Raw genomic sequence first — 144179 nt, forward strand, 5'->3', positions numbered from 1 at the left:
AAAACCAAAAAAGACCGAAATCTCTCCCACGACAAAATCCGATGACTCCGATCATCGATGAGCGTGCACACCAGCATGGAAAGGAAGGGAGAGAAGAGAGAAAGAGAACCACATACTTACCTCGAGCTCCGACGACCTCTCCGGCGAGGAATTGCTGCGGGCATGGTGACGGTTTCCGCGAGCGATTTCCGACGATATTCACCATTTTGCTCCAAGATTCTTTGGTAGGAAGAAGGAAGAAGGGTCTCCCCCTTAAATAGAACCGGAGGAGAGGAGTTTGACTCCTCTCCGATGAGGTTTCCGACTCTAATTAGGAGCCGGTCGGGAGAAGAAGACTCCCTGCGGGAGTCTTCTTCATTTTTTTTTATGGGCTGGGTGTAAGGCCCAATGGGCCGAATGTTACAAGTATATGCCCTTACTCTTCAATTAACATTCATTCTCACGATCTTGTACATGCAAAATCTCAACATCATTTTCAACATCCTTATTAATTATTTCTTTTTCTTCCTTCTCACTTTTTTTTCTTCATTATTAGTTTTTTCTTCTTTATTACCAGTATCATTGTCACTAGAACCTTCTAACTGTAACTTATCAATTTTTATCTTACGTAGGTCTTTGTTAGGTATGCTTAAATTCCTATTTATAGCTAAACCTTCTACTTGACTTTGACCAGTAGATAAATTGGACTGAACATAGATATCATTCTACTTTCTACCTTCATGACATGCTTATCATCCCTAATAGACATAACATCAATTTAAATTGGCTTATGTGTTGATAAGTAATATAATTGATCCCTCCTTATGTATCCAAAATTTTCTACAATATTCTCTATCTCAAAATATGATATAAATTCCCTTTTAAATCATAATAAAATTCACCCTATCTTTCCCTTAGTTTACCTCCTATGAGGCTTGTCAACAAATTTACTGTAGAACCTGGTGTGGTGCTCCCAAGCCTTAGGAAAATAAGGAGGCCAACAGAAAAAAGAAGCCAGAAAAATAACAGCAGTCAGCAACTTAGTTGACTCAAACTGAGACTGGGTTGACTAAGTTTAAAGTGAGTCGACCTAGGGTCGACTATATCTCAGATGGAGAGCTAGATAGAAATAGAGAGTTTCAGAGTTGCAGACTGGTATGCTTTTGAGTCAACTCAGTTATCAGTGAGTCGACTCAGTGACAGGTGAGTCAACTAAGTCTGGACTAAGTCGGCTATATTACAAGCAAATAGAGAGTGCAGTTTTTGGATGTCTGAGACTAAGCTGACTAAGTTGGATGTTAGTCGACTCAGTCCCAGTTGAGTCGACTAAGTATCGCAGGCAGAGCTTGCACGAGACTTTTGTTTAGGTTTAGGATTGGGATTGATCCTAAGGACTTAAGACCTTGATTTGAGAGGTCTTAAGGGGACTAATCTTATGTTTGGGCTAGGTTTAAGTCCAAAGAGATGTATGCATATGAGACATGGGTGTACATGAGCTCGGAGAGTGCATCACATTAGATTAGCCATTTGGGAGTTTTTTTAAGCATTGGGCTTGACCTATTTTGTATAGTATTTATATAATGTAATTAGGTCAGGGAAGAACACAGTGAATGAATTGCTCTTTCTCCCAAAATTGCTAGCCGCCTTTACTCTCTTCTCTCTTTCTTCTTCTCTTGCATGCCCTAGGGCATCATCGATCTCTATGTTCCTTGATTTGCATATTAATTTTTGGTGTCCCCGCACGATCTGATTTCTGTAACAGTTGGTATCAAAGTGCTGGTTCATGGAAAAGGAAGGAATCGAGCCAGAAGGAAGAAGATCTTGCAAGGTTGAAGCTTCAACGATCCTTTATCAATATATTTTTTAGATCTATCTTGGGTTTGTGTTGTGTTAGTGGTGTAGATCCAACTATGGGGAGCAGCACCAAGGTTGATTTTAAAAAAATTGATGGAAAGAGAAATTTTTTCATATAGAAGGTGCGAGTAGAAGTTCTTCTGATCTAGTATAAATTGGATATAGCATTAGAGGAGAGGCCAGATGGGATGACAAATCTGTTGGAGCACGATCTCGGCTCCTCCCATGAACCTTGGGTGTAGTGAAACCAGCAACGAATAAATTTGGAGACTTCTGGACTCGATCAAAGGCCCTTGACAAAATCAGTCTGGTTGCTGTCTTCTTCGTCAGCCTTTCGTTCCAGATGAAGAATACCTCTAAGATCACCTATAAAAAATTCAAGATCTGGTACCCAACCAGATCAGGCCTAGACCGAGATCTTTCAATTTGTAGATCTCAAATCGGGGTATTCTAGATAGGAAAGAAGGTAGATAGAACCAGACCTTGCAGATCTGTCCTGCTGCAGTCTTTCCTGTAAATCTGTTGATGGAGATCTCACCCGCACCTCAAACGACCTCAGATCAACTCCAGATCTGAGAAGAACTTATACCAACCTCGTAGCAAAAGATTTCAAGTCCTGGACCTGATGTTTGGGTGGCTGAAAGAGAGGGAGAGAGAAAAGTGGTTGGCGGCACAAAGGGGGAGCCTAGCACCTCCCCTTTCTTTTCCTGCCTTTTTGGGACCTAGCGGCAAGAAACCCTAGGGTTTCTTGCTCCTGGGGCATGGAGAATAGCTGGAGAGAGAGGGAGAAGAGAGAGAGAGACTTGAGAGAAAGAGTTTAGTATTTTCTTGGCTTAATCAAACCTATACAGTACATGTATATATAAACACAGGGTCAAGTGACCCAAACCCAAAACTCCCTTGACCAACTCTATGGGAGATTAGGTTAACCCAAGCCCATGTACACCCATGACTTGACCTAATCTCACCTATCCTAGGCCCAGACCTGGCCCATAAAGAGTTGGTCCCTTGAGGCCCACATAACCTAGACCTCAAGAACCCAAAAGGCCCACAGCCTTTCAACCTAGGGCCCAACTAGCCCTAGAGCCTCCATGAAGCCCTCATGAATGATGGACCTTGGCCTTAGCCTTGATCCCCTGGGCTTTGGACACACCACCTGGATCACAACAATCTCCACCTTTGCGTCCCAAGGCCTCAACCAGCTCCACTCTGTCCATCAGCCGAATCAGCTCAACACTCTCTGAAAGCTATCCCGTGGAAGTACCTTCGTAAGTGCATCAGTTGGGTTCTCCTTGGTGTGTACCTTTACCAGCTCCACCTCACCATCCTCCACAAGCTCCCTGATCTGATGATACCGAATGTCGATGTGCTTTGTCCTTGCATGATAGACTGAGTTCTGTGCTAATAGAAGTGCACTCTGGCTATCACAGTGTACTCTAATGGCCTCCTAAGTAAGGCCCATCTCCGTCAACAAACTCTTCAGCCAAATTGCCTCCTTAGCTGCTTTTGTCAGCCCAATGTACTCTGCCTCAGTAGTGGATAGGGCCGTGATAGGCTGCAGACTCGATCTCCAAGAAATAGGACCTCCATACAGGCTAAAGATGAAGCCTGTCGTAGACCTCCGAGTATCCACATCTCCATCGAAATCTGCATCTACATAACCGCCAATCAGCCCCTGAGCCTCCCTGGACATGTCAGAGTATCCCACTGCACCTCGTCGCTGTCCATAGCAGATGCCAACTCTAACTGAACCTGTCAGGTATCTGAATATCCACTTCAAAGCTCTCCAATGCTCCCTGCCAGGCACCGCTATGAACCTGCTAATCTGACTCACTGTATGAGTGATGTCTGGCCTACAATAGAACATCGCATACATCAAGCTTCCAACTCCTGAAGCATAAGGAACCGTCTCCATCTCCTGAGCCTCCACCTCAGTCTGTGGCGTCATGGTCTTCGAGAGTCTGAAGTGACCGGCAAGTGGCAGTGTTGCTCCTAGATTGATTTTGATGATTACAAAGCAGATTGAAGGGATACAAATAATTTTAAAATGAAAAAGTCCTTATGCTCTTCAAGGGCAAAATCATAATTTCACTAAAATCCTGATTTGATAGTACCATTTGGTAGAACAAAATGATTTGAAATCTATTGGTGAAAATTTCATTGTGTTTGGACTTATATTTTTGAAGTTATGAAGGTTTGAAGTGCATGAGTCGACTCATGAGTCAACTCATGGTACTGTGAGCTGATTGGCACGCAAAAATTCTCCTTGGCACGCTAGTTTTCTGGCTTGGCACGACCTTTGAGTCGACCCATGAGTCGACCCACAAGGCATGAGTCGACTCATGAGTCGACCCCTGCTAATTTGAGCCAAGAATTTCCAGAAACACATTCTCTGGTTTTTGCAACAGAGGTCGACTCATGAGTCGACCCCTGAAGCATGAGTCGACTCATGAGTCGACCCCTGCGACGGGAAATATCAGCAACGACTATTTTTTTGCCCGTTTTAATTGCCATTTATGCTTCCTAAAAATTCTCTAACGGCTCTTTATCTACCTAAAATATTTTCTCTTGCTTCTAATGCTACAAAATGCTTTAAATAGTGAAAGAAATTACAGATTAAATAGCGGATCAAACGTGAAATCAAAAAAATGAGAAGAACAGAAGAAAGGATCCGAAATTTGCAAGAAAAAGCCTGAGATCAACGAAAAATCCAAAAAGAAAAAGAGAGAGGATCCACAATATACCAGAGAGATTGTGAAAGAGAAAAGCAAGAGCTTTCAAGGAGAGAATTCTTCACGCCTATTGTTTCAACCTTGATCTAGAGATTGTTTCAAAGCTTTCAAGAGATCTTCAATCAACAATCAACCTCTTCTCAAGTATTCAAGCGTTCATCCACTTTGATAAAATCTGAAAAAGGGGTTCTTCATTTGAGTAAAGCTTTTATTGTTATATTCGCTCATTTAAGGAGCTGTTATTGTATTAATCTGTGCTCTAAATTTTCTAACTCTTTGTGAGTTTTTGTTCTTATTTTTGGAGGATTTCCAAAACAAGGAAAGGTTGATCCAAACCTAAAATCGGAGTGTTTTGGGTTTACTTGTACCCGGAAAACAAGTGATCTAGCTTGGGATAGCTAGTGTCGGAGTTTCCAACGTTTTGTATTCGGGTTGAATACAAAGGATAGTGGATTGAAATTCCCAAGTAGGATCTTGGGGAGTGGATGTAGGTGCAAGGTTAGCACCGAACCACTATAAATCCTTGTGTTTATGGTGTGCTTTATCGCTTCACTTTATTTCTTTATTATATTCTTGCATTCCTGCTTTAGGTAATTAATATTGAATTAAAGTCTTTGTTTTGATCTTCATAAGTAATCTGTTGGGCTTAAAATTTTTAGAAACCCAATTCACCCCCCCCTCTTGGGTTGCATAGCTGGGCAACAAGTGGTATCAGAGCCGGTGCTCTAGCCCTTCTTTGATCTAACAATCAAAGAGTCAAAGATCTATGGCAACCCATGTTGGTACTTCTCTAGCCGAGGGGCAATCAACAAACCGACCTCCACTTTTCAATGGGTCTAATTACACCTATTGGAAAGCTCGGATGAAGATTTTCATACAAGCACTCGACTATGATATGTGGAGTATCATAGTGAATGGTCCTCACACACCCACCAAGATTATAGATGGTGAGGAGTCAACCAAACCCGAGAAAGAATGGGATGAGGTTGACAAGAAATTGGCACAATTAAATGCCAAAGCCATGAATGTTCTTTATTGTGCACTAGATGCTAGTGAATTCAATCGCATTTCTACTTGTGCATCTGCTAAAGAAATATGGGATAGGTTAGAAGTCACCCATGAGGGAACAAATCAAGTAAAAGAGTCTAAAATAAACATGCTTGTACATAAATATGAATTGTTCAAAATAGAGCATGATGAGTCCATAACTGCTATGTTTACTCGTTTTACTGATATAATCAATGGTTTAAAGAGTCTTGGCAAATCTTATACTAACAATGAACTTGTAAGGAAGATTCTCAGGTCACTGCCAAGAACTTGGGAAGCCAAGGTGACTGCCATCCAAGAAGCAAAAGACTTGAACACTCTACCTCTAAAAGAGCTTCTTGGATCCTTGATGACTCATGAACTTAGCATGAAGCAACATCAAGAGGATGAAGTCAAAAAGAAAAGAACCATTGCCCTCAAATCCACAACTTCACCTGATTATGAAACAGATGAATCTGAAGATGAAAAACAGGATGAAGAGATGGCTCTCATCACCCGGAAATTTAAGAAGTTTCTAAGAAAAAGGAAACAGGGGATGAGAAAGAAATTCACAAAAGGGGATCAAAGCAAAGAAAAGGAGAAAGATCAACCCCCTATATGCTACGAGTGCAAGAACCCAGGACATTTCAGATCCGAATGTCCACAATTGAAGAAAGGTCCAAAGAAGTTCAAAAAGAAGGCAATGATGGCGACCTGGAGTGCGAGTGATGACTCAAGCTCCGACGAGGAAACCTCAACAGAACAAGCCAATCTGTGCCTGATGGCACATGAAAATGAGGTAACTTCTGAATCCACTAGTGAATTTACTTTTGAAGAATTGCATGAAGCATTCTATGATTCAATTGATGAATTAAAGAAACTAGGGAAGAAAAACAAAGAGCTGAAATTGGAAAATCAGTCCTTAGTGAAACAAGCTGAAAATCTTTCAATTGAAAAATTCACCTTGATTCAAGAAAATCAAAACTTAAAGGATGAAATGAACAAGCTGAAATCTATAGTAGATAAGTTCACCTTAAGTTCAAACAAACTAAATATGATCCTTCAAAATCAGAAAGCTATATATGATAAGGCTGGACTTGGTTATAAACCCCTGAAGAAACAAAAATTTCTGAAGGATATTTATGTAAATTATTCAAGTAACAAGTCTACAAATATTACTTGTTTTAAATGTGGAAGAATAGGACATAAATCATACACATGTCTTATTAACAAATATGCAAACACAAAGAAAATATGGGTTCCAAAAGGAACCATTCTGACTAACCTGAAAGGACCCAAGAAAGCTTGGGTACCTAAGACAGAAACGTGACCTTTGCTTGCAGGTGTGTCTAGCATCCCAAGAAGGAAACAGGAAATGGTATCTTGACAGCGGATGCTCGAGACACATGACTGGTGATGAATCACAATTCATCACGCTTGATGCTAAGGATGGAGAGATGGTCACCTTTGGAGATAATGGCAAAGGAAAGATCACCGGGATAGGTAACATTGGTATCACTCCCTCCAAATACATTGAGAATATTTTATTAGTTAAAGGTTTAAAGCATAACTTACTTAGCATTAGTCAATTCTGTGATAAAGGGTATAAAGTAAGTTTTGAATCATCTGTTTGCATTGTGACGAGTCCTATTAACGATGGCATTAAATTTATAGGACATAGGCATGGCAATGTTTATATGGTAGACTTGAATGATTTAACAAAATTAGACATGCAATGCCTAGTTTCCTTAAATGCTAAAATAAATGAGACTAGTTGGCTGTGGCATCGTAGACTTGCACACATTAGCATGCATTCTCTCTCAAAATTAATTAAAAAGGATTTAGTTCTCGGTTTGCCAAAACTAAATTTTGAAAAGGATAGAATTTGTGATGCATGCCAATTAGGTAAACAAACTAGAGTATCATTTAAATCCAAAAATACTGTTTCAACTTCTAGACCTTTAGAGCTCTTACATATGGATTTGTTTGGACCAACTAGAACCACTAGTCTAGGAGGAAAATGATATGGATTTGTAATAATAGATGATTACTCTCGTTTTACTTGGGTTTTCTTTTTGGCTCACAAAAATGAAACTTTTCATATTTTCACTAAATTTCATCGAAAAGTCTCTAATGAAAAAGGTTTTTCAGTTCAAAATATTAGAAGTGATCATGGAACTGAATTTGAAAATCAAGATTTTGAAAATTTTTGTGATGAAAATGGAATTGGCCATAACTTCTCTACTCCAAGGACACCCCAATAGAATGGGGTAGTTGAAATAAAAAACAGAACCTTAGAAGAAATGGCCCATACCATGCTTTGTGAAAGCAACCTTCCAAAATATTTTTGGGCGGAAGCAATTAACACAGCATGTTACATTTTAAATCGTGCTTTAATTAGACAATTTTTAAAGAAAACCCCCTATGAACTTTGGAAAGGAAGAAAACCAAATATTGCATATTTTCATGTTTTTGGTTGCCGATGTTTTGTATTAAATAATGGCAAAGAAAAACTTGATAAATTTGATGCAAAATCAGATGAAGCAATCTTTCTAGGTTACTCCTCCACTAGTAAAGCATTTAGAGTTTTCAACAAAAGAACTTTAGTAGTTGAGGAGTCCATACATGTTATTTTTGATGAATCTAACGATCTTCCTTCAAGGAAGAATGAGGGTGTTGATGATGCAGAGCCACTAATAGAAGGTATGAAGGAGATCACTCTGAAAGACTCACCAACTCCAAAAGACAAGGATCAAGAAGACGAACAAAATGAAAGAGGTGAAGAAATTCAAGAACAACCTCAAGGTACAAATGACCTACCCAAAGAATGGAGGTATGTTCACAACCACCCTAAGGAGTTAATTATCGGTGATCCTATGCATGCGGTAAAAATACGTTCTTCACTTAGAGATGTACTTAATCATTGTGCTTTTGTATCTCAACTTGAACCTAAAACTTTTGAAGAGGCTGAAAATGATCATAACTGGATTAATGCTATGCAAGAGGAACTTAATCAATTTGAAAGAAATAATGTTTGGACCTTAGTATCAAGACCTAAAGATTACTCAATAATTGGAACAAAATGGGTCTTTAGAAATAAATTAGATGAGCATGGAAATGTAATTAGAAATAAAGCAAGACTGATTGCTAAGGGATATAATCAAGAAGAAGGAATTGATTTTGATGAAACCTTTGCACCTGTTGCTAGATTAGAAGCTATTAGACTTCTACTTGCATATGCTTGCTTTATGAATTTCAAGTTATTTCAAATAGATGTTAAAAGTGCATTTTTAAATGGATATATTTCTGAAGAAGTATATGTAGAACAACCCCCTGGATTTGAAAATCATGCTTTTCCCAATCATGTCTTTAGATTAAATAAAGCTTTATATGGATTAAAACAAGCACCTAGAGCATGGTATGAAAGGCTAAGCAAATTTCTACTAAATAATGGTTTCTCAAGAGGCAATGTAGATACAACCCTATTTATTAAAAGAAACCAAAATGATATGCTAATTATACAAATTTATGTTGATGACATAATTTTTGGGTCTACTAATGAATCCTTTTGTCAAGACTTTGCTAAGCTTATGCAGGGAGAGTTCGAGATGAGCATGATGGGAGAACTCACTTTCTTCCTCGGACTTCAAATCAAACAATCAAAAGAGGGAATCTCCATCACCCAAAGCAAGTACACCAAGGAACTACTCAAAAGATTTGGAATGGAGAACTGCAAACCAATTGGCACACCAATGAGTCCCTCATGTAAGCTTGACAAGGATGATGAAGGTAAAAGCGTAGACTTAAAATACTATAGAGGTATGATTGGCTCATTATTATATTTAACTGCAAGTAGGCCTGATATCATGTTTAGTGTTTGCTTATGTGCAAGATATCAATCTAATCCTAAGGAATCTCATTTGAATGCTGTTAAAAGAATCCTTAGATACTTAAATGATACACAAACTATAGGGTTATGGTACTCTAAGGACTCACAAATTAATTTGTTAGGATATTCTGATGCTGATTTTGCTGGATGTAAATTAGATAGAAAAAGCACAAGTGGAACTTGCCAATTTCTTGGAGTAAACCTAATCTCATGGTTTAGCAAGAAACAAAATTCGGTGGCACTGTCTACGGCTGAGGCCGAATACATTGCAGCCGGAAGTTGTTGTGCTCAAATCTTATGGATTAAGCAACAACTCAAAGATTTTGGAATCAAACTTAATGAAACACCAATAAAATGTGATAATACAAGTGCCATAAATCTATCTAAAAATCCAATTCAACACTCAAGATCTAAACATATTGAAATAAGACATCATTTTATAAGAGAACATGTTCAAAATAAAAATGTAACTCTTGAATATATTTACACTGAAAATCAATTAGCCGATATCTTTACAAAGGCCCTTAGTGAGGATAGATTCTATGAAATTAGGAGAAATCTAGGAATTCTTGATCCATTTGTCTGAAATTTCTCAATTTCCAAAGAATAGATGTCAAAAACTCTTAGAGCTCAATTTTCAACATCTATCCTGGTCCCAAAAGCTCAGATTTATCATTCTAAAAACTTATCATTGAGCAAAATTCCTTCACTCAAAATTTCAAATTTTTTGGAATTTATTTGCATTTTTCCTGAATTTCTGAACTTCATGAATCGACCCCCATGAGTCGACTCAATGGCAAACTTGTAAATCCCACAAACTTTCAACGGGTTCATTGTTTTTATAACGGGAACCCTGTTTGTGAGACGACTCATCTTCTCATCGTCTTCCTTCCGAAAGTCGTTCTTTCCAACTCTTTCTTGCTCCAAATCCAAGGATCAATTTTGAGGCAATTCTCCCTCCTACTCTCCACCAAAAATCGCCTCCTTGGAAAAGAGATTTCTCGTGCTTTCTCGCTTTGCTTGGCGCGGTTTGAACGTGCCCTAGCACTTCATCGAACTTCCAAAATCCACTTCTTTTCTCCACTAAAATTCCTCTTTACTCTCTTGTGATCTCTCCTCCACTCAATTCAAGTCTTCTTGTCTGCTACTTTATTGGATATGGCTCCAAAGATGAAACTTCCCCAAAGAAGGAAATCAATCCGTGAGCCTGAGGAATTTGTCCGAAAGAAAAGGCATGCTCAGTCTTCCAGTGTTTCCGATCCAGTTTCAGTACCTGCTCAAGGTCTCTCTCAATCCTCCATAAGCCCCAGTGTAAATCCTCTTTCTGATAGAAAAGTAGAAACTGGGAAAAATATAGATTTTCTGTTCTTTGAGAAAGAAGGCTTTACTTTTGCTACCAAGATCAAAAATCAAGGATGGGAACTCTATTGCTCTCTTAAGGAAGTCACCTATGTTGATCTTGTTAGAGAGTTCTACCAGAACCTAAATTATGGAAATGGATCAGTGACTTCAACAGTCAAGGGGATTGACATATGCTTGGATTCTAGGATATTGGGAGAAATACTTCAGTTGCCTAGTGAAGGATACTCATATATGGAACTCCCAATTAAAGAAGAAGGGATCAGAATTATCTTAGGAGAAGCTTTTTCAGGAAATTTAAACAAATTGGAAGCAAAGCTATTGTCCATTGAGATGAGGGTCCTGCATCAGATTGTAACAAAACTCTTCTTTCCTAGGAGTGGTAGACATGACTTACTGTCTGGCAGAGATGTATGTGTCATGTTTCATGTCATCACTCAGACCCCCCTGAACCTCCCTGCACTTATGATAGAGGCCATGAGAGAAACTTTGAACAGATCCAAGGCACACTTGCCTTATGGTATGGCCCTTACCAGAGTATTCAGGAGGTTTGGAGTTAGCTGTGAGGGGGAGGCACCTACCAAGCTCTCACATGTGGACACTTTCAACCAACACAGCCTGCACCGAATGGGAATTACAAAGACTGTTGGTAGTTGGATCAAGGGCTCTGAAGAAAGAGCTGAGGAGAGAGTTGAGGAAAGAGTTGAAGACAGAACTGAAGGCAGAGTAGAAGAAGAAGGTCCATCTTCTCCTGTACATGACTTCAGGGAAGCATCATCGGATACCCAGTTCATTCCTGATACTGAGGCTGGCCCTTCTGAGTTTACTAGGATGCCCACACCAGTGTATCAGCCAGAGAGCAGAGCACCTCATTCAGAGTTCAGACTGGCTGACGATCAGATCGAGCATATTTCACAGCGTGTGGCTTCTTTGCTGTCTAGCCAGTGGAGTAGTACTTCTTTTGCACCTGGAGCTACCTCTTCTGATCAGACCATTACTCCCCACATCTCCACTGTATTTCAGATGATTTCAGATCAGTCCGTCAGGATACAGCAGCTTGAGGACATAGTCTGGAGACTGACTGGCAGAGTTCTTGACTTGCAGGGGCAAGTCCTTGCATTGGCCCATCCCCAGCCACAGGAGTCAACTATTGAGGTCACAGACCTCACTGCAGAGGCTGGCAGGCTCAGAGGAGCACTAGAAGGTGGATATGAAATACTGAGGAAAGAGATCCGAGGATCGAGTGAGCATGCTACCACCCAGTTCACTGCTCTACTTCAATCTGTTTCCAGAGCACTGAACGTACTTGATTCTATCAGACTCATGGTATCAGCCCTAGCATCTCAGCATTCTCAGCCACCCAGTTCATCTCGCTCTCCTACTCGTGGCAGAGGCAGACGGGGTAGAGAACGCACTTCTGATCCATCATCTCCTCACCCTATATCTGATGACTCCGATCATTGACCTATCTTGATCATTACTAGATCCTAGGTGTTAGTATTTTGTTCTAGGATCTATACCTCGGGGCTATGTATTGACAATTAGCTGGTTGAATTTTATTTTTTAAGAACTATGTATTGAAACAATTATGATATTAATGGAATCATCTTTTACCTATATTTCTACCTCTTTGTAATGATCATATTTTGGTTATATATTTTCTTCTTATTGAAATATTGTCTTCTCCTTGTTGTTGTTTGCTCTTGATAATTGCTATATTAAGGGGGAGCAAACATCTGTGAAAAACTCTAAAGAGGAAGAAAATAAAGAATATTTCAGAAAAAGAAAAGGAAGAGTTAACTATGTTTGATGATGTCAAAAAGGGGAAGAAATTAAACAAAAACAAAAATTGAAATTAGACAAAAAGCAAAACCCTAAATTATGAGAAAAAAGGGGAGAAATTAAACAAAAACAAAGATTGGAAGATTAAAATAAATATTAGAGAAATTAAATAAATATTGAAGAAATTAAACAAAAACAAAGATTGGAAGATTAAAACAAATATTGGAGAAATTAAATAAATATTGAAGAAATTAAACAAAAACAAAGATTGGAAGATTAAAATAAATATTGAAGAAATTAAATAAATATTGGAGAAATTAAACAAAAACAAAGATTGGAAGATTAAAACAAATATTGGAGAAATTAAATAAATATTAGAGAAATTAAACAAAAAATTGAAAGATTAAACAAAACTTTGAGAAATTTGGTATCGAAATTTGGTATCAGACAGAACTTAAACAAAAAGTCATCCATCAAAAGCAAAATCATAAGTACAATGCAAATAAGTATTTTTTTTATATGCTCTGATATATTTCAAAATTCAAACTTGCTCTGATACATCTTTTGAAATTTTATTCACCTTGATACAACTTAAGAAATTTGATTTACTCTGATACACCCTAAAATTTCTTTTAACTTGCTCTGATACATGATAAAATTTAATCTGATACAGTTTCTCAGATATATTATAATATTTGCTCTGATACAGTGTGAAATTTTCTCTGATATTTGCTCTAATACAGTGTGAAATTTTCTCTGATATATTATAAAATTTTCTTGCTCTGATACATTATAAAATCTTTTCTAATATCATTGTAAAAATTATTTTTCTTGCTCTGATACATTGCAAAATTTATTTATCTTCTCTTGCTCTGATATATCTTAAACTCAAAATGATCTAATACCCTTTTCAAATCTTTAAGAAAATGGACAAACTATTTTTGCATTTATATTACATGCCAAAAGAATCATACTCTTTTCAAGCATATACACCTATAATGGATTCTTTTGAAATTAATGCATTAACATAAATATTTTTGTTCAAATGTTTTGTCATCATCAAAAAGGGGGAGATTTTGCTCCTAGATTGATTTTGATGATTACAAAGCAGATTGAAGGGATACAAATAATTTTAAAATGAAAAAGTCCTTATGCTCTTCAAGGGCAAAATCGTAATTTCACTAAAATTCTGATTTGATAGTACCATTTGGTAGAACAAATGATTTGAAATCTATTGGTGAAAATTTCATTGTGTTTGGACTTATATTTTTGAAGTTATGAAGGTTTGAAGTGCATGAGTCGACTCATGAGTCAACTCATGGCACTGTGAGCTGATTGGCACGCAAAAATTCTCCTTGGCACGCTAGTTTTCTGGCTTGGCACGACCTGTGAGTCGACCCATGAGTCGACCCACAAGGCATGAGTCGACTCATGAGTCGACCCCTGCTAATTTGAGCCAAGAATTTCCAGAAACGCATTCTCTGGTTTTTGCAACAGAGGTCGACTCATGAGTCGACCCCTGAAGCATGAGTCGACTCATGAGTCGACCCCTGCGACGGGAAATGTCAGCAACGGCTATTTTTTTGTCTATTTTAATTGCCATTTATGCTTCCTAAAAATCTTCTAACGGCTCTTTATCTACCTAAAATGTTTTCTCTTGCTTCTAATGCTACAAAATGCTTTAAATGGTGAAAAAAATTGCAGATTAAATAGCGGATCAAACATGAAATCAAAAAAACGAGAAGAACAAAAGAAAGGATCCGAAATTTGCAAGAAAAAGCCTGAGATCAACGAAAAATCCAAAAAGAAAAAGAGAGAGGATCCACAATATACCAGAGAGATTGTGAAAGAGAAAAGCAAGAGCTTTCAAGGAGAGAATTCTTCACGCCTATTGTTTCAACCTTGATCTAGAGATTGTTTCAAAGCTTTCAAGAGATCTTCAATCAACAATCAACCTCTTCTCAAGTATTCAAGCGTTCATCCACTTTGAGAAAATCCGAAAAAGGGGTTCTTCATTTGAGTAAAGCTTTTATTGTTATATTCGCTCATTTAAGGAGCTGTTATTGTATTAATCTGTGCTCTAAATTTTCTAACTCTTTGTGAGTTTTTGTTCTTGTTTTTGGAGGATTTCCAAAACAAGGAAAGGTTGATCCGAACCTGAAATCGGAGTGTTTTGGGTTTACTTGTACCCGAGAAACAAGTGATCTAGCTTGGGATAGCTAGTGTCAGAGTTTTCGACGTTTTGTATTCGGGTTGAATACAAAGGATAGTGGATTGAAATTCCCAAGTAGGATCTTGGGGAGTGGATGTAGGTGCAAGGTTAGCACCGAACCACTATAAATCCTTGTGTTTGTGGTGTGCTTTATCGCTTCACTTTATTTCTTTATTATATTCTTGCATTCCTGCTTTAGGTAATTAATATTGAATTAAAGTCTTTGTTTTGATCTTCATAAGTAATCTGTTGGGCTTAAAATTTTTAGAAACCCAATTCACCCCCCCCTCTTGGGTTACATAGCTAGGCAATAGGTAGCTTCGTCGGCTTTGCTCCCTTCATCCCGAACCTCTCTAAGACCTTCTGTATGTAGCCCCCCTGAGATAGATGCAGCACCCTCTGGGCTCGGTCTCTGAAAATCTCCATGCCTAGGATCTTTCTTGCAGGGTCCAAATCATTCATCTCAAACTCCCGAGATAAGGATGCCTTCAGATCCTGCACAACTTTCCTACTCTTGCATGCTATAAGCATGTCATCCACATACAAGAGTAGGAACACCCTAGAACCATCCTCAAGAGACTGAACATAAACACAGGAATCAAATTCGCACCTGGAAAGTCCAATGCTGTGCACATAGGAGTCGAACCGCTTGTACCATTGCCTCGGCGACTGCTTCAGCCTGTACAGCGACTTCTGCAACAAACAAACCTTTCTCTCTGATCCTGGATCCTTGAAACCGGATGGCTGCTCCATGTAAATCCTCTCCTCCAAATGCCCATGGAGGAACGCCGTCTTGACATCCATCTGCTCCAGCTCTAAATCCTGAGCTGCTACAATGCACAACAACACTCTGATGGAAGTATGTCTGACGACGGGAGAGAAGACCTCGCTGAAGTCGATGCCTTCCTTCTGGGAGTATCCCTTGGCAACTAACCTCACCTTGAATCTGATACCTCCCTACTCTGAAGGCCCTTCCTTACGACTGTAGACCCATTTGCAGCCAATGGGCCTCTTCCCCTGTGGCAACTGCACCAATCGCCACGTCTGGTTTTGGTGGAGAGACTGCATCTCCTCGGACATCGCCTGGACCCATCGCTCTCTGTTATGACTCTCAATAGCCTCCTGATACGTATATGAGTCTTCATTCGCTGTCACCAGGGCATATGACAGCATCTCCTTGAAGTCATATCGGTCCGGTTGCCTGATGATCCTCTTGGGCTTGTGTAGGGCAACACCGATATCAGTCCTCGATCCAGCTCGCTCCTGCTGGACCTCTTTACCTCGATCATCCGTCTGAGTCCTCTCCACCTGTGGAGACACCTTAGGTAGGTTCTCCACCTGAATATCATGTCCTCCCATAGTACCTACAAGAGGCAAAATCAAAGAGGTAAGCTATCCAGCAGCACCCTGCTGGACCTCTTCCTGCTCCTGCTGCTCCTCCATGCCTGCTCGCCTCTGTAGGACTGACTCCTCATCAAAAGTCACATCCTGACTAATGATGACCTTCTTTTCTAAGGGATCTCATAGCTTGTATCCCTTAACTCTTTGCGGATAGCCTAGAAATACCGTCTTGCATGATCTGGCATCTAGCTTGCTCCGCTCACCAGCTCCAATATGCACATAGGCCGTGTACTCAAATACCCGTAGATGGCACAGCCCAACTGTCCTCCCAGACCACACCTCCTCTGGAAGCCTGCCATCCAACCTGGTGTGAGGTGACCGATTGACCAAGTAACCCACTGCGTCAACTGTGTCAACCTAGAACGTCTTTGGAAGCCCTGCCTGTAGCCTCATGCATCGTGCCTTTTCTAGAAGTATTTTATTCATCCTCTCGGCCATCCCATTCTGCTGTGGAGTCCCCTTAACTGAGAAGTATCTCCTGACCCCACACTCCTCACAGTAATCCTGGAACTCTCTGCTGGTGTACTCTCCGCCATTGTCTGACCTCAGACACTTCACGCTCCTTCCCTGCTCCTTCTCCACCTCAGCTCTCCAGATTTTGAACTTGGTGAAGACCTCTGACTTCTCTCTCATGAAGTAAATCCAGAGTTTTTTTGAAAAATCATCAATCAGGGTCATGAAGTATCTGGCCCCATTCCTAGCTGAAACTGAGGCTGATCCCCACACATCCGTGTGTACTAACTCCAGAGGGGCTGCACTGTGGGTTGTACTGATGTTGAGCTGAACTCTCCTCTGCTTTTTCATCTGGTAAGGCTCACAGATCTCCCCTATAGCACCATCCTCTAGATCAGAGATGAGTCATCTCCTGCTCAACTCCCTCAGTCCCTTGTCACCCATGTGGCCTAGGCGGTAGTGCCACATCCTGTAAGCCCCCTGCTAGTCCTGTGCTGCAGCTGCTGCATCAGACTCTCTGGTCACCATAGATCCCTCCATGTGATAGAGGTTATTGTCCAACCTCCTGCCTCTCATCACCACCATAGCTTCATTGGAGATGTTTAATACTCCGCTTCTAGCCCTACTGCTGAAGCGGTATCCACTGCGCTCCAAGTAGCCTAGTGACACCAGATTCTTTTTTAGCTCTGGGACGTGCCTTACATTTGTCAATGTCCTCACAATCCCATCAAACATCCTCCCCTGACTATCCCTATCCCAGCCACCTTGCAAGGATGATTGTCGCCTAGAGTCACTGATCCCTCATCTGTCTTGGTGTATGTTGCAAACCAAGACCTGTGTGGTGTGTAGTGATGTGAGTACGCAGAGTCTAGTATCCACTCCTCTGTGTAATGCCTATGACCATCTGATACCATAAGTAGATCATCCTCCACCTGCTGCCCAGCAACTGCACTCACTGATTTTGAGCCACTTCTTTCTCCCTTCTTGCTCTTTCATAGTGGACATTCTCGCTTGAAGTGTCCGAACTCGTTGTACTTGAAGCATTTCATCTCTTTCTTTCCCTTCCTGGACTTGGACCACCCCCTGGACTTGCTTCTGCCTCTGCCTCTACCTGTTCTTTCCCCTACTGCCAAACCCTCCTGGGGAGTCCGATCTCTGGTCAACTTTTCTCTTTGCTCATTAGACCTCAGCACCGAGACCATGTCCTCATATTCCAAAGTCTCCTTGCCGTAGAGCAGTGTAGTCACCAAAGAGTCATATGATCCTGGCAGCGAACACAAAAGCAACAGGGACTTATCCTCCTCATCCAGCTTCACCCCGATATTCATCAACTCCGTGCACAACTGGTCGAACCTCTGAATGTGGCCAATCACATCAGATCCCTCCTACATCCAAAGACTGTACAACCTCTTCTTCAGTATTAGCTTGTTGCACATATTCTTCCCCATATATATGGTGTGATACTTCCACCAAAGGTCCTTCGGGGTCTTTTTTTCTAGCACCGAATACAACATCGCATCCGCCAAACATCTTCTGATCACCGAGCATGCTTTCTTCTCCAACGATGCCCACTGTCTATCTATCATTCCCTCAGGCTTCTCATCCAAAGTCTGATCCAGATGTGCTTGCACCAGAAGATCCTCCACCCAGATTTTTCACATGAAAAAATTTTTCTTGCCATCAAACTTCTCAAAATCGACCTTCATATTGCTGCCCATGACTGGATCCAAGCCAAATAAGTAATATAAAATCAAGAAGTATAGAATATACCTTGATGGTACCTTACTAAAAATTTTCAGCAATTGGGATCTTCAACTTTTCGTGCTTGGAACCGCTTCCTCACCACCATGGCTCTGATACCAACTATTGGAGCATGATCCTGACTCCTCCCACGGACCTTGAGTGTAGTAGAACCAGCAATGAATAAATCTGGAGACTTCTGGACTCAATCAAAGGCCCTTGACGAAATCAGTCTGGTTGCTGTCTTCTTCGTCAGCCTTTCATTCTAGATGAAGAATGCCTCTAAGATCACCTCTAAAAAATTCAAGATCTGGTATCCAACTAGATCAGACTGGGACCGAGGTCTTCCAATTTATAGATCTCAAATCAGGATATTCTAGATAGGGAAGAAGGTAGATAGAACCAGACCTTGCATATCTGTCCTGCTGCAGCCTTTCCTGTAGATCTGTTGATGGAGATCTCACCCGTACCTCAAACGACCTCAGATCAACTCCAGATCTGAGAGAAATTTATACCAACCTCGTAGTAAGAGATTCCAAGTCCTGGACCTGATGTTTGGGTGGCTGCAAGAGAGGGAGAGAGAAAAATGGTTGGCGGCACAAAGGGGGAGCCTAGCGCCTCCCCTTTCTTTTCCGGCCTTTTTGGGACCTGGCGGCAAGAAACCCTAGGGTTTCTTGCTCCTGGGGCGTAGAGAATAGCTGGAGAGAGAGGAAGAAGAGAGAGAGACTTGGGAGAAAGAGTTTAGTATTCTCTTGGCTTAATCAAACCTATACAGTACATGTATATATAAACACAGGGTCAAGTGACCCAAACCCAAAACTCCCTTGACCAACTCTATGGGAGATTAGGTTAACCCAAGCCCATGTACACCCATGACTCGATCTAATCTCATCTATCCTGGGCCCAGACCTGATCCATAAAGAGTTGGTCCCTTGAGGCCCACATAACCTAGACCTCAAAAAACCGAAAGGCCCACAGCCTTTCAACCTAGGGCCCAACTAGCCCTAGAGCCTCCATGAAGCCCTCATGAATGATGGACCTTGGCCTTAGCCTTGGTCCGCTGGGCCTTGGGTACACCACCTGGATCACAATAGAATCTGCAATGGATGTCTTTGGAGAAGTGGGTGTGTGCAACCATTAGCGGTTGTTTGGCTGATGCGACCCTGTATTCAGTGCTAGAGGAGAAAATCCCAAAGGGACTAGGTCAAAATTGCACACCTTGTACATGAAAAAAAAATATGTACAATAAACTGATATTGAAGAAGCGGCTCCATAATCTTTGAATGTAGGAAGGTGGGGATGTAGTCATTCACATTCAAAGGTTCGATCAGATCAGCAATGAGTTGCTGAATGTTAGGGTGAAGTTAGAAGAGGAGGACCGATCTTTACTGTTGCTATATTCATTGCCCCAGTCTATTGATCCCTTGGTGATGACACTACTTTATGGGAAGGAGATTTTGTATTATGAGGACATTGTCTCAGTGCTTCGGTTCAACGAGCAGAGGAAGAGGTTGATCAAGGAAGGTATTTCTCAGGAAGGCTTGGCCATAGGGGAGAGATCGGGTAGCGGATGGGACAGAAGCAAGTCTATGGGATGGCCAAAATCTTAGAAGGGCAAGAAGGAAGAAAATGCTTCAAGTGCTAGGAGTTTGGTCATTTCAAGCGGGATTGTCTACTATAGAAACAGAAATAGAAAGAAAAGACAATAGCTGTAGCATCTGATTCACTGAGTATGGTGTCTGATCGTGAGGTGGAGGATGATCTCCTAATTGTGTCGGATGGTCATAGGAGTGGCATAGAGATATGGACATTAGACTCAGTCTGTTCACATCATTACACCCCAAATAGGTCTTGGTTCACCATATACACCAAGACGAATGAGGGGAGCGTGATACTAGGAGATGACCATCTATGCAAGGTTACTGGCATAGGAATAGTTCAGGTCTGAATATTTGATGGGACGGTGTGAAACCTCACTAATGTGAAGTATGTCCCAGAATTGAAGAAAGACTTGATATCACCTAGCTATTTGGAGTGGAATAGCTGCAGCTTTAGCAGTCATGTTAGGAGTGGTATACTGAATATCTCTAATGGGACTATGGTAGTGATGAGAGGGAGAAGGTTGGAGAACAACCTTTACAGGTTGGAGGGTTCAGTGGTGATCGGAGATTCCGATACAGCAGCCGTGGCATAGGATCAGCAAGACTTGCATCTGTTGTGGCACTACCGCCTAGGGCACATGGGAGATCAAGGGTTGCAGGAGCTGAGCAGGCATGGGTTGATTCCAGACATAGAGAGTGGAGTTTCAGAGGTTTGCAAACCATACCAGATGAGCAAACAGAAGAGAGTTCAGTTTGCCATCAGTACAGCTAGAAGTGCTACACCATTGGAGCTTGTTCCCACAGATGTGTGGGGACCAACACCTATCTTGGCCAGAAAAGGGGTCAAATATGTTTTGACACTGATTGATGACTTTTCAAGGAAGGTATATGTTTATTTCTTGAGGAAAAAGTCAGATGTATTCTCTAAATTCAAGGTGTGGAAGGTCGAGGTAGAGAAGGAAAAAGGGTGCAGTGTCAAGTGATTGAGGTCAGATAATAGTGAAGAGTTCACTAGTAGGAAGTTCTAGACGTTCTATGAGGAGTGCGGCATTCAAAAGCACTTCATAGTGAAGGGAACTCCACAGTAGAATGGGATGGCTTAAAGGATGAACAAGGCTCTCCTGAAGAAGATGAGATGCATGAGGCTGCAAGCAGGACTTTCCAAGGCTTTTTGGGTGGATACAGTTGATGCAACATGCTACCTAGTGAATCGATCACCTAATACCAAACTAGATGGAGGTATTCCTAAGGAGAAGTGGTTTGGGAAGAAGGTGGAGTTGGGCCATCTTAGGATATTTGGGTGCACGGCCTATGTGCACATCACTGCTGGTGAGCAGAGCAAATTGGATATCAGATCGAAGAAGATGGTGTTCCTGGCTATCCATAGGGTGTGAAGGGATACAGGCTATGAGATCCTTTGAAGAAGAAGACTGTCATCAGTAGAGATGTGGTCATTGATGAGAGCTCAGTTCTCCAAAGGCAAGGAGACATGGAAGAACAGAGGAGTAGCAGGAGGTCCAGTCAGGTAGTGGTGGACAGCTAACATCCTATACTATTTTGCCTTTTGTAGGTACATCTGAAGGACTTGACATTCAAGTGGAACATTCTTCAAAGGTGTCTCCACAAGTGGAGAGGACTCAGATAGGTCGAGGAGACTATTTCATATGCCTTAGTGATGGTAAATGGGGATCCGTATAGTTATGAGGAGGCAGTGGAGAGCCATGACAGAGATAGGTGAATTTAGGCAATGTCTGAGAAGATGCAATCACTTCACAAGAATTAGACTTGGTAGTTGATCTAGCTACAGGAAATGAAGAGATCCATTGGATGCAAGTGGGTCAGTGGGTCTTCTAGCGCAAGGAGGGGCCTTCGGAGCAAGGAGGTATCAGGTACAAAGCGAGACTAACGGCTAAAAGATACTTCCAGAAGGAAGATATTGACTTCAGCAAGGTCTTCTCTCTGATTGTCAGATATACATCCATTCAGATACTATTGAGTATAGGAGCAGCTCAGGATCTAGAGCTAGAGCAAATGGACATCAAGATGACATTCCTGCATGAAAATTTGGAGGAGAGCATATATATGGAGTAGCCACAGGGATTCATAGAGTCAAGGTCAGAAGGAAAGGTATGTTTGTTGCAGAAGTAATTGTATAGATTGAAGCAGTTGCTGAGACAGTGGTACAAGTGCTTCAATTCATATGTAAGGAGTATTGGACTTTCCAGGTGTGAGTATGACCCATGTGTCTATATGAAGACTTTGGAGGATGAGTCTAGGCTATACTTACTCCTATATATGGATGATATGTTGATAGCATGTAGGAGTAGGAGGGTTGTGCAGGAACTGAAAGCAGTCTTATCTTGAGAGTTCAAGATGAAGAATTTAGGACCTGCAAGGAAGATTCTAGGTATAAAAATCCTTCGGAACAGAGCAAAGGGAACTGCTACATCTATCTCAGGGTGGCTATATATAGAAGGTTCTTGAAATGTTTGGGATGAAGGAGGCTAAGTCGGCAGCATTGCCACTTGTCGGGCACTTCAGACTTTCGAGGGACATGTCGCAACAGACTGAGGTGGAGGCTCAAGAGATGGAGAGAGTGCCATATGCCTTAAGGGTAGGAAGCTTAATGTATGCTATGGTGTGTTGTAGGCCAGATCTTGCCCATGCAGTGAGTCAGGTCAACAGGTTCGTGGCATAGCCTGGCAAGGAACATTGAAGAGCACTGAAAAAGATTATAAGATATTTGGTGGGTACAGTTGGGGTCGGTATTTACTTTGGACAGTGAGGAGGTGCTGAGGAAAGTTTCAACTTAACTAAAGGAGCTTTGGAGCAGATTGAAGGGTATGTGGATGCTGATTTTGGGGGAGACGTGGACATCAGACATTCTACGACTGGCTTTGTTTTTAGTATGAATGGAGGTCCAGTCTTATGGAGATCATGCTTACAGCTCATTACAGCCTTATCCACCATCGAAGCTGAATACATCGAAGTTACAGAGGCGACAAAGGAGGCACTGTGGCTGAAAGGATTGTTGTTGGAGGCTGTTAAGGTGCATTGTGACAGTCAAAGTGCATTGATGCTGGCACAGAACTCTATCTATCATACTAGGATAAAGCATATAGATATCAGATACCACTAGATCAGAGAGTTTATGGAAGAGGGTGAAGTGGAGCAAGTGAAGGTGCATACCTCAGGGAATCCAGCTGATGCACTCACGAAGGTTCTTCCCAGTGATGGCTTCTATAAATGCATGCATTGATAGGACTGATGGATAGAGTGAAGCTTGCTGAGGCTATGGGGTATCAAGATGGAGATTATAGAATCTAGTGTAGTGCTCCCAAACCTCAGGGAAACAAGGAGGCCAGCAGGAGAAAGAAGCCAAAAAAATAACAGCAGTAAGCAACTTAGTCGACTCAAATTGAGATCGAGTCGACTAAGTTCAAGGTGAGTCGACCCAGTCCAGAGTGTTGTGCCATATTTTCAGATGTGTGTAGTACCTCCCACCAGGAGATCAATGAAGAAAACTCTCTAGAAGGGCATGAAATATGTTAAAGAAGAACAGCCTTTATGGTTGTAGCAGCCTTGTAAATCCTGTCGGTAAGATTTCTTTCTTTGATTTGAACCCCTTCTCCATCAGATCTGAAATCCACCTTTTGGGACCTGAAAGCACACTTGATGAAGCCTCCAAAATCAAAAAAGTTAGGACCTGAAACTCCTCTTGGGTGGCCAAGAGGGGGTGCTCAAAATAGGGGTGTGCAAAAGAGGCAGCGTTGGTTCCTTTCTTTCCTTTTTGGGTTGGCGGTCAAGAAACCCTAGGTTTCTTGGTTCCAGGGTGTGGAGAAGACCAGAGAGAGAGGGAGAAAGGAAGAAAGACAGAGAGTTTTGGGAGAAAATAATTTGATTGATTGAACCCTTCATATAAAACCTAAATACAAAGGTATTTATACAAGGTCAATGTGACCTAACCACAAAACTCCCTTGGCTAACTTGATATGAGATTTGTGCTAACCCAAACCCATGTACACCTATGATTTGAACAAATCTCATCTACTTAGGACTCAAATATAGCTCAAAACAAGTTAGTCCCTTGAGGCTCAAGTCTCTTGAACCTCAAGACCCGAAAGGCTGACAGCCTTTCGTCCTAGAACCCAAACTAGTCCTAAAAACCTCATAAGTACCTCATGGACTTTCGATATTGGCCTTAGTCTTGGTCTTCTGAGCCTTGAGAGCACCATATGAGGCCTAACAATCTCCACCTTGGTGTGCCAAGACCTCAGCCAACTCCATCTTGTCCATCAAGCACATCAGTGTCACACATCTTCGAAAGCTGTCCCATGGAAGAACCTTCGTCAGTGCATCCACTGGATTCTCCTTGGTGTGGACCTTCACCAGCTCCACCTCACCTTCTTCCATAAGCTCTCTGATCTGGTGATATTTAATGTTGATATGCTTCATTCTCGCATGGTAGACAGAGTTCTGTGCAAGTAATGGTGCACTCTGACTGTCATAATACGCCCTGACGGCCTCCTGTGCAAGGCCTATCTCCAACATCAAATCCTTCAGTCATAGGGCCTCCTTTGCTACCTTCGTAACATCAATATACTCCACCTCAGTGGTCCATAAGGCCGTGATAGGCTGCAAGTATGATCTCCATGAAATTGGACCTCCAAACATGCTGAATACAAAACCTGTCGTCGACTGCCGAGTGTCCACATCTCCACCAAAATCAGCATCCACGAACCCTCCTATCAGTCCCCAAGCCTCCTTGGACATGTTGGAGAGTCCCTCAGCACCTCCTCACTGTCCGTAGTAGATGTCAACTCCAACAATACCTGCCAAGTACCTGAAGATCCCCTTCAGTGCTTGTCAGTGCTCCCTGCCAGGCTGCACCATGAACCTACTGACCTGGCTCACTGCGTGGGCAATATCCGGCTTACAACAAACCATGGTGTACATAAAGCTTCCTACACCAGAGGCATACGACACTCTCTCTATCTCCTGAGCCTCCACCTCAGTCTGTGGTGACATCATCTTTGAGAGTCTGAAGTGTCTGGCAAGTGGCAGCTCCATCGGTTTTACTTCCTTCATCCTGAACCTCTCCAAGACCTTCTTGATGTAGCCTCCTTGAGATAAATGCAGTACCTTCTTGGCTCGATCTTTAAAAATTTTTATGCCTAAGATCTTTCTTGCAGGCTTCAAATCCTTTATCTCGAACTCCCGAGACAAGGCTGCTTTCAGTTCCTACACAACCTTTCTACTCTTGCATGCTATAAGCATGTCATCCACATACAAGAGTAAAAATATCCTACACCCATCCTCCAAAGATCAAACATAAATACAAGAGTCATACTCACATCTGAAAAGCCTGATGCTCTTCACATAGAAATCAAATCATTTGTACCATTGCCTCGGTGACTGCTTCAGCCCGTACAGTGATTTTTGCAGCAAACAGACCTTTCCTTCTGCTCCTGGCTCTTGGAATCCCAGTGGATGCTCCATATAGATGCTCTCCTCTAGATGCCCATGGAGGAATGCTGTCTTGACATCCATCTACTCCAGCTTCAAGTCTTGAGCTGCTACGATGCTCAGCAACATCCTGATGAAAGTATGTCTGACGATAGGAGAGAAAACCTCATTGAAGTCAATACCTTCCTTCTGGGAGTATCCTTTGGCCACTAGCCTCATCTTGTACCTGATACCTCCCTGCTCCGAAGGCCCCTCCTTGCATTGGTAAATTCATTTGCAACCAATGGGTTTCTTTCCTTGTGTCAACTGCATCAATCGCCATGTCTCATTCTTATGGAGAGACTGCATCTTCTCAGACATTGCTTGGACCCACCTCTCTCTGTCTTGGCACTCTATGGCCTCCTCATAAGTGTAGGGGTCCCCATTCACTGTCACTAGGGCATATGACAACATCTTCTCGAAGTCATATCATTTTGATTGCCTGACGTTCCTTTTGGGCTTATGCAATGCAACCTCGATGTCCATCCTAGGTCCAGCTTGCTCCTGTTGGACCTCTTGGCTTCTATCACCCATCTGAGCTCTCAGCTTGCTCCTGCTAGATCTCTTGGCTTCTATCACCCATCCGAGCTCTCTCCACCTATGGAAACACATCTGAAGAGTGCTCCACCTGAATACCAAGTCCTCCCGATGCACCTGCAAGAGGCAAAAGAGAATAGGATGTAAGTTGTCCAACGCTGCCCTGCTGGACCTCTTGCTGCTCCTCCATGCCGTCTCGCTTTTGGAGAACTGAATTTTCATCGAAGATGACATCCCTACTAATGATGATCTTCTTCTCCAAGGGATCCCACTGTCGGTATCCCTTAATTCCTAATGGATACCCCAAGAACACCATCTTCTGTGACCTGGTGTCCAACTTGGTCCGCTCACCAGCACCGATGTGCACATATGCCGTGCACCCAATCACCCTTAGATGGCTCAGCCCAATCCTCTTTTCAAATCATTTTTCTTCTGAAATACTACCATCTAATCTTGTGTGAGATGACCGATTCACCCAATAGCAGGCTGCATCTACTGTATCAACCCAGAATGCCTTAGGAAGCCCTGCCTGCAACCTCATGCACCGTGCCTTTTTCAAAAGGGTTCTGTCGATCCTCTCGACCATCCCATTTTGCTGAGGAGTCTCTCTCATCGAGAAGTACCTTTTGATACCGTACTCCTCACAAAAAATATGAAACTTTCTGCTGGTGTACTCTCCACCATTGTCAAACCGCAAACACTTCAAGCTCCGACCTGTCTCCTTCTCCACCTCAGCTTTCTACACCTTGAATTTGGTGAAGACTTTTGATTTTTCCTTCATGAAGTAGACCCATACCTTCTTTGAGAAATCATCTATAAAGGTCAAGAAGTATCTCACCCCATTTCTGACTGAAATCGGAGCCAGTCCCCACACATCAGTGTAGATTAGTTCCAATGGGGTTGCACTGCAGGCTGAACTGCTGGCAAACTGTATTCTCCTCTGCTTTTCCATCTAGCATGGCTCACATACCTCTGAAATACCTCCATTCAGATCTGGAATCAAATCATGCTTGCTCAGCTCCTTCATCCCACGATCACCCATGTGGCCTAGGCGGTAGTGCCACAATCGATGAGCCCCCTGCTGATCCTACGCTGCAGCTGCTGCATCAGATTCTCTGATCACCACAGATCCTTCCAATCTGTAGAGGTTATTCTCTATCTTTCTACCTCTTATCATCACCATGGCTCTATTGAAGATGTTCGAGACTTCACTTCTGGCACGACTGCTAAAGCTGAAGCCGCTCCACTTCAAATAGCCCGTGACACCAGATTCTTCTTCAATTCTGGGATGTGCTTCACATTTGTGAGAGTCTGCACCATCCCATCAAACATCCTCATCCGAATGCTCCTTATACCAGCAACCTTGCATGGGTGATCATCTCTAAGTGTCACGGTTCCCTCATCAATCTTGGTGTATGTCACGAATCAAGATCGATTTGGGGTGTAGTGATGCAAACAGGTTGAATCCAGAGTCCATACATCTGTGTATCGCCTGTGACCATCAGATACCATCAAGAGGTCATCCTCCACCTCCTGATCAGTCATCGTACTCAATACATCAGATCCTCCCTTGTCTCCCTTCTTGCTCTTCCACTGCAGACAATCTTGCTTGAAGTACCCGATCTCATTGTACTTGTAGCATTGAGCCTCTTTCTTGCTTTTGCTTTTCTGGGACTTTGATCATCCCCATGACTTGCCTCTTTCTATTCCTCTTCTTGACCTCTTCCCCATGGCCAAGCCCTCCTAGGGAGCTCCATCCTTGGTCATCTTTTTTCGCTGTTCATTGGAGAGCAACACTGAGACCATGTCTTCATACTTCAGAGTCTCCTTGCCATACAACAGCATCATCACCGATGGATCATAGGAAGAGGGCAGCGAGCATAGCAATAATAGAGATCTATCTTCCTCCTCCATTTTCATCCCAATGTTTAGCAACTTGTTGCACATCTGGTCAAACCTCTGGATGGGACCCAAGATATCTCCGCCTTCCTGTATCCGAAGGCTGTACAATCTCTTCTTTAATATCAGCTTGTTGCACATATTTTTCTCCATATACATGATGTGCAACTTCGACCACAAATCCTTCAGGATCTTCTCCTCTAACACCGAATAGAGAGCCGCATCTGTCAAACATCCTCTAATTATCGAACAACCCTTCTTCTCTAGGGACATCCATTGACAATCCAACATCCCTTCTGGCTTCTCCTCCAACGTCTGATCTAGATCTGTCTGAACTAAGAGATTTTCAACCCTAACTTTTTTGATAGAAAAGTTTTCTTTCCTATCAAACTTCTCAAAATGGACCTTAATGTTGCTTGCCATGGTTGGATCCAAATCAAATCACAACAGAAACTCCAAGAGATTTGAGAAATACCTTAACAGGGATCTTGCTGAAATTTCAGCCTTTAAAGATCTTCACTTTCTGGCATCTCGTTCTCCCTCCACACAACACAGGCTTTGATACCACTTGTTGTGCTATATTTTCAGATGTGTGGAGTACCTCCCACTAGGAGATCAATGAAGAAAACTCCTTGGAAGGGGATGAAACACATTGAAGAAGAATAGCCTTTCTGGTTGCAGTAGCCTTGTAAATCCTGTCAGCAGGATTTTTTTCTTCGATTTGAACCCCTTCTCCACTAGATCTGAAATCTACCTTTTGAGACCTGGAAGCACACTTGATGAAGCCTCCAAAACCAAAAAAGTTAGGATCTGAAACTCTTCTTAGGTGGCCAAGAGAGGGTGCTCAAAATAAGGGCATGCAAAAGAGGCAGCACTAGTTCTTTTCTTTCTTTTTTGGGTTGGTGGCCAAAAAATCCTAGGTTTCTTGGTTCTAAGGTGTGGAGAAGACCAGAGAGAGAGGGGGAAAGAAAAAAAGAGAGAGTGAGAGTTCTGAGAGAAAATGATTTGATTGATTAAATCCTTTATACAAAACCTAAATACAAAGGTATTTATACAAGGTCAATATGATCCAACTATAAAACTCCTTTGGCTAACTTGATATGAGATTTGTGCTAATCCAAATCCATGTACACCCATGATTCGAACAAATCTCATCTATCTAGGACTTAAATCTAGCCCAAAATAAGTTAGCCCCTTAAGGTCAAGTCTTCTGAACCTCAAGACCTGAAAGGCTGACAGTCTTTCGTTCTAGGACCCAAACTAGTCTTAAAAATCTCATGAACACCTCATAGACTTTGGATCTTGACTTTAGCCTTGGTCCCCTAAGCTTTAGGAGCACCACATGAGACCCAACACAGAGGTGGTCGACTATGTCTCAAGTGGAGGGCCAGACAGAAATGGAGAGTTTTAGAGTTTCAGGCTGGCACGCTTTTGAGTCGACTCAGTCATCAGTGAGTCGACTCAGTGACAGATGAGTTGACTAAGTCTGGACTGAGTCGAATATATCATAGGCAAACAGAGAGTGTAGTTTTTAGATGTTTAAGATTGAGTCGACTAAATTGGATGTTAGTCAACTCAGTCCCAGCTGAGTCAACAGGCATAGCTTGCACGAGACTTCTGTTTGAGTTTAGGATCGAATTTGATTCTAGAGACTTAAGACCTTGGTTTGAGAGGTCTTAAGGGGGCTAATCTTGTATTTGGGCTAGATTTAAATCCAAAGGGATGTATGCATGTGAGACATGAGTGTACATGAGCTCAGAGAGTGCATCATATTAGGTTAGCCATTTGGGAGTTTTCTTAAGCATTGGGCTTGACCCATTTAGTATAGTATTTATATAATGTAATTAAGTCAAGAAAGAACACAGTGAATGAATTGCTCTTTCTCCCAAAAATGCTAGCTACCTTTACTCTCTTCTCTCTTTCTTCTTCTCTTGCACACCCTAGGGCATCATCGATCTCCAGGTTCCTTGATTTGCAGATTAATCTTTGGTGTCCCCGCATGATCCGATTTCTGTAACATTTACCTCCACGGTGCACCTGAAAAGAGAATACACTTGGATCTAACATAATTATAAGAAGACAAAAAATGATATAAGAACTGTCACAAAGAATATGGATGCATGAAGCCAAAATAAGTAATACATTCACATGAAGAATCATATAAATAAATGCCATAAAAAGAATCATATAAATAAATGTCACATAAACAATCACATAAGAGTATTCCTGTCTTGTAATTATCTTATTTTTGAGTTTGAGAACCATTCAGAAAAAGAGATTTGATATTGATAAAACAGCCATCTAAAATCCATATGGAGTAAATGCCATCTTAAGAAGCCTTTCACTATGGAAGGTTAAAGCTACCATAATAGTATAACTACCCAAGACCTCACCCAAAGAGGCTAGCTAGAAGATACTATTTAGATTCATTAGTCTTGTATAAGTATCCAAAATCTTTCTAGTGAATAACTGATGTAGGACTAATTACACGCCCACACAGGTCCTTACATATTCTTGTATTTAAGCTCTAATGTCCTTGCGAGACTAAAAATAAATCCATATTCATAAATATTATGATTGGTCCATGATCAATCTCAATAAACTTGTGCTACAGTATCTCCTAGTCCACATGAGTTATAGATTATATCCGTTCTAATATTATTTGTAACAACCCAGGACCTCATTCAAAAAGGCTAACTAGAAGTTATTATTTGGATTCATTGGTTCTGTATAAGTATCTAAGATTTTTTTAGTGAATAATCGATGTGAGATTAAATATATGTCCATATAGATCCTCACATACTCTTTCATTGAAACTTTGGCATCCACTCCAGACTAAGGGTTAAATCTATGTATTCGTTCATAAACATTATGACTGACTCATGGTCAGTCCAACAAACCCATGCTGCAATTTTCTCTAGTCCACATGGGTTATAGACTAGATCTATTTTAGTTCCATTTATAACAACACAGGGCCTCATCAAAAAAAGCTAGCTAGAATATATTATTTGGATTCATTGTCTTTGTATAAATACTCAAGATTTTTCTAATAAATAACCAATGTGGGATTAAATGCATGCTTGTACGGATCCTCACACATAGGCTTACCAAGATAGAAGTTCCTTGCCTTTGGTAGTTTCTCTCTATTGATTTTTCAGGGATACTGGTTAGAACTGTCAATTTGAGTTAGGTCCATCGGGTTGGTGGGTCGGAGCAGGTCGGGGTGGGCTGACCCACCTCTTATATGTAAATATTATATATTTTGAAATTACTACCGACCCCAAACCTAAATTCTCTTTTTTCCTAATCTCTTATCTCCTTTCATGTTTCAACAAGAAAAAGAGAAGAGATCGAGAGAAGCCGCTGCCGATGCTGCATCCGGACGCCATTGCCCAATTTCCATCGCCCATGGTGGCACGATGAGTCTCTTCTCTATTTTTTTTTTTTTGGTACAGTCTTGGTGAGCTCCTCCATGCTCCCCAGCATCCACATTGCGGCCCTCGACCCCCCATGAGCTCCTTTGCGGCCCCCCACCTCCCCCCCACCACCAACGCCCACATCCCAGGCCCCTGTGAGCTCCCCGTGCTCTCCGATGCTCGTATCTCGACTCCCCTCCACACCTACTCTCTGCGAGCTCCTCCTCCCCGATGCTTCACTCCCATCCCCCCATGGTCGCACGCACCCCACCCCGGTGCCTGCACCTCACCCTCCGTGCCCCTCTCCCATGATGCTCCCCACAGCCGTTGTGCTCGCATCCCCCCGCCCCCTCCCCCAGTCCCCGACGGGCTCCTCCGCCCTCGCCCCTCACTCCCTCCCAACCCCTCCACTCGGCGCGCTCGCGAGTCCGCCCCACCTCTCCACCTGGGTTTCTCTATACCCACCAGCACCATCTGTAGAATTCTAACAGTTTTTTTGTTTAGAATTTTGATGGATTGGCCCATTTAACTTGTGGCCCATGACGGGTCGGATCAGGTCGGGTCGGAATTTTTCCAATCCGTTAGTTAAATAGGCCAGCCCGCCTCGACCCATTTAGAGGCAAGTCAGGGTGGGTTGAGACAGATCGGACTGGGCCGGTCCATCTTGACAGCTCTAATATTGGCATGTTCTTAGAGCTAATCTTGATGCCCTTGAAAAAAATCAGCTCTTGATGCTTTTAAATCACTCATGTTAGAGTTTGAGAAATATTTTAATATGGTGGTTTAGACTATTTTCTGGGCCTTCCTACAAATTGAGTGAAAGATGAGTGACTTGGATTGGATCATGCCTTCAAACTGCAGGACAGACATTTTAATAAAAGGAGAGATAGGTGATTGCCTTCACTATAAAAGAGGTTTAGGACAAGAAGACCTGATTAAATTTGTGTTGGTTTTAGCCAGATGATTGAATCCACTGGAAAATAAATCTAGTTGATGTATAGAACTATTTGAAATAGTTTGGACATGAATAGCACTATGGAGAGGCAATCAAACAATCATTGTGAATAATATGCCAAGGAAAGGAATAAACAATTCAATATTCTACAACTCCCCTAATGCAATAATGTACCATTGTCTAAGTATGGACAAAACACTAATTCGGTATTATATGAACTAACAGTATCCTCAACGCCCACAATACTCACTAATTCAATATTCTATAACTCCTCTAATGCAATAAATATGTAACAGAAATTGAAATGCATGCACAAGAGGCACAATTAACACATACATAATGCATGAATCATCCTGAACATAGTAGAAACATGTGGATAAAAAAAAGTCCCCAGTTTTGAAAATCCTAATTTGGAAAAATCTCAAATATAACTCATGAATCATAATACTTTGCTATGCTTCTAGTAAATATATGTAAAAGAAAAGTACAAATCCAAACAATGAAAAAATGTTGGATTATTGTGGCATGTTGGAATAGTGAAATTCGAATGCTTAATTTCTGAAGCAAATTGGTTTGGAGATTGAGCAAAACCTTTGTTCCTATTTCTTTGAAACAAATCTCGTACCAAATCACATTTTGCAAAGATAATTTGATCAAAAGGGACGGTAAAAATGATTTAGTGAAGTTGGGAAGGGTACAAAAAGTCCTTCGATTGAAGGGGATCCACACGTGGAGCTCCCAATCTATCCATACCACCTTTATCTCCTTTTAAGAAAAAAATCATGTCAAACAAATATTCTAGATAATTTGCTACATAAGCACCGGTAGTGAGCTCTGGCCCCAATTGAAAAGTCGATGGGCAACCTTGTAACAATCTGAAAAATAGAGAATGGGTATTATTGTAGTTCGAAATGCAGAGGGTAGCTGCAAATTCTTAATAGAGAAAATGATAAAAGAATCTCCAAGCCAAACACTCACGAAAAATTAGTAATTGGATTATATTCACGGTGAACTAGCAATAATTTTTTAGTTAGAAGGAATAAAAGAAATTAAATATACTGTAGCATATGCTATTATTATATATGAAACGAAGGAAAAAGAGGAAAACGATTATAAATTATTAGTGGCCTGAATCTGGTTCAATTAATAAATTTTTGAGACTTAGGGGCCGTGGACGACTCCTTGGTCCCAAGCACCCTGCCAGTCAGAGCAGCCAGCCAAGAGGAAAAGAAAAAAAAAAAAAACACCCGCTGTCCATCTGGAAGCTAAATTAAGGGCGGCAGAAGAAAAAGGGATGAGAAATAAGAAAGGAAAGGGAAAATTATCGGAGAGATTTCTCTCTCTTTTACTTTCGAATTTGCTCAGGGGAGAGGTTAATTTCCCCTATTCCCTCTCCCCCACTTCTTTTTCTTCAATTTTTCTGTTCGCAGTCTCCTCTTTCAGAACACTTAGCTTTCTGCTGATTCTTGTAAATTTGTATAATTTGCTCTTGTTCTGTTTGAGTCATTCTTCTCTTCTTTCACTTTCCACACTCTGAACTTATTTATTGTTTCAGTATGGTGTTATTTTGTGATTTCTTTATTGTTTGATTATCTGTCAACGATTTCAGTGTATTTTTGGAGGATGACCTAAAGTTCTAGTTTCTTCCAATATTTCACTGCTTGGTGAATGATCTGTATGTCTACCTGGAGAAACCTGAAGGCTGGTACTTGTGCTTTGGGATTGCAGTGATCGATTCACTCGAGAACCTTGAGGTGTGGGAGTCCCTCGAAAAGGTACATGCAATACTTTTTATCGCTTGTTCGTCGAAATGATTTTTTTTTTTTCTATCTCTGTTTAGCGCTCAGTTAACTTGGTGACTTTTGGAAGTATCAATGCTACGTAAGGAACACTATAAAGGAGTTTCCTATTGCTCCAAGAATGCCATTGCTGTATTTCTCTTGCTAAATTATTTTGAAATTTGTCTTCCTCAATCCTGGTGAATTGCTCATTATAGGCATTAAATTGTCTTGTTGTAAATTATTACTAAATAATGTAAAGACGATATACATTATATTGTCTATTTATGATGTATGACCTTGGAATTTCACCGGTATTTGGAAGAAGAGAGAGTAGTGAGGAGGGAGGTGTTGAGTTGCGGTCATGCAGCGGAATATGGATTTCAAAATTTTTTAATATGCATAAAAAAAGTTTTAACACTTAAAATCAGTATACCGGAACTCAAACCCTAGAATCACCTTGTAGACTCCAATCAGACCATTCAAGCATGCAATAGGATAGAAATTATACTTCCTAAAGAAGATGATCAGATGGCAAAATGACGTCCATAAGACTTCAAAGTAGAATCCCTTCAACGGTGATCCACACGGAAGATGATCAAGGTCCTTCCCAATCGAAATAGTGCTGCAGGCTTTCTTCACAAGAATGCTGCCGATATCCTTCTCCAAGAATAAATCGTATCATTACTTATTTGCCTTTGATTCCTCCACTAAGACCACGTCGAGAACCTCTTCTCAAGAGATCTCACTATCTAGAGTTTGGTTTTATACTCCAACACATAAAAAAATCAAATCCTAGTTCAAGCAGCCCTCACTTGTCTTTTTTTCTCTTCTTCTCTCTCTTTCTATTTTTTTCTCTTTTCTTTTACTTATTTTTTTTCGAATTTTGCTGCTTAATCCTCACTTATCCCACACCCAAATGCCAGGATATCTCCTCCAAAATCCATAAAGGGCGTCCCCTATAAATAGGAAATGAAGAGGTGCATTGGTCTCTCAAGGGGTGTCAGCTCTTGGTGCTCCACCTTCTCATATGGGGAAATGAATCCTCATGCAACAATAAATGGTGTGGAGGAGTCTCAAGTGCAGAAAAGCTCCTCTTTCACACCTATAAATATCATATATTAATGGTGTGTGAAAGAAATAAATGGAGTGGGAAACAAAGAGATGTATTAAAGGAAAGATTTTTTTTATCATACCCATAAATTTTGGCATTGAATTCAGGTGAGTGGCATGGAGAACCTCTTTTACACATGAAATACTTTCATATAAAGGCAAGAAGCCAATTAAATATGGACCTAATCCAATTAGGTTCAAGGCAATAGGTTAAGTCTAACTCAAATACTTTGAACTAACCAAATTGGGAACTTAGGTTAACACAATATGCTAGCATATCAAATTAATCCTTAGAACTTACAATAAGTTCAAATAAAATTAGATCAAGATCAAATCCCAATGCGTGTGATCCATTGGGTTTCAAATTTAGACAGCAGTAGGTCCAGGCTTTTGACCTAACCCTAATCCGATGAGATTAGGTCAGCCCAATTGCACCAATTAATCAGAATTTTTTTAATTAATTCTCGAATTAAACTCCTTTAATTTTTGCAAGTCTACATGTCAAGATTAACGTCTAGCAACGTATCATGACTATCCGAAAGAGATAGAATTTGACTAAAATACCAAAATTATCCTTCAGTGGTAAGTTATCGTGCAATTCTATCTTTCAATCATACAACATCCTAGACGAGCTATGGATGTGAAATCATGTCAAAATCAGATACTCATCTATATGTATCTCGATCAGAAGGTAATGATTTAGTTGATAATACATTAGAAACTTCTTTCTAATTATCATCCTGCTTTGATCAAAGACTTTCTGAATCATCGATCTGTGAGATCACATAGGATGTTCGCTTCCCTTATTAGGAGTAACCGATCCCTTATTGATCACTTACAATCTCTATGCATACTTCATCATATTAAGAACATCCCACACAAGGATCAAAGAATCAAGTTAGGGAATGAACCAAAATATAGATTCATGTATACAAGGTATCATGGTGATCTTAGGTCTAAGGATCACTTGCACAACTCTCACTAGAGAACAACCTGCTGATATGTAAATAAGGCTCCATCAGATGTTCTCTCATAGGTCAATTCAGTGAATTCATTCTTTAATAAGCGCCCACATCCTTTTATTAGTGTCACACACAAGTGGCTATAAGAACAACCACTCTGTCCATCGAGCAGACATGGGATGTGCCAGTCTTTCCGGTATCATTGATCTCTGACTCAATGAACCAATGACTGAGAATATTTTAGGTCAGGGTTATCAAGGATTTAGATCTCACTAGCATGATCTTATCATGGCCCTAAAATCATTACCTTAATTTATGAAATTTATTATAATCTTAAACAAGTACAAGATGCAGCATATAATGAATAAAAAATATCTCATTTTATTAATAAATAATGTCAAATATATGAGTTTGGAAGATAAAATATAGAAAAATACTCCATCGCATCACATATGCGATTGACTTGTAGAGCATTATTCTTTCAATCTCCTATTTGCACAAAGTTAATAGTCCTTATACTTGATGCCCATGCAATCTAGGTGGCGGTCAAACTACTATAATGATAAGGCCTTAGTAAATGGGTCCGTTATATTATTCTTAGTATCAACTCGCTCAACGATCACATCATGTCTTTCGAACGAGATGGAACCACTTTAGGATGTGTTTGGATTTGTGATGAGACCTTGGTTCTTTAGCTTGAACAATTGCCTCAGTATTGTCACAATAAAGGATTGCTCAATTTCAGGAACCACATCCAACTCTGAGATGAACTTCTTCATCCAGACGGCCTCCTTAGCAGCCTCACTGGCAGCTATCTATTTGGCCTCAGTGACTGAGGCAGCAACAGTTTGTTGTTTAAAACTTTTCCAACTCACTGCATTATCATACAGGGTGAACACATACCCAGATATGGATTTACTACATCCGGATCAGATTGAAAATTGAAATCAGTAAAATTTTTCAGCTTCAAATCAGATCCACCATATATAAGAAAAATATCTCTAGTCCTTCTCAAGTACTTGAGAATATTTTTCGCAGTTTTCCAATGATCCTCTCCTGGATTTGTCTGAAATCTATTTACAATGTCCAAAGCATAAGCCACATTAGGTCTGGTACACAGCATAGTATACATAATCGATCCTACAGCCGAAGCATGAGGAATAGAATTCATTCTATTTTTTTCTCCAGGTGTCTTAGGAGATATCTTCTTAGAGAGTTGTATGTCATGACTCATGGGTAAGTAACCTCTTTTACTTTCTTTCATGTTGAACCTCTTCAACACAAGATCTATGTACCTAGACTGGGACAAGCCAAGCATCTTTTTCGATCTATCCTTATAGATCTTTATACCAAGTATATAAGACGCTTCACCCAAATCTTTCATGAAAAACTTTTGAGATAGCCATATTTTGACCGATTGCAATATAGAGATGTCATTCTCAATGAGCAGTATATCATTCACATATAAGATCAAGAAGACAATGACACTCCTATTAGTCTTCTTATACAAACATAGTTCATTTATATTTTTGATAAAGCCAAACGATTTAACTGTTTCATCAAAATGGATGTTCCAACTCTTCGATGCTTGCTTTAATCCATAAATAGATTTTTTTAGCTTACATATTTGATTTACCCTCATACTGGAGACAAACTCCTCTGGCTGAGTCATATAGACTTCTTTCTCGAGATTTTCATTGAGGAAAGCAGTCTTGACATCCATCTGTCAGATTTTATAGTCATGATATGCAGCTATAGCAAGCATAATCTGAATAGACTTGAGCATGGCTATAGGCGAAAAAGTTTCTTCATAGTCAACATCTTACCTTTATCTAAAATCTTTTGCTACTAGCTTGGTCTTATAGGTCTCTATTTAGCCATCTGCTCCAATTTTCTTCTTGAAGACCTATTTGCAGTCTATTAGGATCACACCCTAAGGCGTATCAACTAAAGTCCAAACTTGGTTGACATACATAGAGTCCATTTCGGATTTCATGGTCTCAAGCCATCTGTCAGAGTCACTACTCATGTCTGCTTTTGAATAGGTCGTGGGATCATTATTCTCAATGATGTGTGATGAGTTGTCATTCTTAATAACAAATCCATACCTGAGTGGTACATTATGCACTCTACCTAACCTTCGGATAAGAGGTGTGTGTTGTGGCTATGCCTCAACAATGGGCATATCAGGTTGAGGATCAACTTGTGGACTCTCCACATGTTGCTTCTGGATAGACTGTAGGTCTTGAACTTCTTCAAATTCAACTGTCCTCCCATTGCCCCCTTTTTGGATGAACTCTTTCTTCAGAAAGTGGCATGCCTATTAACAAACACCTTTTGTTGAGTAAGATGGTAGAAGTAATATTCTATACTCTTCTTACGATAACCTACAAATATGTATTTATCCGATCTAGCACTTAGCTTATGTCCTTCAGTATTCCTAAAATAAGCAGGACAGCCCCAAATCTTAAGATACTTAAGATTAGGTTTTCTACCTCTCTATATCTCATATGGAGTACTAGGTATAGATTTACAAGATATCCTGTTTAAAACATGTGCGGCAGTCTCTAGGGCATGGCCCCAGAAAGAGATCGAAAGATCTGTGAAGCACATTATGGACCGCACCTTATCTAATAAGGTGCGATTCCTCCTTTTCGTAATACTATTTAATTGTGGAGTGTAGGGAGGAGTCCATTGAGAGAGAATTTTATTTTCTTTTGAATAATAAAAAATTTCACTAGTTAAGTATTCGCCTCCTCGATTAGATCGAAGAGCCTTGATACTCTTATCAGTTTATTTTTTAACCATTCTTTGGTACTCTTTAAACTTATCAAAGACTTCAGATTTGTATTTCATTAAATATACATATCCAAACTTAGATAAATCATTAGTAAATGTGATGAAGTAGGAGTATCCACTTTTGGCCTGAGTCGACATTGGACCACAAACATCAGTATGTATTAGGCCCAAAATGTTACTCGCTCTATCTCTATATTCAGTAAATAGAGTCTTGGTCATTTTACCTATGAGACAAGATTCACAAGTTCCATATGATTCAAAATCATAATGATCAAAGAACTTTTTTTGTATAACTTGTTAATCTTTGACTCATTGATATGACCAAGTCGGTAGTGCCAGAGGTATGTGATATTCACATTTTCTCTCTTCCTTTTCTTCATTTGATTAACATGAAGAACATTATCATTAAGTGATAAGAATAAAAGATCATTATCAATAAAAGCATTTTCATAATATTCATTAGAAAAATAAACAGAGCAACTATTGCCCTTTCCTTTTATTTCAAAATCTTGTTCTAGTAAACATAGGTACAGAAATAATATTTCTAGCAATGTTAGGAACATAATAACAGTCTTTCAATTTCAAAACTTTGCTTGAAGGCAACTTTAACAGCTTGGTTCCTACGGCTTCGGCTTGGGTGGACTCTCCACTAGCACCAAACAGCATGAAGTCATATTCATTTAGACTCTTTATGTCTGACAGATGCTGCAATGATTTGCAAAAGTGTGAACCACAGGCGGTATCCAATACCCAATAATCTGAAGTTGAAAAACTTAATGATAAGTTTGTTTGTATCATATACAAATTTTTAGCAATACTTGCTTCCTTGTGTTTCAAGCTTGTAAGGTAGTCCTTGTAGTTCCTCTTCCAGTGCCCTTCTTTACCGCACTGATAACAAGTACCCTTGGCGGAGACTTTCTTCGCCTTCTTCTTGGAGATGCTAGCCTTAGGGTTCAATTTTTTTTTAGAATCCTTCTTGTCTTTCTTCTTGGAGATCTTATCTACAAGAAAAATAGGAGCCTTATCACCTTTGAAATGGCTCTCTGCTGTTTTCAACATATTGAGCAGCTCAACCAAGCTGAAATTCAGTTTGTTCATATGATAGTTTATGACAAACTGTGAGAAGGAATCAGAGAGTGATTGTAGGATCAGATCTCGATTAAGCTTACCATCCATTGCAAAATCTAACCGTCCTAGACAAGTGATCAGATCAGTCACCTTCAGGATGTGAGTTTGCACGGACTTGCCTTTACTCATCCTGGCACAAAACAACTGCTTAGATATCTCATATCTAGCAGTCCGATTTGTTTCTCCATATAACCCTTCAAATTAAAGAGTATGGAAGGAACATCCATGCCTTCATGTTGTCTCAGAAGCTCATTGCTTATAGAGACAAACATGACACATTTGACAGTTACACTATCATCTTGCCACATCTTGTATATGGCCCTTTTCTTTTCAGTTGCATCTTCATCGATTATATCGGGTGCAGGGGTATCCAGAATATAGGAGACTTTCTTCTGTGTAAGAATAATTCTCAGGTTCCTCAATCAGTCCGCATAATTGGGTCCGATCAACTTGTTGGCATTGAGTATGCCATGCAGTGAAAGTGAGGATGCCATTATGCAGATTAATCTACAATAACAAGAAATCAATATAAGCAGACAACTCATGATGACATGCACAACTAGATTAGGTCTTTTATCTAATTGTTATTCCCACTATTTTATCGAATATCATAGCTCTCTCTTATGATAAACGAGAAATCCTATTGGTTTTCTTAGTGGGATTGAGATACTAATTCCTCACAAAAGATCTTGTGGTTGCACAATAAATCTTCATGAGTTCAAAGGCAGAAAATTCCTTTCCAATTACATCTCATGCAACTCTCAACATCTTCCTGCCTCTAAAACATTCATAGCCTTGTGGTTGTACAACAAACTATAATGTTTTAGTTAAGTTAGATCCTTCATTTCCGTACAGTCATATTTGAATGATGCTGTCCTTGACCAGATTGGCTAGATAAGTAGGTGGGAGGCTCCCTGATGCTTTCCTTAGACACGAACAATTTGGCCAGACAAGCAAACGGATCTAATTAAATAACCATCATTAACACTTTTCTAGACACCAACTGATCAATGAATCCGACATTCGATTAGCAAGTGAATTCCGATACTACAACTTAATATAATTTTTAATTAAGATTTTAAACTGGTCTCTAACACATCCTAACACTTATGCATGTAAAAAAAATAAAAACAATTTTTATGTATCATATCATGCTATATAACATGCTATTCAAGTTGTAATATCAGTCATATAACTATGTTAAAAATTATGATTACTAGAATTATGCAAGGGTGTACTTTGGTTTAACACTTGAGCCAATACCATTTGATTAAGATCTGGACTCAATCTTTCGCTCTAATTCATATGTCAAATTTGGCTTGAGTCAATAAATTGAATCAACATCCAAATCCTAATCATATTAGCCTTGACCAAGTCAATAATAGACTAGAAACAATACACCCTGATAAAATCGATTCAAACATTAATCTACTATGAATCATAAAATTTTAAATTATGATAAATACAAAATTTAACAACTGAAATTTAAAATCATACTTGAATTATGGTCAAAAATAATTTTTGATTTTAAGATTGATGCAAGAAATCGATAAAACATTTTGGTATCATATGAATCAGATCACATCTATACTACAACAATAGCATCTGTTTGATTGAATCTCAGAACGGTGGTTCTAATACCACGGTTGAGTTTTGATCACACAGCGGAATATGGATTTCAAAAATTTTTAACATGCAGAAAAAGAGTTTTAACACTTTAAACTAGCATACCGGAACTCAAATCTAGAATCACGTTGTAGACTTCAATCAGACCATTTAAGTATGCAATAGAATAGAAATTATACTTCCTAAAGAAGATGATCAGATGGCAAAATAATCTCCACAAGGCTCCAAAGTATAAGCTCTCCAATGGTGATCCATATGGAAGATGATTAAGATCCTTTCCAACCGAAATAGTATTGCAGCCTTTCTTCACAAGAATGCTGCCGATGTCCTTCTTCAAGAATGAATCGCACCGCTATTTATTTGCCTTTGATTCCTCCACTAGGACCATGCCAAGAACCTCTTCTCAAGAGATCTCACCATCTAGAGTTTGGTTTTGTACTCTAACACATGGAAGAACCAAACCCTAGGTCAAGCAGCCCTCACTTGCCTTTTTCTCTCTTCTTCTCTTTCTTTCTATTTTTTCCTCTCTTCTTTTACTTAATTTTTTTTCAGAATTTTTTTGTTTAATCCTCACTTATCCCATGCCCAAATGCCAGGATATCTCCTCCAAAATTCATAGGGGGCGTCCCCTATAAATAGGAAATGAAGAGGTGCATGGGTCTCCCAAAGGGTGCCAACTCTTGGTGCTCCACTTTCTCACATGGGAAATGAATCCTCATGCAAGAATAAATGGTTTGGAGTCTCAAGTGCAAAAAAACTTCTCCTCTTTTACACCTATAAATATCATATATTAATAGTGTGTGAATGAAATAAATGGAGTAGGAAACAAAGAGATGTATTAAAAGAAAGACTCTTCTTTTACCACATTCATAAATTTTGGCATTGAATTTGGCATTGAATTTAGGTGGGTGGCATGGAGAACCTCTTTCACACATGAAACACTTTCATGTAAAGGCAAGAAACCAATTAAATATGGATCTAATCCAATTAGGTTCAAGGCAATAGGTTAAGTCTAGCTCAAACACTTTGAACTAACCAAATTGGGAACTTGAATTAACACAATATGCTAGCATATCAAATTAACACTTAAAACTTACAATAAGTTCAAATAAAATTAGACCAAGGTTAAATCCCAAAGTGTGTGATCTAATGGGTTCCAAATGTAGCCAGCAGTGGATCCAGACTTTTGACCTAACCCTAATCGATTAGATTAGGTCAGTCCAATTATATTAATTAATCAGAACTCTTTCTAATTAATTTTTGAATTAAATTCTTTTAATTCTTGCGAGTCCATAAGTCAAGATTGACGTCTAGCAGCATGTCATGACTATCCGAAAGAGATGGAATTTGATGGAAATACCAAAATTATCCTTTCAGTGGTAAGTTACTGTGCAATTCAATTTTTCAGTCATACAACATCCTAGACAAGCTATTGGTATAGAATCATGTCAAAACCAAATTCTCATCTATATGTATCTCGATCAGAAGATGATAATTCAGTGGATGATACATTAGAAACTCCTTTCTAATTATCATCCTGTTTTGGCCAAAGACTTTCCGAATCATCGATCTGTGAGATCACATAGGATGTTCGCTCCTCTTATGAGGAGTAACTGATCTTTTATTGACTACTCATAACCTTCATGCACACTTCACCATATCCAGAACACCCCACGTAAGGATCAGAGAACCAAGCTAAGGAATGAACCAAAATATGGATTCATGTACATAAAGTACTATGGTGATCTCAGGTCTAAGGATCACTTGCACAACTCTCACTAGAGAACAACCTGCTGATATGCAAATAAGGCTCCATCAGATATTTTCTCGTAGGTCAATTCAGTGAACTTATTTTCTAATGAATACCCACATTCTTGTATTAGTGTCACATACAAGTGGTTATGAGATTAACCACCCTCTCCATCGAGCATATATAGGATGTGCCAGTCTTTCCGGTATCATTGATCCTCGACTCAATGAATCAACGACTGAAAATATTTTAGATCAGGGCTATCAAGGATTTAGGTCTCATTGGCATGATCTCATCATGGCTCTAACATCATTATCCTAATCTACGGGATTCATTATAATCTTAAACAAGTATAACATACAGCATATAATGAATCAAAGATGCCTAATTTTATTAATAAATAATGTCAAATATGCGTTTAAAAGATAAAATATAGAAAAACACCCCATCGTATCACATATATGATTGGCTTGTAGGACATTATTCTTTCAGGAGGGAGATTTGGTTGGGAGAAGGAGGAAATATGGTTGAAATAAGGGAATATTTGAGGGTGGAGGGACCAATTATGTGTAGTCTGGTAGTCCAGTTGATATCTGAATCTCTGATGGTAGATAAATTAATTGAAGAAAGCAGTAGATAAAAGGATATTCTGTCATAAAGTTAGTGCATATATCCCGTTAATGAATTTCTAGGAATCTGGGTTTCCTCAAAGGATTAGATATTTCTATGAGGAAATTATGTATAGAGCACTTGATCCATACACATTGGGCGAAGACAATCTTCTTTGGAGGTATCTAACAGTTTGACACCAGATTATTCTATTTTTCAGCAGAAAAGTTATGAAGTTTTATATTGAAAAAAGTTCATGTTCATGTTTTTTTAAAAAATAATTTAGGTAATTTAGGGTTCTTTGTTTGTTAAGATGTTCTTGTTGCTATTCTTATTCATGTTGCAGCAGCAGCAGCAGCTGCCACTAGTACTACAATCATGCGGCTGTTTAGTTCCAGCTCTGTTTATGTGTGGCAAGTAGTCTATATCTTCATTCTTTGTGGAAGATATTTTTTTTCCAATAAAATTATTATTTTCTAGTTTTAAGTTTGAATTCAAATGTATGATGATGATTCAAACTGAGCTAGAACTTTTCCTTTACCTTGTTGAGGTACATCTGGCCTCTAAGGTCCATTGCTGTTGATCTAAATAATTTGCAATGTCACCCACTTACAACTCCATTAAGATCATGCTAATTAGGGTTGTTCAAGCAATGAGCCTGAAAATTATTATAAATACTACATTAATATCATGCGATTCATGCTAATTATGACGGTTCAAGTAACAAGCCTGAAAATTATTCTAGTCTAAACCATCCAGTACCTGAAAATTTATACCTATGGCATGTTGATCCCAGAAAGTTTCCATGTCAGCATTCACTTGGCGTTGTTTTTGTCTCTTCTTTTCTCTTTTTCTTTTTTCATTTTGTGCTATATTTTATGTGTTATATTAAGCTTACATTTTTCAATAATGTTTTTCATCTTTGTATGCTTGCATTGTGATCTGATATATAAATTTTTATATTATTCCTTTGGTGCTCTATTCTTTCACTAGTTGTATATGGAGTTCATTTTTCAATTAACATAGTGTGCTACCATCTATACTGACATAATTTTTAATGGCTTTGATCCGTTTTAGGAATCTAGTGCATAAATAAGTTCAGGTATTCATTGTAGCAAACTTGGACACAAGTTGATCCATTTGCACCACTAGATACTTTACCCAAAATTATAGGCTATGAATCTGCCCAATCGGGACCTTTCTTTCATTGTACATTGGGGACAACTGTCTCTTTGCTTTCTCTAGTCTTTTTTCTTCGCAAGATTCTATTGTGAGATTTCATAAGCTGTTAGTTTCTCTTCTTGCTTTTGTTTTCAAGTGTTAAGTTGTTGTTTGAGGAAATTTATATCATTTCTTATTTCTTTCCTATTCATAATTTCCCATGCAGTACAATGGTCTTTTGATTTTTCACCTAAGGTATTGTGTACAGAAAATGTGTCAACTTCCAAAACACATAGGCGTGGCTACTTATAGATGATGTAAAGTAGTGTGGTGGATAATAAATGTTGGGAACAATGCATATCTAAGCAGAAGCCATTTATATCATATTGCTATTTGTAATTTCTGTATAAAAATGGTTCATTAATTCTGTATTATGAATCAATTTTAGGATTCATGTTGATTTTTTTTTTTTTTAATTTTAGGGAAACTGTGTTTACTTAAGTGTAGAATTTTTAACTTATTGGTAGTAGCACAAGTGGGTTAGGTAAAGCTTGTGGACCATTTTGCAGTTGATTATTTTTTCTAGTTGAAGTGAGGAATTTATAAGATTTCAATTTGTTAGGAGAGCTACTTGGTTTGACACTTATTACAACTCAAATATAGCATATCAAGGCCTCAACCATAATTTAAACATGCAAGACATGTTTGGTCCAAACTAGACCCAAGTCTCTGCACATTTGTGATGGCTCTTATCAAGGGTTGAAGTCCTGGCACGATGGGGGGCTGTTCTAGCTGCCCCATTCCATTCTAGTGAGATTATAGCACCTAGGATGGGTGCAGAACCCTGAAACACACTTTTGTTTGCCATCCAGCCTTCATTCCGGCCAGGATATGCGTTGATATGGCCGTTCTAGTGGGAACATGCCTTTATCTATGGACAAGGTTCATAGGAGGAGCTTTGGACGGTTGTGGGGAGGGAGGATGCCTTCAGTCGGTCATGGGAAGGAAGTGGGGATGAACACTTCGATTCAGCTCCACCTCTTCTCTCTCCCATTTTTATTGATTTATTTGATGGCAGCCACTTGGTCATTAGTAGGGAGCAGACATGAAGGCTTCTATTCAGATCACCTCCTCTTCTTTTTTCCTTGACGATGCTCAAGTGCTCAGTGTCTCATATCCGGGATGGAGCAGAGAGGAAGGCTTTGGTTAACCCCACCTCTTCTTCTTCTTCTTTTTCAGTGATGCTCAGGTGCTCTGCTAGTCAACCCCTCGGTCTGCTCTAGAGTCCTTGAGAGAGAGAGAGGAGAGAGAGTTTCTTCTCTCTCTCTCTAATTTTTATAGTATCCATTTGCCATTCCACTATCTTTTTTAGTTTTTTATTAATTCCTCTCCCCTCCGCTCCCACATGCACACTCTCTCTTGCTTTCCCCCTCCCATCCCTCTCCCTCTTCATCTCTCTCTCTTTAATTGTTATGGTACTTATTTGCCATTCCACTCTTTGTTTATTGATTTCCCCTCCCCTTCTCTCTATCTCTTTAATTATTATGGTTTTCGCCTAGCTTAACAGGTTGAGGGCCATTTCATTCTCTTTTCTTATTAATTAATACAGTCCACTCACTTCTTTTGAGAGTTGAGGCCATTTGGATGGCCCAGGAGGGTCACCTAGCTAGGCGGTGCTTGAGACTATCCCTTATTGTCCCAGTTTCACTGTTCTTAAGGCTATTTGGATTGGTCACGAGCATCATCATTAGGTTGCCTGCTTCTACATTGATTGAGGCCAATTAATCAAACAATTATTTCAGTAAGGTACCTACCATCAAGGAAAGAAATAACAAGGTTATGGATGTATGATGGACAAATAAACAAATTTTTGTCCGATGTTTCTGAGCTATATATCCTCGTCTAACTTTGGTCATTGAATCAAATTAAACCTTAATGAATAACTAATTGATTTCTCTTCTTTTAGTCATCCTTTATCCCCCATCAATTAATAACTAAACGGATTATTCCAATATATAAAATAAAAATTCCAATGGCTTTTGCTACTATGACTTCCCCAAGCATGATTTTTCATTCCTTCCAGGCATTTCACCTGGAAATAAGAAATTCTAATGATACCAAATAAAAAAAATAGTGGGTTCCAATTTAATTAGAACCAACATGCCTAAAGAATATTAAGGCATAATAAGCATCAGCTCATCACTGTTGCAGCCAAAATATGAGAGGAAGAGAGAGAGATGAACGAAGAGGAAGGGAAGGTTGCTCCATCTTCCACATATGGAAGCTCTTGGTTAGTTAAGGTGAGCTCTTTCTTTACCATTAATTTAGTCAAAGAAAAGTAAAATGATGGCAATTGTGATAATTTTTTGTTCTACATGAAATTATGATATATTATAGTGGAAGGATCAAACTGCTATAAATTTTATTTTTTCAATATGTATTCTATTTTTGTAAGTTTATCAAATTTTTTAGATAGGTCTAACATATTTCAAGCAGAAAGTACCGAACTGCCTTGGTTATCATAAAATATTTGATCTTACAAAAAATAAGCAAAAAGTACCTAAACCTACATGGGTCCAACCATTAGAAGGGTTATCCTAGATAGTACCAAGCGCAACATGAGCAACAGGAATGAGCAAAAGGCTGCCATCATATTGAAAGACCCGATTGTGAACAAGATCCAGATGTTTACAAGTACCATACAATTCCACATGAAATTAGTAGTAAGTTTAATATGTTTATCTTAAATTGATGAGTTCATTTTATATAATATTGAAATATGATTTATTAGATAGTGACAAGAACAAGAATAGAGATGGTTTGGGATGCCAAAATTGCCTCTCCCTTTTGGGATCAGAGAGTCTCTATATATAGATCTTTAATAGAGAAAAATATAGTAATACAGCCTATACCAACAATTATACAAAACAGGATAATCAATAATATATTACAGCCCAAAAGATAGTAATACAAACTATAAAAATACAGCCTATATTTAGATTCCTGCTGATTGCTAAATATATTCCTACTGATTGCTATATTTAGATCCTTGCTGATAAGGTATTCTTGGATTTTGCATATATATTTAGATCCCTGCGGATAAGGTATTCTTGGATTGTGCTATATTTAGATTCTTGCTGATTGCTATCCCTGCTGATAAGGTATTCTTAGATTTTGCATATATATTTAGATCCCTGCTGATAAAGTATTCTTGGATTGTGCTATATTTAGATTCTTGCTGATTGCTAAATATATTCCTACTGATACTCTCCCTCAAATTGATGCTGGAGAATCTTGCAGCATCAATTTGCTACGGATAAACTTATGTCGATCAAAGGAGAAAGCCTTCGTGAAAATATCAGCGATCTGATCTTTGGAGGGCAAGTAGCGAAGAGTAATAATTTTCTTCTCAAGAACATCACGAATGTAGTGACAATCAATTTCAATATGTTTTGTGCATTCATATAAGACTGGATTCTCAGCAATTCGAATGGTACTAGTATTGTCAGCATATAGGGGAGTGGGTTCATTGCACGAGAAACCCAATTCCAAGAGGAATCCTCTCAACCAGGTGACTTCAGAACATGCAACAGACATTGCACGATATTCAGCTTCAGTGGATGACCTAGAAATCCGATCTTGTTTCTTGTATTTCCATGAAATCAAGCACTGTCCTAAAAAGACACACCAACCAGTAATAGATCTTCGAGTGTTGGGGCAAGCTCTCCAATTGGCATTAGCATATGCAGACAAGGACAGAGAGGTTCCAGAAGAAAAGAACAGTCCTCGGTTAGGAGTACCCTTGAGGTAGCGAAGAATACGATGAACAGCAGCAAGATGTGTATGCCTAGGAGCAGTCATAAATTGACTCACATTATTCACAGCATAGGCAATGTCTGGACGAGTAAAACTGAGATAAATGAGGCTCCCAACAAGTTTGCGATAATAGGTAGGATCATCAAGTAGATTGCCAGCATCACTCCGAAATTTGAGATTTACTTCCATAGGTGTGGCAACAGTGGGACTGTTTTGAAGCTGAGCAAGAGATATTAGATCATGCAAATATTTCTATTGAGTCAAATGTATGCCTTTTTTGGTACGATGGGCTTCAACACCTAAAAGGTAATTAAAATACCCAAGGTCTTTCATCTGAAATGACCGATGCAGCGTATCTTTGATGTGCTGTATTCCAAGAGTATCATCACCTGAGATCAATATATCATCAACATACACTACAATAAGAGTAAGACCATGAGGGGACCTTTGCATGAAAAGGGATGAGTCTTGTTTGCTCTGCTGAAATCCCGCCTTCTGAATGGTATGTTGCAACTTAGTAAACCATGCCCGTGGTGCTTGTTTGAGCCCATAGAGTGATCTCCTCAATCGACAAATCAAGTCTTGTGATGGCAAAGGCAATCCTGGAGGAGGTTTCATAAAAACTTCCTCATGTAAATCTCCATTCAAGAAAGCATTCTTGACATCCATTTGAAATATAGGCCAAGATTTTAATGCAGCTAATGCAACAAGAGTTCGAACAGTCGTCATTTTAGCCACATGGGCAAAAGTGTCTTGATAATCAATTTCATATTCTTGACGATTCTCCAAAGCGACCAATCGAGCCTTGTAGCATTCCAAGGATCCATCAGATTTCATTTTGACAGTGTAAATCCATTTACATTCTATGGGCTTGATGCCTGAAGGACAGGAAATGAGATCCCATGTGTTGGTTTTGACCAAAGCATCTAACTCCTCTGCCGTAGCCTGTTGCCAACACTCATGCTTCACAACCTGAGAGTATGTATTGGGAATGAAAATTGTGGACAAAGTGGAGAGAAAGGATGTTTCTGTGGAAGTGGATGGAAAGCCATAGCAGTCAGATGGGCGAGTGGGGTGAGTGGATCTTCTAATATTGGGAAGTGAAGAAAATTCAGAAATCGGTGCAAGTTCAGGATCAGGATCAATAGCAGGGTTAAGAGGTTCAGCTTGACCAGCACCTGGTGCTGTGGGTGTATCCCTTCGCTTGTAGACCATCCCTTGTTTGAATTTGCTGGAGAAATCTGCCTCATGAGTTGTGTCAAATAAATGTATAATGGAGGAAGAGACTTGGGAAGATAATGACGGATGGTGAGAATAGAAAAAATATTTATCAAAGAATATGACATTTCGAGACACTCGAATGCGTTGACTGTGAGGATCATAACATCGGAACCCCTTTTGATTCACCGCATAACCCAAGAATACACAGTGAGCAGCTTGAGCAGAAATTTTATGACGTTCAAGTGGAGGAAGGTGAACAAAACAAAGACAACCAAAGGGATGAAGACTTCTATAATTTGGTTGTTCTTTAAAAAGTTTAAAATAGGGACGACATTCTCTAATTTTTTCGAGATCTGACGATTGATTAAAAATACAACAGTCCTTACAGCCTCATCCCAAAATGTTGGAGGCACTGCAGCATCAAGAAGCAGAGTACGAGCGACATCAAGGATGTGTCTATGTTTTCTCTCAGTAACACCATTTTGCTGAGGAGTATAGGGGCAAGATCATTGAGAGATTATTCCTGTCCTGAAGAAATAATTAAAACTGATTTGATATATACTCTCCCCCTGAATCTGATCGTAGGGTCTGCATACGTTTGTCAAAATGAGTTTCAACCATCGACACAAAGGCTTTGAAACAAGACAACACATCAGATTTTGCACGCAAGAAGTAGATCCAAGTGAACCTACTAAAGTCATCGATGAATGTGACAAAATATTTGTAACCCGAAGAGGATATAATTGGAGCCAAACCCCAGATATCAGAATGTATAAGTTCAAAGGATGATTGTGATACATGATTGCTCAAAGAAAATGGAAGAGTTTTGCTCTTCCCTTGGCAACAACTAAAACAAGGACATTGCTTTGGAATTTCAGATTTATTATGAATCAAACTTTTCTTGAACATTAACAACAATTTATTTGAATTTGGATGTCCTACTCTATGATGCCAAAGTAGCCATTTATTAGACACAACTTCATGAGATGCAGACAAACCAGAGGGTTGCGGGAATATGTGATCCACAGTGAAAAGACGCCCATGCTTACTCCCTTTTTCGATCACTGTCCCTGAGTTCAGGTCCTGAATAATGCAGCCAGAAGGAGAGAAGGTTACATTTGCAATGATTGTCTACAAGCTGTCCAACTGAAAGAAGGTTAGTGGATAATTGTGGAATAAGATAAACATCAGAAACATTAAAGTTTTTGGATTGAATTCTACCCATTGCCATAATAGGCAAATTTTTTCCATCAGCAATGTGAACTTTAGATTGACCATGGTAAGGAGATATTGAACAAAGGGTTTGTGAAGAGGATGTCATATGATTGGAGGCTCCAGAATCTAACAACCAGGGCCTAGAAGTATTTTTACCTGAAATTCCCATGGCAGACAAGGCAGACTGAATCATAGCTTGAATTGATTCAGTAGTGATTGAGTGATTACCAGCAAGTGTGGCAAGAGGAGAAGATTCTTCAACTAAACCAACTGTGGTGTGGTATGCCTTTCCTCTGTTCTGAGGTCTTCGTCTACATTCAGTCAAGATGTGGCCTCCCTTCCTACAATACCTGTAGAATTTCTCCTTACAATCTCGAGCAATGTATCCATATTTTTGGCATGAATAGCATTGTAACTGTTGGGTATCTTTAGCTCTAGGTTGCTCTCTAGAAAGAAAGGCAAGATCTGAATTGTATACAGCCTTAGATTTATTGGCAGTTCCTTGTGAGAGAAGTCGTTCTTCACGAAGAACCTCCTGAAAGCACTCATCTAGATCAGGTACAGGTTTTTGATTCATCAAAGTCCCTCTAACAGTCTCAAAATCAGATCTTAACTTCATGAGGAAATGATCTCTCATATTTTTGGCTTGCAAAGTTTGAATTGTCACCAAAGCTTCCATAGGAACAGTTTCATATATGATAAAGTTGTATTCCAACCACAAGTTCATAAAACCAGAATAGTATTTCTGAATAGTCTTTGTCCCCTGAGTATATTCACCAATCTCAATCCCAATATTGTATTTTCTAGAATCATTGTCTTGATGATATAACTTCTTTAAAAAACTCCACATGCTTGCAGCAGTGGTGTGTGCCTGCAGATTTATTCCAATTTGAGGTTCAACAGAATTCACAATCCAACTCATCATTTTTGCATTGTTTTTCTGCCAGTGTTTTACTTCTTTTTCATTTCCTTTATCTTCCCTAGGCTGGCCTTCACTTCCATCAACAAAACCCCAAAGTTCTTGACCCATAATGAAACATCTTAAATGAAACTCCCACAAAAAATAGTTTTTCCCATTAAAACATACAAGAATTACAGCAATTTTGGTGTTGGTATCCATTAAGAACAGAGATTTCGAAAGCTAGAGAGATCAAAACAGAAATATGCAACGAACCTGACAGAAGTTTCTCAAAAAAATACCAGACTTCAGATTCCCACGATCTCAAGATGCTGCAGAAGAATCCTTGAATGAGGGCAGCGGACTCCAGAAAGCCCTCTAAATGAGGACGGTAGTTTCAGAAGCCCTTTGCTCTGATACCATGACAAGAACAAGAATAGAGATGATGGTTTGGGATGCCAAAATTGCCTCTCTCCTTTGGGATCAGAGAGTCTCTTTATATAGATCTTTAATAGAGAAAAATATAGTAATACAACCTATACCAACAACTATACAAAACAGGATAATCAATAATATATTACAGCCCCAAAGATAGTAATACAAACTATAAAAATACAGCCTATATTTAGATTCCTGCTGATTGCTAAATATATTCCTACTGATTGCTATATTTAGATCCTTGCTGATAAGGTATTCTTGGATTTTGCATATATATTTAGATCTCTGCTGATAAGGTATTCTTGGATTGTGCTATATTTAGATTCTTGCTGATCGCTATCCCTGCTAATAAGGTATTCTTTGATTTTGTATATATATTTAGATCCCTGCTAATAAGGTATTTTTGGATTGTGCTATATTTAGATTCTTGCTGATTGCTAAATATATTCCTACTGATAGATAGTATTCACAATTATATTTCTATTTACAAGTGACCATGCTTAGTTAGCAAAAATTGCAACTCTTGCCATCAAACAATATCATTTTTGCTTTATCAAGGACTCATGTAGCATCAATAATAAGAGATCGTTTCTTAGTAATCGAGGAAGGATCTCCAATAACTTGGTAGGCCATAATGCATTATAGTGCTCATTTTAAATAGGGCCAATTTATCATAAATATATTATTTTTGGAGTTCAAATATGTTTAAAACAAATAGAATAGTAAAACTTTAAGATAAATTTAAAAAATTAAAAATATAAAAAGGTGTCTTATTAGACATATTTACGGGTCAGACGGCCTACAGGGCTTCTCCAAGTTCGAAGGCTTTCAGATGGGGTTGGACTTGGGTTTTAAGCATGATAGACTGAGGTAGGTCTGAAATATGAGCTTGCCTATCAATTGGGCCAGACTCAAGATTAGGCCTTAAAGCCGGCCTGGCCTGGATCTTAAATAATAGGTTAAATAGACAACTCTAGGGCTAGATAATAGATTAAATGGATTAAATATGAACAGATAGGTAACCCTCCATCCTCCTTCCTCCTTTAGATTGAATAAATAGGTAACTATCGGTCCTCGCTCTTCCTCCATCCTCACCTTTCTCCTCCCCCTCCATCCTCCCCATTCTCTGCTCTTTCTTTTCATATTCCATATTTTTTTAAATAAAAAAAGGGAAGCTCGAGATTTGGCCCAAGCCTAAAGCTCAATTACCGAGTTCGAGCAGGTATTGGGATGCTTGACTGAGACGGCCACCAAGATAGAGTAGGACACAGGGCATCCCGTTCCATGGGGAAACTGAGATGCCCACATCCCATGAGATTCAAAATCATGGGTCTTATTAATTCAATCTTATTAAAAATCTTCTTTGCCTTAAAATCAAGACCTTGGGTGAATGAACCATACTTGGACACAGCCAGATCTGAAGTTATGGAGTGAATGGGTCAGTCTTGCCTTCTAAGTGCAACTCATGGCCCTGGTTATGTCAGATATTTGTTATGCTGGATCCAACCATGAACCAAACGCACCTTTACCCTATAAGCTGATATTGTGCTTATGAAGTTTCTAATTAGGCAAGCAAATAAATACTTTAACTACATAGGAAAAAATAGGTTTGTCAAAAGTAGGCGTGAAATGCTGAAACAGATAAACAAGTGGTTCCTTCTAATTAAACCCTAAAGGAAAGCTTTGATACTTTCTCCATTTTATCTTCTCTCTATAACGTCTTGTCACTGGTGGATTGTGGGACTTATCAGGCATCGTCTTGATGATCGATGACCTTCGAAGGGTAGAGTTAGAATTGTTCCAACCTATCGAAAGGAGTTTCGATGATATTGTGATGGAGATCACAATATATCTCACTACCAAATAGAATGGAACCTATGGGGTCACACATTAAGGGATTTAATCTTGAATTAACCAATTGGACTTATGAAGTTCTAATTGGGTTAGGATTTACTGAAATCCTATTGGATTTAAGAGAACTATGCTAGCACATGGTTAAACCTAATTCTTCTTTGAACTTCGATTGGATCAAGTCCATAGTCTTGAACCTAACCTAAATCTATTTAGATTTAGTTGAGTGCCTAATTGTGAGCTTAAGAGGATTAGATCATGTCAATAAGTTGGCAATCTAATTCTCTTTTTCTCCTTTGATATTTTCTTTTGAAGCGAAAAATTGATGGAAAGAAGAGATGGTGCCATCCTCTTTTTTTTGGAAGGTCCAAGGGGCGCCAACCCCTTGGAATGGTATAAGGAAGAGAGAAGGGCCCACCCGCTCTTCTTGGTTTGGCATCAAAGGAGAGAGAGAGGGGGCATGAAAAACCCTAGAAGGGGCGCCAAGGGTTGGTGCCCCGACTACTTGCCCCATTAGATGAGGGGAGCCCACTTAGTCTGTCTATTTTGACTGGGGCACCCCATCTGCTTGCCAAAAGAGGTTTAAGATTCTATCAATTAAAGTCTGCTTTTAATAAAAAATAATTAGATTAAAAAGGTAGAAATCCTTATGAGATGAAGATTAGCCTTTTTAGATTGATTGGTTCTTGATTTGGATCAAGGAAGGGTCTATATAAAGAGATAGTCTCTTAGAGTTTAATTAAAAATTTAATTTTGAGAATTCAAAACTTTTCCTCTCTCCTCTCCACGCCTCATCCTCTCTTCCTTTTCTCTTTCCCACACCCAAGGGTTGGGCGTCCGTCTTCCACATGCTTGAGTTGAGAAGGATCTCTTCGACAGCAAGGAATAAGGAGAAGCTGCAGTTCAAGAGTTGAAGTTGCAGTCAAGATCAATTGCTGACCAAGATTCAAAGAGGCAAAGATCCTACTTAGAGAAGAAGGATTTACCATGAGATGAAAGATTCAAAGTTGATCCCGATGGATATTTATAGAGGTCGGACACGTGTGCGGCTTAAGGACCTTCGAATCTAAGATCATCGGAAGTGTATTTCTATCTGCGCAAAGGTATTGAGATTTGATCTCTTCTTTGTTTTTATTTTCAGATTATATGCATGTCTTTATCCCTGGACTTGAGTAGGATTAGATGAGATCTAATGCATGTGGGGTTAAAAGATTTAATCCGATTTGTTTTCACTGCTCTTAAAAAAGATTTTTGAAATCTATGCATGCATCCTATTCAGTTTTCTACAAGTGGTATCAGAGTCAGATTTTTGAAGACATATAATCTGATTTTTGTCTTAGATTTGAAAGTTTTGTTGATTTAAAATTGATCTTAAACTGATAGAAGGTTGTTCTGGTATAGAGTTTATCCTGTATATTGAAAAGATTATCCTAACACAAGATTGATCAGTTTTGAGAACTATTTTCGAAACGATTAAATCAATCTTTTAGATCTAAAAATTGATGTATATGATGTCTTATTTCATGTTTAGATCTAAAATTAGAATGATTAAATATTTGCATTGGACTGATATAAGGTTGTCCTGATATAGGGTTTACTCCCTATATTGAAAAGGTTGTCCTAGTTTGATGCGAACCGATTTTTTGAAAAATATTTTTAAAATATTTTAATCATTATTTTAGATTTGATCATACATGTATTTGATATATATATTTTTTGTTTTAGATCTGAAATTTGATGTATATGTGATATATGTTTTAGTTTATCTCTAAAACTACGTATATATGATATATGACATTAAGTTTATATCTGAAACTATTTCAAAATCATAAGCCACTAATGCATACAATGAAACATAATTTAAAAATTATTTTTAGAATCTGAAAATTATGTTATTGTATGTGGGTATGAGATGAACAAATTAGATCTAGTGATCAAACTACAATTATGGTCAAATTGATTAGATCAGGTTAGAATCCTTGTCGATTTTGAGCAGTTGATTGAACCTAATCAATGATTGATTAGGATTAGGTCAAAGGGGCTCAAAATCAAATTTAGATGTATTTAATCACATCGATTCACATTTTGATGTGAATTGATTGACTCAAGATCAAATTTGGCTCCGAGGTTCGGGTTCATTTCAATAGATTAATCTGATCGATTCTAATCGATCAATTTAGTGTCTAAGGCAAGTATCTAGATGGTGGTTATTTAATTGGTTCTATTGTCTGATCTGATCAATTTGATTGATGTCTAAGGAAAGCAATGGGGGAACCCCCACTCATCTTAACTTATCTGGTCATTTTGGGAGATTCAGTTTCGCATTGGATTGCTTGTTGACTCGAGTTCACCCATGCCGACTAGGCTGGTTAGACATATGAATGTGCTGATCTGAATTTGATCAATCGGATGTCAGATCTGCTGATTTAGAAGAGACCTAAACTTAAATCTCCTCATTAAATATTAAGTCTAGATGTCTTCCATCATTATAAAGATGCGGGTGCCTTCCTGGTGTTGATCGTTCTTGGTTGGTTACAGTGGTTTGGTTGCATCAGGAAGGTATAACCACTCAATTGGTATTTGATGTCCTGAGGTAGAGATGGGGTTGAACCCAATAACTGTTAGGTGAGGGTCCTAATGACGGTTTTGTGTCCGCTAGTGAACGATGGGTCTAACTTAACTAAGAATTGTGTCAGTAATTGTTAGGTGAGGTCACAGGACTTAGAGACCAAGCCCATTGCATCTTGCTTAATAAAGCAATGGACAAGGTATTGTCCACTCATTGGTCTATGCTCACTAATAACGGTTAGGTGATGTGTGTATAGATTAATGAGACTGCAGTATCCATTTGAAACCGATCGCGTATAGATTTTCGTTTCTCCATCTGAGTGTCGGAGATTCAAAGAAATAGTGGGAGCCTTGTTTATTTTTTAAAGTCTCTAGAATAAATATTTTATAAGTACAAACATCTAACTAGAAACTATTCTCTCAGCAAATAATCATGTCGAGTGCAAATCCTTTAGCTCGTATCCTCGATACCAATAAGTTGATCGGTACGAACTATAAAGATTGGTTTCGAAATTTGAGAATCATTCTCAGTTCTGAGAAACTTACCCATATCCTTGATCAGGATGCGCATGTGTTACCAGCTCGTCCATCCTCTGATCAACGAGCCGTATTTGAGAAGTGGATGGATGAAGATAACAAGGTAAAGTGTTATATTTTAGCGTCCATGTCCAATGATCTTCAGTGACAGCATGAAGATATGACTGCCTAAGAGATACTGACTCACCTGTAAGAGTTGTATGGTGAGCAAAATCGCATAGCTCATTTTGAGATCTCTCGCAGACTATTCAGAGCGAAAAGGCATGATGGGTAGTCTGTCAATGATCATTTTTTGACAGTGATCAAGGACATCGAGGAGTTTCAGAATCTTGGGATGAATATGGATAAGGAATTGTAGGTGGATTTGATCCTTCAGTCTCTTTTTGATTCGTATGGGCAGTTCATTATGAACTACCATATGAATAAAATTGATAGCACTTTGTCCGAATTACTGAACATGCTGGTGACAGCAGATGGTACCTTGAAAAGTTCAAAGGGTACAGTTCTGATTGTGGAGCGGGCTTCCTCTAAGAGAAAGTCTTCTTTTAAGAAGAAGAAGCCTGCGAAGAAGCAAAAGAATGAGATCAAGTCCAAGAAGCAGGTTTCGAAGAAAGCTGATGACAAAGAAAAGTGTTTCCATTGCAACGTCGAAGGCCACTGGAGAAAGAACTATCTGACCTACCTAGCGACTGTCAAGAACAAGAAGAAGGATGGGTTTTCTGAAGGTACGTCTGATATGCTCGTTATTGAAACTAATCTAACGGTTTCCTTTTCTTCTAGTTGGATTCTTGATTGTGGTTCAAGTGCTCATTTGTGCACTTCTATGCAGGGTCTTAAAGAAGTTAGAGGGTTGGGAGAAGGCGAGGTCACTCTCCAGATCGGCAATAGAGAAAGGGTTGCTGCTATAGCCGTTGGGACCTATCCTCTATAATTATCGTTAGGGATTAGTTTAATTTTGAAAGACTGTTATTATGTACCTATAGTCAGTAGGAATTTGATTTCCATATCTGTACCGGTACAGGATAATTATAATTTTTATTTCAATAAAGATGTGTTTGATTTATTTTGGAAATAAAGTTGTTACACGTGCTTTCTTGATTGACGGTCTTTATTATTTGCATATGAATGCGAGTGTCAATATTAACGAGCAAACTGTGAATGCCATAGGGTCTAAGAGACTTAGAGATAGGATTAGTCAAAAATATCTGTGGCATCTTCAGTTAGGCTATATAGGAGAGGACAGACTCAACAAACTGGAGAAAGATGGTCTTCTCGGACCATTGACTTCCGAGTCTTATCTGGTTTATGAATCGTGTCTTCAAGAAAAAATGACTAAGCTGTCCTTTGTGGGACAAGGAAAAAAGGCCACTGAGATATTAGCTTTGGTACACATTGATGTGTGTAGTCCATTCGATGTACAAGTCAGGGGTGATTTTGTCTACTTCATAATTTTTACTGATGATTATTCATGGTATAGGTTTATATATTTGATACATCGTAAGTCTGAAGCCTTTGAAAAGTTCATAGGGTTCAGACATGAAGTAGAAAAACAGAACAGAAAATCTATAAAGGTTCTTTGATCAGATCGAGGAGGGGAATAACTTAGTGAAAAATTTCGGACCTATCTCAAGAATAATGGCATAGTCTCACAGTGGATACCTCCAGGAATATCTTAGCTCAACGGGGTATCCGAAAAGAAGAATCGGATCCTATTAGATATGGTTCGGTTCATGATGAGCTTCACGGACCTTCCTGTCTTTCTCTAGAGACATGCATTACTTTCTGCGATTTATCTTTTGAATCGGATTTTCTCTAAATCCATTCTTACCACACCATATGAGTTATGGCATGGTAAGAAATCAACTCTTGGGTACCTTAAGATTTAGGGATGTCAGGCCCATGTTGTAATAATCCATCCAAAAAAAAAATCCAAAACCTCACGTATTGTGCATGTGAGGCTGGGAGAAGGAAGACTCCCGATGGAGTCTTTCTCTTCTCCGACTTTGGCTGGAAAAATGGTGTTTGGGGCTTTCAAAAACTTGGATTAAATCCCTAAAAATCCATCTATAAAAAGTGCTTTTCCCCTTCCTTGAATTTCCTCACGAATTCCTCAAGAAATCATCATCGATTCCTTGGAAAAATTACCGCCAATTTGGGTCTGTTCATGAGTTCTTTTCTTGGGATTTCACCGAAGAGATCGTCGGAAATCTCCTATGGCTCCTCTGGACCGCGGTAACTCCTTCCCTTTCCTCCTTTTTTTTCTTTTTTCGGTCATCCTCTTGTCATCAATCCTCGGATTGGAGTCGACGATCATCGGATTTACCTTGAAATAGGGCAGTCCTTGTTTTGTTCTTGGTTTCACCTTTCGCCACCAGCAACATCCGCCACTGGGGCCGTCGCCGGTGCCATGGTGTTTGCCGCCACTGGGAGCCGCTTAGGTGGTTAGTTTTGGTGGTCGGTGGCCATGCGTGGCAGAGGGAGAACGGTAGAGGATCCCTTGTTTGAAGAGAAGGGGAGAAGAGAGTCCTCTCTCCTCCTTTGGTTTATTAATTAATTTTATTTAGTTGATCAAATAATTTTTAATTATTTTTTTTAGATGGATTATGGGAAATTCTAGAAGAGATTTTGAGACCAGGTGTGGATCCTGGTGAATCCCAATAGAGATTTCTAAATGATTAATTTGATTTATTTTAAAATATTAATTTGAATATATAGGAGAATATTTCTTGGATGAGGACATCGAGAAAGGTTCGATACAGATTGTAAACCTAATTTCTCTTTCTATTTTCTCCCTTTACCAGCTTCTCTCTAGAATTTTCTCTTTCTTCATGGATTTCTTTCTCCAGGAGTCTTACGGATCAGTGGAGGGTCCAGGTACTTAAGTAATCCTGATCTTGGTTGATCCTGGAGAGGTCTTGGATTTATGTTATTAGGGTCATTTATCTGTAATTTCTCCATATATGATTTTTATGTTTGATCCTGATCATGTAGAGATGCGACTGTCTGCATAAGATGTCAAGCACAATATTTTATTTTCAAAATTCGTAAATCAAAGTGTTCGTTGATTGTTGTGTTTGAATCAATCATCAATAGAGATAAGAATTTCTATACATGATCACCATTAATATACTACTTTTATTATTGGATTTGTACCATTGGTTTTATGTTGTTGAACTCGTGTGATGGATTTATTGTATTTGAGATACCATTATTTATTAATTTTCAGCGTGAATGCCTTATGTGTGGATTATATATATATATATATATATTATTTATTAATTTTCAGCGTGAATGCCTTATGTGTGGACTATATATATATATACATCAGTGATTGATTATATGAGCATGTGGATATGATATACTCAATTTGGTCAACTGTAAACTAAAAATTGATACGATGAAAGCAACCTAAATAACTAGATGGAAAAGATATGGTTTGGACTAGCCTCGTCATGTAGAACGGTCTGTCAGGAGCTTATGCCTGGGACAGCCTGCTAGGAGGTTATGTCTGAGACAGCCTCCACGGGCTTATACATGGATCAGCCGGTCAGGAGTTCATGCTTGGGACAGTCCGCTAGGAGCTTATGTCTGGGACAGTCCTTACGGGCTTTTATACGTGGGACAGCCGATCAGGAGCTTATCTTGGGACATTTCGTGAGGAGTTTATGTCTGGAACAGCCTTTATGGCTTAAGCGAGATATTTGGATTAGATGGAGATTGAGACATGATCTTGGTTAGTCCAGAGCTGGAAAGAAAAATGTTAAAGATCATGTGATTATGAAAAGAGAAATAGAGGACGACATGAAGCTAATACTGAAAAAAGTGTTTCATCCGTTAACATATGATGATTCATCTCTTTTGATAAGATAATTTATGGATGTTTGCAATATTCTGGATATTGAACATGAGATTTTATATTTTATTGCTTATCTTTATTTTCAGATTATATTATTATATTGATGTGATGTGTGGAACTCTTACTGGGCGGTAAAGCTTAGCCCTCCTCTTTTTCTTTTCTTCTCAGAGTTATAGGATGCTCATGATTGGCTATGATTTGGGTTTGCAGATGAGCGGATGAATAGATAGAGTGTTATTGATATCCAGTTGGATGATAGAAGGAATTGAATTTGTAATTATATAAATTTTGCTCATTGTTATGAAAATAGATCATTATTATTTATAAATATTGAGATATTGTAATGAATTATTTTAGGCCTTGCATATTCTTTAGGGCATCCTAAGGAGTGTGCGGCTATCATGTATTCGATCCGGATGTTGGGTTCAGATCATGACAGAGTGGTATCAGAGCTTAGGTTTAAGATCATTAGAGATGTGATATAAGTGATATCAAAACTCTGAGATTATGATCAATAGAGTATGATGGATAATATCAGAGCTTAAGATTATGATCACTAAGGATGTGATAAAATTATATTAGAGTTTAGGTTATAATCATTAGGAAATATGACTTTAGTGGTATTTGAGCCTAAGGTTATAATTATTCGGGATTGTGACTTTAGTGATATTTGAATTTGAGGTTATGATCATGAGGAACATGATAGACATAAAAGAAAGGATTCAATGTTTGGATTTCGAATCAATAGATACTATGATGAAATTTATGCATAAGTGGTGTATGATGTCTATAATAAAATTGATGAGTTATATCTTAGATTTTAATTAATAGGATTGACCTAAGTATGAGAAGTGTTGATCTTGGAATGAAGTAGGAGGTATTGATATATTGTGTTGAGTATACTTGATGATTTTAAAATGATAAACTTATAGGGGTGGAGATCATGATAACTTTTTTGATTTTGATATTAATTGTCTAATCATTACAAATTTTGAATTTATTAGAAGAAAGTTAGGATGTGGTCTAAAAAAAATTGCATCATATGAGAGAAAAATATTTTCGAGCATTGAACCTATGAGAGGTCATATATAAAACTCGAATTTGGATGAAAGTTATACTTGAATTTTATTATGAGAATATGAGATACACATCTTGGTAAAATCTTTGGTTATTCAAAATATCATATTTGGATTTGGTTTCTTGATTTTTCGAATTGCATTGAATTTCAAGTCGAAAGTTTGCTTTTCTAAGTGGATCTAAGGTATTTTGATATTGTTGTTAAATTGACTAAGAAATTTGGTTTTGTTAGAGTATGATATATACGTTATGATGAAATCTTTAATAATTCGTATTACCATCTTTGGATTAGATTCCTTAATTTTTCTTATGATTGTTGAAGATAGTGGAGTGTATTAATTATTCAAATCAAAATTTAGATTTCTGAGCTGATCTAAGATATCTTGCTATTGTTAAATTTTGAATGACTTATATAAGGGACAAGATTTTGCATGGATTTATCTATTGGTGCTAAGGGTTGTGATGAAGGGAGCTTTGCAAGAAATAACCAAGTTGATTCTACTTACAATGAAGTTGACTTCAGTTCTTCTAGTTTGTTCAAGTTGAAGTTATTTCTTTTATAAAGAAATATTGGTTTAGAAATTGTCTAAATGATCGTAAGGTAAATTCAAGGTTAACTCTAATTAATTCTAGATATGTTGGATTCTTGATGAAGCTTATGCAATGATTTCAAACATAGAAAGTGGATCAAGATTTAATTTTTGATGTGCTATGCCCAAAGGATAGTAAAGATAAAGAAACTTAAAGTTTTGCTTTAAGTTCTATATAAAAATTTGAAGGTTGGATCTATCTTTGATTGATCTAACATACAAGGATATTTTTATCTTTCGATAAACCTATATAATTTAGTAAATTAAGATCAGAGTGCGCAGCAGAAACATGGTAGTTTAAACTCATTAGAAGCATTAATCCTTTGAATCAAAAGATATTATGATGGAATACATTAGCTGCAAATAAGGAAGGATTTTATTGATAATGAAAGGATACTACTAATTTTTGACCTAATCTAATCATAGGCGTGCAATTTTTGCCAATAGGTTACTTCATTGCAGATAATGTCAAGAAATCTTAGATATCTCAAGTTTATTGTTAACAGCTTGATAGTTCTTTTGTTAGTTCAAATCTAAAATGTCTTGGCACAGATCTTATTTTTCGAGATTTAACATTGTTACTTGAACTGATGTAGAAGGTTGAGGTTTTTCTAAGAAGGAAGTTCAGTTAAAATTATTGGAAGGTCAAAAGCAAAAGAAGCCTATAATTATGAGGAGTGTTTGATGTTTAGGCTATCTTTAGTTTATATTAAAGGTAATGGGTTAACCAATCAATATAATGGACAAAGAATTTTGGTATTTTAATATTCGATTAAAATATTATTGTTTGTTTGAAAAAAAAAATTAAGAAACCAACACGAAGGGAATGAGTTTGAGATGTCACATAATTTTGTTATATCAAGATCTTGTAAAACAAGTACTATGAAAGATAGACTATTCGAAGCTTGAGGATGACATAATCGATGTATTTTTAAGGTTATTGATCAAGTTAATTTCGATGATGAAATTATTTTAAGGAGAGGAGAATGTAATAACCTATCCAAAAAAAAAATCCAAAACCTCACCCATTGTGCTGGGAGCCTCGAGAGTCTTCCTCTTCCCTCGGGAGTCTTCCTCTTCTCCAACTTTGGCTAGGAAAATGGTGTTGGGGCTTTCAAAAATTTGGATTAAATCCCTAACAATCTATTTATAAAAAGGGCTTTTCCCCTCCCTTGAATTTCCTCACGAATTTCTCAAGAAATCGTCACCGATTCCTTAGAAAAATTGCCGTCGATTTGGGTCTGTTCATTGTTCTTTTCTTGGGATTTCACCAACGAGATCGTCGGAAATCTCCTATGGCTCCTCTGGACCATGGTAACTCCTTCCCTTCCTCCTTTTCTTTCTTTTCTCGGTCATCCTTTCGTCATCAATCCTCGGATTGGAGCCGGTGGTCGTCGGATTTACTGTGAAATAGGGCAGCCCTTGTTTTGTTCTTGGTTTCACCTTTCATCGCCGACAACATCTGCCATTGGGGCCGTTGCTGGTGCCGTGGTGTTCGCCGCCACTGGGAGCCACCGTGGGTGGTTGGTTCTAGTGGTCGGTGGCCACGCATGGGAAAGGGAGAATGGGAAAGGATCCCCTGTTTTAAGAGAAAGGGAGAAGAGAGTCCTTCTCTCTCTTCTTTGGTTTATTAATTAATTTTTTTTAGTTGGTCAAATAATTTTTAATTATTTCTCTTAGATGGATTATGGGAAATTCTAGAAGAAAGATTTTGAGACCAGGCGTGGACCCTGAAGAATCCCAATAGAGAATTTTAGATGATTAATTTGATTAATTTGATTTATTTCGAAATATTAATTTGAATATACAGGAGAACAACTTTTTGGACAAGAGGACATCGAGAAAGGTTTGATTCAGATTGTAAATCTAGTGAGTTTCTCTCTCTATTTTCTCACTCTACCAGCTTCTCTCTCTACTTTCTCTCTCAAAAATTTTCTCTTTCTTCATGAATTTCTTTCTCTAGGAGTCTTACGGATCAATGGAGGGTCCAGGTACTTAAGTAATCCTGATTTTGGTTAATTCTAAGAGAGATCTTGGATTTATGTCATTAGGATCATTTATCCGTAATTTTTCCATATATGATTTTTATGTTTGATCCTGGTCATGTAGAGATGCGACTGTCTGCATAAGATATCAATCATAATATTTTATTTTCAAAATTTGTAAATCAAAGAGTTCGTTGATTGTTGTGCTTGGATCAATCATTAATAGAGGTAAGAATTTCTGTACATTATCATCATTATATATACTATTTTTATTGTTGGATTTGTACCGTTGGTTTTATATTATTGAACTCGTGTGATGGATGTATTGTATTTGAGATACCATTATTTATTAATTTTTAGTATGAATGCCTTATATATGGATTATATATATATATATATATTATAGTGATTGATTATATGAGTATGTGGATATGATATATTCAATTTGGTCAACTGTAAACTAGAAATTGATATGATGAAAGCAATCTAAATAACTAGATGGAAAAAATATGGTTTGGACTAGTCTCGTTATGTGGAGCAGTCCGTCAGGAGCTTATGCCTGGGACAGCCTGCTAGGAGCTTATGCCTGGGATAGTCTTCATGGGTTTATACGTGGATCAGCCGGTCAAGAGCTCATGCCTGAGACAGCTCGTCAGGAGCTTATGCCTGGGACAGCTCCCATGGGCTTTTATACGTGGGACAGTCGGTCGGGAGCTCATCTTGGGACAGTTCGTCAGGAGCTTATGTCTGGGGCAGTCTTTATGACTTAAGCGAGATATTTGGATTAGATGAAGATTGAGGCATGATCTTGGTTAGTCCAGAGTCGGAAAGAAAAATATTAAAGATTATATGATTATGAAAAAAGAAATAGAGGACAAGACATGAAACTAATACTGAATAAAAATTTTTCATCCGTTAACATATGATGATGCATCTATTTTGACAAGACAGATAATTTATGGATGTTTGCAGTATTTTGGATATTGAACATGAGATTTTATGTTTTATTGCTTATTCTTATTTTCAGATATATTATTATATTAGTGTGATATGTGGAACTCTTATTGGGCTATAAAGCTCATCTCTTTTTTCTTCTCAGAGTTACAAGATGCTCATGATTGACTATGGTTTGAGTTTGCGGGTGAGCAGATGAATAGATAGAGCATTATTGATATCCAGTCGGATGATAGAAGGAATTGAATTTATAATTGTATAAATTTTGCTCATTATTATGAAAATAGATCATTATCATTTATAGTTATTGAGATATTGTAATAAATTATTTTAGGCCTTGCATGTTCTTTAGGACACTCTAAGGAGTGTGCGGCCATCACGTATCCAATCCGGATGTTGGGTTCGGAGCGTGACCAATGTCAAGCGATAGCAGATGGACAAGTTAGAGGTTAGGTATTTTAGGGCTCGCTTATAGGGTATCCTAAGAAAATCATGAGATACTACTATCTTCCTGAGGATCACAATGCGATTGTGAGCCGTCATGTCATCTTCTTAGAGAAAAAGTTTATCCAAGATGGAGACAGTGGAAGGAAGATTGAGTTCGAAGAGAAAGTCCTTCAAGAGTATCGAGTTTAAGAACCTGAACCCAGTAGTGAGCCAGTAGATGTGGTACTTCCACCTCGTAGATCAAGTAGGATCTTCCGTCCTCCTGAAAGGTACTTAGGTATTCTTACAGAAAATTTAGAGGAAGCATTCCTTATGGGAGATAGGGATATTAGGAATGATCTCAAGACCTATGATGAGGCAATGTTAGATATAGACTGTGAGAAATGGATGGAAGTGATGAAGTCAGAAATTAACTCCATGCATTCCAACCAAATTTGGTCCTTAGTAGATCCATTTGAAGGTATTGTACCTATTGGGCGTAAATAGATTTATAAAAGAAAAATTAAGTCAGATGATAAGGTAGAGACCTATAAGGCAAGGCTGGTCGCGAAAGGCTTCGCGTTGACTATCATGAAATTTTTTCATCCATGGTCATGCTGAAATCTATCCGTACTCTGCTTGCGATAACAACTTTTTATGATTATGAAATTTAGCAGATGGATGTGAAAACTGTTTTCCTAAATGGATATCTTGAGGAAGATATCTATATAGAGCAGCCTTTGGGTTTCACATCCAGTGATAGTGATCACAAGGTCTGCAAGTTGTAAAGGTCCATATATGAACTCAAGCAAGTATCTTGGAGTTGGAACACTCGCTTTAATGATGTGATCAAAATGTTTGATTTCATTAAAAACGAGGAGCTATGTGTACAAAAAGATCAATGGGAGCGCTGTCTCATTCCTCGTATTATACGTGGATGACATCCTCCTAATTGGAAATGATATTTCCATACTGACATCGATCAAAGTATGGTTATCAAAAGAGTTTGCCATAAAAGATCTAGGAGAAGCTTTCTACATTCTTGGTATAAAAGTCTATAGGGATAGATCTAAGAGAATGATAGGACTCTCACAGCGAATGAACATAGAGGAGGTGCTGAAGAGATTCAGCATGGAAAACTCTAAGAGGGGTCTTTTGCCCCTTAGACATGGCATTTATCTCTCCAAGATGTGTCCCAACACATCTGAAGAGATCCCGTGCATGAGCAAGATCTCTTATGTTTCGATAATAGGGAGCCTCATATATGTCATGTTATGTACACGACCTGATATAGCTCTTACCGTGAGTGTCATAAGCAGATATCAGGCAAATCCAGGTGAAGAGCACCAGATTGCTGTGAAAAATATTCTTAAGTATTTGAGAAGAACTAAGAATTTGTTGGTCGTCTTTGGTGGAGGATCGAAGCTGAAAGTTGAGGGATACACCGATTCAGACTTTATGACTGATGTCGATGATAGAAAGTCTATATCGGGGTGTATTTTCTTATGTAATGGTGGTGCGATTAGTTGGAAAAGTTTCAAGCAGCCGATCATTACAGATTCGATCATGGAAGCTGAGTACGTCGCTGTCTCTGAAACTGCTAAGGAAGCTTTTTGGTTTAAGAAGTTCATTGCATTGCTGGGTGTGATGACATCAGATGTCATTGCACTGCATTACGACAACAACGGCATCATAGCCCTTGTTAAGGAGCTCAGGTCTCACCAGAAGTTCAAGCATGTAGAGCGGCAATTTCACATCATATGCGAATACCTCGAGAAGAAGTTCGTCGAGGTGCAGAGAGTTGACTCTACGCACAACTTGGCTGACCCGCTGACCAAGCTTCTCAGCCAGCAGTAGATTGAAACTCATCTTGAGAAGATGAGTCTTAGGTATATGGCCCATTGGCTCTAGGTCAAGTGGGAGTTTGTTAGAAATGTGTCTTAGAAATCAATTGTTGGCTGATACATTTTGTAATTTCAAGGCTTAATCTTGTACTTGTAATATTTTTATTATTAATAAAATAATTTTTTTATTCCAATCATGTTTGTGTCTATGATTTGTCCTAGAAATTAGCAAAGATGATTTTGTATATTCTCAAAGTATTGAAAATTTGAGACATACATTATTAGTGGTTAGTTTCTAAATGCTCCCGATCAAAAGATCATCACGGAGGACAGTGATCCATTCATTCGAGATCGGTGCATGGTTCATCTTCTTTGTGGGTAGATGAGTCTCGGATCTACAGTGTAGGGATATTGGGGTGAGGTGCGGGTGGTTGTTAGAGAATAACTTGTACTGAGCGTGATCAATACGAGAAACCACTTGGATGTCTACTCACTTGTCAGTGATTGTTTTGGTGCTGCAGTGGTGTGAGTGATCTTTTGACCTGCGGTGTCATCGGCTATTCGTAGCGAGGCTATTGAGTTTGACTGCACATTATCTTGGTCCTTAGCCATTTGGGTCCTTGCTGTGTATGTTGGCTACAGTAGATTCAGATTCGCTGTTTAGAATAGGATGCATCTAGATGAAATCTATCGATTTTGATGGAAAAAGAGAAGTTCTATATGATTTGCAAAATTGAGTTCAGAAAATCTTTGGCTAAAGCAAGTGTGAATGCTGGAAAAGAGTTTTCACGGGATTCATAAATGAACTCTAATCGAGCCAATCTTGCATATGACTGACGATAGGGTCTAACGAATTCTCCATGACCTCTGTCAAGTCGAGACTCACGATAGAAGAACTGAATTATACGATAACTGCATTTAGAGGTTCATACTTTCATTCTACTGGATTGCTACTACATACTGTTAGGTGTCACTGGTAGATGTGGGACTCATCGGGCATCGTTTTGATGATCGATGACCCTCGAAGGATAGAGTTCAAATTGTTCCAACCCATCGAAAGGAGTTTCGATGATATTATGATGGAGATCACAATATATCTCACTACTAGATAGAATGGAATCTATGGGGTCACATATTAAGAGATTTAATCTTGAATTAATCAATTGGACTTGTGAAGTTCTAATTGGGTTAGGATTTATTGAAATCCTATTGGGTTTAAGAGAACCATGCTGGCACATGGTTAAACCTAATTTTTCTATGAACTTCGATTGGATCAAGTCTATAGCCTTGAATCTAATCTAAATCCATTTGGATTTAGCTGGGCACCTAATTGTGAACCCAAGAGGATTAGATCATGTCAATGAGTTGGCAATCTAATCTCCTCTTTTTCTCCTTTGATATTTTCTTTTGAAGCAAGGAATTGATGGAAAGAAGAGAGCACCATCCTCTCTTTTTTGGAAGGTCCAAGGGGCGCCAACCTCTTGGAATGGTATAAGGAAGAGAGAGGGACCTTCTCCCTCTTCTTGGTTTGGCATGGAAGGAGAGAGAGAGGGGCCATGCCCCCTCTCTTGCATGAAAAACCCTAGAAGGGGCGCCAAGGGTTGGCACCCCAACTACCTATCTCATTAGATGAGGGGCACCCACTTAGTCTGCCTATTTTGACTGGGATGCCCCATCTGCTTGCCAAAAGAGATTAAGATGCTATCAATTAAGTCTAGTTTTAATGAGAAATAATCAAATTAAAAAGGTAGAAATCCTTATGAGATAAGGACTAGCCTTTTTAGGTTGATTGGTTTTTGATTTGGATCAAGGAAGGGTCTATATAAAAGATAATCTCTTAGGGTTTAATTAAAAATTGAATTTTGAGAATTCAAAATTTTTCCTCTCTCCTCTCCAAGCTTCATCCTCTCTTCCTTTTCTCTTTCCCACACCCAGGGTTGGGCGTCCATCTTCTACATGCTTGAGTTGAGAAGGGTCTCTTCTACAGCAAGAAACAAGGAGAAGAAGCTGCAGTTCAAGGGTTGAAGTTGCAGTCAAGATCAATTACTGATCAAGATTCCAAGAGGCAAAGATCCTATTTGAAGAAGAAGGATCTACCACGAGAAGAAGGATTCAAGGTTGATCCCGGTGGATATTTATAGAGATCGGACACGTGTGTGGCTTAAGGACCTTCGAATCTAAGATCATCGGAAGCGGTGTATTTCTATCCGTGCAAAGATACTGAGATTTGATCTCTTCTTTGTTTTTTTTTTCAGATTATATATGCATGTTTTTATCCCTGGGCTCGGATAGGATTAGAGGAGATCTAATGCATGTGGGGTTAAAAGGTTTAATCCGATTTGTTTTCGCTACTCTTAAAAAAGATTTTTGAAATCTATGCATGCATCCTACCCGATTTTCTAACACGTCTCCTCCACCCCCAACAAAAAAGAAAAAGAAACTAAAAGAATGGAGGAAGAGAATAATTAAAAGAATTTGCGTATGAACTATGTACTGTCAATTGAAGCATGGCAGTGAATACCATGTTCTCTGGATATGGTCCTCGTATCCTCAACAAGCAAAAAGTAGATTCACTGTTCAGGGATGAACTTGATGCATAATTTTATGAAAACTGTGATAACCTGCACTTAATAATCCGTAACCATGATTTTATCCATCATGCTGCTTCTAGATATGTGGGCATGTAAACGAAGCAGGAAAAGTCACTGACGTAAATTTAAGAAATGTTGCCAGATACAAGCAAAAAAGAAGGGACACTGCGACAATATCTATTGCCTTTTTATGTACATATGTTTAGTCATATTTTATACAGTTTTTGGATCTTCCTAAGATGTTCTCCATGCATCTCTCTGGTTCTGTGATTTACAGTGTAATATTAGAAACAGTTGATTTGAATGACAAATAACCATTCTAGTTAAATTTCCTCATGTTAGTAGCTCTTTTTCTTTTTCTGTTTTGTACATCATCCTACTTTCTGATTATCACCGGTTGCTTTTTTGCATGTACTTTTTTTAAAGTTGGATGCCAGTGAGAATATCAGGATAGCTGATTGTTTGTGTTGCAGTCCAACCTAAGCACTTAAGCTAGTAGGTGAATGGGCCATGAGTATATGAACATCGCTAAGGTCCTTTCCCTATCCAATGTAGGATTGTTACCGCTCTCTCAATACCCCGCCACATGTTGTGCCCCACTCTTTCAGTACTTTGTCACACATGTGGTGCCCAAGGAGAGACAAAATGTGAAGAGAGGCAATACATGGATTGAAAGTGAAAGTCTTGAAGGACCAGTTTGCAAGAGGATCACAGGCTTTGATACCATGTTGAAGTCCAACCCAAATGCTTAAGTTAGTTGGTGAATGGGCCCATGAGTATATGAGCACCACTAAGGTCCCTTCCCCATTCGATGTGGGAATATCACCATTCTATGATTCTATCACAGCTTGGGTTTGGAGAAACAAGAAGTATATTTTCAGCAATTTAAAATACGAAGAACTGATAGAGCTTATGAAATTGTTGAAAGCTCAAAGAGAAATTCTCTTGTTATATGGGCTGAAAGAAACAAACTATAAACTCTTCTTGATGATTATTTTCCATTTGTTTGGCTGAGTTGCGATGTATGTGGCACTGGTTCTTTTACTTACAACATTATCTTTGTAGTTTTCTTAGTATGACCATCTTTGTTGCATTTTTTTTTTCTTCTTTTTTTTTAAGTTGGTGAATTGATGGGTTAATTTCTTATAAAGGTGTTTCAAATATTTAGTTTCTATGCTTCTTCTTATCACCTTAAGTTTTCAATAAAAGTGAGTTTCTGAGAATTGTTAATTTGTAGGAATCAAAAACGAGGAACTTTCATACATATTATACTGGATTTGCTTTGCTTTTCAATTTTCTCAATCCCAACCCCATAGATTATAAACTATTCTCTCCTTCCAAATTAATCTTGACCATCATATCATATGTTGCCTGTCCGTTTTTGTGATTTCTAAGTACTTATTTTGTTTTCTACTTCAGCTTGTTCTTATTTGGCAACCAGCATAACCACTTGAAGATTCTCTATAACTTATGATATGCTTTATGTTTGCTCATAGGGAGCCAATCTTTATGGGCCATAGGTTGTACTGCAATCTTGGGTTTGTGAAATTTTGGGGATTTCAGAATTTAGGATAACTTGTTTGGCAACCTGATCTAACATGATTTGGAAGTGGAATAAAATTATAAAAAAGGGTATTAGTATGACAGGTGAAAGCATGATATAGTTACACATTATTGGATTTATGTGTGCTTTCTGTTTTCTTATATAATTGAACTTCTATAAAAAATGGGAACTAGAATTTTGGTTGATGAGTTAAAAAGGCAAGAAGAATTTTTATGGTGGATTATGGAACTTTGGTGATATATTTCTTAAAGGAAAGATGTTGGTGCCAATGTTTTAGTTGACAAGTTGAAAATTCAAGAAGAATTTTATGTTGTATTGTCTAACTTTGGGAGTATAATTTTTAAGGGTAAAAGTTGATGCATGCAATTTAAGAAAGATCAATTTTCAAAGGCTCCATCCCATGCCAAAACTTATGTAACGACTGCTGTTTTGACATTCTAGTTTTAAAGTTGTTGACCCTAAGAGTTAGGACCCTATTCGATAAAATCAAACCAGAGAAAATAAAAAACCTGAAGAGTAAAAGCCAAAAGGCCTGGAACTCCAACATAGCATGTCATTTTCTGGCTTTAGTACCTTCGGATCCAAAAAAATGTTTTCTTCATTGATCCTTTTCTATCAATGATCTTACTATGATTTTTTCTTCTATTTTATTTTATTTTATTTTTTTTATTGATAGATCATTCATGTTCTCAAGTAAAGAGGCTTGAGTCTCAATTCTCAACCCTTGTTTAAGAATCTTATATAAAACTTTTCTCATTATTCATCAATTTTTCCGTTTATCCATCCAAGGAGAGAGATGAGTGCTTCACCTCCTGAATACTCCAACTGCATTGCATCATACTTTTTTCAAAAAAATCTATAATTGGTTTTGATTAATGGCTAGCATTAGAAGTGTAAAGTTCATCGATCACAACTCTTTTCAAAAACTAGATATTTTATTAGATAAAAATTGATATTAAAACGGGTGGCTCAACGCATGAGGCTCCCATCATTGCAGGGTTTGGGGAGAGTCATATGTATGCAAACTTAACCCCGAGTGCAAAGAGGCTATTTTTGTGGCCTGTGACCTTCAAGTCAAAATGGAGAACCTTACCATTATGTTAAGACTCACCCTCTAAAATATCAATTTTATTTAATAGCAATATCACTTTTTCTAAAAAAAATTGATATTGCTCTTAAGAAATGTTTTTATACTTTTTACATGACTCGAACCACCCCGCCCCCCTAGTGGTTAGGTTCTGGTTCTAGCCCTACTCATGATTGTAGAGATTTTAATTTAATATTACTTTTCAGAGAGGAGCTAGTGGAGAGTTGACATTTTGACTAGCTTATTTAATGGAGCTAATATGCTTAAAGGGCTGATTAATTGAAATTTGTGCATTATTTTATTGAAGGGAGCTTGTACAGAAGTTTGTTGAATTGTTGCATTGTACATCATTTAGTTAAATGGGTGTTAGTTTTTAGAACTAGAAATTGTTGGAATTATGCTAAACAATGGGGATAGAACTACCGATCAGATGATTTTGTTGTTTTCTTTAGAACAACATGTGGTTTGGGGTTAGAGAGAGTGGACATGAGGTTGTCTTTTATGGTCTTTTGCCTCTTCTCTGAATCAATGTCTCATAGCTTGTTTCTATATCATAGAGAAATTTTTGATGGTCTTGGAATAGAAAATTTTTGTTGGTCTTGGAATAGAAACCATAGTTATAAGCCATAACCATAACTATCTAGCCTTATATGCTAACTATTTGGAGTTAGCCTTATGGATCTTCATTCACCAATTATTCCTATTCCAAGCTATATCTGCACATATCCATCTTGACATGCTTATTTTTGTTACACTTGATTCTTTGATCCCTCTTTATTCCCAAACATTCTTCTAACTATAAAATATTGAGAACAACTCTCTCTGTCTCATGTGCAGCTCATCATCAGTCTGTCTCTCACTCTTGTGCATTCACAGTCTGATGGTAGCCCATGAGCATTCCTCATGGATTGGTCTACTGTTGAGTGAGAACTAGGGCGTTGAATCTCTTTTGCACTTTTATGTGAAAACATTATAGTACAAGTTGGATTGGATTTGACAACTATACTAAACCTATTATCTTCCGTTAGTGACTTCTTTCATAAACTTCAGTCTTCTGAGCTCGTTTCCTAAACAAAACTCGCGGCCCTAAGGGTGGTGCGTCAACATTGCCGCATGAAGAGATAGGTGAAAAATCCTTGTGCTCACCATGGACTATGAAACGCTTGGCGAACTGGAGACAACCCCTCTTAGAAGTCAAACTTTTCTGAGTGGATATTGTCACACCCAGCTTGTCTAACAACTGTGAGTATGCCTGAGCTACCTTACCTTCTATTATGACTATGTCGTCTCCCAGAATGGCATAGTTGCAGAACCGCTCTTTCTGGTCAGGATAAACCTTACCTATGGCAAGCCACACTAAGAAATAGTGTGATAGAGCAAATAGGGGCCGATTTATTGCTATCCTGTAAAATTTCCCTTTAGATCACCAAGGTATGCCCTTGAAGCATCTCTTGGTTTCATTCAACCATTTCTAATTCTGTTACATATATTTTCATCTATCTCTCAATTATTTTGTATAACAGATCTCAAAAAATGGAACTTATCATTTTTGTGGTATTCCTTCATCATTTGGTTGATTAACATGGTACGAGAGCTCAGGTTTGTTGGAGATCACAAGTTTGAATTGTTAAAGCTTGATATATATTATTGACCCCTTCCCTAACATCTTAAGCTTTTGGATTTGGTTGCAAGTTAAGATGGTATTGGAGCTTACTTCATGATCTCGCTTTAATCCACGTATCAGCCCTTGCTCCAGGTTGCATCCATCGGGCTCTACACATAAGATTGGATATTGAGAAATAGTCCCATATCAAAAGAGGTAGGAACCTATGTGGTGTTTAAGTACTCATGGACCCATCTACCTATCAACTCAAATTTTTGGATTGGTTTTTCATGATGAATTGCCCTAGTTTAGTTATTTATTTAATTTTCCTCTATTATCTAGTATCTTGATTTCTGATTGTCTCTGACTCGGTTATCCCTCCATGTGTGTTCCAGGCCGCATGTGAAGGCAGTGGGTGTTAAGCCTGATATACATTTAATCCTTTCCCTATTAACTTAGGATTTTAGGGTCAATTGGTAAGTTAAACAATGCTAACTCGGCACCAGACTAGGACATGTTTCAGTACTAGGTCTTGAATCCTTGACTTAATCTTATTGGATCTAGGTTTATATAACTTTGTTAGATATAGATCCAATATCTACAAAGACTAGCTAGCAGCCATGTTCTTTATTCTATCGTTATCTCCTTGAACAATGGAAACCTAGATGATCTTTATTAGGGAGCAAGAAATATAGATATAAGAAAGAGCAAAGAAACTAAGAAATAAGAAGGGTTGATGGAAAATAAAATAGATATGAGTTGTTAAGTCCCTGATCTAAGCAGACACTCTTCTCTTATTTTATAAAAATAGGGCAACCACTAAACATGGGTATATGATGAGAAAAATACCCTTGTACTAAAGCTAATAACAGAAGTACAACTAATGACAAAAGTACATCTAGTAATAGAAGCAATTAAGGGAACTACTATATTAAAGTATTTTACAAATTGAATTCTTAATTGATTAAAAAACAATATATTATTTTTGAGTGGCGGAATGTAGTAAATCTTCCTAGATATTAGCCATAGGTCCATCACGACAACTACCAACACATGACACAGCTCCAACTTCTATATCAGTTAATATACTATTTATACATATTTAGGGCCTACCCAGTTTCTTTCATGTCTATAAGGAACATATTCTAGATCATTTTATTCCTTTCTCTGCATCTTTCTGTCAATTTCCTAAGTAAGAAGCTAGTATCTTCATTGTCCTTCACGACATAAATCCAAATTGATTCTTTGAGATAGTTTTTTATTTTTCCCTTAACTTTGTTTAGTTATCATTTCCCATAACTTCATAGTGTGACTTACAGGTTTGATTCCCCACTCGTTGCAGCAGTACTGGGCATCAATGTTTCTTTTATGCATAGGTACCATGATACTTTTCCTCCAAATTATTGGGCATTTTCATGGTCTTCTGAACCTCATTGACAAAGTTGGTAAGCCAAGATAGCCGGGTAACTCCTATGAATTTTCCAAACCTTAATAGGTAATTCATCTGACCGTAGTGCCTTGCTCTTTCCCATCCTTTCTACCTATACCTCAATTACACGAATTGTATGAAGAGAACCTTGGCGCCTTGTTTATTATCTTTTTAGTAAAACTTTCTTGAATAGGATCGTCATTTAACAGTGTTTGAAACTAACATCTTCGTCCTTACCCAAAAATAAATTAACATCTTCATCCTTCTTTAATTTACTCATCTTTTAAGGTATCCTATTATCCTCACCTTGATGCATCTGACCTGATCAATCTCCTTAAATTTCCTTCCCTAATTTTAGTATTTCCTCTTAATTCAACTTTATTTGGTTGGAAGTTTTTGTTATTCATGATAAACAAGGAAGTGGCAATTGTGAACCACTTCAAGGTGGTTGATGTTGAATTTGTATATTGAAAAATCTATATAAGAATGGTCTTGTAATTTATTTTTTTCCATTCATCAAATGATCTAGTAAACTTCTTTTAACAAATCCATGGTTTTTCTGCTTGTGCGAGATATAAGTTGAAGGAATTTTGGTTGAGTAATGTGTTTCTCATGTCTTGTCTTAAAACTTGATATCCAAAATTTAACATTTGATTGAATGCTGTCCTTAAGGGCTTGTAACATAATAACATTTACTCAACCTAACCTAGTTGTCATGTAAGTATTTTTCTTTACAACTTAAATTTATATAATGTTGACTTATCTGAGCTTTTTTGACTGGATTTTTCCCCCCGGTGGTACAATGCTGAGGACCTAATCAAGCACAAGGGAACGAACAACCAATTGCATCCGCATTAACAAAAAGCATCGGTCCTATAGGATAATCCATGCTCCAAATGTTTTTGTCTCTGGTTCCTGCTGCATAGTTTGCAGGGAAATCAGCCAGCCAATTTCTCTCTCAAGCTGTTGTCAATTAGATTCCAATCAAACAGTATGACTGTGACCATGACATAAACTACATATGCTCATCTGATGTTGGCACATTTACTATGACTTCAGGTGTTGCATAGAATTGTTTTTTTCCCTTTGTTTTGAATGTTCAAGAAATTTACTATTTCACAGTGGATAGCAACTAAAGTAACCTAGGTAGCAAAAGAGTAGAATGTTGTGATTTTATAATATAGCTTTGGGGTATATGTGAGCCAATTTGCATAGCTTTCCTTGCCAGTTACTAGTTAATGTGGCTCATCTTTTAACATGAAATAAAATTATCATAGAATCTCATTGGCATGAGTTTTCCCTATGTTGGTTTTATCCTTGTCAACTTCTTAAGTCCACTAGATACTCTTATCAGTCTACTTTAGCTTCTTTGGGATTGTTTCATCTCCTTTTTCTTATGAGCAATAGTCTTTTGATATTTTGCCAAGCTGATATATATGTTCTACCCAAGGTTTCATTGTGTTTTACCTGTATCTCATATATTTGCTTCCTATTTGTGCATTTTAAGTTGAAAGCAAGATTTTTGGAACTGATATCTGGACCAGTACTATTTTCTGTTTGGTTCGGTATGGTAGCAGTTCCGTATCATACTGACACTCGATACGGTTTTGCATGTCGATTTCATATTGGCATATTTTTTTTATTTTTTTCAGTTTCTTTTCAATCCAATCATTTTTTTTATTTTTGAATGATTTTAGATCCAACTTAATGTTTATTTATGTTATATAATATGTCTATCACTCTGAAATAAAATAAAAGAAATCTAAAACAATGTATTAAATGTATTTAAAGTATAAAGTACAATTTACTAACCTTAAAATCTACTAATCTGGTTTTTCGTCAAACGTCGATGATGTTCGTGGATATTTGGATTGTTCATTTAATCAGAGAGAACAATTCAGCCCTCTAACCAAGTGGCATTGTAGTCTTGATCGCTAATCCCATAAGGCATCTGTTTTGGATTGTAAGACATCTCAGATCTCTTGCTCAAGCTCTGGCTCTGAAAGGTATCCTTAGATTGATAGTACAGCTGTGGAGGGGTCCATCCAAATATACTGATGGAAAAATTTGATCCATAAGATGCTGTGGACCGCATAGGATTGTAGGCTTTGGAGGATGATGTGTATGCACCATATCCATATCTATATGGATCATAAACTATTTACGATAATAAGATTCATAATACGAGGATGAACCTAATACATCTATGGATTCCACTCCATGTGCTATTTCTATCTGTAGTTGCATCATATGCTAAACAATCTTTAGGGGCCCATCGTTTATATGAAATTGAATCCTCGCGGGCTCCATTAGCTCGTGCACCGTGATCCCTATTCTGTGTGGCATGCATATACTGAGATTCATCGATGAATTACAGACCATCCTGTGACTGCACTCGAGAATGGTGATCTTTTGTCCTCCACTCCCTCCCTGGCAATCAGATCCATGACCATCAAAAATGTCATCACTCTCTTTGATCTCTGAATCTGAGTGAGTTGACTCTACTCTTGATCGGGGCTACAACTATTTTTTATTTTTCTGTCTTTTCGTTGAACAGTTACTTGATCTCCTCTTATGCTCCTCTGTGACTGACTTTGTTGTGCCTGGAAGGATGGATGTCTTTTTTCTGATTGAGATTACTAGTCTCGTCTAAATATTTCTTGCTCAAATCTCTAGAAGAATATCTCAGATATGGAGTCACATGATGAATGATTCTTCTGTGGCCTTTCAAGCTGTGCTAGATCAGTTAGAACCTTATGTGGAATATCTTTATCTATCCATTACTCTGGATTCATCGTAATCTCACTAGCTACCAAACTGACTGGTCATAGAGGGGATTCCAACTCATCAAGCTTTGGCTCTTACTGCTGGTCTATCAGATCATCTGATCCTTGTCATCAAGAGTATAATCATCCATTGTCGGATCCGTTTACTTCAACTATACTTCCTCGGTATCTTTTAGCCACAACCTCAGATTATAGTGAACATATACAAGATGATTGAGGTGCCTTTGTACTAGGCGATTTCTCTGCTTGCTATGGATGAGGACGAAAGTTGACCAATTGCACTCACAGCCACTAGAAGAGACCATTTGTGAGAAGATGTGGATAGTCACATCTTTCAAATTATTTATCGACTATCCAAAATAAATCTAGCATTCAACTACAAAAATATTAAGTAAAATTATGATCAGATTGCATGAACTTAGTAGGTATGTAATGTCAACAAAATCTTATCGTTATTAATATCTAATTTATCTGGATTCATCATTTATTTTGCTTATGACAGTTAATGAGAGTCTAAAGTTGTTCATCTCTCTCTAAACTGTTTCGTTTATGGAAAATATATTTGTTAAAAATATGTTACTAATTGAAGATTCGATTCAATTAAATGCTCACACCTCAGTTAACCTAACATACCTCTTGCAGACACATAGCTGCGATTGTTGGATCAGGCACTATCTTATATATCACATTACAGAGAATACTCAAAAGCTCGTTATCCATATTCATCCCAAGTATGATGTACTGGAATCTCGGATTCAGATAATAAGTTACAGATAAATTTCATAAATGATTAAGTAAATTTATACAAATATAAGAGTAAAAGAATTTTCTAAGGATTCTTGATTTCATGCTTATCTGCTAGATGCTAGTTTTTATCCATCTGGTCTCATTGTTGCTCGATGCTGATGTATTCTTGGGTATGTGTTGGATCCATCTCACTGATCTATTTCATTGTCTACTTCATCATATAATATAAGAAGCTCATCTGGGGGTATCTTTCACTGTTCACAGTTTGAAGCATCTCATATAATGGTTTGATAGTCTTCACTATCTTATCGATCTGTTGTCAGAATGATTGATTTATCACCAAGTTCTTCACATGACTTCCGTTAGTGCTAGCCCTCGCATATTTGCTCTTCTATCATTCGACACTAACAAACATCTGATGAAAGGCTATTTTCTTTTTCAGAAGGCTATTAAGAGCTATATAGTTTGTAGCAAACCATGTGATATATGATCTCAAGATTTTTTTCTTAATATATATTTGCATTAGTGATAGAATCCATGTATTATTGTAGATGAATCTAGTAATAGTCTGTACTGAATTTACTGTCTGCTGCACTTTATGAAGCTTTCTAATATCCATCAACATGAAGTCGATGAAATGTACAGTAGATGGGATCTAGTAAATATATGGTCGTCATCCCATCAACAACCCTTCGACGGCCTTATATTACGACCTATTATTTGTGATGATTTGTACGATATTTTTCTCTCCTACCGCATTAATCACCTTCATCAGTCTCAGGATGTACATGGCGTCATACACCTTATTTAAAATATCAATTGATTTGTGAAAAAATATTTTTTCACCACAATATAGCAAGAAGTTGATGATGCTCCATCTGATAGGACCGGTTTAACTATGATACATCACTGTTAGTCCGTATGTGGGTTATTTATTCTTGTAAGAAAAAATTCATGTTTGCAAATTTTCTTTGTTGTCAAGACACTCACCATAAATGTTCCTAGATTTTGGAGGATCTATATCTGGGCCGGCAATCTGTATAACTGAAATGGCAAAGCGATAGTATGTGTTGCTTGCTGCATTCGTTGGAATGTGGTTGAAATAAAATCATGATCCAATAGCTCACCGCATATCTTTCTTCTTATTTTTTTCAGTATACTATCAATCTTCTATTACTTTAAATTTTTGTTGAAGAAAGTCGATGGATCCAAGTCATAGATGGTGGTTTTTGCTGAATCTCCCTGGAGGACTTCCTCCTACTATCAAAAGTCTTCAGCATAGATGAAATATTATGTCTACCTTTATTGAAGGTCTTCTTGACTGGAAAAGTCCTGAACTTGGACTTTTCCTTAGCAGTTGCAGAGTCGGACCTCAATTCATAATTTGATGGTCAAAATCGTCCTTTATATCTGACCATCTCCTCCAGCTGGTATTGATCATCTAGATTTGTTGGAATGGTAGTCTCAATCTGTCTTGTCATTTGGAGTGGAGGACTCTGATTCTCTGAAGTGAGAGGAAAGTGGCTCTATAGCCTAGTGGTCCATCTCTGTCCTGTTCTGTTTTGCTATCTCCTTCATTGTTTTGAAATCAGTGAAGTATTTCTTCGTCAGCTGCCGGACCTCTTTAGGTATTTTCGGCATATAACTACATCAGAGTAACCACCAGCTAACTACTACTTCAACCTAATCACCCCTCCCTTGAACTCCATGTTGCATCATTTGCATCTCTAGTGGTACTGAGCGAAAAGCATCTCGCCATGGTCCCTACCGATGTCACTCGGATTCATTTCTATAGGTGTAATAATACTTCAAATACATTTTGTGCTTTAAATAATACTTCTAAATCAGCTAAAATGTAGTACTAATTTTATATATTTTTAAATTAATTATATTTTTATTATTTATTAATTAAAAATATTTTTTAATTTTAAAAATTTTAAAAATTTATTTGAGCTTAGATACAAGTAGAAACATATCATGGATGCTATATATTTTTTTCTAAGCTCATGAACATATATTAAATATTATTTATTTTTTAATTTTATTCAAAATTAGGCCTATGCTATTATGCACATCATGCATCAAAATCTTTATAAACGGATACTAATTTTATGCTGAAAGTAGCTTGAATCATCCTAAATAATATTCCGATTTTACAGTTATTTTTTGAATTTTATTTTTTAATAATTTTATTCTAAAAGATTTTTAATTTTAAAAATATATAGTTAATAAAAATTAATAATTTTAGCGTCATCGTGTAGATCTTCTAAAGATCTACAACATATAATGAAATCATATCGAAATAAAAAATTTTAGCATAATTTTTTTTTATTTTTTTCTTTATTGCCGATTTTTGTCCAAAAAAATGAGAGAGGGAAACTTGGATTATCTTAAATCTGGTTAAAATCTCTTGATTTCCAATGAAATCAATTTGAGCGATTTGCGGCATTTCCCTATTTTTCCTGTTTAAAAGTAAAGAAACGAAGAGGCAGAGAAGCATTCAACTTTTTTCTTATCCCTCTTCATTTGTTGTCTTTTTTTTTTCCACGCTTTTCTATCTCTTGCAACTTAGCTGTCATATCATAGAAAAATGAATTAATAGAAGGCAAATGTTGCTTAGACATGACTTAATGCACCTATTTACTGCTGTTTCTGACAAAATGAGAACTGCAGCAAGTTTCTGCAATAATTTGGCATCAAAGCTCAAATTGACAGCAGAACTAAATTGGATTTGATCTTTTTGTCAAATAATCAGAAGTCCTACCCATGCTGGGTTATATCACCATGTCACCAAATTATAAAATGTGTTGCATTATTGGACTGATGGATGTCCCAGTTCTCTTGGGGGTTCATGTGCCATCATGGATCTCTTTATCATTTCTTTATTACCTTAGTATAGGCACTAGTTCAGAGAGTATTTTAAGTATTTCACTTTTATCTATTTATGGTTTTCTATTTATATGTGGTCTTGTGCTTTCTAAGAGAAACAAACATTATCTAGAGAATATATGCAACTTTCCTTGTTCTCTTGGAGCAGGTATTTTTCAGATTTTATTCTCTTACTTCCCTAGATCTCTATCATATTTCTTTTTTCTCCTCTCTATCTATTTCTTTCCTCTCAATATTAAATAGGTTATTTCTGCAATTTCTTCTCCATATTAATTGGACAAAGTCTGAAATTAATTGATCCCAAACAATTAAAGTTAGTTCCTTTTCTCATTGGCTACACTAGTTCTAAAGTGATTTAAGGTTGATTTGAAAAAATGAAGTCACTTGAAACTATTGAAACCACTAAACAAACCTTTTCTTGTCATCGGGGGCAGATTCTCTTCATCATTAGCATGGTATAAAACCACTTCATTCACCTAATTAGTTTTGTCAAATTCATTCAACCTTTGTAGGCAGTATAACTAGTGGGGTCCTAATGAGTGATATTCATTATCCATGCCCTCTATGACAACCTCCCTAGATATGCAAACTCTATAGCTTTACTTACATTTTGCAAAGGTCACAACCTTAGCCTTTGTCGTTTCTTCTGTTTGAGGAGAAAATATATAATTACTTGCTAGAAATGAAGAAGTTGAAGGTACAACCAAGTCAAAATTGCTTTGGGCTAGCACAGTTATCATGGAATGTATGAGGAATATTACTCGCTAAAAGTTGTGCCTTGATTTACTGATGTTCAGATGTGAGTTTTAGCAAAAACTTGGTAACTTGATTCACCAACTTCTAGCTTGATCATAGCTCTATATCACATAGACAATTGCCATAAAATATAATAAGTCAAATCTATCAAAAGTACTGAATATTCTATCCCATTGTTGTAATTAAAAAGAATATTTATACAATCAACAAAATAGCCTTTGGTTTTGTTAAGGAACATGGCATAGTACAAAATTTGGTTTCATGTTATCCCATGTCCATGATGTGACGGTAGCAGCAGGAGTCTTCTGCCTAGGATAATGAACTTGCTTTGGGAATTCCTTGGAAGGTGTTTTTATAGAATATCCATTCCCAACAATCACTCTTGCATCCAGTCCACATTGTAGCATTTAAGTCGTGATGTCGACATTTTTTTATCTAATTAATGCAAGTCCTTGTAAACAATGGCTTTATTTATTAATCTGAACTTATTTGATTTATTGTAAAAAAACAGTGGTTATAGAATGTAATTTGGAAACATATTGGATGATATAAATTAGTTTGGCAACACACTAGATGTTGAATTTTTAGCAAAAGATTTAGCATATTAGATTTAATGATGGACATCCAACTTGATGATCCAAACTTTTGAACATGATCTACATCACAAAAAATGCCTAGAAACCAAAGATCATGGGTTTTGAAGGTCTTAAGCATTAAACCGATGCAAAAATGGATGTTTTTAATAGCATGATGCTATTTTTGCTGTAATGTCATCAAAACCTATTGAATTCAAATCTACTTGTGTTTTAAATATGCAGATCATGATCATTGAAGTGGATTTTGAATTTATGTACCTGATCATGTATTTTAGCCACTAGAATAATTGATAATGTTCATTTTTGTACTTGCTTAATTTGCAGGCTAGAATTCTTCAAAACTTATGATTTTTTGTTTGCACCAACGTTTAAAGATGTTGAGCAACTCAATAATGTGGATTAAGGATCACCAACTCGGAATCGGATCCCATGTTGATCGGTTGGCAGTACGAGTTGGTACGCCTCTATATCATACCGTAATAAGCTCGAACCGACACAAAAATGGGGGATGAATCGGGGAGGAAAAGAGAGAGAAAGAGAGAGGGAGAGAGAGGGAGGGAGGGAATGGGTGGCCACCGGAGACGCCTGTGGTGGCCATTGGAGGGCCACAGAGGACACCAAAGGGATGCTGAAATCGTCGGAGGGCCATCGAGGCCTCCCAGGCTCTATGGTCCTTCGTGGGAGAAACTGAGAAGAGAGAGGGGAAAGGAGGGGAACCGCTAGACCGCTAGGTGGCCATTGTGGCTGCCAGGCAGCCCAAAACCCCCTGCGGTAGCTGCAGGCAAAGCATCTATTTCGTCCAGTTTTTTTAAAAAATTCTGACAATATAGTAAAGCCGGCAATGGGTTAGCATGCTTCACTGTATGAAATCGAACAAAACCGGGACGAAGCCCAGCATTTAGAACCCCGCAGCGGCCACGGGGGGATTTTGGGCCGTCCAATGGCCACGACGGCTCTCCAACAACCTCTCCGCCACGTTCTCCTCCCTCTCTCCTCCCTTCCCCTCTCTCTATCTCTCTCTCCTCAGTCTCTCATGGAGGACCATCGAGATCTAGAGTCTCAGCGGCCCTCCGACGGCCACGGGGGGATTTTGGGCCGTCCAATGGCCACGGCGGCTCTCCAACAACCTCTCCGCCACGTTCTCCTCCCTCTCTCCTCCCTTCCCCTCTCTCTATCTCTCTCTCCTCAGTCTCTCATGGAGGACCATCGAGATCTAGAGTCTCAGCGGCCCTCCGACGGCCTCAACGGGCCACTGCTAGGCTCTCTCTCCTTCCTTTTTCTTCTCTTTCTCTCTTCCTCTCTTTCCTTCTCCTTCACTTCATTTTCGCTGGCATTCCAAATCCAACGATCAAACCGCACGGGTTGGCTTTCGGTATGGTTTGGCATGTCCCGAACCGTCTGGTTCAGTGAACCATGATGTGAATTTTCATGCTGAATTGCCCATTATCATTTTTCAAATTGTTAAATTTTATTATCAAATAATTAATGTTTAGAGTGTAATCAAAAAAATGTGAAATTGCAAAAAACAAAAAAGTCAAAAGTAGCTGAACTAACCTGCCAAGGTAATAAGTCTAAGGCAAAACTGTTAAATTGCTTTGGTCTTTCCTTATCTGATATGTTGTAGGGCATGTTTGGTTATTTTGAATGTCTAATTAGGGGTGACAATGGATTGGATAATATTCATCCAAATCCGTTTCCATATCCAAATTAATCAGGATATGGATATAAATTTTGGTGTCCCATAATATCTGTATTTGCATCCATATCTATGAAAGAAAAGTGGATACAGATATAGATTAAACAATTATCCAATTTGTATACAAACATCCAATTTTACTTGCAATCCTATTTAACCTTCTATAGCTCTCATGAACTTCAAAGAAAAATAAGAGACAATATTAATGTCTTGAACTTAATTTATCTTCCACATAGTGAAATCTTTTATGTAATTCATCGAGTTTAATAAATCTGATTTTTATCTATATTATATCGTACTACCAATATCTGATTTGTATCCTTATCGGATCAAAACAATAATGGATATGAATTTTGGCATCCTATTAATCTATGTATCTGTATATGTAGTCAAGTAAAAATGGATATGAATATAGTTATATTGATATCTGATCCGTGTCCAATACATTTTCAGCCATATTTTTAGTGACTATATTCAATATTTAGATTCTAGTGCCTTTTTTAGGCCTATGAGAACATTTTAGCATGTCTTTTAGATGATAGATTAGTGACATACTTTTTACAGTTTCTATACATGTTAATTTCTGTTCTGAAGTGCCTATATGACTGGACCATTTTTCTTGTAGCAGATACATTCCTTCATCTGTAAGATGTTTGGAATTAGACCTCTAGAACTGCATGAATGAATTAAATCCACAAGTTGCTTTTGGTTTTCATTCTAGCAGCCTATTCCACATTTGAGTACTTGTTTGATGCTTAAAAATTCTTCAAATATGAATACTAGTTATCTTCATGCTGTTGTCAACAGCTTCATCTGCTTTCCCATTCAATTTTTGTGGAATCAAAGCAAGTTTATGATGCTTGTTGGTTTAGCATCAATACATCCTAATATGTACGAACCAAAATTTAGTAGCTTTAGATACATCCAAATCATGAATTAAATGAATTATTATCATTCCATGGTATATAATATGTGGAGTTATCATTTAATGCATGGGAAGGCACCTTAAAATCATTTGATATTTAGTTGTTTTGGATTTAAATGTTGTAATTCATGCATAGTGGTGTCTAGTTCATTTCTGGTTATGAATATGTTCTTGGTAATATCAACATGTTTGTTTTTTAACTGATAATGTTATTTTTTGCGGCAACTAGTTGCATTATTTGAGTGATTTTCTTTCTGCAGAATCCAGTCTTGCATCGACGGGTGCCTGACATTGACTTCTGACTGATATGGTGAGTGACTGCACTATGCCCTTAATAAACACTACAAAGGATATTCTTTGGTTCCAGCCAAAAACACTCAAGATATTTTTACTCCATGCTTCTTGTTTAATTTTCCTTCATAACTTGCTCAGACTTTTGGCTCCAGCTGCAGTCCTCTTTTTCCTGTTGGAAATAAAAGAAACAAACTAACATTTTTCAGAAAATATTTTTTGTTCCACCCTTCTTTGGATTAGGTCTCTTTTGATGCTTCAGCAGGTATCTGAATCATTTCACTTCCTTTCTTGTTGAAAGCAAATGCAGATAGATGACGGTCGACATAGAGAATACGGAAGACACAAGCCGGATCAATTCAAATTGGTTCACACTGAGGGGATGCAACGCATATCATGCTGCTGTCTGCTTTTGTTAGTGTTAATTGCCTAACCAATTAACACTTGAATATGATGAGCAAACCTTGTCTTGTTGATGTAGTTGTTATCAATTCCTACTTCACTATAAGCTTTAATGCAAGGTTACGTCTCCAAGAAAGAACATTATTTCAAATCATTTCCCCTAAACCCACTATCTATATTATGACTTACATCTCTCTGCTGCCATTGTTGGTTGACATTTAACATAAGAAGATCAAAAATTTTTTATGCTCAAAACTGGAATTTATAGATCCAATGTCACATTCATTAAAAATTTATGATACATGTATAGGGTGTACTCAATGTGTTCTTGTATGGCTTGTCAGATCTACGGCACCTTTAATTATGTTCTGATGAGCTAATAACCATCTTTTTCTTTGTTCTCTGCATGGCCTCCCTAGCATCCTCACCTTTACTATGTGCTTCTTATGCTTTTGCCAAGGTTTCTTGTTTTATTGTGAATTAGCAGAACTATCCATAGCCAAGTCATTTCAGCATGGGTCTTCTTTCTAATTTTTCTTAGTGAATTAAAGGTGTTGCCCAGCTATGCAACCCAAGAGGGGGAGTGAATTGGGTTTCTAAAAATTTTAAGCTTAACTTATGACTTATGAAAAATGTTTGACAAAAGCTAAATAAATAGGGAGAGTAAAATTAATTCAAGGCTAATGGCTAAAAGCAAGAATACAAGAGAATAATGAAGAGTTAAAGAAGAGCAATTAGGCACACCACAAACAAAAGGATTTATAGTGGTTCGGTGCCAACTTTGTACCTACATCCACTCCCCAAGCTCCTACTTGGAAATTTCAATCCACTAATCTTGTATTCAACCCGAATACAAAGGTCGGAAACTCCGACTCTAGCTATCCCAAGCTAGTCCACTTATTTTCCGGGTACAAGCCAACCCAATACACTCCGATTCAAGGTTCGGATCAATCTTCCCTTGTTTTGGAACCCTTCCAAAACAAAAACAATAACTCAATCAAAGTATAACAATGAATAGCACAAGTACAAAGAAAGCTCCTTTAATGAGCGTATGATGCTTTAAATACACTTTACTCAAAAAGAAGAAGACCCTTTTTGATTTCCTCAAGGTGGTTGGAGACTTGAATGTGCACTTGAGGAGTTGGTGAGCTTGGATTAAAGGCTTCTTGAATGCTTTGAGTGAGCTCTTGCTTAGGGCTGAAAAGTTTGCTTGAAATTCTTTTTTCAAAATCTCTCTTCTTGATTCTTGTTTTTGATTTCCACCTTTTTGTCCCTTTTATAGCTTCAAGAAATAGTGAAAAATATTCTAGGCTGAAATAGAGCCGTTAGACCATATTAAATGAGCATTAAAAGCATTTAAAACGGGTTAAAAACTAGCCGTTGCGGAAAAATCCCGTCACAGGGGTCGACTCATGGGTCGACTCATGCCTAGGGGGTCGACTCATGGGTCAACTCACAGGGTGTGCCAAGTCTGTGCCGGCCAGGAATTTCAGCGTGCCAGTCATCCCATGTGCCATGAGTCGACTCATGGGTCGACTCATGATTTTCAAACATGCATATCTTTCAAAATACAAGTCCAAAAACAATAAAATTTTCACCAATGGATCACAAATCTTTTGTTCTATCATTTGATGCTTTTAAATCAGGATTTTGGTAAAATTACGATTTTGCCTCTGAAGAGCAATAAGTCTTTTTCAAGCGAAAATCATTAGTACCCCTTCAACTGCTTTGTAATCATCAAAATCAATTTAAGGAGCAACAAAAGGAGCAAATCTGACTTGAAGGGAAAAAAGAGCAACAACTTGCCTGATGCTTTTGTCTCTGCAAGACTGTGGATATTGCCTGCTTTTCTGATTCTTTCTCTCAGTAATCTACGTATCATATTAATTTGTGATGTGGTTATACATGATGCATGCCAACTGACCTATTCAGGATATTAAGGTGGATGTCTTTTGAACATATAGCTAATATAGATGCATGCTTTCCATTGTATTTTTTTTATAATATTCTGTTTTCCTTTTATCTTTGCTGCTCTTTTATTCACTTCTCTCAGTTCTGTTTATTGATACTGATCAAAAACTTGTTATGATCTAAATTTATTATGTTGTACTTTCTGTAGGATGGCAGAGTAATTTAGCAAGTGTTATTTTAGTTGAGCATTGTAAAATTCTTGAATCCTCTTCTTTGACTGCTGAATCATTTAAATGATTGCATGCTATTAGTCATGGTAGATTGAGATGCTTACCAAAAGCACCCATTTTGGGTTCTCTTCACTGTACCTGCTTCCCTTCAATTGATGGGTGAAATTATGATACCTTGATTTCCTAGCTACACTTCTTGTAGGATGGTCCTAATCTTTGCATGACATTGTAGTGGATGATGCCACAACATCAGATGAAGGACCATCAAACTATGAAGCTCATGGCCATCATGGCTGAGCGGGACAGTGCTATCCATGAACGCAACCTGGCCATCTCTGAGAAAAAAGCTGCTTTGGCTGAGCGAGATATGGCAATCCTCCAACGTGATGCTGCAATCATGGAGCGAAATAATGCCATCATGGGACGTGACAATGCTATTGCTGCTCTTCAATGTGCCCGAGAGAATGGTGTGAATGGTAATGGTGGAAATGGATGTTCTCCTGGTTGCACTACTCTGACAAAGCATCATGACCACCTTCCACATGTTCATCCCTCACCCCTACAATTGTCAGATGCTCCATATGATCATGAAAGACAGATGCATATTACTGAGGCATGTCCAATTTCAAGTGTGGTAGATAGTGTTTCAAAAAGACACAAAACTAAACGGATGAGGAAGGAGAATGGAGTCCAAGCCATGCCAACCAAGAAATCATCCAAGTCACAAAAGAAGAGCAAGAGGAATGGTAGTGATGATCTTAGCAAGCAGGTTAGTATTTCAAAGTTCCATGGTGAGTGGAAGGGTCAGGGACAGGTTGGCAGTGGGGGGGATTTGAACAAGGTCTCCATGCCAAAGCACCAGTGGAAGGGTCAAGACCTGGGATTAAACCAGGTCTCATTCGATGAGTCAACCATGCCAGTCCCTGTATGCTCGTGCACAGGAAAGTTCCACCCATGCTACAAGTGGGGGAATGGTGGGTGGCAGTCCTCATGCTGCACCACAACACTGTCTGTGTATCCACTTCCGGTGATGCCGAATAAGCGCCATGCTCGTGTTGGAGGACGGAAGATGAGTGGTGGTGCTTTCATTAAGCTGCTCAGCCGGCTGGCAGCAGAGGGGCATGATCTGTCAATGCCGGTGGATCTTAAGGACCATTGGGCTAAGCATGGGACAAATCGCTACATCACCATTAAGTGATGTAGAAGCTTTGATGTGCTACTTAAGTAGCTACCATAGGTCAAATAGGACCAGCCCTAATGACTGAAAGCCTGTGTTTTGTTCTTTCGGAGGAAGATGATTCCACAGAAATGTTAGCTTTCTCCACTTATGTACCTTTTGGATGTGAATATTTTGTTTTTCACTACCCTGAATAGTGAGGCTTAAGAATGGAAATTGATTCCTAGAGGGTGGAAGGTATGCTTTGAAGTAGGCCAATTGTATAAAACTGATCTTGTAACACCCTGATTAGCAAAATTGTTTGCTCACTTCATGAGGTAATATTTAGCTGGACCAGTTGAACAGTTTTGTCTTTTTTCTTTCTTATTTCTGACATTTTTTAGTTTTCAGATCTGCTTTCATTTTCTTTTCTTTTCTTCAGTCCTTTTTCTTTTGCTAGTGGAGGGAACAGTTGTAAACTGTTCTCAAAACTGATTAACAGCAGGGAATATTGAAACCCTGGCAGTTTGATTGCAGGGAGGCCATTATTAAGATTAGATTCCTTCAATATTTTATCTCCAAAAGGAATGCCTATTTTTCCAGCTGCCATAAGAGAGCAAAGGTGATGGAATATATTTTGATTGGTTAGTAGGAACAGGTTCATTCACTCTGGCATGCCTCCATTACTTTTAGCCTGTTCAGGAATAACATATTTCTCTATTTTTTTTTAAAGTAGCAATCTTATTATATTGACTTTGAATATGAGGAAAATCCAAGAACCAAACAGGAAAACCTTAATTTTGGACATGCAATTCTATTAGAATCAGCATATTCATTTTTGTAATTTGATCATTATAACTAATAATTATAAGGAAAATTAAAGAACGAATATATACAGATCTCTGAATGTTATCAACTTTACTCGATGTATTCAAATATACTTCATATTCTGTGTAATTTTGATTCAGGAGCTTTTCTTTCAAAACCTGATATAAATCAGAATCCTTAAAATCTGTTGAAATGGTTTGCAGTGGTTTCCTGGTCCGATATTCACGGTAAGCAAGCAGTCTGGGTCCACTTGAATTCACAGCATCTACTAACTCAGAAAATAAACTCTTCCTGCTTCATCCTATTGTCATTTTTCATTACACATTTATATGGTTGTGATATTACAAATGATCCGAACGGACCGAACCACTTCTAAAATAAAGTTTGAACAGCAGAATGCTGCCAATCTTAACATCCTAATAACCGATCCTAGCAACATCTCGCATCAGGACCTATTCAAATCTTTTCTTCCTATTTACCACCCCTTTGAAGAAGTCAAATCAAGAGCAAGAGAGAGAGAGAGAGCACAACATGGAGTCAGGACACACCAAAGCAGTGAAGGAAGAAAACTGCCTCCCGAAGAATCCACTTCATTCATACATGCTATTATTTATTTTAAAAAAATAATATCCTGCAAGTCAATCGCGTGAGGATATGGAAGGATTTTTTTTTTATTTTTTTCCTACTCATTAGTATGGCATTAGTTATTTTTTATTTTATGAAGTATTATATTTTATCATTTGTTGTATCATATTTTATGATTATGATAAACTCCATAGATTAGGACAATAATTTTAGGACCATGATGAGATCATGTCAGTGAGATCTAAAATCTTGATAGTTCCAATCTAAAATATTTTTAGTTGTTGGATCATCGAGTCGGAGATCGATGATTTCGATAAAACTGGTACATCCTATGTATGCTCGATGGAAAGGATGGTTGATTTCACAATCACTTGTATGGTGATACTAATACAAGGATATAGGTGCTCATTAGAGAATGAGTTCACGGAACTGACCCGTCAAAAGAACATCTGATGGAGCCTTACAGCATGTCAACAGATGATTCTTCAGTGGGAGTGGTGCATGTGATCCTTTGACCTGAGATTACTATAGTACCTTGTGTACATGGACCCTTACTTTGGTTTATTCCCCAGCACATCACTTTGAGATGTGTGTGAGATATTTTGGGTATGGCAAAGTGTGCATGGAGGTTGTGAGTGGCCAATAAGAAATCGGTCACTCCTTGTAGGAGGAGAGAACATCCTATGTGATCTCATAGGATGGTGACTCTGAGAGTCTTTGACCAAAGCAGGGATGAACAGTAGAAATGATTTCTACTAGTTCATCAACTGAGTCATCATCATCGGATCGAGATACATATGGTTAGGTATTTAGATTTGACATATTTTCATACCCATGGTCTTTTCGGGATGTTGTGTGATCGAAGGATTGAATTGCACGGTAACTCACCACAGAAGAATAATTTTGATATTTCCATCAAATCTCAAATCTTTCGGATAGTTATGACACATTGCTAGACGTCAATTTTGACTTGTGGACTTATCAAAATTAAAAAAAATTAATTCAAGAATCAATTAGGAAGAGTCTTAGTTGATTGGGACGCGTGAGCTAACCTAATCCAATCGAATTAGGATTATATCGAGAGTTTAGATCTACTGTTGGCTAGATTTGGAACCCAATGGGTCACACATAATAGGAATTTGATTTTGGTCCAATCTATTTGAATTTATTGTAAATTTAATGGGTTAATTAAATTGCTAGCACATGAATTAACTCAAGTTCCTAATTGGATTTAGTGCAAAGGTGTTTGTACTAACCTAGACTTGTTGCCTTGATCTAATGTGATTGGATTTGAACCATTTAATTTATTAGTTAGTTTATCTGAATTTTATGAAAGAGTTTCATATGAAATAACCTTTCTCCATGCCAAGCCACACACCAAATTTATTTGTAATGCCTATTTATTTTATATGTTTAAGTGGAATTATCCTTCTGGTTTACTCCTCTTAAATTCTTTCCATTATCCACTCGTTCCTTAATTTTGTGCACTATCTGATGGTGCTTGGGATATGTGGACATGGAAAAAAAGGTAGAATCCTTCTCTTGGAAGGAACTCCATGCCAAAAAATAAATGGGATGCTCCTTTTGTGCATTGAGATATGAAGAGTCCTTAATTTAATGGACTCTTGGTATTTCATGCGTTCTCCCTTTCCACGCACCATATTTTGGTGTTCTGATTTTTTTAGCAGAGGAAGAGTCCTTGTGCTTGTTAAAGACCTCTTATTCCATGCCTTAATCCATGGGATTCCATGCTAAAAATTGATTTTAGCATATAAGGGAGGTGGGATGCCAAGAGTTGGCATCCTTTGGAAAAATATGTGGTGCCCCTTCATTCCTTATATAAAGGGCGCCCCATATGGCATAAACTCATCCAAAGGGTGGTTTGGACATGGGATTAGATAAGGAAGAGGTAAAAAAAATCTGAAGTGAAAATAGAAAGAAAAAAAGGAGAGAAAATAGAAAGGAAGAGAGGAGAAAAGAAAAGTATGAGATACTTATCATAAAAATCAGATTGTTCATGTGTGTTAAAATCTGATTTATGTATAGTGAGATCTTTTGAGAAAAGATTCCTAAAGAGATCCTAGTAGAGGTCATGAAGGCATACAAGTAATGGTGCAACCAGTTCTTGTGAAGGACGGTCGGCAACAAGCTTGCGAAGAAGGCTGCAGCACCATGACAAATTAGGAAGGGCTCTGATCAATCCCGTGTGGATCACCGTTGGAGGGCTTCTACTTTGGAGTCTTATGGAGAAATCAAGATTACTAGTTTGTGGTCTTCATGATGGTATATGACTTTTGATCTTCTCTTGTTATGTATGCTTTTGATATTTGATTGCCATCATCAAGGGGTTCCTAGGGTCTTTGTGTTCTGGTGGACTAATTTAATTGTTAAACATTATTTTTAATTCTTGAATGCATGTTAAAATTTTTAAAATTTATTTTTCGCTGCATCATCGAAACTCAACAGTGGTATCAGAGCCATCCTTGATTGATTCAATCAAATTTCATATTATTTTTGTGATATGGATTAGATCTAGTTCAAACTATGTGAAAATTAGATTTTTTGATTGATGTTTACTTAATATTCTTGATGCATTTTTGTTTATGATAAAGTGTTATCAATCCATGTTCAAACCTCGGATATAAAATTTTATGATCTTTAGACTTGTGTGATAAGTTTAGATTAGATCGCATAATCTAATTTTCGATGAAATTGAAATCTAGTGCATGTGATGCGCGGAGCCTTGGAATGCTACATATGGATGTAGATTGTCAAGACTTAGGGTTCTTGCATTTGATGCATTTACCTTAGATCCAAAGGCTGACTACTATGTTATCGGGTACTCAACATTGCGGGTCGACCATCTTGGTTGTTGCCCAAGGTATGTATGGGATCGAAAAATATTTGATCATGAAAAGGAAGCATCAGACATGGATTAGGATTTTTGTCGGTGGATTTGTTTAACTATAATTCATTGATCTAAAGTGTTTAGAATTAATGATTATAGATTAAATCAAATTCATGATTCTAATTTGTGTAAAAAAATATATCCTAAAGCCAATCATCTAAGTGGTAGATGATTGGAATTAGTATATGTATTATCTAATAATAATAATTATTTGGCAGGTTCATCATAAAAGTTCTATCTTTCTTAAATGAACTCCTAAATTATGATTAAGTTCTTAGAACCACAATCAATCGATAAAGGAGGATTTATCGGATGATTTTTAAATTGTTCACGATCAAATGATAAGTTATTAACAAGGACGATAACTTATCAAGTGTAGGTCGCTGTATGCCATATGCGTTGGTTGTCCTCGTAACCAAGTGGTGTGGAGACACTGGTATGGCATCCAGGTGAGATATAAGAGTACATCTATACTGAACGTGACCAATGTAACACTCTACTGTCAAGAGTAGCTAGTTAAGGCCAATGGGTATAAGTATCCCTCTGACCTAAGATCACCATGATGACTTGCAAGCAACTCACTGTACTTTGGTACCGGACTGCCTGTATTTTTAATATAGGTTCGAAAAGTTTTTGGGTACAGTCAAGTACTTGTGAAGTCGGTGTGTGAGTCAAGATGAGATTGACCACTCTTGATTAACTTCAGAAAGAGAATATCTCGCCGTGTTTCAATTTAGCAAAATCTAGGCCTGGATAATCCTCGTGAGGAGTCACGGGATTTGCAAAATTTTGAGACATAATAGAGATGACTTGTATGAGTGTTGACAGTATACTCAAAGTCATCTTGAGCATTATTGGTCAAAGGGATGAATTATACGATAACCATGGGTCAGGGTTCTTAGAATATTGCTTTGCATACATTCGACCTATCTGAACATTGGGAATCATTGCTAAATGGTTACTTCGACTGGTACAGAAATTAGTTCCTATATTATCGTCTTAGGTTTGAACCTATAGGGTTACACACATAAGAGGTTGTAACCTAATCAGATGGTTAATCGACGATTGAGAATCATTCTAAGGTTAAACGATCAATGTGATTGATGTTTGACCTAATGCAAGTGTTGCAGGAGGATCAATTAGCAATTGGATTGCTAATTGGCTCAATCTGATTGAGCAATTGGGCTGAGATTAAGTCTAATTGAATTTGATTCAATTAGAATTGGTTTGGACTTAATTGGATTAAGTCTAATTAGTTTATTGGATAAGCCAGTTGCAAGAGAGAATAAGTCCCTGTTCGACTAAGACTTGTATGTACCTAATTTCTAATTAAGTTAGGATTTAAATCAAAATTTAATTTAATTTAATTTAATTTAATTGGGCTCCTAGTTGGATTAGGATCATACTTAATTAGGTTGTAATTAATCTGGATTGGGTTCAAAAAGTTTGACCTAGTCTACATGAGAATCCTAATTAGACTAGAATTCCATCTTTTTCCTTGCACCACCTAAGAAAGCCCACGTCCACATATTTATTTTTAGATATTTTTTTTATGATATTCACATCTAAGGAATGTTATCTCACACCACTAATTCTAGAGGTTTGAATCAGATTTGATTTGGTTCATTATGGAAAGTGGTTTGGATTTATTTTCTTTGAAAAAGTCTCTCTTGACAAAAACTCCTCTCCCCTCTCTTGCGCAAACTTTCTCTATGGCTACCTTTTCTTTTTGTCACCTCTTTTGTGCGTGGTTTCCTGATCTCCATGCAGATAATAAGGGAAGGGGCGTCCAAGAGTTGGACGCCCTATGGTTTCTTTGTTTGACTAGGTCATTTGACTTAGTCTATCTTATCTAGTGGTGCCTCCTATATGATAGGAGGTGAGAGTCAGAAATCTATGATTTTTCTATAGAAAAGGCAGAGAGAAAAAAGGATGGCATGGGTGTTTTGAGGCACCAATTTTCTTGGAGGAGAGTTTTCTATCAAGACATCAAAAGTTGATGTCTTGTAGAGACAAAAGGTAAGAGAGAAGATTGTCTTCTCTTATTATTTTTTCTTTCAATTTATTTTCTCTTTATTTTTATAATTTTTATGTGATAAAAATTTGAGAGAGAAAGAGGGATGGCATGGTGGATCTATGCTCTAATGAGTTGGGGTATGGTGATCTGATTTTGGACATGATCTGATCATGTCCTGATGAGAGAAGAAGAAGAAAAGAAGGTCATCTCTTAAGGTTTCTTTTAGAACCCTTCTTCTCCATCAATCATGAGATTTTTCTATGAGAAAAATTAGATAACATAAGATCTGAAAATTTGGGAAACATCTAGAGGAGAAGATCTCCTTATGTCCTAGCATAGAGATGTTCTCAGGACATCAATCGTTGATGTCCTGAAAGAGAAGATCTGTCTTCTTTTAGGACCTTTTCTATTATATATTATTTCTAATTTTAGGGAGGTCCAAGGTTTTGACTTCTCTCTCATTCCTCATTTTATTCTTCATCTCTTGAGATGTCCAAGAGATTCGAAGAATATTTTTAGATTAACCATCCGGAGGGATCTGCAAGAAGCTAGCACTTCGAGTGGATCTTCGTTCGATGAACCTCCGATTTTGTTGCAGCCTCATGTGGATCTCCTGTAGAGGCTGGACGTATGTGCGGCTCCAAAAGAAACAAAAAAAATCAATCATGGAGTTCTCGATCCATGCGAAGGTAAGAGATCTGATCTCTTCTCTTACCTAGATGTGATCTAGGTTTTAGATCTAAAACTGTTCTAGATCTAGGGTATTGATTTGATCAATACCAAAGCTTTTATTTTCTGACTTATAAATGCAATATGACATGTTATAGGTCCTAATTGTAGAGTTTAGTAATCTGATTACATGTATTTGTAGATTAAATTATTTAATTTATATATTTCGCTACGTTACATTTCAAAATATTTTGAAATTCATGCATGAAATCCTATACTTTTTTCATCAGTGGCATCTTAGCATCTAGGTTCTTTTATAACATGTTCATGATTGCATTAAAATAATGATCGGACGGACTGTAGGTTGTCCTGCTGTAAGGTTTATCCCTTATAGTGCAAATATTGTCCTAGTACGTTGCGATCTAGAAAATTAAAAAGGTTCTGTTTGCTGATCGAGCCGGTGCTCTCAGGAATCGGGTTGGCTTGACCAGCATGCCAGCTTGAAACAGCATTGTAGAATGCTGTTCAGGCCAGCTCGGTTAGGAATCGAGCCAGCTCGGATAGGATTTGAGCCAACTTGACAGAAAGAAGGCTTTTTGCCTTTTCTAGGCTATTACTCGGGTCGGCTCGGATTGGATCCGAGCCAGCTCGACTGAAAAATTGGCTGAATTATTTTTCTGACTGATTTTAATTATTTTAACCTATAATTAGTGTTTGTTTGTGAAATAAGCCGACCCATTTTTAAAATAAGTCGACCTATTTAGTGAAACAACACTAGATTGTATTAAACCTTTCAAAAGTTGAAAATGATTTTCGAAATACTGAACCCCAACCTTCAGCCATGAACTTAATTAAAAGAATTAAGTGATTGTTTAGGATCTAGGTTTGTGATTTAAAGATCCTAAGATAATTTCATAAAACATGGGTTAAAGGGTAATGGGTTAGCTTTGATCAGGTCATTAACTGGGTTAGACCTAGGGTTAGATTAAATATGGACTAAGTTAAAAAATTGATCAAACCTAATTAAAAGTTAATTAGGATTAGGTCATTTTTATAGATCACTTCAATAGTTATAGTTAATCTAAGTCCATATGTCTAACAAATGGACACTGATCGTGGCTCAGCGGCTGAGCCCGAGTCTTTAGGCAGATCAAATCAAAACTGATAAACCAGTTGGTGTCTAAGATAAATTAGATCGGTGGTTTTTAATTGGCAGCCCGCTTACCTGATCATTTTTGATAGTGTCTAAGGCAAGCTTTGGCAGACCCTCCCATCGATCATACTTATCTGGCCAATGTGGTTAATTAGGTCTTGATTAGGTTGGTCATTGATTCGTGCTAACCCATATCACATAGAAAATCAGTGAGTCTGATTTCATTAAGTGAGACTAATCTAGGTGCCCATGGACCAAAATTGATCCTAGTCCTTGTTAATGACTTGAGAAGTCAGTGGGAGGACTTGACTTGGTGAAGTCAGTGGAAGCAAATTAGTCCATGTCCTTTCTATCTTTAAATCACTAATAATTTTAAATCTTCTAAAATTATTAAGTCATTAAAATAACAAAGTTATGGAGATAACTGAGTCATAGCCTTCCATTAAGGTGTTTGATAATGGGTCCATTAACTCAATAATCATTGCAGACCCAAAGGTCTGGTGTTTGTTGACTAATGAAATTATCACTCATCATATGGCAACTTGGAAGTGTCTCTCTAATGGTGTTAGGTTGGCCAACCAAAGTTGGACTTAATCATTCATTGGTTAGATGCACCAAGTATGGTCATGTTAATGGTTGGACCTAACTGGATTCTTACAGTGGAGGCCAAAGACTACTGATTAGATTTCTGAGGCAAAATTAAATTACTAGAAGTTGTTTGGAGAAATAATTGGTTAATGAACCTACTCGTAGATGCAGATGGGTTGGCCGATCAAAATTGGGCTTGTGTATAGTCTATGTGGATTCTAGTACCTAATAGAAAATTAAAGTAATTCTCCGAATTGGAGGTAGAGGCTACCAATTTGAATAAAATAATGAGAGAACCTTGAGACTAAAATCTAAGTCTCTAGGCTTAAAATAATTCATATACATTAGGTCATTGTTCTCTTTTCTTAAAATAAGGCTAAACCTTAATTGCTCCAATCGCTGTTAGACAGTGATGACTTATGGGACCCAATTTCAATAATTAGTATCGAAAATTGAATTTGGTTCAGCAGTACGAATGGGTTCATATTGGAGCTTCTTAGTCTAGTCAAAATAATTAGTCCAAAATTGATCCAAATCAGGCATGTTGCTTCTACTGTTAGAAGCAGGGTCATAGGAAGAAGAATTGTCTTGCTTCCCTTGACCATAATAGGCTGAACAAAAGAAAGAAGCAAGAGTTGCTCATCAAGGATGTTATATGATAACACCTTAAAATTTCTCTATGTAATTCTACTACCTAGGTATTAGATATCGATGGTCTTATGAAATTTATTGCTAAGACTATAAGTAAGTGGAATATTTGAAAATGGTGAGAGATTCTTGAATGTTAGGGATGGAAGTCTTATTCCAATCCTAACTTTAGGAATTGTAGAGCTTATTTTCAAATATTGTCATTTCGAGTAATTGTTACATTGTCCATTGTTTATGATGAATGTAATTTTTGTTGGCCTTTTGGCCAAAGATGATCATCATTCATTAATAAAGGAAGATTATTGTGATATTATTATGAATAATGTTATAATAATACATGGACAATAAAGAAATGACATTTAACATTTACACAACCTGTTAAGTGTAATGTACACACCCAAGTTAGATAATATCATGGATGTCTATCTTTGGCATTATAGGCTTAGTCACCTTGACAAGAACAGGATAAACGGATTAGCTTGAGAGAAAAATCTCGACATCAATGATTGTGAATCATTGATAGCCTGTGAGTCTTGTCTTCTTGGAAAGATGACAAAGTCATATTTTAATGAAAAAGGTGAAGGAGCTGATAAAATTCTAAGTCTCATATATAGTGATGTATGTGGACCTGTGAACTTAAGTGCCAGAGAAAGATATTAATATTTCATTACAGATGACCTATCTGGGCATGGGTGTATCTGGTCTGAATCATTTGAAATGTTCAAATGATTCAATAATGAAATATAGAAACAAACTGGATAAGGTGTTAGAACTCTTCGATCAGATCGAGGAGGTGAATACTTATCCAGTAAGTTTGTGACATATCTAGGAGAGAATTGGATTCTCTCTTAGTGGATTTCTTTTCAAAATACAGTGTATCTGAAAGGAGAAGTTGAACTTTGTTAGACATGGTTCAATCCATGATAGGGTTCACTTCTCTGCCTGTTTCAGGATTGTGCTCTTGTGTGACTACCTGTTTTACTCTGAAAATATACTAAGTAAGTCTGTTGTGCAGATTCCATATGAGATATGGATCAGGCATAGACCTAGACTCTCTTACCTTTGGGTTTGGAGTTGATCGGCCTATGTCAAAGGTTTGCATACAGATAAACTTGGTTCTTGAGGTGTTTAAGGGTTACAAATTCTAACATGCTGAAGAACATAAGATGCTTATCAGCAGTAGGGCATTCTTTTTGGAAAGGAGTTTCTTAAAGAAGGAACTGATGCCTATCAAGTTGAACTTGGAAGTTTGATTGGTAGAAATGAACCGATATAATCTAGTAAAACTATAGAACCAGATTTGATTAGATCAAACTCGGAGCCCATTAAAGTAACACTTTTAAGGAGATCTGGTAGAGTACCATGTTAGTCAGACAGACACTTCAGTGTCTAGGTCTGGGACGGCGATCCTGTTGAGCTCGATGAGATTAACAAGGATCCGATCACCTATAGGGATGCAATGCAGTGGTCTAACTCTGAGAAGTGGCTTGGAGCCATTAAATCCAAATTGAAGTCCATGAAAATCAATAGTGTATGGACACTAGATGATTCACCTGAAGGGATAAAATCCATTGGGTGTGAATGGATTTTTCAAAAGGATCAGAGCAGCGCAGATGAAAAGGTGGAGACCTATAAAGCCTGTTTCGCTATTATCTCAGAGTTGGAACATACGTTTTAAACATATGTCTTTGTTATGAACAAAGAGGAACCCTGCATTTATAAGTGGACAAAATGTTCTGTAGTGTTATTCCTTGTGTTGTCTGTGGATGAAATTCTCTTAATCAGGAATGGCATTCCAGCATTGCAAGGAATAAAAGTTTGGATGTCATTTAATTCTCCATGTTCAAGACCAGATATGGTATACTCACTAATGGTAGTGAGCAGATACCAGTCTGATCTAAGTAAGAACCACTGGAAGATTGTATAGACAATCCTTAAATATTTGAAAAATACTAAGGTCCAGTGACTCAAATATGAAAATACTAACTTTAAACATGTGGATGTTTTGATTTCAGTCAGATCAAGATGACAACAAGAAAGTGTCGGATCATACCCTAATTGTAGGAGCAATCTGCTGGAAAGGTTTCAAATAGGATATTTTAGCCTACTCAGTTAGTGATGTGGAGTACATCGTAGCATATGATGCTGCCATGTAAGCTGTGTAGTTGCTGAGCTTTATTAGCAGGTTGGGAGTGACACCCTCCATCGATGGTCCAATCCTATCACAGCACTAGAGCCATAGCTCTGGCTAAAGAACCGAAGGACCAGCATACTCTGTATTGCTATCACCTTTGATTTTAGATCAGGGTGACGTCGATCTTTGAAAGATCGATGAAAAAGGAGAACTTGACCGACCCATTTGCTAAGGCCTCGAAACTAAGCAGTTCTATGAACTCAAGAGGAAGATGTTGCATAAATTTAGTGCAGGGGTAAAATGGTAATTTTAAAACTTTTTCAAAATCATGATTTTACAGCAAAAATTATTAATTAATCTAATTAATTAACATAAATTTATCCTACACTAGAATCTAAATATGATATATAGCATGCATTCATTTAAATTTGAAATTCAAATTCGAACAGTAAATACTTTACTGTAATGTGTTCAGAACACAATACCTTTGTGCGGGTAGTAGATCACCGTAATCTGATCACCGTCAGGAGAGTCTGATCATCGTGATGCAGCCACACAGTATGTCTGACCTCTGCGGATCGTCCACACGAAGCTTCTGATCTGATCGACTCCTCACGAGTGCTAGCTCGTTGTAGAGCCCTTTTGACGGCCAATGCTGATCGAACTCCTTCGATCGATGTCTGTCGATTCTTCAGATGCTCTAGATCATCAACAGACATGCTTGAGAGGATGTTGAAGATCTCCCTGAAATTTGTGGGCTCACGATACTTGTAGCTCACCTTCTCACTTCCCGAACCCCAGGCTAAAACTCTAGGAAACTCACCGGAAACCTTGCACCCACTTTTCTTTCTTTTCTTTCTTTTTCTCTTGGAAGGATATGGACTTCCTTCTCACGCATAAGACTTCTCACGCCCCAGAATTTTCTTTAAAAATCTTCTTCTTGCATGCCCCACTCTTCTCCTCCTTTTATAACAACGTCAAAAGTCTTATCCAAAAGAAAGGATAAAGATGAGTAATTGCATATTTGAATTCAAATCAAATTTTAAATTCAAATGGACACCAACTCATCCCTTATCCACTAAAGGCATGAGGTGTGGCTAAAATTGTGCATGGAGTGATTTCATGAGAAACTTTTTCTCATGTAATAAATGGGGCGTAAAAAAAGGGATAAGGTGCAAAGATTGATTGCCCATTCAAATTCAAACTTTATTTTGAATTTGAATGGCCAACCAATCATCCTTATCCATTCATTTGGCACATTAAAGTGGGGCGTGGAGAGGGCTTAGCGTGAGAAAATAATTCATGAGAAGTTTCTTCTCATGAATTCAAATGGGTGCAATGGAAGTGAGGTGGCGCATGGAGATTGGGTCAAGGTGGTTTAATTATTTAAACCAACCTAATTGAACCAAATAAGTTAGATCTAATTAGACTAATTTAATCCACTAAATTAGGCTTAATTAGGCTCAATAAAATCTTGATCAAATCAAGAATTGATTAAGTCCAACCCCTGATCAAATCAGGGACCAAACCATCTCGATGATTAGGTCAACTCTTAACCTAATCGGGTCAAACCCAACTGAATCCAATTCAATTGGACTTGATCCAAAAATAATTACTCAATCAAATTGAGTTAATTAGCGATCAAATCACTAATTAAATCTCTCATAAATACTGAGTCCAAATCCGATGGGCAATCGGGCATCAGAATTCATCGATATGTAACCCTGATCGAAAAGTCCTAACCAGTGAGACTCTTGACCCTGGTACCCATAATGTGTGGAACTCATGATCAGAGAATCTTGATTCTTGATCACTGAGTCTCAAACATGTAGGATTCTACACCAGCCATCAGATCAGATAGGAACCTCTAATGTATGTGACCCCACAGGTTCGAACTTAAGGCAGTAGCAGAGGAACCAATTCCTGTACTAATCGAAGTGGCCATCTAGCAATGGTACCCGACATCTGGATAGGTCGAAGAGTCACAATCGCAACACTTAGAACCTACATGAATATGGTTATTGTATAATTCATCCTTTTGACCTCTATGTTTAGGCCGACTCAGGGTTAAACTGTCAACCCTGATCAGATCATCCAAATCGTGCTCAATTCAAACAGTCCTGTGACTCCTCACAAGGACTACCCTGACCAAGGTTTTGCTAAATTAAAATATGGCTGTACACAGCTCCTAAACTGGAGTAGTCAATCCCATCTTGACACACGCACCGACAAGTCAAGTTCTTGACTACACCCAGCAGCCTTCGTCACTGAATTAGAAATTCAGGTAGTCTAGTGCCTAAGTGCAGTGAGTTGCTTGCAAGTCACTGTGATGGTCTCAGGTCAGAGGGATATTTATACCCATATTCCATCGGAGCAAATCTTGACAGCAAAAATTGCTCCAGAGTCGGTCACGTTCAGTGCAGATGTACCCTTACATCTCACCTGTATGCCATACCAGTGTCTCCACACTCATTGGTTAAGAGGACAACCAACCTATATGGCACACAACAACCTATGCTTGATCAATGTTGTCATCCTTGGTAACAATGTATCATTTGGTCGCGAACAGATTTAAGGACTAAACGACAAATCCTCCTTTGTCGAGTCTAAATAGTTCTAAGAACTTCACCACAACATAGCAGTTCATTAGAAGAAATATTTTGTGATAAAAAAATATCAAAATAATGTTTATTAATTCATAATTCATGTACAAATATAAAAATGAGCACAACCGTCAACAGGCTGACGATTGGCTTTGGGACACTATTCCCAACAATCTCCTACTTGGCCTAAAGCCAATCGGTGTAGTATCTAATATCCATCTTCGACTTGTAGTTGTCGAACTTCTTCACCGCAATGGCTTTAGTGAATGGGTCAGCCAAGTTCTCCTTTCCGTCGATCTTCTGAAGATCGATGTCACCTCAATCCATAATTTTTCGGATGAGATGGTAGCGGCACAGAATATGCTTCATCCGCTGGTGTGCCTTTGGTTCCTTCGCCTGAGCAATGGCTCCAGAGCTGTCACAGTAGAGCAGAACTAGACCAACAAGGGAGGGTGCTACTCCGAGCTCAGTGATGAATTTTCTCAGCCACCCCGCTTCTTTGGCAGCATCTGATGCAGCGACATACTCCGCCTCGCAAACTGAATCAGCCACTGTGTGCTGCTTGGAATTTTTCCAGCAGATAGTCCCACCATTAAGGGTAAAAAATAAATCCCGACACACTTTTGCTGTCATCATGATCAGACTGAAAACTAGAGTCTGTAAATCCTATAAGTCTCAAGTCCGATTCACCATAAACAAGCCACTGGTCTTTAGTATTTCTTAAATACTTCAGGATGGTTTTAACAACCTTCCAGTGATTCTTCCTTGGATCAGATTGGTATCTACTCACTACCCCTAGTGAGTATGTCACATCTGATCGTGTACATGTCATGGCGTACATGATAGATCCCACTGTCGAAGCATATGGAATCCTACCCATACGCTCTCTCTCTTGAGGTGTTGTCGGATAATCCCTCTTCGAGAGAGAAATTCCACGGCCTATCGAAAGATAGCCTTTCTTAGAATTCTCCATGCTGAACCTCTTCAGCATAGTATCAATGTATGTGGACTGTGATAAACCAAGTAACCTTTTAGATCTATCCCTATAGATCCTCATCCCTAGGATGTAGGAAGCTTCTCTCAGATCCTTCATGGAGAACTGTGACGACAGCCAAATTGTTATTCTCTATAATGCAGGGACATCATTCCCGATTAAGAGAATGTCATCTATATACAATACAAGAGATACTACTACTGGACCATTAGCCCACTTATAAATGCATGGCTCTTCTTCATTCTTAATGAAGCCATACATCTTGATCGTCTTATCAAAATGTATGTTCAAACTCCATGATGCCTGCTTAAGTCCATAAATGGACCTCTGTAGCCTGCACACCTTAGACTCATCTGTGGATGTGAATCCTTCAGGTTGTATCATATACACCTCTTCATCCAACTCTCCGTTTAGGAAAGCTGTCTTCACATCCATCTGCCAGATTTCATAGTCCAGATGGGCAGCTATCGCAAGCATAATCCGAATGAATTTGAGCATTGCCATGGGAGAAAATGTCTCGTCATAGTCTATACCATAACGTTGACGATATCCCTTGGCAACCAAACGGGCTTTATAGGTTTCCACCTTTCCGTCTGCGCCTCTCTTCCTCTTGAAGACCCACTTACACCCTATAGATTTTACTCCTTCGGGTGGGTCAACCAATGTCCACACATCGTTGACCTTCATGGACTCCATTTCGGATTTCATAGCCTCCAGCCATTTCTCAGAGTCGGGTCTCTGCATTGCATCCATGTAGGTGATTGGATCCTCATCGTTTTCATCAAGTTTGATAGGATCACCGTCCCGGACCAAGAAACTATAGTATCTGTCTGGTTGACGTGGTACTCTACCAGATCGCCTTAAGGGTGCTTGAACAATAGGCTCCGGATCTGATCTAACCAAATTCGGTTCAGGTCAGCAACTTGTGTCAGTTTTTTCACCTACCGAACTTCGTCAAGTTTGACCTTAGAGGCAACAGTCCCTTCACCAAGAAACTCCTTTTTCAAAAGGATTGTCTTAAGGCTGACAAACACTTTTTGCTTATCAGCTAGGTAGAAGTAATACCCTTTGGTCTCTTTTGGGTACCCTATAAAATTACACTTGTCAGACCTAGGTCCTAGCTTGTCCGTAATTAAACGTTTAACATAAGTCGGACACCCCCAAACCCTAAGGTGCGAGAGTACTAGCTTACATCCTATCCATATCCCATATGGCGTTTTGGTTACAGACTTACTCGAAACTTTATTTAGAAGGTAACAAGCCGATTCGAGCGCATATCCCCAAAGAGAGATCGACATACCAGCAAACCCCATCATGGATCGAACCATGTCCAACAAGGTCCGATTCTTCCTTTCAGGCACACCATTATGCTGTGGTGTTCTAGGAGGTGTCCATTGAGAGAGAATCCCATTCTCTCCAAGATATGTCAGAAAATCTTTGGAAAGGTATTCACCTCCTCGATCAGATCGAAGAATTTTAATACACTTTCCAGTTTATTTTTCTACCTCATTTCGGAATAATTTGAACATTTCAAACGACTCCGACTTATGCTTCATTAAATAGACATACCCATACCTCGATAGGTCATCTGTGAAGGTTATGAAGTAGAAATATCCATCTTTTGCACTTGAGCTCATGGGTCCACATACATCAGAATGCATCAGAGCCAAGAGTTCACTGGCTCGCTCACCTTTTTTAGTAAAAGGTGACTTGATCATTTTACCAAGAAGACAGGACTCATCGGTTGGAAGTGATTCACAATCACCTACTTCAAGAATTTCTTCTTGAGCCAACCTGTTTATCCTATTTTTATTGATATGACCTAGCCTACAGTGCCAAAGGTAGACTTCTGACACATAATCTATTCTAGAACGTTTACTAGAGGTTTGAACCACATTAACAGGTTGTGATAGAAAGTAAATTTCATTATTAAGTTGTCCAACAAATATTGTAACATCATTCAAAATGATATTGCAAACATTTCCTTTTATTAAAAATTGATAACCGTTCATGGCCAAAAGGCCTACAGAAATAATATTTAATAAAAAGCTTGGACAATAGTGACATTCACTCAGAATTATGTTTTGAGAATTGATTACAAGGTTCATGATTCTTAATGCTAGAACTGAAACTTTGCTTCCATCTCCAACGTTCAGGAATCTCTCACCTTCATCAAATCTCCTACTGACCTACGACCCTGAATTACAAATATGATAAGGGCTTCCGGTATCCAATACCCAGGCAGTAGTATCATAAATGGAAAAGTTGCAAGGTGTTATCATATAAGTACCTTGCTTCTTCTTCGGCCAGTTCGGGTCCAGGGAGGCAATGTATGAAGGATAGTTCCTCTTCCAGTGCCCCTGCTTCTTGCAAAAGAAGCACTCCATCTGGCTTTGGTCGGGCTTGCGTTTCTTGGTCTAACCCTGTGCAGACGTCCCAGCATGCAGCTGCACCTTCTTATTCTTCTTCTTCTTGTTCTTTTTCTTCCCTTTCTTAAAGGGTCGATGACCAGAAGAAGACCCTCCCACAATATTCACCGACTCCTTATGGAGCTGGTGATCCTTCTCAAAGTTCTGCAGCAACCCCAACAAGCCGTGGTAGTTCACTGCAGGCTTTGTCATCCGAAAATGAGTAAGGAAGGGGAGGAAGGACTTGGGCAATGAATTAAGGATCGCATCCTTATCGAGCTGCTCGTGCAAGGGAAAGCCCAGTTTACTTAGGTGCTCAATCATTTCGATCATGTACAGTACATGATCAGTGACTGAGGCTGCATCCCTCATCCGAGCATTGAAAATGGCACAACTAGTTTTGTGCCTTTCAACATCGTCAGGCATGCCAAAGGAGTCGTTCAACATTTGAAGCATCTCCTATGGCTGGGCGTTCTCGAACCTGCGGCTGAACTCATCATTCATTGCCGCCAGCATAATGCACTGAACGGTGGTGCGGTCGTTGAGCCACTTCTGATAAGTATCTCAGACCGTCCCTTTAACGTTCGGGGCTGGCTCCTCAGGTGTCGGATCCGTTACTATATAAAAGATCCACTCATGCTCAAGGACGATTTTTAATTTTCGATACCAGCTATCGAAATTAGGTCCCATGAGCTTGTCATTATCTAATAATGATCGGAGGGACAGGATAGTGGCCATAGCTGCATAAAGAAAAATCAGACCTCTATTAGTACATAAATTATAAATACTAAAGACTTGGACTTTAGTCTAAAGTTTCTCCCAGTATTTTTATGAACTGGTAGCCTCAACCTCCAATTTGAGGAATTACTTTAATTCCTTAGTGGGTACTAGAATCCACGTAGACTACACACGAGCCCAACTTTGGTTGGTCAACCCATGTGCATCTATGGGTAGGTTCATAACCAGTTGTTTCTCTAAACAACTTCTAATAATTGATTTTGCCTCAGAACCTAATCAGTAGGCTTTGGCCTCCGCTGAAAAGATCTGGTTAGATCCAACCATTAACATGATTTGATTTGGTGAATCAGACCAATAAATGATCAGGCCCGACTTTGGCCGGCCAACCTGATCACCATCAGAAAGACTCAAACCAAATTATCATATTATAAATGATAATTTCATTAGTCAATAAGCACCAAGCCTTTGGGCCTCCAATGATTATTAAACTAATGGACTCATTATCACTCACTTAATGGGAGGCTATGACTTAGTTATCAATATAACTTAATCATTTTTAGGGACTTAATAATTTTTGAAGATTTTATTAAAAGATAGATGAGAAGAAAATATCCAGTCAATTTCAATCCTCCCACTGACTTCACCAAGTCAGATTAAAAAAAAGATTTAATTAAAGCTGGCATTAGGAGCACCTAAATCAGTCAAACTGATTTACCTAATGACATGGGTGAGCCCTAATTACCAAGTGATCTAATCAAAATCTAATTCACCAGGTTGGCTAGGTAAGTGAGATCAGTGGTGGGGATAAGCCATTAACTCGTCAGAGATCAAATCACTGTGAGTATCTCCCGCTTAAAAACCACTGGTCAAATTGTCAAACTTACCTTAGACACCAACCGGTTCATTAGTTTTAATTTGATCAACTCAGTAAATAGGGTTCCACCGCGTAGCCATGAATTAAGTCCATCTTGATCTAGTTAAAGACATGGACCCATTCAACTACAACTATTGGAGTTGAGTCTAGAGTATCCTTGACCTAATCTAATTCAACTTTTGATTAAATTTGACCAATTACTCTAATTTAGTCTATTTCTTTAAGCTAACCTTAGGTCTAACCCAATTATGGACCTAATCTATCTAACCCATTGACCCACAAGTTTATACAATTATCTTAGGTCTTAATTCATAATTCTAGACCTACTAGACAACACTTAATTCTTTTAATTAAGTATTTGGGCTGATAAGTCAGGGTTTGGCATTTCAAAAATAATTTTCAAATTTGAAAGGTTTTATTTTTTGTTCACCAAATATGTTGACTCATTTCACAAATAGATCAGCACATTTCATAAATAGCAATCCTATTGCTAATTACATAACAGAAAATAACTCAATCAAAATAAATCATGAATATTCTTTTAGATCTAATCTAACACATTCATGATAAATTTCATAATTGAACCTTTATAATTAATTTCTTTCGCTGCTTCATCTGCATAGGATATAATTACAGCGACACCCCTACCGCCATAGGAGACCCCATCGAATGGGAAGAGAGGGCCTTTAAACCCTGCTTTTCTCCTATGACCGGACGGCCATGGCAACCAACCCAATTCGATTACTTACTACTTGGATCAAGTATATCTAAATATATCAATTTCAAAATTTAAATTTCAAATTTCAAATTTTAAATTTTGAATTTTAAATTTCAAACAAATTTTAAATTTTAAATTTCAAATTTTTGAATTTCAAATTTTGAATTTTAAATTTTGAATTTTAAATTTTGAATTTTAAATTTAAAATTTCAACCAAATTTCAAATTTCAAAATTTGAATTTCAAATTTTTAAATTTTGAATTTCGAATTTCAAATTTCAAAATTCAAAATTTGAATTTCAAATTTTTTAAATTTTAAATTTCGAACAACTTTCAAAATTTAAAATTTAAATTTTAAATTTTAAATTTTTGAATTTTAAATTTCGAACAACTTTCAAATTTCAAATTTCAAATTTTAAATTTTAAATTTTAAATTTTAAATTTTAAATTTAAACTTTTAGATTACAACTTAATCTACGCATGCAAATATATATATCATATCTAAGAACCCGCTCTGATACCATTTGTTGCATAAATTCAGTGTAGGGATAAAATGATAATTTTAAAATTTTTTCAAAATCATAATTTTACAGTAAAAATTATTAATTAATCTAATTAATTAACATAAATTTATCCTACACTAAGATCTAAATATGATATATAGCATGCATTCATTTAAATTTAAAATTCAAATTCGAACAGTAAATACTTTACTGTAATGTGTTCAGAATATAATACCTTTGTGCGGGTAGTAGATCACCATAATTTGATAACCGTCGGAAGAGTCTGATCATCATGATACAGTCACACAGCGTGTCTGGCCTCTGCAGATCGTCCACACGAAGCTTCCGATCTGATCGACTCCTCACGAGTGCTAGCTCGTTGTAGAGCCCTTTTGACGGTCGATACTGATCGAACTCCTTCGATCGATGTCTGTCGATTCTTTGGATGCTTCGGATTATAAACAGACATGCTTAAGAGGATGTTGAAGATCTCTTTGAAATTTATGGGCTCACGACACTCATAGCTCACCTTCTCACTTCCCAAAGCCCAGGCTAAAACTCTAGAAAACTCACCGAAAACCTTTCACCCACTTTTCTTTCTTTTTCTCTTGGAAGGATATGGACTTCCTTCTCACGCACAAGACTTCTCACACCCCAGAATTTTCTTCAAAAATCTTCTTCTTGCATGCCCCACTCTTCTCCTCCTTTTATAACAACGTCAAAAGTCTTATCCAAAAGAAAGGATAAAGATGAGTAATTGCACATTTGAATTCAAATCAAATTTTGAATTCAAATGGACACCAACTCATCCCTTATCCACTAAAGGTATGAGGCGTGGCTTAAATTGTGCATAAAGTGATTTCATGAGAAACCTTTTCTCATGTAATAAATGGGGCGTAAAAAAGGGATAAGGTGCAAAGATTGATTGCCCATTCAAATTCAAACTTTATTTTGAATTTGAATGGCCAACCAATCATCCTTATCCATTCATTTGGCACATTAAAGTGGGACGTGGAGAGGGCTTGGCATGAGGAAATAATTCATGAGAAGTTCCTTCTCATGAATTCAAATGGGTGCAATGGAAGTGAGGTGGCGCATGGAGATTGGGTCAAGGTGGTTTAATTATTTAAACCAACCTAATTGAACCAAATAAGTTAGGTCCAATTAGACTAATTTAAATCCAACTAAATTAGGCTTAATAAAATATTAATCAAATCAAAAATTAATTAAGCCCAACCCCTGATCAAATCAGGGACCAAACCATCTCAACGATTAGATCAACTCTTAACCTAATCGGGTCAAACCCAACTGAATCCAATTCAATTGGACTTGATCCAAAAATAATTACTCAATCAAATTAAGTTAATTAATAATCAAATCACTAATTAAACCTCTCATAAATACTGAGTCCAAATCCGATGGGCAATCGGGTATCAGAATTCATCGATATGTAACCCTGATCGAAAAGTCCCAACCAGTGGGACTCTTGACCCCGGTACCCATAATGTGTGGAACTCATGATCAGAGAATCTTGATTCTCGATCACTGAGTCCCAAACATGTAGGATTCTATACCATCCATCAGATAAGATAGAAACCTCTAATGTGTGTGACCCCACAGGTTCGAACCTAAGCTGGTAGCACAGGAACCAATTCCTGTACTAATCGAAGTGACCATCTAGCAATGGTACCCAACATCCGGATAGGTCGAAGAGTCGCAATCGCAACACTCAGAACCTACATGAATATGGTTACTGTATAATTCATCCTTTTGACCCCTATGTTTAGGATGACTCAGGGTTAAACTGTCAATCCTGATCAGATCATCCGAATCGTGCTCAACTCAAACAGTCCTGTGACTCCTCACAAGGACTACCCTGGCCAAGGTTTTGCTAAATTGAAACACGACTGTACACAGCTCCTAAACTGAAATGGTCAATCCTATCTTGACACACGCACTGACAAGTCAAGTACTTGACTACACCCAGCAGCCTTCTGTCACTAAATTAAAAATTCAGGTAGTCCAGTGCCTAAGTGCGTGAGTTGCTTGTAAGTCACCATGGCGGTCTCAGGTCGGAGGGATATCTATACCCATATTCTATCGGAGTAAATCTTGACAGCAGAAATAGCTCCAGAGTCGGTCACATTCAGTGCAGATGTACCCTTATATCTCACCTATATGCTATACCAGTGTCTCCACACTCATTGGTTAAGAGGACAACCAACCTATATGGCACACAATGACCTATGCTTGATAAACGTTGTCATCCTTGGTAAAAATGTATCATTTGGTCATGAACAGATTTAAGGACTAAACGATAAATCTTCCTTTGTCGAGTCTAAATAGTCCTAAAGACTTCACCACAACATAGGAGTTCATTAGAAGATGAAAAATTTTGTGATGAAAAAATATCAAAATAATTTTTATTAATTCATAATTCATGTACAAATACAAAAATGAGCACAACCGTCAACAGGCCGACGATTGGCTTTGGGATACTATTCCCAATAGAAGATAGGATATTTGATATTGTTCTGATTGGTTTTAGTACAAGTGAGAGTTGTTGGAAAATATATCCTAAAGTCAATCATCTAAGTGGTAGATGATTGAAATTAGTATATGTATTATCTAATAATAATAGTTATTTAGCAGGTTCATCATAAAAGTTTTATCTTCCTTAAACGAACTTCTAAATTATGATAAAGTCCTTAGAACCACAATCAATCGATAAAGAAGGATTTATCGGATGGTTCTTAAATTGTTCACGACCAAATGATAAGTTATTAACAAGGATGATAACTTATCAAGTGTAGGTCGCTATATGTCATATGCATTAGTTATCCTCGTAATCAAGTAGTGTGGAGACACTGGTATGGCATCCAGGTGAGATGTAAGAGTACATCTGTACTGAACGTGACCAATGTAATACTCTACTGTCAAGAGTAGCTAGCTAAGGCCAATGGGTATAAGTGTCCCTCCGATCGGAGATCACCACGGTGACTTATAAGCAACTCACTATACTTTGATGTCGGACTGCCTGTATTTTTAATATAAATTTGAAAGATTTTTGGGTACAGTTAAGTACTTATGAAGTCGGTGTGTGAGTCAAGATGGGATTGACCACTCCAGATTAACTTCAGGAAGAGAATATCTTGCTGTGTTTTAATTTAGCAAAATCTAGGCCTGGATAATCCTCGTGAGGAGTCACAGGATTTGTAAAATTTTGAGACACAATAGAGATGATTTGTATGAGTGTTGACAGCATACTTGAAGTCATCTTGAGCATTATTGATTAAAAAGATGAATTATATGGTAACCATGGGTCAGGGTTCTTAGAATGTTGCTTTGTATACATTTGACCTATCTGGATGTTGAAAACCATTGCTAGATGGTTACTTCGACTGGTACAAGAATTGGTTCCTGTGTTATCGGCTTAGGGTCGAACTTATAGGGTCACACACATAAGAGGTTGTAACCTAATTAGATAGTTAATCAATGATTGAGAATCGTTCTAAGGTTAAACGATCAATGTGATTGATGTTTAACCTAATGCAAGTATTGCAGGATGATCAATTAGCAATTGGATTGCTAATTAGCTCAATCTGATTGAGTAATTGGGCTAAGATCAAGTCTAATTGAATTTGATTCAATTAGAATTGGTTTGGACTTAATTGGATTAAGTCTAATTGGTTTATTGGATAAGCCAGTTGCATGGGAGAACAAGTCTCTGTTCGACTAGGACTTGTATGCACCTAATTTTTAATTAAGTTAAGATTTAAATTAAAATTAAATATAATTTAATCTAATTTAATTGGGCTCTTAGTTGGACTAGGATCATCTTTAATTAGGTTGCAATTAATCTGGATTGGGTTCAAAGAGTTTGACCTAGTCTACATGAAAATCCTAGTTAGACTAGGATTCCATCTCCCTTGCGCCACCTAAGAAAGCCCATGCCCACATATTTATTTTTAGATATTTTTTTTGTGATATCTATATCTAAAAAATATTATCTCACACTACTAATTCTAGAGATTTGAATCAAATTTGATTTGGTTTATTATGGAAATTGGTTTGGATTTATTTCCTTTGAAAAAGTCTCTCTTGACAAAAACTCCTCTCCCCTCTCTTGCGCCAACTTTTTTCATGGCTACCTTTTCTTTTTATCACCTCTTTTGTGCGTGGTTTCTTGATCTCCATGTAGATAATAAGGGAAGGGGCGTCCAAGAGTTGGACGCCCCATGGTTTCCTTGTTTGACTAGGTCATTTGACCTAGTCTACCTTATCTAGTGGTGCCTCCTATATGATAGGAGGTGGGAGTCAGAAATCTATGGTTTTTCCATAGAAAAGGTAGAGAAGAAAGAGGATGGAATGGGTATTTTGAGGCACCAGTTTTCTTGGAGGAGAGTTTTCTATCAAGACATCAAAAGTTGATGTCTTGTAGAGACAAAAGGTAAGAGAGAAGATTATCTTCTCTTATTATTTTTTCTTTTAGTTTATTTTCTCTTTATTTTTATGATTTTTATGTGATAAAAATTTGAGAGAGAAAGAGGGATGGCGTGGTGGATCTATGCTCCAATGAGTTGGGGCATGGTGATCTGATTTTGGACATGATCTGATCATGTCCTAATGAGAGAAGAAGAAGAAAAGAAGGTCATCTCTTAAGGTTTTTTTTAGAACCCTTCTTCTCTATCAATCATGAGATTTTTCTATGAGAAAAATCAGATAACATAAGATCTGAAAGTTTGAAAAATATCTAGAGGAGAAGGTCTCCTCATGTCCTAGCATAGAGATGTTCTCAGGACATCAATCGTTGATATCCTGAAAGAGAAGATCTGTCTTCTCTTAGGATCTTTTCTATTATATATTATTTCTGATTTTAGAGAGATCCAAGGATTTGACTTTTTCCTTATTCCTCCTCATATTCTTCATCTCTTGAAATATCCAAGAGATCCGAAGAATATTTTTAGATTAACCATTCAGAGGAATCCACAAGAAGCTATCACTTCTAGGGGATCTTCGTTCGATGAACCTTCGATTTTGTTGCAGCCTCATGTGGATCTCCTGTAGAGGTCGGATGCGTGTGCGGCTCCAAAGACAACAGTAAAAATCAACCACAGAGTTTTTAACCTGTGCGAAGGTAAGAGATCTGATCTCTTCTCTTATCTAGATGTGATCTAGGTTTTAGATCTAAAACTATTCTAGATCTAGGATATTGATTTGATCAATACCAAAGCTTTTATTTTCTAACTTATAAATGCAATATGACATATTATAGGTCCTAGGGTTTAGTAATCTGATTACATATATTTATAGATTAAATTATTTAATTTATATATTTCACTGCATTACATTTCAAAATATTTTAAAATTCATGTATGAAATCTTGCACTTTTTCCATCAATTTGATTAGAAGTCATATTTTAATTTAGGTTGGTTTAATTATTGTTGGTGCAAAAATCTGCCTGCGCTGGAGAAGCTGGAGTTGTGGGGGTCGCGGTCACCGTCGGGACTTGCAAAAGAAGTCTAAACCGGAGGTGGGGTTGCTCCGGCAAGACCCTCTGATACTCAAGTCAGTTCTCTGCCTCAACAAGAATGGAGTGCTCGAACAAAAATTTTAGCAGAGTTTCTAGGTAAAAATGAGAGCTTAGAGAATAACGTATATGGGGTCTTCTTTTATAGACGGAGGGAGCGGTGGATTGATAGCGACTGTTTATGATCGCCTCGTCATGGGCCGTACGGGGTCAGGAGGAATTTATCATGAAGAGTAATGGGGTGGAGTCGTGGCTGCCACCATGGCTCGCCACGTGGAATCAGTCCACGTGGAATCAGTTGCGGGGAGTGGAACGGCGTCCGTTGTCGTGACTCGCCAGGGAGTGGTGGAACCGCACAGGATCTGCCGCAGGGAGTGGAGCAGAATCGTGGCCGTTATTACGGCCTGCCAGGGAGTAATGGAGCCACGTAGGGTCCGCCGTAGGGAGTGGAGCAGAATCATGGCCATTATTGTGGCCTGCAAGGGAGTGATGGAGCCGTGTGGAATCCATCGCAGGAAGTGGAGCAGTGCTGTGGCCATTACTGCGGCCTGCCAGGGGGTCCAGACTTGTCGGTCGAAGTTCAGTTGGAGTCTGTAGTTGGAGTCGGAAGCAAAGTCCGGCACCTGTAGGAGCTCGAATGAGGTCTTCCTGCAGTCGAAGTTGGAGATGAAGTCTGGCTCCCGTAGGAGCTCGAACGAAGTTTGTGCGTAGCCGGGGTTGGAGACGGAATCTGGCTCTTGTAGGAGTCCGGACGAAACTTACCATCGTTCGAGGTCGAGGATGAAGTCCGGCTCCTGTAGGAGTCCGGACGGAGTCTTCATTCGATCAAAGTCGAGGGCAGAGTCCGGCTCCCGTAGGAGTCCGGATGAAGCTTGTCTGCAGTCGAAGTAGAAGATGGAGTCTGGCTCCCGTAGGAGTTCGGATGAAGCTTGTCTGCAGTCGAAGTAGAAGACGGAGTCCGGCTCCCGTAGGAGTCCGGACGAAGCTTGTCTGCAGTCGAAGTAGAAGACGGAGTTCGGCTCCCGTAGGAGTCCGGACGAAGCCTGTCTGCAGTCGAAGTAGAAGACGGAGTCCGACTATCGTAGGAGTCTGGACGAAGCCTATCTGCAGTCGAAGTAGAAGACGGAGTCCGGCTACCGTAGGAGTCCGGACGAAGCTTGCCTGTAGTATCCCCGAGGGGTCCCTTCGAACACGAACTTCGGCTGGGGGAGGTTTTACACCCAACAATTATCATTGACCTAATTTGATTAGGATTTGAGTCATGGTTGATCGAATCTATGTTGACCTAATTGAATTAAGTTTAACCTAAGATTTGGTCAACTTAACTCAAATGAATGACAAATGGATTGACTTAAAATTAAATTTAGGTCAAGTGTTGAATCCGAATCGAAAACCCTAGATTGATCCTATGCCTATATATTTAAACATCTCTGTTGACATGTGTATGAGTAATATCACAATGAAAATAACATGAGTAGTTTGTTACTATATTTTATAATTGTTATAAAATGCATGTTGAATGGTTATGGACTTTGGTACATCCATGTAATGGATGTATGCATGAATGCTTTCATTGTTAGCTGATTATATATATGCATCTGCAAGAGTTGTAATCGGGGCTGGACGTTCCTGATGCATTGTATTATCAGCTGTATCTTTTTTTTTTTATGTTTCCAACTATTGATTGAGATTTTTACATATTGATGTAAAATTATAAAAAAAAAAAATTATTTGAGAACAGATAGAAATTATTTTTTTCTATGTTTAAATAAAGATCAAGCATTCATAGTAGACTTCATGGTGATGAAGACTAGACTACCAGGCTTTTGGAAAGCTAAGACATATTAAGATTGACCATGAGATGGTTTAATTTATGATGCACCTAGGTTAGACCCATAGATCATCCTGTGGCTCAGATGATTTTTCAAAAGTCCATAACTATTTGTCTTTCTCTATATGCTCTTACTCGCTGGTTGTTAGGAATTAGAATTTACATAGCATATGATGTATGTATATGTTTAGGATGTGCTTGAGATCTAAGTCCCTCATTCAAATTATATTAAGTCATAATGGTGAAGTATTGAGAACACTACCCATGCCTTCCTTCATGCTAAGACTTTATTATGTCAAAAACTATAGTAGACTTGTTGTACTATCCACAAGACTTACTATCGGAGACTGATTTGGTACTGTCTTGGTGCATAATGAAGCTAATTGTACTTAGCTCATACTAGGTCAATAGAGTATATCAAAAACTATAGTGAGTTTGTTGTGCTATCTACAAGACTTGCTATAGTGATTGGTATGATATTGACTTAGTGATACTTATGGCATATTCTGGTAGTACTGTCTTGTTATGCTATCCACAAGGATAGTATTATTCAAGTATGACTATATAAGATTGAAGGATATAATTTAATTAAAATATTATAGTTTATTGTGCTATCCACAAGGCTATAAATATTTTAGAGGCCAAAGTTATGTTGAGAGTTGCATGAGATGTAAATAGTAAAGATTTACTTATCCTTGAACTCATAGGAGCTTGTTGTGCTATCTACAAGGCTTTTTATGAGGAATTGGGATCTCAACCTCATTAAAAAATTTTATGATAAGGTTTCTTGATTTTATGCTTGAGGGCTATAAAATTTGTTAAAATAGTGGGAGACACAATTAGATAAAAATCTTATCTAAATTGTGCATGTCATCATGAGTAGTCCTTTAATGTTCTAATATATAAATTTATATCTTTACTATCATTACATAAGATATTTTTAAATTTGACCGAACATCATGGAATGGTTGAAGAATCTGAGAATAATTCTCATATAGGAGAAAGTCTCCTATTCTTCTAATTCTGTTTTAATCGAAGTTGATACTGTATAGAAAAAAAAAAACATATATGAGATATGACGGAGATGACAGTATGACTGTCAAAGTGTATTCTAATTAACTTAATCATCTGATTAGGTTATTATCATGGATGGTGAGTTATTCTAGGATTAGATCCTGCTAACTCTCCTTAGTTCCATCTTTAGTATCTCGTAGGAGAAGAAGGTAAAGAATATCTTCACTAGGGTATCTAATTTAGTATTACAGCAATAATGAAATTGCAAGAGTTGTCTTGCAAGTGTGAAGTAGGAGTAGGATGCAAAAGTTACATCTGCTAATAATTTGTATGAGATATAAATTAATTATCATTGAGTGTTTCAGCTTTAGAATATTGAGTATGTAGTATCTTATATAAGTTCTACTTATGTAAAATATTGCTATAACTATAAAGCTGAAGTAAGATGACTACTTGTCTTTTGGCACTAATGGATAGTCCATTGATGCTAAGGCTGTAGGAACCTACTTATTTAAAAACTAGTAGACCATTGTTTATCAGAAATATTATTTCAATCCCTATGTTATTGTAACATAGATTTAAAATTAATGTTAAGAGTAAAAGTTACTCTCCTGATAAATTTTATGGCTATGGTCTTATGTTTTCATCACTCAATGATGTTGTTCTTCATGTTGATGAGAATAAAAAATGAATATGTGATGGTCACATATCTCGGGCATTGCCAACTTGACTATTTTTATAAGTCAAAGATAAACAAATAATGCAAAGAGTTTGTATGATTATGAATCATATAGAACTTGTAAATCTTATCTCATGGATAAAATGATCAAGATGTCATTTATTAGATATGAGAAAAGGCAAGCAAGGTATTAAGGTCTCGAACATATGGATGTTCAAAGACTAAATAATATCTCGACTTACAAAAGGACACTTCATATGTGATATGATGTATTCTCTAAAATACTTCACAAATATTATTATCTCATTCTGAAAAATATCTTAGAAATTGCTATAAATTTTTGAATTAGATATTATAAAAAATTATTACTAGCACTCCATATGAGATATGGAAAAGGAAGAGGTAGGTTGCCCGCTTATGTGAAGAGTTGATGTACATAAGATTGTGCTAGAATAAATTTTTATAAGTATATAGGTTATCCTAAAGAGTAGTATGTGATACTATTTCTACCATCCTACTAGATAAAAGACATTTTGACAGTAGGTATGCCACCTTTTAGAAAAAAAATTTTTTCTAAGAAGGAGACAGTGGGAGGATAATTGAATTTGAGAAGTTCAAGACCTATGAACTATCCTATCCTAACTTGTGGAGTATCAACAAGTTAATCCTCGACCAGATGTGTCCATTGATGAGGTACAATCATGACACACACCTCCTCACTGAAGGTGAATCCGAGTGTGTAATGTCTACTCAAATATGAGACTGTCATTGAGAATGACAATACATCATACATCATTGAAAATGATGTTTTTCTTAACCTATTCGGAGATAGTCATGAGTAGGACTCTGACAATTGATCTGAAATTATATTATCCAAAATTAACTCCTTGAACATCAACCAAGTATGGACTATGGTTGAACCACATATGGGTATGACCCAATAGGTTGCTATCAGGAATGTCTATTCAGATTCTTGTTATTATCACATACCATCTAGAGAGTTTATCTTTAGTGGGAGGGCAAATGTATTTATAAATTTAAGTAGATATTGAAGAGTAGGTACTTCTATTTTTGATAAGATAGTCAAAATATTTGATTTTATCAAATATAGATGAATCATGTGTGTGTGCAAAAAGATAAGTGGGACTCTCACTAACTTCTTGGTTATGTATGTAGGTGACATATAGCAAATTGAGAAGGTAGTCCCGATAATGTACTCGATCAATGACATGCTTATCACAGATGTTTTCATGAAATAAGACTTGGGTTAAGCATCCAGTTTTTGGCATTTATATAGATAGATGTAACTGGATGCTGGGCTTGTTCTTGGTTATGTATGTAGGTGACATATAGCAAATTGAGAAGGTAGTCCCGATAATGTACTCGATCAATGACATGCTTATCACAGATGTTTTCATGAAATAAGACTTGGGTTAAGCATCCAGTTTTTGACATTTATATAGATAGATGTAACTGGATGCTGGGCTTGTCCTAGTCTAGGTACATAAAATTTATATTGAAGGGGTTCAATATGCATGAGTGTAAAGGAGTTTACTTACTCATATATTCAATGTACCAAGCCTGATGTGATGTATGCCTAATGCATAATCATCGATTTCAAGCAGATCTATGATAGGATCTTTTGAAAACTGTGAAAAGCATTCTCAAAATACTTGAGAAGTACTAGAAGAGCAGAGAATTGAAAAAATTTCAAACAGCTAACTGTATTTGTTTTTCATTAAATATTGTTAGTAAAGATTGCTAAGAAAAATTGCCTGATGAAAGGTTCATCACTGAGTTGGATGAAGTCTCACTGGTACCCATGTACATCCTGTGGCACTTTCACCTCATGTTATGATTTGATGATAAAATGAGTAAGTATTAAGAATATCATAATGGACCAGTTCACTAAGCCTTACACAATAGCAGTGTAATTGCCACCTTGATTGCATGGGCATCAGGTACATGTGCGATTGACTTTAGTGCAAGTGGAAGATTGAAAGAATAGTGCCTTATAAGCCAATCACATGGGGATGCGAAATTTTTTTTTTTTATTTTCTTTCTACTCATTAGCATGGCATTAGTTATTTTTTATTTTATGAGGTATTATGTTTTATCATTTATTGCATCATATTTTATGATTATGATAAACCCGATAGATTAGGATAATGATTTTAGGGCCATGATGAGATCATACCAGTGAGACCTAAAATTTTGATAGTCCTAATCTAAAATATTCTCAGTCGTTGGATTATCGAGTCAAAAATTGATGAATCCGATAAGACTGATATATCCTGTGCATGTTCGATGGAGAGGATGGTTGATCTCACAACCACTTGTGTGGTGACACTAATACAAGGATATAGGTGCTCAATAGAGAATGAGTTCACTGAACTAACCCATCAAAAGAATATCTGATGGAGCTTTACAGCATGTCAACGGATGGTTCTTTAGTGGGAGTGGTGCATGTGATCCTTTGATCTGAGATCATTATGGTACCTTGTGTGCATGGACCCTTACTTTGGTTTATTCTCTAGCACACCACTTTGAGATATGTGTGAGATATTTTGGGTATGATAAAGTATGCATGGAGGTTATGAGTGGTCAATAAGAAATCGGTCACTCCTTGTAGGAGAAAAAAATATCCTATATGATCTCATAGGATGGTGATTTTGAGAGTCTCTGGCAAGAGCAGGGATGAATAGTAGAAATAATTTCTACTGGTTCATCAACTGAGTCATCATCATCGGATCGAGATACATATAGTTAGATATTTGGATTTGGTATATTTTCATACCCATGATCTTTTCGGGATGTTGTGTGATTGAAGGATTGAATTACACGGTAACTCACCACAAAAGAATAATTTTGGTATTTTTATCAAATCTCAAATCTTTCGGGTAGTCATGATACATTGCTAGATGTCAATCTTAACTTGTGGACTTATCAAAATTAAAAGAGTTTAATTTAAGATTCAATTAGGAAGAGTCCTAGTTGATTGGGACTCTTGAGCTGACCTAATCCAATCGGATTAGGGTTATGTCGAGAGTTTGGGTCTACTGCTGGCTAGATTTAAAATTCAATGGGTCACACATAATAGAGATCTGATCTTGATCTAATCTATTTAAATTTATTATAAATTTAATGGGTTAATTAAATTGCTAGCACATGAATTAACCCAAGTTTCCAATTGGGTTCAATGCAAAGATGTTTATGCTAACCTAGACTTGTTGTCTTAACCTAATGTGATTGGGTTTGAACCATCTAATTTATTAGTTGGTTTATCTAGATTTTATAGAAGAGTTCCATGTAAAATCATCTTTCTCCATGCCAAGCCACATGCCAAATTTATTTGTAACGCCCATTTATTTTATGCGTTTAAGTGGAGTTGTCCTTCTGGTTTACTCCTCTTAAATTCTTTCCACTATCCACTCATTCCTTAATTTTGTGTGCTATCTGATGGTGCTTGGGATATATGGACATGGAAGAGGAAGTGAAATCCTTCTCTTGGAAGGAACTCCATGCCAAAAAATAAATGGGACGCTCCTTTTGTGCGTTGACATATGAAGAGTCCTTAATTTAATGGACTCTTGGTATTTCACACGTTCTCCCTTTCCACGCATCATATTTTGGCATTCTGATTTTTTCTAGTAGAGGAAGAGTCCTTCTACTTGTTAAAGACCTCTCATTCCATGCCTTAACCCATGGGATTCCATGCTAAAAATTGATTTTAGCATGTAAGGGAGGTGGGACGCCAACCTTGTAAAAATATGTGGCGCCCCTTCATTCCTTATATAAGGGGCACCCCATATGGCATAAACTCTCATCCAAAAGGTGGTTTGGACATGGGATTAGATAAGGAAGAGGTAGAAAAAATTTGAAGTGAAAATAGAAAGAAAAAAGGAAGAGAAAATAGAAAGGAAGAGAGGAGAAAAAGAAAGTATGAGATACTTCTCCTAAAAATCAGATTGTTCATCTGTTGAACATAAAATCTGATTTGTGTAGTGAGATCTTTTGAGAAAAAATTTCTAAAGAGATCCTAGTAGAAGTCATGAAGGTATACAAGCAATGGTGCAACTAGTTCTTGCGAAGTACAGTCGGCAGCAAGCTTGCGAAGAAGGCTGCAGCACCATGATGAATTGGGAAGGGCCTTGATCAATCTCGTATGGATCACCATTGGAGGGTTTCTACTTTGGAGTCTCATGGAGATATCAAGATTATCAGTTCATGATCTTCATGATGGTATATGACTTCTGATCTTTTCTTGTTATGTATGCTTTTGATATTTGATTGCAATCATCAAGGGGTTCCTAGGGTCTTTGTGTTCCGGTGGACTAGTTTAATTGTTAAACATTATTTTGAATTGTTGAATGCATGTTAAAATTTTTAAAATTTATATTCTACTGCGTCACTAGAACCCAACAAATTTACCAAGTTAGTTTAGAGTTACCTCTTGTTTGAAAGTTTGGTTCGAAGATTTTGCCATGATCAAATCACGTGCTTTTGCAGGACAAGAGTGTGATTACACAGTGGAAAAACACCCCTTTTTCACAACCCAAATGCTAAGTTATTCCAAGACTGAAAGAGATTTTCGGATGCTTTGTTTGAGAGAATATTAAGCCACCTTTTATATCTCAAAATGGGTAGTTTCTTTGGGTAGTTTTGTTTCAACTCTCACCAAGAAACTGTTCCCGCCTATTAGATTTCTAACATCTCTTATTCATACATAATTGGTGGAGCATTTCCATTATCTTGCTAACTTTCATACTAGCAAATGAGTCGTGCGACCTGCGAGCTCTCCTGCAAGCCTAACTATGCACCTGTTAGGGATATATAGTAGCTGTTAAAAATCAGAGATTAAATTCAAATTATACTGTGACTCACTATGCCTTAGACATATTTAGTTACATTGGATTAAGTATACTAATCCCTCAAAAGCTATATTTAATTCCTCTTGTCTCTTTATGTTTTTACAATTATGTCTAACTTTTCCAAGAAAGACATAACTGGTCGACCGATGAATACATAAGATCAATGTAATCTAAATTATCTTTTTTTTTTTTTTATTTTCATACTTATCAGTTTCAGATCAACTACTTTCCTAGATATGTCCCATAAGGTTAATGATACCATCACCATCGAAAACAAGCTAAAGTAGCAACATTGATCCATTACATCAAAGTATAGTCAAAAAGTTCTAAGGGTACTATTGAAGTTAGTTTAAATATTTTAAGCTTCGAAGAACTCACACAGTGAGGACGCAGGGATTTCTGTATCATTTAATTAGATACTCACTTTCCTCATTGATCGTCTTTGCACATGTAGTATGAAACACGTGTTATGGTGTTATCTCTCTACTAAGAAGCATATGTCATTAATCTTAAACACCGTACAGATATTAGTCTAGACGATCTTTACGCCTAACCCAAGTTCTCCATGTGGCCATTCACCTTAACCCATTAGAGATCTCATATCTGGCATCTATTATACTACAGGCTAACATGATTGTGGGATCATCATATTCGATCCAAAATAATATGAGTCATATAAATACGGACCTCATCTTGACTTCAGTCAAGGCGATACTTTACACACACACACACACACACACACACACACACACACACACACATATATATATATATATATATATATATATATATATATATATATATATATATATATACATACATACATACATACATACATACACATAGTTTTAAACTCTCTTTCCAATGTCTCTAGTTTAAACAAATGTATATGTGTCTCATCTTAGCATGCTTCCCTAGCATTTGAGGTAGTTGCTCGTATGAGATAGCCAACCTCAGCCTAATGACATACCTTTTTAAAACTTCATATGTGCTTGTGCTAGTATTATGATTATACTTTTCTTCTATGCAATCACACAGATATTGATAAATGAAATAAAATAATATATTTCATCGATTGAAAATACTACAATGTAAGATTGTTAGTCTTTTGTCATGTAATATGTCATATTCTATGCAAACCAATTGATTCCACATGTGCTTAAACACATCTCTTGGTATTGGTTTTGTAAATGGGTTAGCATGCATCAGATGCGTAGAAATGTATTGCAAGACTACTTCCTTTCTCGCCACAATGTCTCTGACAAAGCTATTCTTTATATCTATATGTTTGATTCTTCTATGATACTTAGGATCCTTCACATAAACAATCATTGCTTGGCTATCACAGTAAATAGTTACTGATTTAACAATATTCTCTATTATGTATAAACTTTATAAGAACCTCCTTAACCAAACCGCTTCTTGTACTGCTGCCAAATATGCTATAAATTTAGCTTCCATCGTAGATAATGAAATGCAATTTTGTTTCTTACTATTCCATGATATAGCACCATTATTAAGCAAGAAAATAAAGCTAGAAGTAGATTTGTGTCCATCCAGATCTCCTACCCAATTTGCATCTGAATGTCCCACTAAGCACAAACCATTTTCTTGATAATATAAAGAATAATCTGCAATTCCTTTGAGGTACCTCAGATCCTTTTGATTGCCTTCTAGTGCATCTTATCAGGATTTGACTGATAATGACTTACCAACCCCATGGCATAACATATATCTGGTCTCATGCACATAGCCGCATACATAAGACTTCTAACAGCACTGGAATAAGGAATCTTAGCCATTTCTTTCTTTTCCTCTAATGTTTTAGGATACATTTCAAGAATGAGGCGATCGCCTTTTGTAGTAGGAGTGTCAATAGGATTGCAATTCTGCATATTAAATCATTTTAGCACTCTTTTAATATAAGATTCTTGTGAAAGAGCTAATAATTTTCTAGAACGATCTCTATAGATTTTAACTCCAAGTATATATGCAGCTTCTCTCATATCTCTCATTTCAAAGTTTGAAGACAACCATCTTTTGATGCTATTGACAAATTCCTTATCATTTTCAGCTAATAATATGTCGTCAACATAAAGCGATAAAATCACAAATTTATCTTGTTGACATTTGACATAAACATAATGATTTTCATTAATCATGTCAAAGTCATTAGATGCTACAGCTTTGTGAAAGCTCACATATCACTGTCCGAATGATTGCTTAAGACCATAAATTGATTTTTTGAGTTTACAAACTTTGTGATCTTGATCTTTGATTACAAAACCTACAAATTATTTCATATAGATTTTTTCATCTAATTTTTTATTAAAAAAAATTATCTTCACATCTATTTGATGTAACTCTAAGTCTAAATGAGCTATAATAGCCAGAATTAGGCAAATTGATGAAAAATGCACTACTAGCAAAAATATTTTCTCATAATCTATACCTTCCTATTGGGTATAGCTTTTCGCCACTAAATGCATCTTATACCTTTCATTGAATCCATCAGCCTTACGTTTGATTTTGAGAACCCACTTGTTCTCAATAGCTTTGCATCCTTGTGGTAGATCAATCAAGTATCAGACATGGTTATTTTTCATTGATTTCATTTCCTCTTCCATCGCAATTTTTCATTGTTCCTTTGCAGGACAAGATAGAGCCTCACTTACTGATTTAGGCTCTTTTTCATCATGTGAAGCTATCATAAAAATTTCTCTCTCGATCTCAAAATATCATCGAGGAATACTTTGACGAGTACTTTTTCATAAATGTGGAGCTCGTTCATTCAGTAATGTACTGCTCCTACTCAGATCAAGAGATTGAGGTATTTCTTTTTGTACCTCAATATTCTTTTTTGATATATGATCAAGGTCTTCAATCTTATATAATTGGAATTCTTTATTGACCTCACCCTTGCTAGAAAAATCATCCTCTAAAAATGTGACATCTCTTGATTCTATTTCAGTTACTCCTTCATCTGAATGTTCATCAATAAACACATATCCTTTTGAGTGTTCAGGATATCTTATCAACATACATTTCTTCCCTTTAGGACCTAATTTTTGATACTTGTAGAAAGAATTATGAACATAAGCTGCTGACCCCCATAGTCGAAGATGAGTTAGATCAGATTTTCTTCCTGTCCATAACTCATATGGAGTAGAATTAACCAATTTGGAGGGCACACGATTTAATATATAAGCAAAAGTTAGCAATGCATCTCCCCAAAATGAAATGGGAAGATGTGTTTGAGCCATCATTGATCTGGTCATTTATAATAAGGTTCTATTTCTTCTTTCAGCCACACCATTTTGTTGTGGAGTTTCAAAAATGGTTAATTACTTTTCTATGCCATTTTCATCACATAAATATTTAAATTATTGAGATAGATATTTTCATCCCCGATCTGTTCTTAAAACTTTTATAGTTTTGTCTAATTGATTCTCAACAAGAGTCATAATTCCAATGCTTCTGACTTATGAGAAATCAAGTAGACATGACTAAAATGGATAAAGTTATCTATAAATATGATGAAATACGAAGCACCATGCCTCGCTCTTATGTTCATAGAGCCACATATATCAGAATGAATTAATTGCAATAGAAACTCAGCTCTAGTTCTTTTTCCAAATGGTTTCTTAGTTGCTTTTCTTGTTAAACAACATTCACATTTAGGCAAATCAATTTTATTTAATGGACCTAACAGACCCTCTTTTGCTAACCTATTCATTCTATCTTATCCAATGTGACCCAATCTTGCATGCCAATTCTTTACATCTACATTAACATTGCATGAAGAAGCAATTAAGGAAAAACAACTATTAACATAACTACTATCATAATAGTCATAATCCAGTACAAAGAAACCATTAAAGAGGCATCCAGCACCATAGAAAATAGATCCATAATAAATATCTATAGATATGCCATAAAAATTTAAAATATATCCTAGACCTAGAAGAACAGATACAGAGACTAAATTCTGTCGAATCCTTGGAGCATATAAGACATCATGTAGGAGTACGGATCGGCCACCACACAATGCCAGCTTGCATGTGCCTATTCCTTTCACTTCTACTTTTGCATTATTTTCAACATATATTCATTTAGTCCCAGCTTGGACTCGACAGTATTCCACAAATGCCATTTGATCTCTTGCTACATGGTCTGTGGCTCCTGAGTCTACAATTCATAAAGAAGAAAAATTAGTAAGCGAAACAGTATTAGAAATGCAAATAATACTAAGAAAAATGGATTTAGATTCTACCTTCTTTGGCTCGCCACATTCATGAGCAAAGTGACCCATTTTTCCACAGTTATAGCACCTCATCTTGCTCTTATCTTTTTTCTTCCAAAATCGCTTGCCTTTCTTATTCTGCTTGAACTTGTTCTTCCTAGGTCCATAACCAGTATTTTCTTTTCTTTTTTTTATTTTTGTACTTCTTGTGCCAATGGCCCTTTTTCTTCTTGCAGCTAGATTCGGATACATAAGCCTATCCAGTGGCATTAGTAGCTCCAAGCCGCTCGTCTTTTAGCTCAACATGGTGCGACACATCTTGGAAGGTCTTAATGCTATTATGTGTTCATGTGTTTTCAACTATCGGGAAGAGATCGGATCACTGTCTGAACTTGCTGCTCATCAGTGAGGGTATGACCAGCTATCTTCAGTTCCCTAATTATATTGGACATCTCTCTTAGATGTTGCTTGATTGTATGATTGTGTCACTTGTTGTAGGTATTGAACTTGATAATTAGCTGCCTCAATTTGGTTACAGTTGTACCTCCAAATTTTTCTTTCAAATAAAGCCACATTGTCTGAGCAGAAGGTAATAATTCACATTCACCAATGAGATCATCTGTCATGAAGCTTATTAGAATTCCATGAGCAAGAGCATCCTTATGCTTCTATACTCGATAAGCTTCTTGATCTCTTCTATTTTGGATGGTGTTTCCATCACCAGGGTTAGTCTAAAGGAAAAACTGACTTTTTTCTTGTAGGATCTTCCAGATCTAATGAGATCTGGGGCGAAATATTTTAAAAAAAATTATCCTACTTTATTTCAAATCTAAAGTTTATTAGATCTAATTCTTATTATCTGATATTTAATCTAAAATTAAATCTAAAATCATGAGGAATAGAAAAATACCTCTAGGATAACTAGATTACCCTGTAGATGATCACAGTAATGCCCGAGGTTCTAAAATAGCCATGCAGTCACCTGGCTTCTACCGGTATCCACTCAAGTAGGATCTGGATCATCTTCTCCTCACAAATCTCTGCTCCAAAAATCAGATTTGGATTTGATCTGAAAGATCTTCAAAAGATCTTCTGAAGTTGGAGCAGCAGCTTCTCGATAAATCCCTACAGCCTTCTGATCAGGGAGCCACCACGCCTTGGACAAGCACCAGATGGATGCCCAACTTCTTGGACATGAATAGGTGAGAGAGAGGACTAGATGAGGCATAAAGAAGTAGAGGGATATTGGGTTTTTTCTGGAGATTGAGCAGATTCTCTAAACCCTAGGCGCAGACAGGGTTTAAATAGATCCTGCTGCGCCATGCAGTGCCACATCATTCGATCAATCAAAAAATTTTAATTAATTCTAAAAAAATTTTAATTGATGGAGTGATGTCATCTGATCATATCAGATAAGAACCCCACCAAACCCTCCTACTGTTGGCACCAACACTGGATAAACACAGTGAGATTGGCACCCAACAGTTTAAGTCAATCAAGGCATAGAGTCCTCATCTCATGGGACTCTATCCTTATCCACTTGGGGTGCACGCCATATTTGATTATGGTGCCCACTTTGCGGGTAAAATTAGCAGGTGGACACTCCATAAAAACTTTCCAATGACCTCTTGCCAGGTGGCCTTCAATCCAAGGCCCATGGGTCAACATTTGACCAATGTCCTAAAACGAAAATGGCAGGTGACAGGAATTAGCAGGTGTTGTCTTAAATTCATCTTGTTGGGTATAAAATACCCCCAGTCGAAGTCCTCAACAGAATCAACGACTCCGCCAACAAGGCCGACCTTAAAGGAAGACTTCGCCCGGACTCCTACGGGAGCCGGGCTTTGTCCTCGACTCCAACGGCTGCAGACAGACTTCGTCCGGACTCCTACGGGAGCCGGACTCCACCGACAACTCCGACCTCAAGTTGACTCCGCCCAGACTCCTACGGGAGCCAGGCTCCATCCTCAACATCAACTGCTGGTAAGCCCCGTCCGGACTCCTACGGGAGTCGGACTTCGCTTTTAACTTTGATTGCAGGAAGACTCCACCCGGACTCCTACGGGAGCCGGGCTTCGTCCTCGACTCCAACGGCTGCAGACAGACTTCGTCCGGACTCCTACGGGAGCCGGACTTCGCCGACAACTCCGACCTCAAGTTGACTCCGTCCGGACTCCTACGGGAGCCGGGCTCCGTCCTCAACATCAACTGCTGGTAAGCCCCGTCCGGACTCCTACGGGAGCCAGACTTTGCCTTTAACTTTGATTGCAGGAAGACTCCGCCCGGACTCCTACGGGAGCCGGGTTTCGTCCTCGACTCCAACGGCTGTAGACAGACTTCGTCCGGACTCCTACGGGAGCCGGACTCCGCTGACAACTCCGACCTCAAGTTGACTCCGCCCGGACTCCTATGGGAGCCGGGCTCCGTCCTCAACATCAACTGCTAGTAAGCCCCATCCGGACTCCTACGGGAGCCGGACTTCGCCTTTAACTTTGATTGCAGGAAGACTCCGCCCGGACTCCTATGGGAGCTGGGCTTCATCCTCGACTCCAACGGCTGCAGACAGACTTCGTCCAGACTCCTACGGGAGCCGGACTCCGCCGACAACTCCGACCTCAAGTTGACTCCGCCCGGACTCCTACGGGAGCCGGGCTCCGTCCTCAACATCAACTGCTGGTAAGCCCCGTCCGGACTCCTACGGGAGCCAGACTTCGCCTTTAACTTTGATTGCAGGAAGACTCCGCCCGGACTCCTATGGGAGCCGGGCTTCGTCCTCGACTCCAACGGCTGCAGACAGACTTCGTCCGGACTCCTACGGGAGCCGGACTCCGATGACAACTTCAACCGCAAGGGGGACTCCACCCGGACTCCCACAAGAGCCGGGCTCCGTCGCTGACTCCGATTGCCGGTAAGATCCATCCAGACTCCCACGGGAGTCGAACTTTCCACCTGACTTTAGTTGCAGAGGACTCCGCCCGGACTCCTATGGGAGCCGAACTCCATCATCAGCTCCGACCACTTTCGAGCTTCAGCCGATGGATTTGCACTCCCTGACAGGCTATTTTAACGGCCACGATCCTGCTCCACTTCCTATGGCGGATTTCGTGCAGCTCCATCACTCCCTGACAGGCCGCAGTAACCGTCGCGGCTCTGCTCCACTTCCTGTGGTGGATTTCGTGCAGCTCCATCACTCCCTGACAGGCCGCAGTAACCGTCGTGGCTCTGCTCCACTTCTTGTGGTGGATTCCGTGCAGCTCCATCACTCCCTGACGCAAGCGGATTTTTGCACCAACAGGATTGGCGCTAGAGGAAGGGCCTGAACCTTCGCAGTACCCTTGTTCTTAAAGGAGCGTTCAACGGAGCCGCCTCCGATCATCTCCTCCGACACCCACTCCTTATTTTCCCCCGCTGGGTCCACACTCGATGCCTCCACGCAAGGCGTCCACGCGACGGTCCACGGCCTCCGCGGCCAGATCTCAGGCTCCAGCCTCCCCTCCTATTTCTCAACCTCCTCCTCCTCCTCCAGCGGCGGCGGTCGGCGTGGAGCAGTTTGACTTGCTGGCACAGCCGGTTAGAGGCCTCGTCGAAGCTGTGCAAGCAATGCAGCAGCAGCAGCCGCAGGCGTCAGCGCACCCAGAAAGGGCATCTCCGGAATGCCAGAACCCGACGGCGGGGCGGGCCACCTGGGCCAGCCGCCCCATCCTTCCTAGAAAAATAAACCCGAGGGTAGAGAGCCCTCAATCGGACCATGACTCCACCCCTGGAAGATCCCTGCCCCCGTTCTGCCAGAGGACCCTTGAGACTCGAAGTCGAGAGGATTTCCTGGACTGGAGGCTCCAGGAGATGAACCGATGGATTGAAGAACTCCACCAAGCGCCCCCCGCTTATGGTGAGGATATTTGTACTGACCCTCCCTTCTCCCAAACGATCATGCAGGAATCGATCCCGCCAAACTTCAAGCTTCCCCAGTTCGAAAGCTACGACGGGACTTCAGACCCGGTTGATCATCTGGAGGCCTTCCAGACGATGATGCTGCTTCACGGTGCTCCTGATGCCATCTTATGCCGGGCTTTCCCATCTACTTTGAAGGGAGCAGCGAGGAACTGGTATTCGGCTTTGAAACCGGGTACCATCTTCTCCTTCGATCAAATGAGCCACCAATTTGTGGCCCATTTTGTCAGCAGCCGGCGCCCCCGGAAGGGTTCGGAGTCCCTCATCAACATCAAGCAGAGGGAAGGGGAGTCCATACGGGCCTACATCAACCGTTTCAACATCGCGGCGCTGGAGGTCCGAAACTTGGACCAATCAGTGGCCATGGCCGCCCTGAAAGGCGGCCTTCAAAAGAATGATCTTTTGTTCTCCCTGGAGAAGAAGTACCCCAGGGATTTTGCCAATTTGCTGGCTCGGGCTGAGGGATACGCCCGAGCGGAAGAAGCCTTCAAAATGAAGGATGAAGAGACAGCAAGGGAGCGGCAAGCGGGAGATTCGAGTAAGCCCACAGTTGAGAAAAGGACAAAGGAAGTCCGGCCGCGTTCTCGATCCCCTCCTGGGCATAAGCGCGCCCATACTCCACCCCGGGCACGTAGGCAGAGAAGCCCAGACCGTGGGGTTCGGCGGGGTTCCCCACCAGGGAGATTCCGCAACTACGCCCCCCTCAACGCCTCGAAGGCCCAGGTATTAATGGAAGTCAGGGAGCAGCTCCCTAGGCCGGAGAGGATGCGCACACACCCCGGGAAGCGCAACCCCAACAAGTTCTGCCTCTACCACCGCGACCACGGCCACGACACAGAGGAATGCATCCAGCTCCAGGACGAGATCGAGGAGCTCATTCGGTGAGGTCAACTTGACAGATTCATCCGCCGCAGGCCTGAGGGTAGAGGAGACCGGCCAAGAGCCCTTCCACAGCCTGAACCGTCGAGAAGGGAGGAGCAACCCGGGGACCGGCCTCCCATCGGGACCATCGATTCCATCACCGGAGGGCCTCAAGGAGGAGCGGGCCACCTGCGACCGAGGAGCTCGAAAAACCTGTAAATATATCACTTATGATTTTGCCTTGAATCTAATTTTCTTTCTACTTAACGTGCTCTTCCCACCTGGCGTGGATTTATTATGACTGGATACGACCCCACCGAACGCTTAAAACATAGCCATGTCAGGAACAGGAGGAGAACCTCATCCTGACAGGAGCAAAGTCAAAGGCCCGGTTCTTTTAGACCGGATGGGGGGAGAGGCCTTACAACGCCCTAATATGCCCCCACAGCCATGTCAGGAATAGGAGGAGAACCTCGTCCTGACATGAGCAAAGTCAAAGGCCCGGTTCTTCTAGATCGGATGGGGGGAGAGGCCTTACAACGTGCTAATGTGCCCCCACGGCCATGTCAGGAATAGGAGGAGAACCTCGTCCTGACATGAGCAAAGTCAAAGGCCCGGTTCTTTTAGATCGGATGGGAGGAGAGGCCTTACAACGCCCTAATGTGCCCCCACAGCCATGTCAGGAACAGGAGGAGAACCTCATCCTGACATGAGCAAAGTCAAAGGCCCGATTCTTTTAGACCAGATGGGGGGAGAGGCCTTACAATGCCCTAATGTGCCCCCACAGTCATGTCAGGAACAGGAGGAGAACCTCGTCCTGACATGAGCAAAGTCGAAGGCCCGATTCTTTTAGACCGGATGGGGAGAGAGGCCTTACAGTGCCCTAACGCACCCCCACAGCCAAGCCGGGAACGGGAGGAGAACCTCACACTGGCCCGAACAAAAAGGAAGACTTCACCCGGACTCCTACGGGAGCCGGGTTACGCCCACAAGAAAGACTTCACTCGGACTCCTACGGGAGTCGGGTTCCATCCACAAGAAAGACTTCACCCGGACTCCTACGGGAGCCAGGTTCCTTCCACAAGGAAGACTTCACCCGGCCTCCTACGGGAGCCGGGTTCCGCCCACAAGAAAGACTTCACCCAGACTCCTACGGGAGCCGGGTTCCATCCACAAGAAAGACTTCACCCGGACTCCAACGGGAGCTGGGTTCTGTCCACAAGGAAGACTTCACCCAGACTCCTACGGGAGCCGGGTTCCGTCCACAAGGAAGACTTCACCCGGACGCCTACGGGAGCAGGGTTCCAGCCACGACGCCAGGGAAGACTTCACCCGGACTCCTACGGGAGCCAGGTTCCGGCCACGATGCCAGGGAAGACTTCACCCGGACTCCTACAGGAGCCGGGTTCCATCCACGATGCCAAGGAAAACTTTCGACACCGATTAGGAAGACAACGACATCCCCAAAATAATGTGGGGCCCGGACGGCCAAGCTCGGGCTTGCGGCCACGCACGACGAGAAAGGCGAGCTAACGCATCGACGATCGGGCGCCCCCTGACGACTTCTACATCAGACAAGTCAAACGACAAGAAAGGTTCGGCAGACAGCAATATTAGTGCAACGCGCGGACGAGGTAACACAAAATGCTCTTTTTATTCCATTTCCGATATACACACAACCAAGCCAGGAAGGCCAAGGAAAGAAGGGCAAAACGACAAAAAGGAAGTAACTACATGACAAGACAGAAAGACAAAAAGAGCTCTAAGGAGGCCCTGCTCCCTCCGACTTAGAGTTATCTATTCCATCCCTCAACCAGGACTGCCTCAGATTCTCAATGTCCTCTTCTAGCTCTTCCCTCTTCCGCAGCGCATCCTGGAGCGCCCGACGAAGTTGCTGGCTCTCAGCCTCCACCTCTCGATGCCTCTTTCTCAAAACTTCAGACTCCGTCTTCGCGTCCGTGACGGCCCGCTGCTCGAGTGCTAGTTGGATCTTCACTTGTTGCAGCTCGGCTGTCTTTTCTCCGAGGGAGACAGAAATCCCCTCCACGGTGCCTCTTAGGGCTTGGAGCTCTTCAGAATCTTGGGCGGAAGTAAGCTGTGCCCTGCTAGCCAGCTGTCTCTGGAGACGGACGACTTCATCGACTGCCGTCCTGAATCTCCCTTTGTATTCTTCCACTTGCCTGCGCCAGCTAGCCCGTTGCACGTCGTGGCTCACCTCGGCATCCTGAAGCTGCTGCTGAAGGTCAGAAACATTCTGCGACCACCTCTGGTCATCGTCGACCCGGGCCAAGAGTCGGGATGAATTTCCTTCCAGCTGGCCGATCTTCCCCTTCGCAGCTGACAGTTCCACCTTGAGGGCGCTGATCCTGGCGGCCTGGGCCCAAATCCGATCGCTGGAGCTCTTCTTGCATTCCTCGAGCTCCTTTGTGAAGTTCGCCTTCCTCCGGCTATACTCCATGATCCCCTTCACATGGAGACTTCGAAAGTGGGCGGCCTCAGCGGCGGCTTCAGAGTGACCTTCTCTCGATTTGCGGAGCTCGGCTTCCATCTTCTTTAACTTCTTCGTCAGGTGAAGGACCTCCTTTTTCAACCGCTGGATCATCGATTTCAGTGGGATCCCCAAGGGCAGGGGGAGTGCGTCTGCAGGACACTGCCATCGGAAGGTAAAGGCGTCAAAGAATGATTCGTTGTAGGAAGAAAGACAAGGAGAAGGAGGGAGGAGGAAAGAGAAGCCGTCCGCAACAAGAAATTCGACTTTATTGATTGAATGATTTTTGAAGACAAACGGAAAAAAAAAATTGCGACGAAATAAAGGTACAAGATCGGAGGTCTCAGACCTCAGGGGCGGGGGGTGGAGAACTCGGCGTGGGGGTTGCGACAGCAGTGGCGGCTGACGAGGGGCCGGCCTCGTCCTCAGACTCCTCGCTTAGAAAGCTGAGGTCGAGCTCTGAGAATTTTTTGGCCACCTTCTCTTGGCAGAGCTCGAACCCCTTAATGAACGCTTCCTGGCCGAACTGGATATTCAGGTCCCTCATCTCCGCGGAGGCCTTGAATTCCTCCACCACAAGGGCTCTGGCCTCCGAGATCAGGACCGGAGTTTGCTCGACCAAGTGGGCGACCTCGGCCTCCGCCTTCCTCGTCGATTCCTCCAAGATCTGCCTCTCCTCCTCCCGGGCTTTCTTCTCCCTTTTCAGGGCCTCCTGGAGGGCGGCTACTTCGACCGTCTTTGCTTGGAGGCGAGCAACCTCCGCCTGACAGCATTCCTCCACCTGGAGGATGTCCCTCCTCGTGCGGCTCATCGCCTCGATATAGGCGAGGAGCTGGTGCCCAATCTGCAAAGACAGCTAGGGAATCAGTACAAAGGCCGAATACCCATGTAAATGAAGAGTCGCTCACCTCAAGGAAGGACCCCAAAGAATCCCAAGCCCGCTGCTCAGGATCGGCACGGTCGATCCTCTCCACGATGTCAGGCAGAATGCAGCCATCGATCAGCTGCCTGATCAAGTCCCTATCATTGAAGGGATTCTCCGACCCCTCCTCGGAGCAGAGGGACTCGTTCGCAGCATTTCGGCGGCTACTCGCCCTGCGGGCCACCGATTTCCTCCTTTTCCCCGCGGCGGGCGCCTCCGTGGGGCGAAGCCCCAGGACGGGGGCCCCAATCGACGGACTCCTCGAGGAGGCCCGGGGAGCTGTCGGCTCGGCATCCGAGGGAATGTCGATGGCTGGGGTCGCCTGGACGGGTGCCGCTAAGCTCATCTCCTCCGCCCTGGCCCTCTTCGTCGATCCGGAGGTCGTAGCACCCTTTCTCTTGTGGACCCTCATGCCCCTGGCGAGCCTCCGCACTGCTTCGACGTCCATTCTTAAAAAAAAAAAAAAACAAAACAAAAGGAGAGAGAGAAAAGGAAAGAAGAAAAAGAAGCAAACCAATCAGTCAAAAAAAAAAAAAAAAGAGAGAAAAGAAAGAAGAGAGAAAGAAAGAAACAGAGGGGAAAGAGAGAGAGAGAGAGAGAAGAGGAGGTAAAAAGAAGAAGAGAAGGGAAGCATGAAAAGAGAAGATAAGGTAAAAGATGAATACTCGTTGGATCCTGGGGACTCAGGCCGATGTTGAAAAGAAACTGCTCCCTCAGAAGATTGGGAAGGGAAGGAGCGGAATAAGCTAGAAGCTTCTGGGCGGCCTGGAGGTCATCCTCCCCCAGGCTGGGAGCCCGGCGGACAGAATCCCTCAGAGAGCCCCAAGGGGGCAGGCCCAGTTTCAGGGTCGGGCAATGGACGAAGAGGTATTTCTCCTTCCAATTGTGGATCGAAGAAGGGGCGCCTTTCAGCAACCCCTTCTTGCCGAACTGAGGGGAGAAGTACCACCAGTTCTTCGTCGAAGGATGACGCTTGAAGGTATAGAAGTGCCTAAACAAGGAGAGAGACGGCTGGACCTTGACTACGTGGCAGAGGGAGAGAAATCCTATCAAAAACCTAAAAGAATTAGGAGCCACGGAAGCCAAGGAGATGTCCAAGAAATGAAAGAGGGCAACGACAAAGGAAGGAAGCGGAAGCCGGAGTCCGGTACGGAATGCTTCCTGGTACAAGCAAAAGCGACCGGGAGGAGGAGTGCTGGCCCGGTCAGAAGGGCCAGGCAGCTCCAGGTCGCACTCTGGAGGAACTCCGTACTGAACCCTTATCAGAAGGAGCTCCTCCGAGGTCAGGGAACTCGGAATGGCGCCCGACGCAAAAACCGAGCGGAGCCCAGCCCCAGACGCGGGTTCGTCTGCAGAGATGGGGACCTGGGGGTTTGAGGCAAAAGAACTCCTGGAACTGCAGGGAGCAGAAGAGCCGGAAGACATTTCGAGTAGTTTCGAAGGGGGGGCTCTATAGGACCCTAAGAAGGTGGACAGAAGGGGGAATGAGAGGTCACAGGAAGCTAACTCGGAGGGATGCAAAAAGATAATGACAGAAAAAAAGTCCCTAGGTGGTGAGAAGAAGGTTGGCAGTGCTGGAACTAACCTATATCGCTCTGAGGGACCTGAGGAGTGAAAACAGGAGACGCCTACGACTCGAGAAGACGCCCACTGAAACAGGGCTCTCGAAGAAAAGGCAAACGCTGGTAAGAACTCAGGAACGAAGTAGGGCACCTAAAGATGGGAGGACGGGTTTAAATAGACCCTGGGATCCGACGCCATAATGATCGTGAATCCCCCCAGGCCAGTCCGCATCCGACACGTGTCCCACTCCCCCTGGCAGGCGACTAAAAGTGGCTGACGGTTGGCAGGGCCATTATTGCGCCATACCTAGGCCAGTGTACCTACAGGAATTTCGAAGAGTCACTTCGTACCGCCCCAATTCGAAAAGACTACGGCACGCGCGCAATTAATGCCCAAAATATCTGGGGACAGCAGTGCATGGGATTCGAGGGGACGGCTTCGGCTGTGCCCATCTCTCTGTACTTCCTTCGTTCGAAATTCAAACTCGGAAGTAGGGGGACTGGTGTTGGGTATAAAATACCCCCAGCCGAAGTCCTCAACAGAATCAACGACTCCGCCAACAAGGCCGACCTTAAAGGAAGACTTCGCCCGGACTCCTACGGGAGCCGGGCTTTGTCCTCGACTCCAACGGCTGCAGACAGACTTCGTTCGGACTCCTATGGGAGCCGGACTCCGCCGACAACTCCGACCTCAAGTTGACTCCACCCGAACTCCTACGGGAGCTGGGCTCCATCCTCAACATCAACTGCTGGTAAGCCCCGTCCGGACTCCTACGGGAGCCGGACTTCGCCTTTAACTTTGATTGCAGGAAGACTCCGCCCGAACTCCTACGGGAGCCGGGCTTCATCCTCGACTCCAACGGCTGCAGACAGACTTCGTCCGGACTCCTACGGGAGTCGGACTCCACCGACAACTCTGACCTCAAGTTGACTCCGCCCGGACTCCTACGGGAGCCGGGCTCCGTCCTCAACATCAACTGCTGGTAAGCCCCGTCCGGACTCCTACGGGAGCCGGACTTCGCCTTTAACTTTGATTGCAGGAAGACTCCGCCCGGACTCCTACGGGAGCCGGGCTTCGTCCTCGACTCCAATGGCTGCAGACAGACTTCGTCCGGACTCCTACGGGAGTCGGACTCCGCCGACAACTCCGACCTCAAGTTGACTCCGCCCGGACTCCTACGGGAGCCGGGCTCCGTCCTCAACATCAACTGCTGGTAAGCCCCATCCGGACTCCTACGGGAGCCGGACTTCGCCTTTAACTTTGATTGCAGGAAGACTCCGCCCGGACTCCTACGGGAGCCGGGCTTCGTCCTCGACTCCAACGGCTGCAGACAGACTTCGTCCGGACTCCTACGGGAGCCGGACTCCGTCGACAACTCCGACCTCAAGTTGACTCCGCCCGGACTCCTATGGGAGCCGGGCTCCGTCCTCAACATCAACTGCTGGTAAGCCCCGTCCGGACTCCTACGGGAGTCGGACTTCGCCTTTAACTTTGATTGCAGGAAGACTCCGCCCAGACTCCTACGGGAGTCGGACTTTGTCCTCGACTCCAACGGCTGCAGACAGACTTCGTCCGGACTCCTACGGGAGCCAGACTCCGACGACAACTTCAACCGCAAGGGGGACTCCGCCCGGACTCCCACAAGAGTCGGGCTCCGTCGCTGACTCTGATTGCCGGTAAGATCCGTCCGGACTCCCACGGGAGCCGGACTTTCCACCTGACTTTAGTTGCAGAGGACTCCGCCCGGACTCCTACGGGAGCCGAACTCCGTCATCAGCTCCGACCACTTTCGAGCTTCAGTTGATGGATCTGCACTCCCTGACAGGCTGTTTTAACGGCCACGATCCTGCTCCACTTCCTGTGGCGGATTCCGTGCAGCTCCATCACTCCCTGACAGGCCGCAGTAACCGTCGCAGCTCTGCTCCACTTCCTGTGGCAGATTCTGTGTAGCTCCATCACTCCCTGACAGGCCGCAGTAACCGTCGCGGCTCTGCTCCACTTCCTGTGACGGATTCCGTGCAGCTCCATCACTCCCTAACAGGCCGCAGTAACCGTCGCAGCTCTGCTCCACTCCCTGTGGTGGATTCCGCACAGTTCCACTACCCCCTAGCAGGCCACAATAACGGCCACGATCCTGCTCCACCTCCTGCAACGGATACCGGGCGATTCTCCCATCCGCTGGCAAGTCACGACAACGGACGCTGCTCCACTCCTCGCAACTGATTCCACGTGGTGAGCTACGGCGATAGCCACGATTCTGCTCCACTACCCTTCGCAATAAATTCTCCCTGACTATGGGTGGCCCACTACCAGACGGTTATAAACATCGCCATCAATCCGTTACCTCCTCTGCCTATAAAAAGGGGGACCCAGATACGTTATTCTATAAGCTCATTCCTTATCTCAAAACTCTGCTAAATTCTCCGTTCGAGCGCTCCATTCTTGTTGAGACAGAGAACTGACTTGAGCGTCGGAGGGTCTTGCCGGAGCAACCCCACCTTCGGTTTAGACTTCTCTTGCAGGTCCCGGCGGTGACCGCGACTTCTCCGACTCTAGCTTCTCTGGCGCAAGCAGATTTTTGTACCAACACATCTCATGAATTAAGATAAGACTTTTCTGAGCTGGACTGGCTCCAGTCAGACTGAAAAAAACTTTTTCAAGGTTTTTTGGGTGAGTCAAATCACATTTGGCTCAGTCGAGATAGAAAAGATTATACGAGGAGAAAGTTAGGCTCAATCATGTGCTAGCCTGATTTTCTTGAACCTAATTGGATCTAATCCAAATCAATCAAACTGGGCTAGCTCAATTGATGATATCCAGATCCTAACTCTTGTTTGTGTAACCCAGTTAGGTTTATTTTCGTATGGTAATGAGATATGTCATGATCTCATCATCGATATCATCGAAACTCCTTTCGATGGAACAGAACTCTTCTGATTCAGACAATTTAGAATGATCGATCATCAATATCATTCTAATTGCTCTCAAAATCTACCAGTAATACCTAGCAGTATATGGTGGCAACCCATCAGAAATGAAGACGAGCCTCTTAGTGCAGCTACCTGTGTGATTGAGTTCTTCTATCATGAGTCCTGACTGAATTAGGGTTAAGGTGAACTCATCAAACCCAACATCAGTCATATGAATCAATCGATCGATCTGAGTCCGATGTGAAATTCTAATAGAAAACTCTTTTCCATTATTTCACTCTGCCATGGCCATGGGCTTAAGGATTCGATCTTTTGATCATCATAGGACTACTCTCATCTACGAGGTTGATAGATCTCATCTTGGTGCAATCTGGTTCCTACAATGAATATGCTACAGCCAACATACACCTCAGAATTTTGAATGGCTAGGAGACCGAATTATGGTGTAGTCAAACTATAACACATTCAAGGTGAACTGTCGATGCATCTTAGGTCAAAGAACAGACACACAGCTGCAGCATCGAGCTAGTCATCGATGAGAAGGTAGACTGTCTTATGACTGCTCGAGGTGGTCACCCTCAGTACTCTCATTCTCAATGAATACCTGTACTCTCACTCCGATGTCTCCACACTGTAGACTCAAAACTCATCTATCCTAAGAAAGCGATCGTACACTAACCTTCCAGATCGATCACCATCCTTGTGATGATCCTATGGTCAGGAGCTGTTTATGAGTTAGTTATGTAAATTCATGCCTTAAATTTTTAACTCTTGAAAATATGAATTAACATTCCTACTAACTCAAAGGATGTATCACAGACATAATGTATACAATGTGATAGTTGAATAATCTTTTTATTCATTTATAATCAAAATTATAAATTTGTCCTTACATTTGTACAGGAATGTGTCAGCCAATCTAACATCTAGGGCACACATCTAACAAACTCCCACTTGACCTAATGCCAATTGGCTATATATCTAAGTCCCATCTTCTCAAGGTGGGCTTTGATCTTCTGCTGGCCTAATGACTTTATCAGTCGGTCTGCCATATTGTCTATGGAGTCGACTCTCTTAACCTCGACATAATCCTTTTCGAGGTAATCATGGATCAGATGGAATCGTCGCTCGATATGCTTGGACTTCTGGTGAGACCTTGGCTCCTTAGCTAGAGCTATGGCACCATTATTATCGCAGTAAAGGGGGATGACATCCGATGACACCACTCCAAGCTCTGTGGCAAATTTTTTATACCAGAATACCTCCTTCACAGCTTTCGATGCAGCAATATACTTTGCCTCCATGGTGGAATCAGCAATCACCTTCTGCTTGGAATGCTTCCAGCTAACTGCACCATCATTACAAATGAACAGACTCCCAGATGTCGACTTTCGGTCATCTATATCAGAAATAAAGTCTGAGTCTGTAAATCTCTGAACCTGGAGTTTTCCATTCTCAAAGACTAGAAACATATCCTTAGTCCTTCTCAAGTACTTAAGGAACATTTCACAGAAGTCCAGTGCTCTTCGTCTGGATTCGACTGATATCTGCTTATGACACTCACAGTATGGGCTATATCAGGTCATGTACATAGCATGACATATATGAGGCTTCCTATTGTCGAAGCATAAGGGATCTTGCTCATGCGTTCAATCTCCTTAGGTGTGCTAGGGCACATCTTCTTGGAGAGATGAATACCATGTCTAAAAGATACTAAACCTTTTTCA

At 39.2% G+C, this 144179-nt stretch overlaps 1 protein-coding gene across 12 annotated transcripts; it reads left to right on the forward strand.

Annotated features, from left to right (window-relative positions):
- Positions 1-33497: 33497 nt before the first annotated feature.
- On the forward strand, positions 33498-91566 carry LOC105035011 (barley B recombinant-like protein D). 12 transcript variants are annotated; one of them, XM_073246598.1, is made up of 6 exons: positions 33498-33712; positions 33950-34115; positions 55533-55808; positions 87472-87521; positions 87804-87916; positions 90278-91566. In XM_073246598.1, exons 5-6 carry the CDS (start codon positions 87899-87901, stop codon positions 91241-91243), a joined length of 984 nt encoding a protein of 327 aa, XP_073102699.1. In that variant the 5' UTR covers positions 33498-33712; positions 33950-34115; positions 55533-55808; positions 87472-87521; positions 87804-87898; the 3' UTR covers positions 91244-91566. The 12 variants fall into 12 exon arrangements, with proteins under 12 accessions (XP_073102699.1, XP_073102701.1, XP_010908703.1 ...); XM_073246600.1 differs by lacking the exon at positions 87804-87916; XM_010910401.4 differs by lacking the exon at positions 55533-55808 and having other exon boundaries at positions 87804-88023.
- The last annotated feature ends 52613 nt before the right edge of the window (positions 91567-144179 follow it).

This window comes from Elaeis guineensis, chromosome 12 (assembly GCF_000442705.2).
Source record: "Elaeis guineensis isolate ETL-2024a chromosome 12, EG11, whole genome shotgun sequence".
In the NCBI taxonomy this organism is placed as follows: Eukaryota; Viridiplantae; Streptophyta; class Magnoliopsida; order Arecales; family Arecaceae; genus Elaeis; species Elaeis guineensis.